Source organism: Rhinoderma darwinii, chromosome 13, assembly GCF_050947455.1.
Source record: "Rhinoderma darwinii isolate aRhiDar2 chromosome 13, aRhiDar2.hap1, whole genome shotgun sequence".
Taxonomy (NCBI): Eukaryota; Metazoa; Chordata; class Amphibia; order Anura; family Rhinodermatidae; genus Rhinoderma; species Rhinoderma darwinii.
Genome location: NC_134699.1, coordinates 33349540 through 33493718, shown reverse-complemented (window position 1 = coordinate 33493718; position 144179 = coordinate 33349540). Strand labels below are relative to the sequence as shown.

At 41.8% G+C, this 144179-nt stretch overlaps 1 protein-coding gene across 4 annotated transcripts; it reads left to right on the top strand.

The window, feature by feature from the left end:
* Positions 1-55874: 55874 nt before the first annotated feature.
* CHD6 (chromodomain helicase DNA binding protein 6) lies at positions 55875-124557 on the top strand. 4 transcript variants are annotated; one of them, XM_075845621.1, is made up of 38 exons: positions 55875-55961; positions 81125-81174; positions 83384-83865; positions 84278-84425; positions 85500-85649; positions 87480-87545; positions 88200-88258; positions 90545-90662; positions 95042-95128; positions 96244-96372; positions 97576-97697; positions 97824-98067; positions 98242-98418; positions 98616-98759; positions 99255-99510; positions 99621-99831; positions 103442-103637; positions 103822-103986; positions 104333-104512; positions 104774-104884; positions 104976-105178; positions 105470-105669; positions 107046-107205; positions 107522-107611; positions 108086-108189; positions 108287-108413; positions 108765-108819; positions 108996-109053; positions 109205-109418; positions 110143-110351; positions 110494-111957; positions 113598-113648; positions 114027-114178; positions 116155-116358; positions 116560-117003; positions 117730-117912; positions 120190-120309; positions 120800-124557. In XM_075845621.1, the coding sequence occupies exons 2-38, from the start codon at positions 81142-81144 to the stop codon at positions 121685-121687; spliced, it is 8004 nt and encodes a 2667-aa protein (XP_075701736.1). In that variant the 5' UTR covers positions 55875-55961; positions 81125-81141; the 3' UTR covers positions 121688-124557. The 4 variants fall into 4 exon arrangements, with proteins under 4 accessions (XP_075701736.1, XP_075701734.1, XP_075701737.1 ...); XM_075845619.1 differs by having other exon boundaries at positions 96244-96378; XM_075845620.1 differs by lacking the exon at positions 55875-55961 and adding an exon at positions 65402-65575 and having other exon boundaries at positions 96244-96378.
* Positions 124558-144179: the final 19622 nt, after the last annotated feature.

Here is a 144179-nt window from a genome sequence, read left to right as displayed (position 1 = left end):
AATGTGATTTTCTGTTTTTTTTTTTTAATATATAATCTATCTCTCACTGGTAAAATTAACCTAGCCTAAAAATTCTAGACTGTTCATGCCTTTGACAGTGGGCAAACTTACAAAATCAGCTAGGGATAAAATACTTATTTCCTTCACTGTACTTAGCATGTGACAGCTGCAGCCAATGAGAGAACTCAGCGGCTATATGTTGTATACGATTCGCCACCACAGAGCCTGCTGATTGGCTGCAGCGGTTACATGCTATGTGCATGTAAAAAAAACAGCGGGAATGCTGCCGGAGCCTCAGCACTGGATCGCCGGGGGCAAAGATAGGTAAGTACTGCTTTTTTGGTTGATTTGTTTCACTTACAGCCCCTAATAAAAATAAAAAAAATCACTTCCCAGATAACCCCTTTAACCTCAGAAAGAGCAGCGTTCCTCAACCTAAAAGTAGAGTACCCCATGTCAAAAAAACGTGAACAAAATACTGTCAAAGCTAAATTCAACATGGCAACATCTTGGTGTAATATGCTAATACATAGTGCATAAAAAGCACCACAAGAGAAAATGTATGTCACTTTACAGTCAATATGGAGGTTCATAGTTTGCCACATAGTGCCTACTTCGTATGCCAATACAGTGCTCAATTATTACCCCATAAAGTTATTACTCAATTAATGCCACCATTCCTTGTTGAATTAATGCTGTATGATGCCATCTAGTGCGTATTTAATGCGACCACACATAGAACAATAGTGTGCAGTCACATGCGGCAGATTTTGTTGCAGAAATTTCTGCAACTAAAAATCAGCTCTAATTATTAGAATGGAGCTCGCTGAAATCCGTGCACCTGTCTCAGAAATAACCACATTTAGTCAAAGAAACATTCCCGGCAAATCCAATCTACTGTGCAGTGCATAATTTTTTTACTTAGGAGCATCGATGTCACTCTGGGATATGAAGGTTTCTGCCTTTCTACACTCTTTGGCCCTGTTCACATGGAATATTTTGCAGGCAGAAAAAAAATCTGCCTCAAAATCCCTTCAGGAGTTTTGAGGCAGATTTGTACCTGCCTGCGCTATTTTGCCGAGGCTTTCGCTGCGTTTTTCGTCCGCGGCCATTGAGGACTGCTGGCAAAAAACACAGTGAAAAATGCTTTTTCTGCCTCCCATTGATTAGCATGGGAGGTCAGAGGCAGAACCTTGGCGAGAAAGGACATGGCGTTTTTTTTTTTCCTGCTAGCAGCTAAAAGCCGCCTGTGAAAAAAGACGCCTCTGCCTCCCATTGCAATCAATGGGAGGCGATTTCAACCGTTTTATTGCGCTGATTCTGACACTGTTTCCACATCAAAACCAGCACCAAAAAACTGTGTGAACTGACCCTTATACATTTATTTGGAGTCAAAGACTCTGACATTAGCTAAAGAATTTCTTAGGATGTTCTTCTGGACGCTGTGACTTCCTGAAAGGGATGTCTCTACGCTATTAGAAGAATTTTGGTAGGCTAGATTCTCCTGGATAATGGTTTGATTGAGTTCTAGAGCCTAAAGCTAGGCATACACTAGACTCTAGTGACTAGAGTTTCTTGGTAGCCATAAAGGAAGTTTTAGACCAGATGATATCTGTGGAAAAGTTGATGAGCCATGTTTATTTTTTTGGGTCATTGTTGGGTACTGGTACTGTGGTTGACATGCTTGGAAAGTTGTTCGTGAAAAATCCAAGATGTCCACCATAGGTCATGCTGACAAATGGGGTGAGATGGGTCTTTGAACTGTGAAAGACAAGTCGTTCAGAAGGAGGCTGTCTGAAATCTCTAGTGTACGGCCAGCTTTAGAAATGGCTTTGCCACCCTTTTCAGACCTATATTTCCAAAACTTATTTTCTCATGTCTTCAGGAAGTCCTTTGATCATGGCATAATTTTCTTATAGAAACTTTGTAGTGACCACGTCACCCTCATAGTAAGGTTCAATGAGGTCCAGATTCAGGAGTGATTCGACAGATTTTAAATAGGAAGCAACTGGTTTGTTTTCCCTTCCAAAGGTGGAGAAACTAGGACCTGACAGCTATCCTGATATGTGTAAGAACTTGTATTGCCCATAATATAAGGGTATGTGCACACACAAAATCAAAAAAGTCTGAAAATACGGAGCCGTTTTCAAGGGAAAACAGCTCCTGATGTTCAGAAGTTTTTTAAGTCACTCGCGATTTACGCTGCGTTTTTTATGGCCGTTTTTGGAGAAGTTTTTCTATAGAGTCAATGAAAAACGACTCCAAAAACGTCCCAAGAAGTGACATGCACTTCTTTTTCGCGTCCATGTTCTTACGTGCTGTTTTCTTAAAACGAGGCGCCAAAAAACGCCCTGTCGGAACAGAACGCCATATTTCCCATTGAAATCAATCGGCAGATGTTTGGAGGCGTTCTGCTTCCATATTTTCAGACGTTTTTCGAGGCGTTAACCCCCCCACCAAAAAATATGCCTGAAAACACTCAGTGTGAACATGCCCTAACAATTATGGAGCATCTTTTCTTAGAACTCGGTTGTGCCGTTCCTCAATTATTCCTCCTGAAAATAGATATAGAAAATGACCGTACGCTGCGGGTGTCAGCTGTGTATTATTGCTATCGCCGTAATTGCATTGACCAGTAGAATAAAGTTAATATGCCATTTTTACTACATGGTGAAAGCTGTAAAAACGAAACCCCTCAAAAGATTGAGGAATCGCTTGTGGCAGGGATTAACCGGAGCCTATAAAAATTACAATATACTTCAATACATTTGTATTGCAGTGTATTGTACCAGCGATCTAACCATCTCTGGTTCAAGTCCCCTAAGGGGGGCTAATAAAATGTGTAAAAGAAAAAAAGAAAAAAAAAAAAAGAAGTAGTGAAAGGTTTTTTGTTTTTTTTTACAATTTTAAAGTAAAAAAAAAAAAAAAACCCTTGTCCCATTTTTCCTCTACAGTGATGTGAAAAATAAAAAAACTAACAAAGTTAGTAATGCTGCGTCTGTAAAAATTCAAAGTATTACAATATATCATAATTTAACGCACATGGTGAATGCCGTAACGACAAAATTGATGTTTTTTTGGGCACCTTAGCTCCCATAAAAAATGAAATAAAAAAAAGTGATCAAAAAGTTGTAGCTACCAATAAAAACTACTGCTCGACCCGCAAAAAATAAAAAAATAAAAAAGTTATGGCGCTCAGAATGTGGTAAAACAAAACAAAAACATTTTTTAAATTTTTTTTCATTTTTGTATAAGTAGTAAAATATAAAAGAAACCCATTTAAAGTTGGTATCATTGTAATCATATTGAGCCGTAGAATAAAGTTAAGTTGTCTTTTTTACTGCTCGGTGAAAGCCGTAAAAACGAAAAACCAAAAAATAAATGGGAGGAATCCGTTTTTTCCAATTTCAGCCCGCAAACATATTTTTTTTCGGTTTCCCAGTACATTATATGGTACTTTAAAAATAAAAGTTATAGCTCTTGGAATGCGGGGAGTCAAAAACGAAAATGGCTCAAATATCTTATTATATGAAGCTCAAATATACATGAATAGGGGACATCTGGAAGGGGGTAAACACTTTTCCACAGTACTGCACGGCAAAATAAACTTTACAAAGTAAAGTAAATGAATGGCTCCACGATTATACTGGAGTCTATGCTTAGAAGTAAACGGAACATAAAATATATTAGGACTACACGGGGTGGTTGTGATCACTGGAGGACATAGCCTGGCTTTACAATAAAATTCAGTCTCTTTCACAGTGTCCGCCTCAATTTCTCCTCCCCTCCTTCCTGTCTTTTTTTTTGTTCCTCCAGAAGCCAGAGGCAAAGCGCCATAGACCTGCTGAGTATCAAGATACCAGGGGAGGCGTTTCCATAGCAACCAACACCACGTGCAAGGAATACACGGATCTAGTAACCTAGCAACCAGACGACGTCCATCCACGCTGAGACTACCTCACACACATGTGTATGTCTATATAATACGGCTTGGACTGGACTGTATTGTATGTTAGCTATGGGAACACTGGCTCATCCTACACCATAAACAACGTATCCGGATGGTAGAATAGGATAGAGATAGAGATAGAGATAGAGATAGAACCATCATCACACAATATAGTCTCATTAACATCACTTATTTAATTTTATTTTGCAAACATTCTCTCCTTAGAGGGATCCAATAAATGAACTCAATCAATATTGATAAAACCGTAAAGATTTGCTTCCATAAGACTTACTGTTCTTAGCCATGTGGAGAAAAATCGCCAATGTTGCAAATATTCATGTGAATTGCTGAGCGCGTGTTTTCTCTAGTGTTCTTTGGTCAGTACTAATAAAGCACGCCCTATTGTTCCCTGCTTCTAGGATAGGAAACAATAGACATATCAGAGATGGAATACATTTTAAAGGCTTTTATATAGGGAATATGCAGCCCGTTGCATATTCCCCCAACAAAATCCTGTTTACCGGGGTTTCGGGAGATGGACCTTTGGCAGCTCTCAAATTACAGGGGTTGTCTGCGGTTACAATCCCTTTAATGATCGTTATTTATTATCGCAATGTTAATGATTGCGGTTTCATCTACAGGCACCTTTAGAAAGCAGTCTTTCCATTTACTGCAATATTTCACTACAAAGATTGTGCTGAGGGTCAATGTGATACAGACAGAAGTTTTTGCCAAACTTTACATCCATCAGAGAATCCTCCATTTGCAGCAACTACAGCTTTGAGGATATTCCGGGGAAACTTCATGGCTTCTGTAGTTTTCCCAGAGGTGCTTCTGGATTAAGGAGCATTTTTTACTGACTGAAAGGGTTATTTCTGGCATCAAAAACGATCGCTGGGGGCCCCACTGATAGGATAGGACCCCCACCGATCACGACAACAGGGGTCCTAAACCCATGTCATCGTCACTCCACCCCCTGCAGTGACCAGCTTGAATAGTTATGCATGCGCCCGCTGCTCCATTCAATATCTGAGAACGACAGAAACAACCAAGCGCTGTACTCTACTGTATTCGGCATTCCCATAGATTTTGAATGGAGCAGCACTGTGCATGCTTAACCATCGCTACATTCAATGTCTCATCAGGAGACAAGGTCAGGTTCAGGCCAGAGGTCAGTACACAAATAAATCAGATCAAGCAGAGTCAAGACGAAAACCGGTTCAAAAAGAGGAAAATCACAGGAACCGGAAGAAACAACAGGAAACTCATCGCCAGGGCTGATAATCAAGCGATTATTTCCAGGAGCAGTTCCCCTGTAAAGAGGCGTAAATAAAGTTTAAAAAAAAAGCAAGTATATCTGGGCCCCCCTTGATAATGTACATGGACTGGAATCCATTTAAAAGCGTTTTTTTGTATTTCATAGGGCTATGCGTTTTAACATCAAACAGGCGTCTTTCTCAGGCAAGTGTGTCAGCAATACATTATACTTGGATTTACATACACACACCAGTAAAACGGAGGGAAAATAAAATGTAAGCATATATAACAGTATGAAAACATAGCGTCAAGTGGCAGAGTCTAAAGGGTTAAGGTCAATTTACATTGTTACAATACAAACATGACCAGTAAAAAAAATGTTTTGTAGTCAAATTATTGGTGAAATACATACCAGAAAATAGTTAGAACAGAGTTAAAAAATATACGGTATATATTCTACCAATGTTGTCTATTTTACCTGCTTTTTTGCACAATTGGCCAAGGAGGAGATGCAGCAGGTCCTAAACTACTCAAAGCTGGTATACAGAGTTGTACTTGTTATTAGAACATCTCGCACAGGTGAGACGTTATGTCTCCCTCTGTCCATTCTCAACATATTTCAAAGGTGTCTTCACTATGATGCCCCGGGTTTCTATTTCTTAAAAAGGTTTGCCCCTGTAAACGAGGAGAGCTCTGGCATCCCGTTGCCATGGTGATGCCACTGCACTGGGTGGGTTGACATACTGCCCAGTGAGAAGGAATGCTGCGGCGGCTTGTGTTGGTCTGTGACTGACATATCCCTCTCCTCAAGGGCAGCCTCTGGAGCGTAGACCGCCTGGACCTTGATGAGAAGCAGTCTAGAATTTTCTCCACCTCATATTCCTCCGAGTTATCAAGGATAATGGACCTGGGAGTGGAAGGCACCCCAGCAGAATCACGACATGAATGGGTTAAACAGTGACATACTGGAAAAACAGGATAGATGAACAATCAGGACAGCAGTTGAAGCTTCAAGAATTGATTTGTCTGATTATACTGTAAAATTAAAAAAAATCTGTGCCAGTTTCTTTGGCACGGAGGGGAAACTAAGGTTAAGTGTGGACAACCACACTTTGTCACCTTCTTGAAATTTAGGAGAATCTTGTCTCTTTTGATCTGCATGGAAGTTGGGCCAATCCTTGGACTGTTTGAGGAATCGCTGGGGACCATTGATGTTATCCTGAAAAATTTAATCTGATCTTGGACACTCGGTACAGATATCACTTGTTGAAGGTCAATAATTATTGAGGGTGGGGGGATGGAAACCGTTATTGGCAAAGAACAGTTTTATTGATGGAGTGAAAATAATGCTAAGAAAATTCAGCCACGGGCAAAACGGATAGGGAGAAGATGAAGAAAAGCATCAGAGATATTGTTCTAGGGTTTGGTTTGTACTTTCCGTCTGTCTATTGGTTTGTGGCTGAAACGCGGTGTACAGGGAAAGGTTAATTTCCAGAGCTCGGCAGAAAGCTTTCCAGAATCAGGACATGAATTGAATTTCGCGATCTGAGACAATTTTGTCTAATTTCACAATTTCCCTGATGAAAAGCGGTTTGAAAGCTAATTTGAGATCATTTAGGGGGATGAAATGAACCATCTTAGGGAATCAGTCAAACACAAAAATCTGAGTATTTTTCGAACAACTGGCAGATCCGTGATAAAATCCATAGAAATTAAGCTCCAGGGATTTGAAGGAACTGGTAGAGTTAAGAGAATCCCAACCGGTCTGGTATAGGAGGACTTATACCGAGCACAGACTAAACAGGACCTGATGAATGATCTACAGTCAGAGACTAAACAAGGCCACCAAAAGGTTCTAAGGACTTGTTCATTGGTCTTCTTTTCCAGCAAGGAGAGAGTCATACCTGAGCGATTACAGCAGGTCTCAGAACTGAGGGAACAAAGATTAGGTTTTGGAAGAAAAGAAGACGACCATAGTTAAAAAGGGGTCAAAAAGTGAGCCCTGAAACTATAGACCTGTAAAACACTAAACTTCAGAAAGGCCAATTTTCATGGGCTAAGGGATGATCTTAAGGGCATAAACTGGGACAATGTCCTCAAAAATAAAAATATAGAAACAAAATGGGACATTTCTAAAAGGCTCTTAAAGAGGCTCTGTCACCAGATTTTCAAACCCCTATCTCCTATTGCAGCAGATCGGCACTGCAATGTAGATAACAGTAACGTTTTGGTTTTTTTTCAAAAACGAGCATTTTTGTATGATGCTGACGAATCAGCATCATCCACTTCTCTTCGTTACCACCCAGCTTCTGCCAGTGCACAGACACACAGCGTGTCCTCGCTCATCCGACGCGATGAAGTTCCTGTGGGAGGAAGTGAGTGACGTCACAGCGTGATCTCGCGAGGACACGCTGTGGGTCTGTGAACTGCCAGAAGCTGGGTGGTAACGAAGAGAAGTGGATGATGCTGATTCGTCAGCATCATACAAAAATGCTCGTTTTTGAAAAAAAAACAAAACGTTACTGTTATCTACATTGCAGCGCCGATCTGCTGCAATAGGAGATAGGGGTTTGAAAATCTAGTGACAGAGCCTCTTTAAATAGGTCATGTGAAAAATATACTGTATAACCTATGGGAATAAACAAGCTAGAAACGGTGAAACCGATGTGGATAAATAAAGCGGTAAGAGGGGCAATAAATGATAAAAACAAAAGTGTTCAAGCTATTAAAGCAAGGCGGTAGTGACGAGGCATTAAATAATTATAAAGAAAAAAAATAAGTTGTGTAAAAGACAAATAAAAGGCACCAAAGATTGAAATAGAGAGACTCGTTGCTAAAGAAAAGAGAAATAACCCAAAAATATTTTTGAAATACATAAATAATAAGAAACTCAAAACTGAAAGTGTTGGCCTTCTCAAAAATAACCTGGGTATAATGGTGGAGGAGGATGTGGAAAAGTCCAATCTATTAAACGCCTTTTTCTCTACTGTATTTACACATGAAAATGCAATGTCAGACGACATGATTAGGGATAAAGTAAATTCTCCATTTAAGGTCTTAACCCAGCAAGAAGTCCAGCGCCGCCTTAAAAACACTAAAATAGACAAATCACCGGGTATGGATGGTATACACCCCACGTTCTGCAGGAATTAGTTACAGTGATAGACAGAGCTTTATTTCTGCTGTTTAACAAGACTGGCGAATAGCAGATGTAGTGCCAATATTCAAAAAGGTGTCGAAAAATGTATCCAGAAACTATAGACCTGTAAGTTTAACCTCCATTGTGGGTAAAATATTTGAGGGTTTTCTAAGAGATGCTATTCTCGAATATGTGAATGAAAATAAAATGGTTAACGCAGCATCAGCATGGGTTTATGAGGCATCGGTCCTGTCAAACACATCTGATTAGCTTCTATGAGGAGGTAAGTTCTAGACTGGACCTGGGTAAGGCTGTGGATGTGGTGTATCTACACTTTTCAAAGGCGTTTGATACTGTGCCGCATGAAAGGTTGGTATATAAAATGTAAATTCTGGGACTGGGGGAAAATATGTGTAATTGGCTCATTGATAGAAATCAGAGGGTGGTTACAGTTATCAGTGGGGTTCCACAGGAGTTAGTATCGGACCGTCATCTTTTTAAAATGTTTACAAATGACCTTGTAGAGGGTTTACAGAGTATAATTTCAGTATTTACAGATGATAAGCTCTGAAAGTAATCAACACAGAGGAGGATAATGTAATACTACAGAGGAATTTGAGGAAGCTGGAGGTTTGGGCAGAGAAATGGCAAATTAAGTTTAAAGGGAAGGTGTGATGAAAAAATATTTTTTTTATATAATATTGCTTTTAGTAGGTCATTAAAATACATTTTATTTGTGTTGTACTTTATACTTTTTTCTTTCTTTTACTTCTTTATGGGGGCTGCCATTTTTTTTTCATCTCTGCAAGTGTCGATTAATGACACATACAGAGATGGAATACGGCACATACATCCCCATAGAGAATGCGAACGGGAGCCGTTCCATTTACTATAGCGTACGCCGTCTGTGTGGGAGCGGCGCATGCGCCGCTCCCACACAGACCAAAAGGAAGGTCTTTGGTAGAGCGACATCCGGCGCCATTTTCATGTGGACCGGAAGCCGCGGCCGGACAGTAAGATGACAACTTCCGGTCGCGGCTTCCGGCCATATGTTGAAGGCAGCGCAGACGCGAGGACTAGGAGCGTCAGGGCGGAGGCGGCAGGAGCAGGTAAGTTATCTTTGTGTATGTATGTTAGTGTTATACTGTCCGATTACCACTGTATCTAATCCTCCTACACTGTAAATTCGCTCAGAAAATGGCGGCACACAGTGTAGAAGGTTTGAACATTCAACCCCCTCCTTTCTCCTGGCACTAGCCAGGATAAAGGTGGGGGATTGTGTGAGGACACTAGAGCGAGTGTGTCTACTCCAAATTTGCAGCATAAAGCAATGAGGTTGCTTTACCACATGCCAATGCTGCAATTTTGGGAATTGCTCCCTCTAGTGACCAGCACATGGAAATGTTATAAATTAGAATCTAATTTATAATATTTCCTGACTTGTGAAAAAATTAAAAAACAATGTGTAAGCATTTATATACTAACTGTTTTACTGAAAAAAAAAAATTCTAGCGACACATTCCCTTTAATGTGGATAAATGCAAGATTATGAATTTGGGCCGAGGAATCCGATTTTACAATTATACATTAAATGGTAAAATACTGGGTAAAACTATTACTGAAAAAGATTTGGGGATATTGGTGAACAGAACATTTACCTTTAGCAACCAGTGCCAGACAGCTGCTGCCAAGGCAAATAAAATCATGAGACACATCAAAAGAGGCATATATGCTTGTGACAAGAACATAGTTTTGCCTCTATACAAATCACTAGTCAGACCACATATGGAATATTGTGTACAATTTTGGGCACCTGTGTTTAAGAAGGACATGGCTGAAATAGAACGGGTGCAAAGAAGGGCGATCAAGGTAATTAAGGGAATGAGCAGATTGCAGCACCATTAAAGGTTATCAAACTTGGGGCTATTCAGTTTAGAAAAAGACGGCCTAGGGGCGATCCAATTACAATGTACAAATATATAACTGGACAGTACAGAGATCTTTCTAATGATCTTTTTATACCCAGGCCTGTAACAAGGACATGGTGGCATCCTCTACGTCTAGAGGAGAAAAGCTTTCATCAACGTCACAGACGGGGATTCTTTACTGTGAGAGCAGTGAGAGTATGGATCTCTCTGACACAGGATGTTGTGATGGTTGATTCTTTTAACAAGTTCAAGAAGGGCCTTGATACCTTTCTTGAAAAGTATAATATTACAGGTTATGAGTACTTGATTCTGGAGATGGTATGTTGATCCCGGGATTTATTCTGATTTCCATATTTGTAGTCAGGAAGGAATTTTTACTCTAATGAGGCAATTGGCATCAACCTCATGGGGGCTTTTGCCTTCCTCAGGATTAACACGATAGGATTATAGGTTGAACTTGATGGACCTTTGTCTTTTTTCAACCTTATCAACCATGTAAATATGTAACTATCTTTAGATAGCAATCCTGATGGCTCATCACAGCAGCGGACTGTGAGGAAGCACCCTTAAGAAGGGTGATCAGTTCAGGAAAAGTAGATCTTCTCATGCAAGATTGGAACATGAACACGAAAAAAAAAAATGTAAACAGGATAAGAAATCAGCCTTACCATTTTTTGATCCTGGACGATACATAACATGGCATGAGAATCTGAAAAGAAGAGAGCTCCCCCAGGCCTGACAATGTTTCAACCGATTAGCAGTTCAGAGGTAGACTATTTATTTTGGTCCATGTAGACTATAAAACTCGACATTGGATGGTAGGGAAGAATCTGGGTCTATAAGAACTGTAGCTATAGTAGACCTGTATTTGAGATCATAAAAGCTTTGTTGAGCAGGTTAGGACCAAGAAAAGGACAACTTTAAAAGCTGGTCAAAGTAGTCAGTAGCACTTAAAGTGTAACTAAACGTTCGACAAACTTCTGACATGTCATAGTGACATGTCTGAAGTTTTTATTGGTGGGGGTCCGAGCACTGAGACCCCCACCAAATCGCTAAAACGAAGCGGCAGAAGTACTCACGTGAGCGCTCAGCCATTTCGTTTCCGTTCAGCTTTTTCCGGAAAGCCGATGTATTGGAGTATGGGCTCATAGACTTTCTATTGAGCCCGTACCAGATACATTTCCGGAAAGAGCCGAACAGAAACGAAGCGGCTGAGCGTTCACACGAGCACTTCTGCCACTTTGTTTTAGCGATTGGTGGGTGTCTCCGTGCTCGGACCCACATCAATCCAAACTTCTGACATGTCACTATGACATGTCAGAAGTTCGAACATTTAGTTACCCTTTAAATTGCTAATAAACTTTCTGTAAAAGGTAGCGAAACCACAAATTCTTCTAACCTCCTTTTGAATAGATGAAGTTGATCATTGCTGGACTGCTGCCACCTTCCCTGAACGATCTGCATAACCTGGCTTAGCAAATAGTTTATGGATCTATAGCCGGTTAAGAACTTTCTTAATTTGCATCCAGTGTTCGTTTAATTATATAGAAAAGATAAGGACATCGTTCAAATAAATAATAGCAAACATGTCCAGCAAATCTCATAAAAGGTCATTAACAAAAAGTTAAAAAGGTAGCAGGAGTATTACAGAGCACAAAAGGCACCACCAGCTATTCAAAATGTCCATCGTGGGTTCGAAAAGTGGTCTTCCACTAGTCTTCTTCTTGGATGTGGAAAAGGTTAGAAGCACACCTCAGACCTAATTTAGAGGAAATAATGGCAGACCTTCACGTTTAAAGTAGCTTAGGGTACCAGTGGAAGGGAATAGTGATTCTTGATGGTTATATACTGGGCTCCTGGTAGACGATACATGGCCGAAGAGAACAAAATTATTTTTTTCCCAAGAAAGAAAACCCGGGCTCCGGCAGGAGAAGTAGAAGGCTGGATGAATTCTTATCCAGACTTTCTTGGAAAGGTTCTCTAATGGATTTAAATTCTGGCTCAGACAAGGGAAAAATGTGTTCAAAAGGAATCTTGGCCCTCAGGATAAGATCAATCGGGCAATCATAGATCTGATGAGGAGGAGAAGAGTCCGCCTTCATTTCACAGCATATGTCCAGGAATATATGGTACTCGCTGGGGATTGGATAGGTCTTGGACAGAGGTAAAGATGGTCTCAGGAGGCAAACAATATGAACGCAATAGGAAGGGTGAACAGCAATAGAAAGAGTGAACGGAGATTGCATTGCTGGACCAATTAATGAGATGGTCATTAATCCTCAGTCAGGGGGCACCCAGGATAATGGAGAATTGACAAAATCACAACACAAACACTTCTTATGTGAATATGGAAAAGTAGAGAGCATCGGATTAGTCTCTCAGTCGATGGAGCCAGAATAGAGAATGGAACGATCTACTAGCTTAACCAGGACATTGTCTGTCTTAGGTTGAAAAGGAATCCGGTGTAGTTCGGCCAATCTAGTATCCATGAAGTTGCCACTGGCACCCGAGTCAACAACTGCTGAGGCGAGTATTCGGTATTCGGGACTACTGGAAGGAAAGAGATATGGTGAAATGAGTAGCAAAGGGGGAGCATGGAGGGGTACTTTAAACAAAATCAGAAGTAGGCTTACGCACATGAGGTGGCCAGGTAGGACAGCTGTTCAGGAAGTGTCCATGTTGTCTACAATACAGCCAACGGATGGTTTTGTCATCACCTGCGATGCCCCCCACTAGTCAGGGCAGGTTTAAATAGGCCAATGTGCAGTAGTTCAGGTTCAGAATAGTAGACATCTCAGGGGCTCTAAAAGGAGGATGCTGGAGGAGCTAACCATGTGGCCTGGGTTTGACTCAAATGTTCCTGATGTCGCTCTTGAAGTCGGCGGTCGATCTGAATGGACAACTGGATCAGACCCTCCAGGGACTCTGGAACACCCGTATGAGCTAGTTCGTCCGTGAGCAGTTTGTTTAGCACCATACGAAATTGGAACTGGAGTGCTGCGTTGTTTCATTGTGCATCGGCAGCAATCCCCTGAAATTCCTTAAGTCTTTTACAAACCTTGGACATGATATAGGGAGCTTTTGTAGACTTGGTGGACACTTTTCTGTGGGAGTCATCATAGATCATAGCCATATACCTAGAAAGTCATTGAGATCAAGGAGGAGAGGGCTATCTTGTTCCATAAGTTTTTGTGCCCAGGACAGAGGTCTGCCTTTCAGCAACATAATTATTCTGCCCTTTAGGTGGTCGGTTTTATAGGTACGGGGCTTTAGGGAAATAAGCAAGTGGCAGTTCTAAACAAAAGGTAGGAAGCACCTTGTGTCGCCAGAAAATTTCTCATGTAGGGCTACCTTAGTTTCAGAGACAAGTGGAACCAGGTCAGCCACTGTAGGTACTGCTGACTGGGGTTCTGGAGAAAGTGCAGCGGCAGAGACCTCAAGATACTGCAGTTCCTGGACTTCTCTTCATAGTTGCACATATTCACCTTCCAATTCTTAAAGCATATCAGCCATTCCAGCTACCTGCCGTGCGAGTTCAGTGAACTTCCCTTGACTCAATAGAACGGCATTTTTTCATGGTTTGGTAAGACTGTAAGGCTCGGTATTAGACTATAAGCCAACAAGTGTACCTGGGAGGTTGGTACTCGGCTAGTGTAATCCAAAGTTTGGCGATGTCTCGGGGACAGTGACGCATAGTAGCACAAAGCAGCAGGAACAAACCCCAGCATTATCTTGCAGACTTGTCGGAGAAGTTTGGAAGCAGACAAGGACAATGAATGACCGTTGAGCTGTCGTAGGCTAACCTGGGGTGTGGAGTCTAAGGAAACTTACCAATAGGCCTGATTACCCAGCAAGGAGTTCCAGTAGCAGTTCTTCGTTAAAAAGGACTCCATCTGATGATGTTGCATGCCGTAGCTGGGTACCGTGCATTACAAGCAGAGGAGAGCCATGGCATCCCATTGTCATGGTGACGCCATGGCTCCAGACAGGTCGACATGCCATCTGGCCAGCAGAAGGAATGCGTCCACGTCTCGATACAGCCCTTAGGTGATAAAGGGCAGTGGATGTAGAGTAAAGTTCTGATTTTTCAACTGTAACAATTCCAAAAATATCAACACAAAAATTGTGTATGTATATGGCTTATTGACAAACATTTAAATAGCAAAATCCTGAATCTCCTCCTGGTTGTGTCTGTGATCAGCCTTACTGAGGACTAGTTTTTACCACATATCTGAACTGTAGATGCAAACACTGCATTATAAATCTATTCACTTCCGCATAAAATTCTCCTTATTTTCTATTCAGCCCTTGGTTAGCATCCTGTTGTCTTTCATGTGTCCTAGTCTGTTTTCATTCGGGGATTCTCAGCCTTGCCAGCTCACACACTCAGGATACGTGCCAGCTCCACATCTGTCTCTGTGCTGGGAGTTTAGGCAGAGCTGATGATCTGGTCATTACTGAAAATTCTTACTGCAGAGAGATCAATTTTGCTTTGTAGCTCAAACATGGAAATTAGTAGCCATCCTCAAGTTAATAGCAATTTTTGCTAGGGTGGTTTTAAAATTACTACCATTAAATTACAGGATTACTAGTAAACCTATATAACCATGAAGATATTAGGGAAATGCTTAAATTTAAAATAAAAAAAATTATAAAATGCAGTTGGCGTGCACAGCAAACATTATTAGTGAAGGTGGGGATTCCACAGCAAAATTATCCAGACATTGGCCCTGTCATTTTCATGAAATCAGAGATCAGCCCGGATAAAAGATTTTCCTATTCAGCAGAAGCAGCCTATTCTGAGCACTCCAGCCAGATAGCTGCGTGACAGTCAACAGCAGCGTATTAGGGTCCGCCTGGACACACCAGGGATACCCTGTGCACAGTTTCACCCATGCCCAGGTGCTAGAAGGTGCCAAATTGCCAATCTGCCTTATACGAACCAGTATTATAGATGGCACATGATTGTTGGGGGCCCTGTTACAGATACTTCCTGTTCCTTGCTGCTACACTAATATACAAGTTGGTATAATAATTGTTATTATATTCACATGTAAAATGGTCTATATATAGAGAAGTTAGGGATCTAACTAGCGTAATTGCTGCAGAATTTACGTCCGTGGATAAATCTGCAGTGTATTATAGTAGCAACAAAGTAGATGAGATTTATAAAATCTCATCCACACGCTGCAGAAAATTTCAGTGCAGAAATTTACCAGCGGTGTGTATAGAATGGTTGCATATTTATTGCGAACTTTCCCTATTGAATTCAATAAGGAAATTAAATCCCACAATAAACACCAAATGCTGCAATTTTTACTGTGGAAAGCTGCAAATTAGCAGCAAAATTTGCACGTAGAGAAAACAAAATTTCCACTTTAAAATAAAAATAAAAAGTCCATATTCATTTCCCGTGCGTTCCCATAGGGACGCCACACTCCTCCCTCCCCAATCTGTTACAGGGGAGAAATACCGGCATACCACCTGCTTGGCGTGTCAGTATTAAAAGTGGTTATTAATGGAACATACTCAGATGGGGTCACAGTTATTATTGGGGTTCCACAGGTGTCAGTATTGGGCCCTCTTCTTTTTAATATGTTTATTAATGACCTTGTAGATGGTCCACAGAGAATAATTTCAGTATTTGCAGATGATACTAAGCTCTGTAAAGCAATCATCACAGAGGAGGATAATGTAATACTACAGAGGGATTTGGGGAAGCTGAAGGTTTGGGCAGACAAACGGCAAAATAAACAAGGTGGATAAATGTAAGGTTATGTACTGGGTCGAGAAGATACAGTTTACAATTGTATAATAAATAGTAAACACTGGGTAAAACTGGTTATTCAGATTGGGAAAAAAAGACAGCTTGGTGCGATGCAATTACAAAGTACAAATAGATGAATGGAAAGTAGAGAGATCTTTCTAATGATCTTTTACACCTAGGACTGTAACAATGACAAGGGGGCATCCTCTGTCTAAAGAGGCTCCGTCACCAGATTTTCAAACCCCTATCTCCTATTTCAGGTGATCGGCGCTGCAATGTAGAGAACAGTAACGGTTTTCTTTTTCAAAAACGAGCATTTTTGGCCAAGTTATGAGCATTTTTATATTTATGCAAATGAGCCTTTCTTATGCACAACTGGGCGTTTTTAAAGTTATGTCCAACTGGGCGTGTATTGTGTTAGTTACATCTGGGTGTGTTTACTTGTTTTACTAGCTGGGCGTTGTGAATGGAAGTGTATGATGCTGACGAATCAGCATCATCCACTTCTCTTCGTTACCACCCAGCTTCTGGCAGTTCACAGACACACAGCGTGTCCTTGCTCATCCGACGCGATGAAGTTCCTGTGGGAGGAAGTGAGTGACGTCACAGCGTGATCTCGCGAGGACACGCTGTGTGTCTGTGCACTGCCAGAAGCTGGGTGGTAACGAAGAGAAGTGGATGATGCGGATTCGTCAGCATCAGTGGCGTAACTACCGCGGTAGCAGCAGTAGCGGCTGCTACGGGGCCCGGGGCTTGAGGGGGCCCGTGCCGCCAGCCGACACGCCCTCCCAAATGCCCGGTGGCGCCGCTAGCAGCCGTTATGGCTGCTACAGGGGTAGCACCGCTACTGTGGGGCCCGCGCCGACGAGCCTTACACAGGCACTCTCATGCCTGTAGGTGTCGCTAGCACCGGAGGGGGCCCCGGTGCTAGCGGCAGCCAAATACATGTATTAGCACTGAATGGCCGGGCATGTTCCGTGCCTGACCATCCAGTGCCTTACAATGACACTGATTGGCTAGCGGCGCGATGACATCATCGCGCCGCTTCCATGCTTGGAAGGTGCTGATTGGCGGGGCAAGTCATTCTGCCCCGCCAATCAGCGTCATTGGAGGACGCTCGTTCAGCTCCTGCAGACATGCTCAGAAGAGAGCATGTCTGCATCGCCAGTGAACAGCGTGGGAACCGGAGAATGTGAGTATGTCAACTTTATATATTTTTTTCCTCATAAAAATGTGAATGGCATTATCTATAGTGGGGGGGGTCTATCTACAGGGGGGGTCGTCTTTATGTGGGCTATTATATATAGGGGGGTCTATATGTGGGGCAGTAGCTACAGGGGGGTCTATATGTGGGGGTGGGGGCCACTATATACAGGGGGGTCTATATGTGGGCCACTATATACAGGGGGGGGTCTATATGTGGGGCACTAGCTACAGGGGAGGTCTGTATGTGGGGATGTGGGCCACTATCTACAGGGGGGTCTATATGTGGGGCAGTATATGTGAGACACTATACAGGGGTGGGCTATATGTAGAGCACTATCTATAGGGGAGCTATTTTTTAGGGTACTTTCTATAGGGGTGGGCTATGTGTGGGACACTATATACAGGGGTGGGTTACCTGTGGGGCACTAGCAACAGGGTGGCTATATGTAGTGCGCAGTCTACAGGGGTGGGCTATATGTGGGACAATATCTACAGAGGTGGGCTATACGTGGAGCACTAACTATAGGGGAAGCTATATGTAGGGCAGCACGGTGGCTCAGTGGTTAGCACTATTGCCTTGCAGCTCTGGAGTCCATATGTGGGCACTATCTACAGGGGCTTCTATGTAGGTCACTATCTACAGGGGGCACTATCTACAGGGGGCACGGTGTGTGTGTGTGTGACAGTTATATTTAGAGGTGTTGAGAATTTTAACTTTGTTTACAGGTGCATAAATGTTTTAAAAGTGAGAAGCTGAAGACATCTAAACGGAAAACTGCAGAAATGGGTCATGGCCGGGAGAAATCCATCATAGATGTCTGAACCGGAGTGAGAAGAAAAGAACTAGAATCTGAGACGTCACCGGTGAGTCACTTAATGTAAATGTTTATTCTGCCTCTAATCAGTATTGTAGTCACTGTATGATCTGCAGCGAGATGATGGTGGTATGATTTTTTTTTGTGAAACCGCATCTCCCAGCATATCCCTATCATTGTTTCGGCCATGCTGGGAGCTGTAGTTTTACGCCGTACAAACCTATGCGCAGTGGCGTAACTACCGCTATAGCAGCCGTAGCGACTTCTACGGGGCCTGCAGCATGAGGGGGCCCGTGCCACCCGCCGGCACGGCCCCTCCCATGGCCGCAGGCTCCGCTAGCAGCCGCTATGGCTGCTACAGCGAGACGCCACTGAAGGGGTTGTTCCTACAAAAGACATGCATCCCCTAACCACAGGATAGGGATACATGTGGGATCGCTGGGACGCCCAGCGATGAGGAGAACGGGGGACCGAAAGTCCCCCCTAAGTTCTCCATGGCAAACCTCGGACTTCCGTAGTCTGTCTGCAGCTCCATGAAAATGACTTGCGCACCGGTCGTGCTTGTGCGCATGCGTGACCAGCGCTGCTTTCATTGTTATTAAACTGCGCAGACGCCAGAAGTCCGAGGTTAGTCATGGAGAACTTCGGGGAACTTTCGGTCTCCTTATCGCTGCCAGCGATCACACATGTATCCCCTATCCTGTGGATAGGGGATGCATGTCTTTTGTAGGACAAACTATAGGCCGCTTTTTTTTTTGGGGGGGGGCTGTATGGCGTAATCTACAGAGGGGGCTGTATGGCGTTATCTACAGAGGGGGTCTGTATGGCGTTATCTACAGGGGGCTGTGTATGGTGCTATCTATAGGGGGGCGCTGTGTGGTGGAATCTATAGGGAGGCACTATCTACAAGGGGGGGGGGGTTGTGTGATACCCAGCAGAGGGGGGGGGGGCCCAGTCAAAAGTTTGCTATGGGGCCCAGTCTTTCCTAGTTACGCCCCTGGTCAGCATCATACACTTCCATTCACAACGCCCAGCTAGTAAAACAAGTAAACACGCCCAGATGTAACGAACACAATACACGCCCAGTTGGACATAAGAAAGGCTCATTTGCATAAATATAAAAATGCTCATAACTTGGCCAAAAATGCTCGTTTTTGAAAAAGAAAAACATTACTGTTATCTACATTGCAGCGCCGATCAGCTGCAATAGGAGATAGGGGTTTGAAAATCTGGTGACAGAGCCTCTTTAAAGAGTCTCTGTCACCAGATTTTGCAACCCCTATCTGCTATTGCAGCAGATAGGCGCTGCAATGTAGATTACAGTGACGTTTTTATTTTTTTAAAACGAGCATTTTTGGCCAAGTTATGACCATTTTTGTAGTTATGCAAATGAGGCTTGCAAAAGTCCAAGTGGGTGTGTTTAAAAGTAAAAGTCCAAGTGGGCGTGTATTATGTGCGTACATCGGGGCGTTTTTAATACTTTTACTAGCTGGGCGCTCTGACGAGAAGTATCATCCACTTCTCTTCAGAACGCCCAGCTTCTGGCAGTGCAGATCTGTGACGTCACTCACAGGTCCTGCATCGTGTCGGACACATCGGCACCAGAGGCTTCAGTTGATTCTGCAGCAGCATCGGCGTTAGCAGGTAAGTCGATGTAGCTACTTACCTGCAAACGCTGATGCTGCTGCAGAATCAACTGTAGCCTCTGGTGCCGATGTGTCCTCGCTCGTCTGACACGATGCAGGACCTGTGAGTGACGTCACAGCGTGATCAGGCAGAAGCTGGGCGTTCTGAAGAGAAGTGGACGATACTTCTCATCAGAACGCCCAGCAAGTAAAAGTATTAAAAACGCCCCGATGTACGCACATAATACACGCCCACTTGGACTTTTACTTTTAAACACACCCACTTGGACTTTTGCAAGCCTCATTTGCATAACTACAAAAATGGTCATAACTTGGCCAAAAATGCTCGTTTTTTAAAAATAAAAACGTTACGGTTATCTACATTGCAGTGCCGATCTGCTGCAATAGCAGATAGGGGTTGCAAAATCTGGTGACAGAGCCTCTTTAAGGCCCTTTTATACGGGCAATTAATCGGGCAAACGAGCACTCACAGAACACTCGTTCCCAATCAATGTCCTGTGTAAACAGTGCAAAAATCAGCCGATGAACAAGTAAACTAGCATAATTAGAGCCAGGAAAGAATTTGTACCGCCTAATATAAGGCAATTGGCCTCATCAATTTTTGCCGTCCTCTAGATCAGGGGTCGGCAACCTACGGCACCCGTGCCACAGCGGGCACGCTTGATCTCTGGCACTTAGAGCGGGGAGACACATGGGCAGAGTGCCGGTTAGGACAGAAGAGCGGCGCTTCAATTTGCTGATAGAATGAAGCGAAACTCTGCCTTACTGGTTGTGTTTCTCGGCACTGAACACTGGGCGGCATGGTGTTATGTACTTGGCAAAGACACACTGCAGCACCGCTCTTTGTCCTGTTCAGAGCTGATAACCCCCCTGTTCTGCTAGTCATTGTCATTACAGGATGACCTGTAAAATAAGAATTTATGACATGTTTTAAATCACTGAAAATATAAACATTTTCGGAGCAGCTTTTTGTCAGCCCCCCAAGCTGGTATTTAGCACCCCCCAGGAAAATCTCTGTGCAGCCGTTCCCCCTTCCTACAAGCTGGTGTTTAGTTGCCGCTCTCTCCTGTGAGCAGCCCCCCACAAGCTGGTGTATAGTAGCTGCTCTCTCCTATGAGCAGCCCCCCCACAAGCTGGTGTATAGTTGCCGCGCTCTACTATGAGCAGCCCCCCACAAGCTGGTGTTTAGTAGCCACTCTCTCCTGTGAGCAGCCCTCACAAGCTGGTCTATAGTAGCCGCTCTCTCCTATGAGCAGCCCCCCGCCCACAAGCTGGTGTATAGTAGCCACTCTCTCCTGTCAGCAGCCCCCCACAAGCTGGTGTATAGTAGCCGCTCTCTCCTGTGAGCAGCCCCCCACAAGCTGGTGTTTAGTAGCCGCTCTCTCCTGTGAGCAGCCCCCCACAAGCTGGTGTTTAGTAGCCGCTCTCTCCTATGAGCAGCCCCCCACAAGTTGATGTATAGTAGCCACTCTCTCCTATGAGCAGCCCCCCACAAGCTGGTGTATAGTAGCCACTCTCTCCTGTGGGCAGTCCCCCACAAGCCGGTGTTTAGTAGCCACTCTCTCCTGTGAGCAGCCCCCACAAGTTGGTGTTTAGTAGCCACTCTCTCCGGTGAGCAGCCCCCCACAAGCTGGTGTTTAGTAGCCGCTCTCTCCTATGAGCAGCCCCCTACAAGCTGGTGTTTAGTAGCCACTCTCTCCTGTGAGCAGCCCCCCACAAGCTGGTGTTTAGTAACTGCGCTCTCATGTGAGTATCTGTGTGAGCTGATCTCCTCACACATGAATTCCATCCTCAGCCCCTCACTCAGCCGGCTTACTGCAGACCACTCTGAGGCCTGTGTTCAGCTCAATGTCACCTCGTATTCACCACAGATGGATCATCTTTGCAAAGAAAGTCAGGGACAAGGGCCTTAAGTTTAATTAATTGATTTAGATCACATACACAGCAACAGTTTGTGTTATATGAATTTATTTTTACTTCATCTTTGATTATTTCTTTTTTTTATTGGCACACCATACACAAAGGTTGCCTACCCCTGCTCTAGATCAACACTGTTGGGTTATAAGTTGGACTTGTTTGACCGGTGTCTTTTTTTTTTTTGTCTTACCTTTTCAACTGTGTCACTGTGTGTGTAAATATCTAATGCAATTGCCCAGCATGACAAACTTATAAATTAATAAATTTACAACAATGTGCGTCAAATATTAAAGAACATTAAATATGAGAACCCTAGAGAAAAATATTGCAGCATTCTCCACTACATGTTATATTATGACTGCAGAATTGTGTGCAGGTGGCTGTATAGAGGCCCAAGCTGAACTTTTGCACCAGGGTTCCTGAGCCTTCATCTAAAGCTGCATGCACACATCCGTCGGCCGTTGTACGGTCGCTAATAACAGATCCGTGAACCACAGATCGCACACGGATGGCTTCCGCGTGCAGTCCGTTGTTTCACAGACCAAATCAATGACAAGGCCGAGACTGTTCCGTCAAAAACGGACAGGAGTAGGACCTGTCCTAGTTTTGACGGATCGGCCGCACAGTTAAAACAACGGAAGTATGCATGGCCCCATTGAAATGAATGTGTCAGTGTTAAAAAAAAAAAACGGATAGCACCCTGAAGAAAAAAAACTGAAGTGAGCATGAGGCCGAAGCCTCTGTCTGCAGCTGCTATTGCAGCAGTTCAGGCAAAGTGGCTGCCCTCTTAAATATATGTAAAGATTATTAAATTAAAACAAAATAAGGTGATAAATTCTCTTTAGGCCCTGTTCACACAGAGTTTTTTGACACGTTCTTTGACGCGGAAACCGTGTGCCAAAAAACGGCCGAAAATTCCTCCAATGGGAGGCGGAATAGTTATTTTCCCGCAAGCGGAAAAACAGTCTCGCGGGAGCAAGAAGCGACATGCCCTATCTTCGGGCGTTTACGTCTCTGACCTCCCATTGACATCAATGGGAGGCAGAGAAAGCGTTTTTTCAGAGCGTTTTTGCCCGTGGCGCTCAATGTATGGGTATGCGTGCTGTATGTAGAACGTATGGGTATGCGTGCTGTATGTAAAATGTATGGGTATGTGTGCTGTTTGTAGAACGTATGGATATGTGAGCTGTATGTAGAACGTATGGGTATACGTGCTGTATGTAAAATGTATGGGTATGTGTGCGGTTTGTAAAATATATGGGTGTGTGCTGTACGTAGAATGTATGTGTATGCGTTCTGTATGTATAAAGTATGCAGGCATTAACCCCTTAATAACCAAGCTTATTTGGACCTTAAGGCTCTGTTCACATCTGCGTTGGGATCCCGTTCTGATGTTCCTTCATAACTAGACCCTGAACAGACACAAACTGACAGGAACGGAAACCAGAGGTTTCCGTTTCCATCACCATTGTTTTCGTAATTCACAAATAGTCAAATAGTCAACTTTGCTATTGCTTCCAGCAAAACGACGGATTCGGGGCACAACAGAGTAAACTAATACTCCAGCATCGCCCCCAATAATTATGTCCCTTAGCGTAAACCTTTGTATTTGGACATAAGGGCTGCTTTCCAATGGCAGGTCAACTTTAATGTATTCAAGATGACAGCACCCAATGCATATTTGCAATAGGCCATAAAAATATATCTGAAAATTATTTGAAGTTAAAGGGGTTTTCCCACGAGAGACATGACACATCCACAGGATATGTCATAAATGTCAGATAGATGCGGGTCCCACCTCTGGGACCCACACCTATCTCCAGAACGGAGCCCCCTAAACCCCGTTCAGCCGCTGTGTGTTGCGGCTGAATGAGATGTTTTCGGACCATGAAAAACGTTATATGGTCGTGAGTTACGTAAACAGCATAACTCGCGGAGCTACGCTATTTACGTAAGTCTCATAACTTAATGGTAGTTGCGTAAACAGCGTAGCTCGCATGCTACGCTGCTTCTGTAACTGCCATTCACTACTATTGGAGTTATGTAGACAGCATAACTCTGCGTGCTATGCTTTTTTTTTTTTTTTTTTTTTTTAGCTCCTGACTGTCTAATCAGGAAGTGGCCAGGAGGCAACGTGAAGTGAGAAAGGTAGAACGGTGTTTAGGGTGCCCCGTTCTACAGGATAGATGCAGGACCCAGAGGTGGGACCTGCGTCTATATGACATTTATGCCATATCCTGAAGATACACCTTTAACCTCTTAACGCCGAAAGACTGATATATCCGTCCTCTGCAGCTGCTAGTTCGTGCAGGACAGCGGATATATCCGTCCTATGATCGCGCGGATACTGCCAGTGTACCCACGCGATCAGCGGCAAGAGCACGGCTGATATACACAGCCTGGCTCCTGCCACAACGGCCGGAATCAAAGAGCGCTCTGATTCCGGCAGTTTAACCCATTAAATGCCGCTGTCAACAGCGACATCTAATGCGTTTGACAGAGGGAGGGAGCTCCCTCTGTCACCTCCGCAAAGAAATCGCGGGGTGCCATTGGGTTTCCATGGTAGCCGGGGGCCTAACAAAGGCCCCCAGGTCTGCCTTCAGCAAATGCCTGTTAGGCCATGCCGGAGGCATGGCCTAATAGATTGCCTGTCAGTTTTACACGGACAGGCAATAATGCTTTGGCATACTAAGTATACCAAAGCATTATATATGCGATCAGCAGATCGCATAGTGAAGTCCCCTGTTGGGACTAAAAAAAAAAAAAAAAAAAAATGTAAAGCAGTTAAATAATAATAATTTACAGTCAAAATCAAATAAAAACTACTTTTTTTGCCCAAAAAGTGGTTTTATTTAGTAAGTGTCAAAACAAATAACACATACACATATATGGTATCCCCGCAATTTGAACAATAAAATAAAATGAATACATTAATTAAACCTCCAGATGAACGGCGTCCCAAAAAACGGCAAAATTCTCTCCCTCCCATTCCCCCCATAAAAAAATTAAACAAAAGTTAATCTAGAAGTCCTATGTACCCCAAAATAGTACTAATGAAACCTAAACCTTGGCCCGCAAAAATCAAGCCCACATACGGCCACATTGACGGAAAAATAAAAAAGTTACGGCTCTTGGAAGGCGGTGATGCAAAAACAAGTAATTTTTTTCTAAAAGGGTTTTTATTGTGCAAACGTAGGAAAACATATAAAACCTTTACATATTTGATATCCCCGTAATCGTGCCGACCCATAGAATAAAGTTAACATGTTATTTACGCTGCATAGTAAACGGCGTAAATTTATAACGTGAAAATCAATGCTGGAATAGCTGCTTATTTTCAATTCTCTTCTAAAATAAAGTTAATAAAAGTTAATCAATATATTATAAGCATCTAAAAATGGTGCAAATACAAAATACAACTCGTCCCGCAAAAAAACAAGCCCTTATACGGCTATTTCGACGGAATAAAAAAAAAAAAAAAAAAAAGTTACGACTCATGGAATGCAACAGTGAAAAAACAAAAAATAATCCTTGGTCATTAACGCGCAAAATGGCCTGGTCATTAAGGGGTTAATGGGAGACTTTTTTTTGTTGCATTTTGTGTCAATTATTGACCTGGAGTTGCCACACTTAGCACCCTTGTTAGGGGTCATTCACACGAGCGTGAATCTCGTCTGTATGACGGCCGTTAAAACAACGGCCGTCACACAGACCCATGTATTTCAATGGGGCCGTTCACACGACCGTTTCAACCGAGCACGTGCACGGTCCGTTGAAAAACAGGCCATGTCCTATTTTACTGGGTGTCCTGCACCCCTCCATACACTCTAGTCTGTGGGAGATCCGTGACATCGCGTCCCGCACGGGTCTACCTCGGACGTGGAAAACTGCAGTTTTTCACATCCGAGGTGGGCTACGTTCGTGTGAATGTAGCCTTATAGAGCATCACATTTTTGCGGGCCAAGGTTTAGGTTTCATTAATACTATTTTGGGGTACATAGGACTTCTAGATTAACTTTTATTTAATTTTTTTATGGGGGGAATGGGAGAGAGAGAATTTTGCCGTTGTTTTTTGGGACGCCATTCATCTGGAGGTTTAATTAATGTATTCATTTTATTGTTCAAATTGCGGGGATACCATATATGTGTATGTGTTATTTGTTTTGACACTTACTAAATAAAACCACTTTTTGGGCAAAAAAAGTAGTTTTTATTTGATTTTGACTGTAAATTATTATTACTTTTTTTCACAACTTTTTATTTAACTGCTTTACATTTTTTTTTAGTCCCAACAGGGGACTTCACTATGCGATCTGCTGATCGCATATATAATGCTTTGGTATCACAGTTTTGGATATTTTTCTACGCGTCAATAAGCCAGAAGTCTCATATAGCACTCATCCTGCTTAAAGAGGCTCTGTCACCAGATTTTGCAACCCCTATCTGCTATTGCAGCAGATAGGCGCTGCAATGTAGATTACAGTAACGTTTTTATTTTAAAAAAAACGAGCATTTTTGGCCAAGTTATGACCATTTTTGTATTTATGCAAATGAGGCTTGCAAAAGTCCAAGTGGGTGTGTTTAAAGTAAAAGTCCAAGTGGGCGTGTATTATGTGCGTACATCGGGGCGTTTTTACTACTTTTACTAGCTGGGCGTTCTGACGAGAAGTATCATCCACTTCTCTTCAGAACGCCCAGCTTCTGGCAGTGCAGACACAGCCGTGTTCTCGAGAGATCACGCTGTGACGTCACTCACAGGTCCTGCATCGTGTCGGATGAGCGAGGACACATCGGCACCAGAGGCTACAGTTGATTCTGCAGCAGCATCAGCGTTTGCAGGTAAGTAGCTACATCGACTTACCTGCAAACGCCGATGCTGCTGCAGAATCATCTGTAGCCTCTGGTGCCGATGTGTCCTCGCTCGTCCGACACGATGCAGGACCTATGAGTGACGTCACAGCGTGATCTCTCGAGAACACGGCTGTGTCTGAACTGCCAGAAGCTGGGCATTGTGAAGAGAAGTGGATGATACTTCTCGTCAGAACGCCCAGCTAGTAAAAGTAGTAAACACGCCCCGATGTACGCACATAATACACGCCCAGTTGTACTTTTACTGTAAACACGCCCAGTTGTACTTTTGCAAGCCTCATTTGCATAAATACAAAAATGGTCATAACTTGGCCAAAAATGCTCGTTTTTTAAAAATAAAAACGTTACTGTAATCTACATTGCAGCGCCTATCTGCTGCAATAGCAGATAGGGGTTGCAAAATCTGGTGACAGAGCCTCTTTAAGACATCAACCATAGTGTATTGAAATAAGTAAATATATTTTCTGAATCTAAGTACTTAATATGTTTCACCCTCACATTAATTATTACCTCATTAGAGATTATTTGATTAGGCTTTGTTCCTTTTAAGTTTTACAATAGGCATTTTCACACTTCTAGGCTTGATATCAAAGCTGTTAGATTTCCAGGAAAAAAAAGAAACATAATGAGGCTTAAAGATAATTAGTTTAGCAGAGAAAAGTGGTGTAACCGGTCCTCCTGTCTGCTAATCCTTAATTATGTTAACATAATGTGCAAATAAAGAAATGTTATTTTATGAGAGAAATTTGTTAATATACTTATTTAAGTTACCACATTTTTCCTTTTTTTTTTTTTTTAAATAAACTACAACCTATACTATAGAGAGGAAATCATATATCCAAACTGTAATACCTTTTTGTAAGTCTTGCTTCCCTGTTCGGCTTTATTCACATGACTGTATTTCACGTCTATGTGCTCTCTGTTTAAAGAGGCTCTGTCACCAGATTTTCAAATCCCTATCTACTATTGCAGGTGATCGGCGCTGCAATGTAGAGAACAGTAACGTTTTTCTTTTTGAAAAACGTGAATTTTTGGCCAAGTTATGAGCATTTTTATATTTATGCAAATGAGCCTTTCTTATTGACAACTGGGCGTTTTTAATCTTATTTCCAACTGGGCGTGTATTGTGTTCGTTACATCTGGGTGTGTTTACTTGTTTTACTAGCTGGGCGATGTGAATGTAAGTGTATGATGCGGACGAATCAGCATCATCCACTTCTCTTCGTTACCACCCAGCTTCTGGCAGTGCACAGACACACAGCGTGTCCTCGCGAGATCACGCTGTGACGTCACTCACTTCCTCCCACAGGAACTTCATCGCGTCGGACGAGCGAGGACACGCTGCGTGTCTGTGAACTGCCAGAAGCTGGGTGGTAACGAAGAGAAGTGGATGATGCCGATTCGTCAGCATCATACACTTCCATTCACAACGCCCAGCTAGTAAAACAAGTAAACACACCCACATGTAACGAACACAATACACGCCCAGTTGGAAATAAGATTAAAAACGCCCAGTTGTCCATAAGAAAGGCTCATTTGCATAAATATAAAAATGCTCATAACTTGGCCAAAAATGCTCGTTTTTTAAAAAGAAAAACGTTACTGTAGTTACTTGCAGGATTAGCAAGGGGTTTCTGTCCATTAACACACATAACACGGCTAACAGACAATACAGGGCACTCACACTCAGACCCCAGAAAGATAAGGGATATCCTGAGAAACTTCTGCCAGAAGCTATATGTAGATACGGGCCATTCAAATGATGGACGGGGAGAACAGTTTTTGGCTAATTTGCCACTGCCTACCTTATCAACAGAGCAACAGGAAGAACTTAATTCTATGATTACGGTTGAGGGGTTACAGTCTGCTGTAGGGAGTTTAGCAAACGGCAAAGCATCGTGTCCACATGGCTGTCCAGCAAAATTGTATTTATTTATAAAGGAACAGATTTCTTCAACCCGGATATCCTACTATAACTCTTTAATGGCAGGTACCAATATACCAGATGTGGCAAACGTAGCCTATATAAAAGGTATTACGCAAAACAAGAAAGGCTCCCTTACAGCTGGGCTCCTATTGACCCATTTCGCTCATCAACCGGGATCTTAAACATTTTCAAAAATACTGGCAACAAGGCTGGCGAAAGGACCAGCACAAGCTGGATTTATCAAGGGAAGGGCGGCAGTGACTAACATTAGAAAAGTTATAGGTGTGATGGACGTGGTGCAGGCTTGGCCATCGTCATCCAACCAATCAATCGGCTCCTATTTCTCTAGATGCTGAAAATCTTTTGATAATGTTGGATGGCGATGGCTCAACTTAGTTCTAGATAAATTGAATGTTAAGGAAGGTTTCAGAATGTTCTTGACGACATTATATGCAAACCAGACTACGGCAGTGTGTACACCAGGATTCAGATCTACGACTTATGCACTCAGACAGGGCTGCCCCATATCGCCACTTTTATTTGATGTGGCTCTGGAACCGCTGGCATATGCCCTGGAACGTAGCCAAACATTTACTGGTATACATGTAAGGATTGAGGAGGTGAAGTCAGCTATTTTTGCTGATGACTTTTTATTATTTCTTTCACACCTGGAGAAAGAACTACAGAATGTTTTTGAACTGATAAAAACGTTTAGGTCATTTACAGGTTTCAAGATAAACCCGAAAAAATGCAAATTGTTAGGTTTAACAACACAGAATCATACGAAAGATAGGAAAATTTCACCAACTGGCATAAGGATCGCTAGGAACTAACTCTATAACGTACTTGGGGGTAATTATTGGGAAAACAACAGGATCATTATATAAAACTTACATTATAAGCCACTCTTACATAAGATAAAAATGGAACCCATCTTATTACACCATAAAGATGTCAAAGACTAATGCAGCGGCCTCCAAATTTATATGGTCAGGGAGGCATCCACGCATCTCAATGACTAAATTACAAGATATCACTGGCAGGGAGAGGTTAAACTACCACATTTGAGAGGATATAATATAGCTAGTCTATTTAGGCATGTTATAAACTGGATACAACATTCAAATTTTTACTCCAATTACAGGTTGGAATCTGCATTGGCAAAGGGTTGTAATCTTACCCCCCTTACTACATACTAGATTGGCATCTCTTCAGGCGCATGTTAAGGGGTCTCGGCTGTTACGGGATACAATAATGTGTTGGAAGGAAGTGAGGAAAAAATATGGTCTGCCAGTCCAGATATTTAAATACTTACCGCTTTGGTCTCCTACTGAATTCCGGGTGGGATGTTAGGGAGGTCTTTTCAATGCATGGAAAAAGGGGGGTATAAAAACAGTGGGACACATATTGCATGACTCGGAACCACAAGTGAAATCTTTGAATGAATTAGTGAGGGTCTTTGGAATCCTGCCATTACACTTTTTCCAATATATGCAAGTCAAATCCTTTTGTACAAAATCAGTAAGGGCTCATTCACACGAATGTGAATCTTGTCTGTGTAACGGCCATCAAAACAAAGGCCCCATGTATTTCAAAGGGATCGTTCACACGATTGTTGTTTCAACGTTGCATGTGAACAGTCCGTGAAAAAATAGGACATGTCCTATTTTACTGCATGTCACGCATTCCCCTCCATAGACTGTAGTCTGTAGGGGATCTGTGACAACTCGTCCCGCACGGGTCCACCTCGGATGTGAAAAACTGTAGTTTTTCACGTCCGAGATGGGCTATGTTCGTGTGAATTCAGCCTAAGAAGTCTGGAAGGCAAAATAATGGATAATGATTTTTACATCATTGTAGGAGAAAACACAGGTAGGAAGTCACTATCTACTCCTTATAAATCTCTAAAAGATCAGTATGTAAGATTAGACTGAAAACTAATTTTTTGCATATTGGAGGGGACTTCTAAAAATCCCTGATATTACTATTAATATTCTAGAGTGTTGGAGCACTATCCAAAAACAGATCATAAATGAAAAATGGAGAGAGTTTCACTTCAAATTAATGCATGCCGCTAATTATGCATTTAACATCCCATCGACTGCTAATTTTCTGGGTAGCCTTCAAGCATGCCCAAAATGCCACCTACCTCTCACAGATCTACCGTATATCATAGTATGTGGTCATGCCACAATACGCAACAATTCTGGCAGTTAATTTTAGATTATGCTGGAAATCTATGGGATGGGCAGATACAGATGACTCCCTGCTCCTTTTGTTTCACTCTCTAGGGTCCACAGGGGCGGGCGATGATAACTCTACACCTTTGCCTCCGCTAATACATAGTGTTAATGGTGGCCAAAAGATGTATGTTACAGAACTGGCTGGAACGGGAAACACCAGAATTAGTACAGTTGGTGCAGCAACTGAAAACATACTTATACTCAGATAGAATTGGGACAAAAGGCAGAAAAAAAAAAAAGTTTAAAAAAAAAAAACTGGAAACTATGGTCACACAATTTTCGAGAAATGAAATAGATGAACTGATGGCAGGATATTAGTATACATCTTGGTATCTCACTAAAGATTTGAAAGATAATCTGGGACCACTGAAATATGTAGACAGAAGAGTATAAATAAAGGCACAACATTTTAAGATAAGGATTGAAATGAGAAGACACATATGGAGACAAAAATGTATTAGACAAATAAATACCACAATTGTGAAATTCTTTATACTGTAAATATGGTCAATATATTGTTATTTATGTAGCACTATATGTTTTCTGTTATATGGATGCATGTACTCAAACTGATATTCTTTTACGTAACTTCGTGATATGTCCAAATGCACATCAGATACATGTTTATTAAGTTAAAAAAAAAAAAGATATATAGTGTAGAAATAAAACAAGATAGTGCCTGTATAAGGAGTACACCTATTAAGGGATATGCAGAGATTTAGGGACGAAGAGCTGGAAAAGAAGCTTGGATGGCGTGGCGCAATTGAAAATACTCGTTAAACACATTGCAGAATGTCCCACACTTAGCTTGTAGGTGAGATTGAGAAACAAAATACATCATCTCTAAATACTTGAGATAATGAGGTATTCTCCAAATCATTCCAATATGAGGCATCTTGGGAGTTCTAGAAGTTAGGGATTTCAGGGTTTTGCCAAGGTGGAGTCTCCTCAGTTATATCTATACAGTTACAATAGGGATTTGGATAGCAACTTTATGATTATGCAGGAGTTTATGGTGCTAAAAATTTGGGTGTTCCAAGACTGACAATAAAAAGCTATCGTCAAGGTAATGAAAAAGACATGACCTTGTTTACATGCAGCGGATTGGTTGGATGCAGATTACTAGCGATTGATGCTCGAGATTGTTCTTAAACTTATTGCTGGGAGAGAGGCAGTGAGAGCTGCTTCATCCACAGTCTGGAGTCTGGACATATACCGGTTTATATGCTTGCAGCAGCAGAGAGAACCCATTGTGAATTAATGGTATAATGGGAAATTAAAAAGAAAAACAATGATGATTTAATGATTTTGTAATTGTTTCCACATAACATGTATTGATGTATATATACTCAGTCACAGATTCCTTCTTTTTTTTTTTCTGCCAAAACGGTGAACATCATGACAGTACCTATTATAAGACAGTACAATAGGGCCCTTCAGTTTATGCCTGTTACAGCTTGAATTACGTTTTCTGCTTCTATAACGGAACAGAAAAACAGAATTTACAACGCAGATGTGAACCTAGCCTTACATAAAGATGCTAAAACACAAAAAAAACAAAATGAAAACATAGATTATATATTTCCTTTTAATACACAAGTAACTATTACTCCTATCTCCAGGCCAGTGTTAATAAAAATGTATATATTGATTCATTGTATTGATCTCTATACAAGTTCTATACCTGTGGCTTCTTAGGTGTCATTCCATTGCTCCCTGGAGTGGAGTTTGAATCAGTGGTTTAATGAAATGTTAGAAGATCCTGCTTTCCGTGTTTTAATAGTAATTTTAACAATAAAAAAAAAAGAAGAGCAACAATAGACAGTTTTCTGCCACAGCCATAGTGAAATTGTACGGCCATCAGCACAAGTGTCACAGACCGGAATATAGATCGGTTATGGAATTGCAATTTGAGCGATTCCCCAGGGGTTGCTGTAGAATGCCAGGAGAGAGTGTGCACATAAAACCGCAACCTCTAAACCGGCACATCTACGATCTACAGTGTCTAAGGCGACTTTAAGGTGTTCGCCAGAGCCGACTGCAAGGTGGGATGGACTCTGCTAAGACAACCTGGGTCCTAAGCAGCAGAGTTCAGCGTTGGAAAGGAGACTGCAGACTAACCTGAGCAGGAAACCAAACAAGCCAGGGGTTAAACAGAAAGTCCAAATCAGAAGGCAAGCGGATATCAGGAATAGCAAAGGTCAAAACCGGTCAGGAACAGATAATCCAAAATCAGCAAACAAGGGGTTAATGAGAGAGAAGCTGAGGTCAGTTTCCAAAAAGTCCAGAAGTCAGGAGTGCAGGGAATGTAGGAAGCTTGATCAGACACCAGAAGACAGGAAAATTCACAAGCACTGACAGATGGAGGAGGCTGGGTAGAAATACTAATTCTACACCTAAAGGCAGAAAGACAGACCAAAGAGATAGGCTCAAGGTAAAACAGACACGCCCAGAAGCTAGAACCATAGTCATGGTAACCTTAAGGGAACAGGCGTTTTCCTGACAATATCAATGGCATTTCACAGATATGCATAACTATCTAGCAATGGAAAACAACCATTTACACATCTGCTCTCAATAGCTTGGGACATAATTGGGATGCATGAATAAAGTGCAAATATTTAAATGTGGTTACCTTTTGTATTGGCGCCATTACCGCTGGCCGCAATGCACTTACCTTTTCCTGGAGTCTTCTGCCTCCACTTCTCTTCTCAAGTCCATTCTGCTGGCGGTCTCTCACGCCACTGAAACTTACCTCCTATCTTGTCCACTGTGGCTTCTAGGGCGCGTTCTTAAGTGGTCCATTCCTGACTGCCACTTGCCCCGACTACTTGCCTATTAACCATTACGACTCAGCCTCCTGCCCTAACCTTTGTCTCTGCTAACTGTGAGGGCTGTTTGCCGCCTGCCCTGACCTACACCTGACCCTGTATATGTCTGCGGTTTCTATACCATGCCTGCTCACATCAGTCGTTACGAAGGGAGACTACTCTCAGAGAAAGCAAACCTTCATGTGGAGGTTAAAGGTGAAAACCTAGTTATCCCTTAAACTCCACTCCCGTGTTTAGCCCTACGTCAAATCTCTTAGTAACACAGTGGGTCCACACCATACTCTGTTGGCCCTGTGACACCTTTAGATCAACGGCGGCCAACCAGGCACATTACACGGGCCTCATATGCAGCTCTTAATTACATCCAAGAGCTGCACATCGAATTCAACCAGGGCCAGATTAAGAGTATTCAAAAGACACACATACAAATACATGGCTCATTTACAATTCTATTTTTGTGGTCTGTTTCTCCACTTCTCACAACTAAAATCTGGCAAATTCTTCAGGTGCCACATTACCCATGCTGCTTTCTTGCTGTGAAAGACATATGATTCAGTAGAGCACTCATAGTTAATCTTTATCCTACAAAAGGGAACGGAGCCCAATGCTACTGCCTTCCCTTTGAATGCACAGAACACGCAGGTGGGTCACCAGTTGGGTATTATTGCTCTAGAGGCACAAATTAGTTTATAAAGACTATTGTAATTCGTTTGTACCCACTAAGAAAGTTTGAGACACTTAGGGGGATTCCAGCTCAATCAGAGAATTCATATACAACTTTAGGAGACTCATGAGCTTTCTAGAATTATTTGTGGACACTAGGTCTTCCAGCCCCTGGATAGTGACCTCTGTATAACAGACTCCCAAAAGATACTAATATGTAAATATCACAGTACAGTCAAGTAAAGCATCGCTAGAAAATGCATACTATAATTTGAATTCTATAATTTGAAGTGCTTTGTAGAAAGTTAAACATTTTTGGTCAGAACGAACAACCTTGTCACTGTTTCACTGAGTAGATTAGACTCTATGTTCAGATATGTGCCAGACCATTATCCGTATGCAAAGAATGCGCTATTGGAAATATATATGATCTCACATTTTGCCCATATCCTCCAAAAAGAAATGCGTGGAACAAAAAGTAAACTGTCTGATGACCAAGGAAGATCCAAAAAGTCAGCTCAAAAAGGGATTTGGCTTTCACTGAATTTTTGGAGAGAATTATTGTCTGGGAGATTGTGCTCACAATATCCTCTGCTGGGCCCAAACAAGCCTACAGCCTAGGAATAGGTATAAAAGACAAACACTACTGTGCCGTCAACACAGAAGAACAGCTTATAACAATAGAATATGGCCAAAAACTTAATATAAACACTATTGTGACATAATAACATAGTACATAGTCTACAAATAAAAAGTCAAACATTATTGTAGCTCCATCAATATAGAACAGAGCTTCTAAAAACAAACAAAAAAAAAACAAACAGGTTATTGTGACATCAAAATAGAACGCAACCTAGAAATAGAAATAATCACCAATATACAAAACAGACTAGGAATAAAAATAAACAATATTATTACACCATCAAAATAAAAAAAGAGAGTATAAATGGAAATACAGACTAATTTGTCATCAGATTAGAATATAGCCTAGAAATAAACTACTGATAGAATTCATCTAGGAATAGACAATCTTGTGACATCATCTCGAAAAAACAGCCTAGGAGTTAATTAAAACAATAGTGTGAAATCTACACTATTGAACAGAGCCTAGAAATGAAGACAAACACTAGTGTGATATAATTACACTAGAAACAAGCATGACATTAAAGATGCAGACTATATTGTGCCATCATCAAATAAAACACAGTGTAGGAATAGAGACAAACACAATTGCGACATCATTAATATAGAAAACAGCCTGGGAATAAAACCAAACACTACTGTGACATCATCAATGTAGAACAAAGCCTAGTAATTAAAGAGGCTCTGTCACCAGATTTTCAAACCCCTATCTCCTATTGCAGCAGATCGGCGCTGCAATGTAGATAACAGTAACGTGTTATTTTTTTTTCAAAAACGAGCATTTTTGGCAAAGTTATGACCATTTTTATATTTATGCAAATGAGCCTTTCTTAAGTACAACTGGGCGTGTTTAAAGTTAAGTCCAAGTGGGCGTGTATTGTGTGTGTACATCTGGGTGTGTTTACTTGTTTTACTAGCTGGGCGTTGTGAATGGAAGTGTATGATGTTGACGAATCCGCATCATCCACTTCTCTACCTTCTGGCAGTTCACAGACACACAGCGTATCCTCGCGAGATCACGCTGTGACGTCACTCACTTCCTCCCACAGGAACTTCATCGCGTCGGATGAGCGAGGACACGCTGTGTGTCTGAACTGCCAGAAGCTGGGTGGTAACAATGAGAAGTGGATGATGCGGATTCGTCAGCATCATACACTTCCATTCACAACGCCCAGCTAGTAAAACAAGTAAACACACCCAGATGTACACACACAATACACGCCCACTTGGACTTCACTTTAAACACGCCCAGTTGTACTTAAGAAAGGCTCATTTGCATAAATATAAAAATGGTCATAACTTGGCCAAAAATGCTCGTTTTAAAAAAACAAAAAAACGTTACTGTTATCTACATTGCAGCGCCGATCTGCTGCAATAGGAGATAGGGGTTGGAAAATCTGGTGACAGAGCCTCTTTAAGTCAAACACTATTGTGACATCGGAATAAATCACAGCATAGAAATGCTGAGAAACATCATTGTGACATAACAATAGAAGACAACATATGAATAAAGACAAACCCTACTGTGACATCACAAACTAGGTATAAAGACAATATGGTTTATATATGAAAACACGGCCTATTGTGACAGTCAATATATATGACAGGCTTAAAAAAAACAAAAACACTACGGTTTGTTTCACGCAGTATATTGTGTGATACCCAGGGATTCTGTTTGTTGCTCTTTGAAACCCTGTGTCATGCACAACCCTCTCAATTACCTGAAATGTTCCTTTAATAACTTGTCTATGCATAAAGTTTACAATTTACTTAGTCCAATTTTTAAGTGTCTTAGGTCTGTATCTATTACCTCTTCTTTCTATTGATATGCTTTCTTCACTGGCCCACACCCCAAAGTCTTACCTATCATATTTACAGAAATCTACATTATATCGATATAGAACATGTTACTTATAAGTAAAAACCTGCACCATTATCTCATCTCTCTACTACTCCCAAATGCTGAAATGTGCCATCTCCTACTGCGTGTGCTGTCAGGTGAAAAGCAACACCTACAAAAGAGGTTTGGTCTCGCAAATTTACACATTTAAGGTCTTAAAACTTTGCCCTAAATTATGCAAAACATAACTCTTACCTCTATCTCATCCAAGCCTGTAGGATACCTTTATTTCACTCTTGGCGTTAAAGTACAGAGAACTGTTGTTAATTTCAATGTTGAGGGCATACATCCTCAATGTTAGCTTCAACAAGATCCTTCTATATTTGACCCTGTGACATAAAATATAATCCTGGCACTTTTGTCTTTTTCCGGCCATCTAGTAGACCCTTTTGATTTAAATCTTACATGCATTATTTGCTCTCTCTCTCTCTCACCAGCGGTGATATCTCATGTGGCCCACCAACAACTTTCTTTCATCTCAAACATGTCCTTTTTTTAACCCCTTAAAGACCAGGCCTATTTTGACCTTAAAGGGAATGTGTCGCTAGAAAAATATATATATATATATATTTTTTTTAGTTAAACTGTTAGAACAATGTGTAATCACTTATATACAAATTTTTTTTATTTTTTCACAAGTCAGAAAATATTATAAATTAGATTCTAATTTATAACATTTCCATGTGCTGGTCACTAGAGGGAGCAATTCCCAAAATTGCAGCATTGGCATGTGGTAAAGTAACCTCATTGCTTTATGCTGCAAAGCTCTAGTGTGCTCAAACAATCCCCCCTCCTTTCTCCTGGCTAGTGCCAGGAGAAAGGAGGGGGTTGAATGTTCAAACCTCCTACACTGTGTGCCGCCATTTTTTGAGCGAATGCACAGTGTAGGAGGATTAGATACAGTGGTAATCAGACAGTATAACACGAACATACACACACAAACATAACTTACCTGCTCCTGTCGCCGCCGCTGCTCCCTACGCTCCTAGTCCTTGCTTCTGAAGATATGGACGGAAGCCGCGACCGGTAGTCATCTTACTGTCCGGCTGCGGCTTCCGGTCCACATGAAAATGGCGCCGGATGTCGCTCTGCCGAAGACCTTCCTTTTGGTCTGTGTGGGAGCGGCGCATGCGCCGTTCCCACACAGACGGCGTACGCTATAGTGAATGGAACGGCTCCGATTCGCATTCTCTATGGGGATGTATGTGCCATATTCCATCTCTGTATGTGTCGTTAATCGACACATACAGAGATGAAAAAAATAAATGGCAGCCCCCATAGAGAAGTAAAAGGAAGAAAAAAGAAAAAAGTACAACACAAAAACACATGAATAAAATTTATTTTAATGACATACTAAAAGCAATAACATATAAAAAAATAATAATTTCGTGACACTTTCCCTTTAATGACCAAGCATTCTTTTTTTATTTTTCTCATCTTCACATTCCAAGAGTTATAACTCTTTTATTTTTCTGTCAACATAGGAGTATGGGGGATTGTGTTTTGTGGGACGAGTTGTGCTTTTCAATGGCACCATTTTTTGGTGCATATATTATATTGATTAACTTTTATTAACTTTTTTGGGGGAACGGAATTGAAAAAAACCTGCTATTCCTGCATTGTTTTTCGCTTTTTAAATTTACGCCATTCTATATGCGGCATAAATACCATGTTACCTTTATTCTATGGGTCGGTACGATTACGACGATACCACATATGTTAAGGTTTTTTATGTTTTACTACGTTTGCACAATAAAAAAAACCCTTTAAACAAAAATAATATTTTGTCATAACCGCATTCCAAGAGCCATAACTATATTATTTTCCCGTTGATATCGCCATATGAAGGCTTGCTTTTTGTGGGACAAGGTGTAGTTTTCATCGTTACTATTTGGGGTGCATGGGACTTAATGATTAATTTTTATAATTTTTTTTGGTGGGGGAATGCAGAAAAAAAAGCGATTTTAACATTGTTTTTAGCGGGATTTTTTTATGGCGTTCAGTATATCGTTGTATTAATGTGTTAACTTTATTCTTTGTGTTGTTACGATCGCAGCGATACCATATATGTGTACTTTCATGTTTGTTTTTACACTTTTAATAAAACCACTATTTATGGAAAAAATGGTTTTATTTTAGTTTTACTGGTTTTTTTTTATATTTTCAAAAACTTTGACTGTTTTTAATTATTTATTTAAGTCCCACTAGTGGACATCACCATGCAATCTTCTGATCGCAGATCTAATGCTTTGGTATACTTCGTACACCAATGCATTATTGCCTGTCAGTGTAAAACGGACAGGCAATCTATTAGGGCATGCTTCTGGCACGGCATAATAGGCATACAGCCAGGGCAGGCCTGGGGGTCTTTGTTAGACACCCGGCTGCCATGGCAACCCATTGGCTGCCTGAGATCGCATTCGCGGGCCGCCAATGGGTGACAGAGAGAGTTCCCTCCGTCAATAGATGTAAATGCCGCGGTCGCTATTGACTGCGGCATTTAATGGGTTAAATGGCTGAGATTGAAGGTTTCTTCAATCTCGGCAGTTGCAGCGGAAGCCTGGCTGTCAGTCATAGCCGGGCTCCCTAGGCGATCATGCGGGCACTGCTTCTGAGCCTGCACGATCTCTATCACCTACATGCACATGGGAATGCGCGAACAGGCTGCATTCCCCGACGTGCATGTACGTGAAAATGCGGGAAGGGGTTAATTAGACAGGTGTTCGGTATCTAAATTCTTAAAACGCCTACTCTCAATCTGTCCTGCCTTCAAACTAACTTATTTTTATTTATAGACACCTAGAAAATGTATTGGGTTTCCAACGATCCATATGATAACTCCACATTTGGCCTCTTAGGGTAAGTTCACACATAGCGTAAATACTGCAGATTTTCCGCAACGGATTCTGTTGCGGAAAATCCGCACCATAATAGAGTAGCAGAAAAGTGGATGAGATTTGAACAAATCTCATCCACACGCTGCGTAAAAGCGGAGCGGAAAAAACGCTCAGAAATTGACCTGCGATGTGGTTTTTTTAGTCCGCAGCACGTCAATTGTTTTTGCATAAACGCTGCTTATTTGTTGCGGGTTTTCCCCATTGAATTGGTGAGGTAAAACCCGCAACAAACAGCAGATGTTGCTTTTTTGCAGCAGCAGAAATGCAGTGATTCTGCTGCAAAAAAACGCAACTCAAAATAATTTATAATCTTATCCTAACCAAGAATTCTTTGTTTCTTCGTCCAGGTCAGACTTCTGGGATGACGTTTCATCCCATGTGACCACTGCATCCAATCACAGGCTGCAGTGGTCACATGGGTCGCCATGGTAAGTATCCAGATATTTACAAGTGTAGCATTATCCACACTGAATTATATATCCATACCATGCTCAAATATTACCAACACATAATATTAAATAACTCATGATGCAGTGCCGGATCCGTCGTACAACAGAAACTAACGGCGCCTAATGGACCCCTTTGACCTATACAGGAATTTGTCGGTTTCTGTCGTGGTGTTTCTCGTTTCTCATTTTCCTGGGAAGCGTAGGAATGCATGTAATGCAAATGTTAAAAGAGCCTCACACTGCTCTAACATGACTGATTATTACCATTATTTACCGGACAGGTAAATACAGCACTGAGCAGTCACAGTCGGAGGATAAATAAAACACAAATAGTTCCAAGACTCACCGTTGACGTCTTCACCCATCGTAATTCTTTGCTTTCCTCGTCTTTTCCCATCAAGCCCATTCTAACATGAAGGCTTCTTCCAGTTAAGATGTGCATTTGCTGAATTTGCTACCCAAGGCATCTTTGTTCAACTCGCTTTTACACCACATAATCCCTATAACAAAGATTGCCCACATGTTCCCATAACAAATACAATGAAAAGCTACAATGCTCCTTATGCCAGCAACAATGCTGCCTAATGACAGCCACAATACTCAGTACGCCTGCCATATTTACACCAAAAAATGTGTGTAAATGTGGGAACGTAGCCCTTCCATGACGCTTCTTTACCTCGGTCATTCAATTATTCTCCCGTGCTATTCAATTTAGCAGGAGGATTAATCTCAGATCATTTCAGCAAAAATTAACTTTTTTGGGGGATACACACTCCCTGGTTCTGAACACAGTTACTGTGGGGACCATTACAGTCTAGAGACAATTTCCAGATAAATTCCTGGGTTGTCCTATAGTACAGTATTGGTGCAACAATTGATTTTGCATACGTTTTTTCTAATACATATGATAATTGTAGTGGTCTAAAGTTTGTTTCAGAGGACCCTTAAAGGGGTTGTCTTGTTTCAGCAAATAGTAATTTTTGGTATAATTGAAAGTCACACAATTTTCCAATTTACTTTCTGTATTAATTTGCTTGTTGTTATTCAGTAGGAACATGCATGGCTTACTTCCAGTGAATACAATTCTGTCCTGGTCATGTGATGGACACGCACTGTAACAAGCAGTACACCTATGTGTATCAGAGTGGTGTCTTCTAACCAGGGCTGGCCTTAGGATAGATGGCGCCCCGTGCAAAATTATCTTTCACCTGCATCATTTAAGAAAATACAACGTAAAAAAAAAAAAAAAAAAAAAAAAAAAAAAAAAAAAGTAGAATGCACTATATACTGGCCCCACACAGTATAATACCCCTTTAGTGCCCCCGATACAGTATAATAAGATTTAATCATAGATTATAACCCCTTCAAGGACACAGTAGTTTGTCCTCTAATTGTGATCACACAGCATTATGCCCCCTAAGTGCCACACACAGTATATTGACCCCTGTAGTACCCCTACACGGTATAATGTCTGCTTAGTGGCCCCCACACAGTATAATGCCCCCCTTGTAGATAGTGCCTGCCTGTAGACAGTGCCATAATCCCGCACCTACTCCTTGTAGACAGTGCCATGATCCCCCCACCTCCCTCTTGTAGATCATGCCATCCAGCGCCCCACCTCCCCCTTGTAGACAGTGCCCCAAAAAATAAAACATTTTTTACCCACCTAGGCCCCGTTCCCACGACGAACGGAGTTGCTCCACGACAGGATCCTTGCGTAGGCCGGTGTGATCCTGTAGCCTAGTACAGTTTCCCAACCTTTTCGGACTCGAGGCAACACTGGAAATATAACATTATCTCAGGGCACCCCTACCAAAAATTGTTTAGAGAAAGATAGAAAACAGCTAAGAACAGGCACTACACTCGTAGGGTATGTTTACACAGCGTTTATGTAAGGCAAAAAAAAATCTGCCTCCTGCAGATTTTGAATTAACTGCGTTGTTTTACTATTTTTTTTTGGCGTTTTTTTTCAAGCCGTTTGAAGCGAATGCAAAAGACGCAGGCAAAAAAAAAGCACTCCAAACAAGCGAAGCAGGTATTTTCTGCCTCCTATTCATTTCAATTGGAGCTCAGAGGTGGAAACCACTTGAAGTCTATCAGCCCGCCACTCACAGATTCCCCCTTGTAGGGAGCGCCACACAGACCCCTTTTAGGGAGCGCCACACAGACCCCTTGTAGGGAGCGCCACACAGCCCCCTTGTAGGGAGCGCCACACAGCCCCCTTGTAGGGAGCGCCACACAGCCCCCTTGTAGGGAGCGCCACACAGCCCACAGCCCCCTTGTAGGGAGCGCCACACAGCCCCCTTGTAGGGAGCGCCACACAGCCCCCTTGTAGGGAGCGCCACACAGCCCCCTTGTAGGGAGCGCCACACAGCCCCCTTGTAGGGAGCGCCACACAGCCCCCTTGTAGGGAGTGGCACACAGCCCCCTTGTAGGAAGTGGCACACAGCCCACAGCCCCCTTGTAGATCGCACCCCCCCTTCCTGTAGATAGTGCTACTGTAGCTCCCTGGAGGAGCGGAATCCCCCTGTGGCCAGGGAATTCTCTCCTGGAGCGCTCCGCTTGATGTCTCATATATGGACAGAGACATCAGGGGCAACTCCTGAAGCGGAATTCCCATCCACAGCGTTGCAGACGCTGTGACTGGGGATTCCACACTCCAGGAGAAGCCCCTGGCGTCTGTGTCCATTTATAGGCAGTGACATCACTAGCTTCTGGAGTGGAATCCCCAGTCACAGGGTCGGGGATTCCACTCCAGGTTAAGCCCCTGACGTCTCTCTCCTGGTGTGGAATCCCCGGTCACAGAGTAGGCAACGCTGGGGACGGGGATTCTGATTTAGGAGTTGCCCCTGAAGTCACTGTCCCACACGGGGATTCCGCTCCTTCAGGGAGCTACAGTGGCGCTAGTAGATAACAGAGAAGGGAGATACTCATGCCCGGTAGTGACCCCACTGAGTGAAGAAGCGCCCGGGCTGTAAGGCGGCTGCCCAGGCGCTTCTGAAACAAGCAGGGGAAGGGAGTCAGGGCAGCAATGGCACAGGTCGCACAATCCTAAGGCCGGTCCTGCTTCTAACAATCCCAGTACCTGTGTGTCCATCACAAGACCATGGACAGAATTGTATCTACTGGAATTAAAGAATGTAAGATCCTACTGAATAACAATATCAGAAATCTTGAAAACCGTGAGGAATTAATACAGAAAGTATATTGGAAAATTCTATAGCTTTTAATTATATAAAAAAAAAAAATTGCCAAAAGCTGAACAAACCGAAAGACGACATTCATATGCCCCGTAACAAAATTCTATGTTAATAGAGGGGAGGTCCCCTGTTCAAGATCCTCATTGCTGGGCCAGGGGCGAGCGGTTGCGGAGAGTATCTCTCTCACTCTGGACGACCTGTCCTGTATTAAAAGGGCAAATCGTGATTTGAATGGGTACTGTGTAATGCATAGTTTCACCTGCATAGTAGCGCCGGTGCAACGAAAGCCGACCAGCGAGACAGCTCATTGATGGGCGCTCTTCTGCTCCTTCCACAAGGAGCTAGCATGAGGACAAGCGCTCGTTACTCCGATCGTTCATCCCCATACATTTGTATCATGTTGGCAGCGCAACTCCCTGTTTACATCCTATTGAATGTGATCGGCGCTGCAATGTAGATAGCAGCAAAGTTTTTTTTATTTTTTAAAAACTATCATTTTTGCCCAAGTTATAAGCAATTTTATATTTATGCAAATGAGCTTTTCATTGGACAACTCGGCGTGTTTTCTCGTTTTACCAACTGGGCGTGTATTGTGTTTTTACCAACTAGGCGTTGTGAATAGAAGTGTATGACGCTGACGAATCAGCATCATACACTTCTCATCGTTCCCACCCAGCTTCTTTCACTGCAGACATACAGCGTGACGTCACCCACAATTCCTTCAACATTGTCGTCGGACAAAGAAGATACATCGGCTCCAGGCGTCCAAAAGGTTAATATGCTCGTCTCTAGGGAGTTTGCTATGCTTACCTGCACATACCCTGCACTGTACCCTCTGACGCCTGGAGCTGATGTGTCTTCTCTCTTCCGACGCCAAGGTTGAAGGACCTGTGGGTGACGTCATCATTCCCAGCCAGCTTCTTTCACTGCTGACACACAGCGTGACATCACCCACAGGTCCTTCAACCTTGGCGTCGGAAGAGAGAAGACACATCAGCTCCAGGCGTCTGAGGGTACAGTGCAGGGTATGTACAGGTAAGCATAGCAAACTCCCTAGAGACGAGCATATTAACCTTTTGGACGCCTGGATCCGATGTATCTTCTTTGTCCGACGACAATGTTGAAGAACCTGTGGGTGACGTCACGCTGTATGTCTGCAGTGAAAGAAGCTGGGTGGGAACGATGAGAAGTGTATGATGCTGATTTGTCAGCGTCATACACTTCTATTCACAACGCCCAGTTGGTAAAAACACAATACACGCCCAGTTGGTAAAACGAGAAAACACGCCGAGTTGTCCAATGAAAAGCTCATTTGCATAAATATAAAATTGCTTATAACTTGGGCAAAAATGATAGTTTTTAAAAAATAAAAAAAACTTTGCTGCTATCTACATTGCAGCGCCGATCACATTCAATAGGAAATAGGGATTTGATAATCTGGTGAGTGAGCCTCTTTAAAGCATACCTCAACTTTAGGTGAAAAGATTGATTACTTACCGGTAATCGGTTTTTCATAAACCTATGACAGCACCCCTGGAGAGACATCCCAGTCACTGGACAGGAAGCCTGATATAAAAAAAAAAAAAAGGACACACCTCTCCACACACCCAGTTTTAGGAAGAACTCAGGATGAGAATTAGTTATCTTTTATTTATATAAACACACACACAATATATATATACACACACACACACACACACACACACTTTTTTTAATTTATTTTTGCGCCACCTTAATGAAAAGCTACCCCTCACCATAAATATATATCCTATATACAAGAGATTCTAAGGAAGCTACTGAAAGGGGAAACTAGGGGGGTGCTGTCAGGGTCGGCGTAAGCACCCAGCAAACCTGGGCAAGTGCCAGGGCCTATTTGGCCGCCGGGTGCTGATGCTGCAGTCATGGCTCCTCCAGGATTGGAATCCCCAGCCAGAGTGTTGCTGACAGGATTTTGCTTCTGGAGGTAGCTCCCTACTCTGCCTTTTACTACAGACTCCCAGTCAGAGTGCAAGTAGCGCTCTGCCCGGCACTCTGTCCCTGGGGAAGGGAAGCCCCTGATATCACTGTCCATATATTGACAGCGATGTCAGGAGCAGAGCAGTGTTCCAGGCAGAGTGCTAGTAGCTGTCTGCCCAGGACTTTGGCTCTAGGATTGCCCTTGACATCACTATCCATATGTGGACAGGGATGCCAGGAGCAGAGAACTAGAAGTGGCTCTGCTCCAGGACTCCATCTATGGGGAAGCCTCTGGTATCACTGTCCCTATAAGGACAGAGATGTCTGGGGCTTCCCCAGAGCGGAATTACCAGAGCAGAGCCTTTACTAGCGCTCTGCCCGGGACATCACTATCCATATATGGACAGTGATGTCAGGAGCAAAGCTGGAGTCCCAGGTAGAGCGTAATGGCGCTCTGCCCAGGACTCCCGCTCTGGGGTTGCCCCCGACATCACTGTCCATAAATGGACAGTGATTTCAGGAGCAAAGCAGTATCCCAGGACTCTGAGGTTACCCCTGACATCACTGTCCATATATGGACAGTGGTGTCAGGGGTTCCTCCTGAAGCCAAATCCCTGGCCAGAGCGTCGGCAATGCTCTGGTTGGAGATTCCACTCCTAGAGGGATCCCCAAAGGTGCTACCTACAGGGAGGGGGCTGTGCGGCACTACCTGGGGAGGGGGGGCCCTGTCCTGTCTAATCTTTTTCAATACCCTCGGAAGTAGATAAGGGGGGGGGGGGAGGCATAACCTGGTTCCTGACTCAAACACTAGGAGAGAGCATCTACTGCTACCGGATATCCCTTTGGGTCTAGGGAGAAGAATCTGGGCACTCATGTTCTCCCTGGTAGCGAACAGATCTATGGAAGGATTCCCCCACCTGGCCACAATCATCCAGAAGACCTCCTGGTTTAGGGACCATTCTGATTGTAGCAACCGCCTTCTGCTCAAAAAGTCTGCTACCTGATTGTCCCTTTCAGCTGTCCATCTAAGGGGAAGGGACAATCGAGGCAGCTTGGCTATGGAAAAAAATCTGTGGCTAAATTCATCAGAAATCCTGATCTTGTACCTCCCTGATGATTTATGTACACCACTGTAGACGGGTTGTCTGAAAGAATCTTTACCCTTTTTCTGGAAAGTATAGGAATGGTGTCTTTTATAGCCTGAAGTACTGCCTCCAGTTCCCTGTAGTTGGAAGATTTTATGAAAGTTTGAGGATCCCACTGACGCTGAAGGTAGAAGGATTTGCCATGGGCTCCCCACCCCCAAGGACTGGCATCTGTTGTAACGTTCCAGGTTGGAGACATTTCCCATGAAACACCCTTCCTGAGATTTTCTACCTCCATCCACCATCTGAGAGCGAGTCTGGCTACCGAGGAAACGTGTTGGGAGTGATATAGGGAGAACATGCTCTTGTCCCACTTCTCCAATATGTCCATCTGTAGAAGACTGGACCTGAACTGTGCCCGCATTATGGCTGGGATACAGGAGGTTAGAAGACCCAAGACGGACATAGCGCTTCTGAAAGAAGTTAAATGATCCAAAAAGAGGTCCGAGACCCTCTCCATCAAAGGCTGAATCTTTCCCTGAGGGAGAAAAGCCAATTGCTTGGATGAGTCTAAGAGGATTCCCAAAAAAAAGCATCTGTTGGACGGTGTTAAATTCGACTTGTTTATATTCCACCCTAGATCTATTAAAGTTGATTGTACTGACTGTAGATGGAGCATCAAAGTCTGGGCTGTGTCTGCCACGATCAGAAAGTCGTCTAGGTAGGGAATGATAAAAATGTCCTTTGTTCGTATATAGGAGGTCATTTCTGCTAGAAGTTTGGTAAAAACTCTGGGCCTGAGAGATGCCAAACGGGAGGGCCCCGTATTGGAGGTGGATTAGGGAGTCGTTCAAAACTACTGCGACCCTCAGATACTTCTGGTGAGTGATGGAGACAGGGACATGGTAATAAGCATCCTCCAGATCTATTGATGCCATCATACAATTCCTGAAGAAGAGATTTACAGTAGGGGGGATACGATCCACCCGAAATCTCTTGTAAATCAGGAAGTAGTTAAGTTGTTTTAAGTTTATTATAACCCGGAATCTGCCTTCCGGTTTCTTTACTAGAAAAAGGGGGGAATAGTAGCCCTTCCTTATCTCTGGTTTCGGTACTGGTACTAGAACCCCCGTGCTGATAAGAGAAATAACCCCTGACTCTAGTGCCAGCTGTTTCTCTGAATGTTTCTGCCTCTCTTTGGGGAAGAATCTGTCTGGAGGAGGGGTCATGAATTCTAGTTTTTATCCTGTCTTTATGATATCTAGAATCCACAGGTTTGACGAGATCTTTTCCCATTCTTGGAAGAATAGGAATAAATGACCTCCTACCCCGCTCCTTCTGGCGTCATGGTTAGTGATCCTTATTCTTGGGATCGTTCTGAGGCTTAAACAAGAAGCCCTTATTTTTCTCGGGGAATTTAGAGGATCTAAATTCCAGTCCCTTGGGATTGGGTTTTTCATTAAACTTCCTGGGACGAAAGGAGTCTGGTTTGATCTGAGTAGGAAACCCTTTCCTCCTTTTCCTCCTGTCAGAAGCTTTTTCCAGGAGATCATCCAGTGGAGGACCAAACATAGAACAGAGTTTCCCTTTTGAGCCCGCATCTCCCTTCCATGTCTTCAGCCATATAGCTCTTCTGGCTGAGTTGGATAGGGCTGCAGATCTAGCTGACAGACGGACCGAGTCCACTGAGGCACCAGCCAAAAAGTCTGTGGCTTTAGACAAAACAGGGAGGGAAGCCAGTATCTGATCCCTAAGAGTTTTGTCTCTGAGATGAAGCTCCAGTTGAGCTATCCAGATTTTAAGGGACCCGGCTACACATGTGGCCACAATTCCATGTTTAAAGGCCCCTGTAGGGGCTTCCAAGGACCTCTTTAAAGAGGCTCTGTCACCAGATTTTGCAACCCCTATCTGCTATCGCAGCAGATAGGCGCTGCAATGTAGATTACAGTAACGTTTTTATTTTTAAAAAACGAGCATTTTTGGCCAAGTTATGACTATTTTTGTATTTATGCAAATGAGGCTGGCAAAATTCCAAGTGGGCGTGTTTAAAGTAAAAGTCCAAGTGGGCGTGTATTATGTGCGTACATCGGGGCGTTTTTACTACTTTTACTAGCTGGGCATTCTGATGAGAAGTATCATCCACTTCTCTTCAGAACGCCCAGCTTCTGGCAGTGCAGACACAGCCGTGTTCCTCGAGAGATCACGCTGTGTCGTCACTCACAGGTCCTGCATCGTGTCGGACGAGCGAGGACACATCGGCACCAGAGGCTACAGTTGATTCTGCAGCAGCATCGGCGTTTGCAGGTAAGTCGATGTAGCTACTTACCTGCAAACGCTGATGCTGCTGCAGAATCAACTGTAGCCTCTGGTGCCGATGTGTCCTCGCTCGTCCGACACGATGCAGGACCTGGGGCAGGAAGTGAGTGACGTCACAGCGTGATCTCTCGACAACACGCTGTGTGTCTGCACTGCCAGAAGCTGGGCGTTCTGAAGAGAAGTGGATGATACTTCTCGTCAGAACGCCCAGCTAGTAAAAGTAGTAAAAACGCCCCGATGTACGCACATAATACACGCCCAGTTGTACTTTTGCAAGCCTCATTTGCATAAATACAAAAATGGTCATAACTTGGCCAAAAATGCTCGTTTTTTAAAAATAAAAACGTTACTGTAATCTACATTGCAGCGCCGATCTGCTGCAATAGCAGATAGGGGTTGCAAAATCTGGTGACAGAGCCTCTTTAAGTAATAGTCCGCCTTCCTTTCCATAGGATCAGGGAGGGAACCCAGATCTTCAAAAGGTAAAGCATTTTTCCTGGATATCTTAGATAATGCGACATTCAGTCTAGGGAAACCATCCGAGTCCTTGCTTAAAGAGGCTCTGTCACCAGATTATCAAATCCCTATTTCCTATTGAATGTGATCGGCGCTACAATATAGATAACAGCAAAGTTTGTTTTTTTGAAAAACAATAATTTTTGCCCAAGTTATGAGCAATTTTATATTTATGCAAATGAGCTTTTCAATGGACAACTGGGCGTGTTTTCTCGTTTTACCAACTGGGCGTGTATTGTGTTTTTACCAACTGGGCGTTGTGAATAGAAGTGTATGATGCTGACGAATCAGCATCATACACTTCTCATCGTTCCCACCCAGCTTCTTTCACTGCACGCATACAGCGTGACGTCACCCACAAGTCCTTCAACATTGTCGTCGGACAAAGAAGATACATCGGCTCCAGGCGTCCAAAAGGTTAATATGCTCGTCTCTAGGGAGTTTGCTATGCTTACCTGTACATACCCTGCACTGTACCCTCAGACGCCTGGAGCTGATGTGTCTTCTCTCTTCCGACGCCAAGGTTGAAGGACCTGTGGGTGATGTCACGCTGTGTGTCAGCAGTGAAAGAAGCTGGCTGGGAATGATGACGTCACCCACAGGTCCTTCAACTTTGGCGTCGGAAGAGAGAAGACACATCAGCTCCAGGCGTCAGAGGGTACAGTGCAGGGTATGTGCAGGTAAGCATAGCAAACTCCCTAGAGACGAGCATATTAACCTTTTGGACGCCTGGAGCCGATTTATCTTCTTTGTCCGACGACAATGTTGAAGGACCTGTGGGTGACGTCACACTGTATGTCTGCAGTGAAAGAAGCTGGGTGGGAACGATGAGAAGTGTATGATGCTGATTCGTCAGCGTCATACACTTCTATTCACAACGCCCAGTTGGTAAAAACACAATATACGCCCAGTTGGTAAAACGAGAAAACACGCCCAGTTGTCCATTGAAAAGCTCATTTGCATAAATATAAAATTGCTCATAACTTGGGCAAAAATGCCCAAAAAAACTTTGCTGTTATCTACATTGCAGCGCCGATCACATTCAATAGGAGATAGGTATTTGATAATCTGGTGACAGAGCCTCTTTAACTCATCCTCGAAGGGATACTTTCTTTTCAAGATTTTGGGAATGCCTAACTTTCTATCAGGGTTCTCCCATTCCCTTTTAATGAGGCTGGCCACATTTTTGTAAATAGGAAAAGTCTTCTGTTTCCTAGGACCCATAAACTAAAACATAATGTCCTGGATGGACCGGGGTTCCTTTGGGTCATCAATATTCATAGTGGCCTTGACTGTTTTAAGAAGTTGGTCCACATCCTCAGCTGGAAATAGGTTTTTTTCCCCCTCCATCTTCGTCAGAGGAATATTCCAAGAAGCATAGCTCCCCTCCTCTTTCTCAAATATCTCCTCTTCATTAGAAGAATTAGAAACACCTAGGCCCTGTCTTGTTTTACCAGACGAGGTGCTTGGAAGGTCATGTTTCGTTCTTAGGGTATTGTACGGACGTAATTCGGGCATTTTACGCCTCGAATTACGTCCAAAAATACGGCTCCAAACATCTGCCCATTTAAATCAATGAGGTTACGATGTTCTGTGCACATAGGCTTTTTTTTTTTACGCGCCGCTGTCAACAAACGGCGTGTAAAAAGACGCTTGCATCAAAGAAGTGCATGTCACTTCTTGAGACGTAATTGGAACCGTTTTTCATTGACTCCATTGAAAAACAGCTCCAATTACGTCCGTAATTGACGCCGCGAAAAACGCGAGTACGAGCAATTACGTCTGAAATTCAGGAGCTGCTTTCGCCTGAAAACAGCTCCGTAATTTCAGGCGTATTGGACGCTGCCGTGTGAACATACCCTAAGTGATGTAAGGGAATTCTTAACCTCTGTTCGCACCGTATCTTTGATGGTTGTGGCAAGGCTGGTGGATTCTTCTGCAAGGATCTTATCTAAACATAAGGCCTTATACACACGAACGTGTCCGTTTCGTGCACATAAAAAATGCAGCATTTTTCTTGCGTTGCAGTTCCGTGTGACATCCGTGTAAAGTGCATGTCTGCGTTTTTTTTTTTTCAAATATATTTTTATTCAAAACCAGAACAGTTACAAGTATGCAATGTGTATCACACATACAATAATATATACACCAAATAACATTGTGTTCCAGCTTCAAAATTCTTTTTCATTTTACTTGTCATCATTAAGTTGCAAGGTATGCAGTAAAACAAAACACAACCAACAATTCCCTTCCCTCCCCCCAACTCTCCCCCATCTCGGTGAACATTTTCTCAACTGGCCACCAGCATGCCTAGCGTGCCCTGGATACTCTGTGAACTATACCATGATGTGTGTCGAAATGTGCGCATGAACATCCCTATCTCTGCTGTGGGATAATGTTGCTCTATGAATTTACGCCAAGTTTTAAAAAATTGTTCTGTAGACCTTTCTTTGTGTTTCTCTAGGTCCGTCTTATCATACCCCAATAAAGTCTTGAGAGTAATCACGACCTCCGCAATTTCCGGGACCGATGCCTGTAGCCAGTGACGCAAGATGCACTTTTTGATAGCCAATAAAGCCATATGCACTCCTTTCCGGGCCACTAGAGGTGGTCCCTCCCCCCCTGGATCCAAAGGAATATAGTGAAACAGCACTGCCTGTGGGCTTGCGTGCACCTCCTCCCCCCAGGTATCTTTAATAAATTGTAAAGCCCGATCCCAAAACGTGCGAATTTGTGGGCACAACCACATCCCATGAAGCAAATTGGCTTTGTGCAAGTCGCATTTTGGACAATTACGCAGATAATGTGCTGGAGCGTCCCTGTAGGATAAATTAAAGGCGTATGTCGCTCTGTGCATTAGCCTGAAGTGCATCTCACGCCACTGTTCATTCACCATGACCTTCCTCACCCTCTCCCATCCATCTCGTATCTTGCTGGAGATGTCTGGATCCTCCAGCTCCAACTCCCACGTTCTAAAGCAGGAAGTACTAAAGGAATCAAGATGAGCATTCCGAAGTTTACCATATAGACTTGCAAGGCTTCTCCCCGCACCACCCTGCGGCACCATCCCATCAAATGCTCCCCGTATCTCTACTCCATCAATATTGCGGACTTTGTTTTTACATAACCCCGTTATTTGAACATATTGCAAATATTGATTTTCCCTCAAATTGTATTTGCTAGAGACCTCCTGCCACGTAAGCCATCTCCCCTCCTCAACATTCATGAGTTGGCCCAGGACCTTGATCCCTTCATCTTTCCACTGCGAAAACAATTTATTCTGACTCCCCTGTGGAAACATAGGGTTATCCCACAACGGCCAGAATTTAGAAAGACCATACGGAAGACCAAAAAGCTTCCGCACCGCCTTCCAGGTGCCGATTGTATCTTTCAGCAACAGACTTGCCTTAACGTTATTAGGCAGTTGTATGTCTGCGTTTTTCACGCGCATGTCATCCGTATGTCACGCGTTTTTTAGGTCAGCAAAATAAACGGAAGGTGGTGTTTTTTATTTTCCTCATCATTTCTTTGCAACTATTGCGTGAAAAACGCATGGCAAACGGATGTGCGTCCGTGTTCTGTCCGTGATTTTCGAGCACCCATTGACTTCAATGGGTTCGTGATGTGCAAAAAATGCACACGTATAGGACATGCAGTGAGTTTCATGCAGCGGGGACACACTGCGAGAAAAACTCAATGTCTGAATGGCCCCATTGAATTGCATAGTCCGTGTGACGTCCGTTGTTTTAACGCACGTAACATGGACGTGAAATACGCTCGTGTGAATAAGGCATAACTGGCATAAACGTTTCTGATAAGAGGCTGCTAGCTTCCTACAACACATAGCACATTCTCTGTTGCGAGTCTTGTCCAACTTTTTCCTGGGACCCTCTCTGACCTAGGAAACATGTAATATACAAGGACAAAAAATAAATGAATAAAGGTTTGTTTGTCATACCATGCTTCCTAGAATATCCCATGCCGTTCAAAGTACCAGATTGGAGGATCTTGCTGGGTTTGATCGCTCAGAGCATCCTACTGCTTCTCCTGGAGCTTCCATACTGGTTGCTTGGTTGGAGAAGGAGCCATCTTGGTTCAGGCCTAAAATAGGCCTAGGATTGGCTGGGGAGGCTCCCAGGCTATGACGTGCTGTAGCCCCTCCTCCCCAACTGGGCCGCCGGAACACCGCTTCCTGGGACATTCGCGCGTCACCTCCGCCGGAAGTGACGTGCACCGCGAAAGGAAGTGGTCACTGCAGTGAGCCGGAAGCGGCCGAACGCTGGGCCATGAGTCCTGGCTCCCTTCTATGTAAACTGGAGCCAGGCCTCAACCCCAGGAGGAGCCTCACCCCACAGAGGAGACCCCACCTGCGTCGGGAGCTTCCACCACCGTAGAGGGAAGCGGTGACCGGGAGAGGAGGGGGGGATACCTGCCCCAGGCTTAAGGTTGCTCATTAAGAGTCTTATACCTTCAGAATACCTCCAGGAACACAGGTGAGTGCCTGCTAGAGGGTCTGCAATCCTGGAGAGTGTGTCTTGATCCACAGGACAATCCCATCCAGAGGACAGGAAACCTGACTGGGTGTGTGGAAAGGTGTGTCCTTTTTTTATATCATCAGGCTTCCTGTCCAGTGAATGGGATGTCTCTCCAGGGGTCATAGGTGAAAGGGTAAAAATTATTATAGTGTAAGAGTGTGTACTATAATTGTTTTTCTAAACTTTAATTACCGATTTTGCTTTGAGCAGTTGTGTAAAGTCTGTGCTGATGGCGGCTCGTAACTCTGCAGTTATAGACAGCGCATCCTGCTCGTCTCCATGACTCCCGTACACAGAATGGCTGCCGGCACTATAGAACCCTATAGCATACGGGAGCCATGGAGACGAGCAGGACGCTCTAGCTGCAGAGTTTTGAGCAGCCGGTAGCACAGGAACACAGTCCGTGAAGCTGGTCAAAGCAAAAAATCGTTAAGTAAAGTAATTTAGAACACTCCTGCACTATAATCGTTCTTCACTGAAAGCGAAGGTTCGCTTTAAACGCAGCTAAGTTGGAGTTGCTGCTCACAGAAATCCACAGGATCGGTGATAATTGTCTGATCGCTGGGGGCCCCCACCACTGGGATCTCCACCGATCACTAGGATTTTGAATGGAGCTGCGGCCACGCATGTCTGCTGCCGCTCCATTCCATGTCTATGAAAATGATTGAAACAGGCAATTGCTATACTCGGCTGTTTCTGCCGGCCCCATAGACATTCAATGGAGCAGCAGTGGACAAATGCGACTGCAGCTCCATTCAAAATCCTCCTCATTGCGATCGTTGTGGGTCTCCGGGTGGGGCCCCCAGCGATCAGACATTTATCACCTATTCTGTGGATAGGTGATAAATGTTCTTAGTGAAAAAAACCTCAGATTAATTCATAAAAAAATACCAATTGCACCATGAGGCCAGGGCTAGATAAGAATAGCTGCATAGGCAACATGATGCTCAGCGGTGGGCACTGTTGCATTTGCCCTTGGTTTGAATCTAACCAACGGCAACATCTGCCCACGTTTGCATAAGTTTCATCCCAAAAAAAAACTACAGTCAAAATGATACCAGTAAAGTCGCATACATAGAAAATACTTTGCACCATCAAGGGGTACACTAGTTAAGATTGTATGCAGCGTGCGCTGTATTTCACAACACGGCACGCTGTGTTTCAGGAATATGGTGCAGACCCGTCGCTACAAGGCCAACTTTACGTTAAATGGGGCCCTCTGCGGCACCTTCTGTAAGTCTACAAAGAAATGTACCATGCAGAGAAACATTATGGTATCATAATAACAGTATCATGGACCTGCCATAAATGACAATGCTATAGAGTGCTGCCACAACCATACGCTGCAAAAATAGTACACTGTACAGTGCCACACAATGCCTACAGAAGTACCGCCATACAGTGCTCAAGAATACCAATATACCGCGACAAAGTAAAAGCTGCACACACGCCTCAGGTGCCAGGCCATCTCTGGCGCCCGTCAGCAGTGGCAGCTTATCTTTCATTACTCTTCGCCACTTTTTTATTTTGTAACAACGTGAAACTTGAAAGCTACAGCCCCTTTTTTTACAACACTTCGCATCAGAAAAAAACGTACCGACGTAATAAATATGTCGTGCGGTCTGAATACCATCTTTTTAACGTAACCGTGACAGAAAGACATGCCCTGAAGTTGCACGATTTGTCGCAGTTGTACAACTTTTGCTATTAAATTCTTGCAAACAAATACCAGTCCACAATTTGGGCGCACACATTCCCTAAAAATGGGGTGGCACCCCCAGATATTTGTGAGCCCCCTCCACAGTGTGACAATGTGAAAACGCTGACCATACAATGCATGAAATTCTAGGTGTCCATGTATGGGCAGTGACATATGCATCTCAATGTATACTCCCTCCTGAATGCAACGCTTCTCCTACTCAGAACTGAAATGCATGAAGCAGGAAAAAGCAGCTCAAATATCCAGCAGGACCCTCCCTCAGCTCCCCCTTGTCTCTCACACTGCACCCCCTTCTATCCCCCTTCCTCCTTTCAGCCAATCGCCGAGCACATCTCATCCATGCAAATAGCAGCACAATGGAGCAAAGCAATAACCACGCCGCAACCAGCCTTGAAACGACCACCACTTGTTTGACAAGTGAACCGCCAATCATTGGTAAGCCTTTCGCCTGCCTGCCAGGAAGGTAACCAATGGGCGCGTGGAGGAGGCGTTCCCCGACCAGGTTAGGGTGTCCTTGCAGGGTGTCTTGTGCTAAACTTCACCAAATAATAGCTGTTTGTATTTTGGCTGCAGCAGTGGCCATTTTAGGTAAGTTCTCCTCTTAACTTTTTAATTTGCAGCATCTTTGCTAGTTTCTATGTCGCCCTGGCCGTGCGGCTGCTATCCATCCCCTTCCTGGGCATCTCTTATGAATGAAACTGTGATTTTTCCGTACTGTTCCTTTGCTTTTTTGTGTGTGCTTCAACGAGGAGGGGGGTGTCCGTAAACGTGTCCACCTCGGCAGAGTGCGGTATAGATCATGCATCTAGCTCTCGTTTTTTTAACCCCTCCTCCGCCTCCCTTCCTTTAGGTCCCTCGCAGGTTTTTGTATTTTGGGTTTTTAACATCCCCCCCCCCTTTTGCCCCCGTGGTTCTGCCCACTGCACTAAAGCGTGTGCTGTGGGCAGTACCAAGTGGGGGAGGAGTAGGTGAACTGGAAGCAGTAAGGGCTTGGAAATGCAGTAATGTGAAATGCTTTAAGGGCCACACATACATCCATCCATCTGTAATACGGGGCTGCAGCCGGGTGAGAGCTGCCTGGTGTGTAGGGTACCATATAAAGGCTCATTTCACACGTGATCATGGCACTATAGTGGGGCTAGGCATGTGTGGACTGCAGATGGGTCTGTGTCATCCATGTATGCAGCTACCTGTCAGGCCTACAGCTCTCCGCTCACCTGCTTCCCTCATGTGACGCGAAACCACTGCATTCTGTACTCAGCACTTCCTGCTGAGGAGACCCCTGAATATCTCATTTACGTATCATGGCCGGGTTCACACTTGTCGTTTGCGTTGCGGATTTGTTTCTATGGTGTTTTATTGCAGCGGCAATGTTAGCGAGTGGGTATCTACGAAGGTCCCGTTTACACTATGCAGTTTTACAGCGTGCTTCATTTTAGCATCTTTCGGTTTTTGTAGCTTTATTTTCCTCCATGTAACAGCCATATGTGCGACTTAATTCTTATGTGGTCACAATAGAAACCTTTTCTAGGAAGGGTTTCTACAACTATGCATTCAAAAATAAAATGACCTCGACACTTGTACGATTTTTAGCCGCATTGCAATCACCTGTGCAAAATTCCCTGCTTCCAAGGTTTCCATTCATGGCAGACCATGAGATTACGTATGTTTACAGCTGTATATGGTGACGTAAAGGAGCTCAGGCCCGATTCATGTCTGCGCCGGAGGCTCTGTTAGTGTCACAGATCCATTCGAAAATACCGGACACAATAGTGCACCATTTCCGGTAAAATCATGTGCATCCTGACGGAAACCCAACGGAACCCATTAGAGTCAATGGGTTCTGTCGGGTGGCTATGGTGTCCTTTGTACAATGGAACCGGTATTTTCGCTGTTCTGCTCCTGATAGAGCAGAACAACAGAAAGACTGATGCAAATGTGAACGAGGCCTTACTGTTTAGCTTATTGTCTGAAGTTATGCCATGTAAGCAACCGCTGAATATTTCATCTTTCTTACGGTCCTCACTGTTGTACTGTATAATGGATATGGGGCACAGACTTTGTGAGTGTGCCCATGGTGCGCACATATTATTCAGATGGCATTATACCGAAAGTGCAATGCTTGTAAACATAAATCTTATAAAAAGTTCTGCAAATATCATTCAAACGTATGCATGTAGCTGTTTCTGGAGGTTCTCAGAGCTGAAGATCTAGGCGATGGTTGTCATCATGGAGGCAGCCATTTTTCTGAACTTCCTGTTACTCCTCCTTCTATGTGGTCTATGCAGAGGATTGATTGCAGACCACTCGCTCCATGTCATTCTTCAATGAGCTGTGACTTGGGAGCGCCAACTCCTGGGCAGGGTCCAGAGACTTCACCCTCCGTACCCTCAATATATGTGGGTGACCTCTTTATGGACCTGCTCAAGGGGCTGTAAGCCGTCGACCCATGTAAAGGTGTGAATGAATCTTCAGACTCTTCCCTTTTAATTTCTAGCTGTGACTTTATTTTTAAATGAGGTTCGCATCCGTGGAAGATCCTCTTTAAATGTGGGGGAATACTATGTTATTCTAAGTTCCGGAATGTGCGTCTAGGCCTGGTGCTATTTTATGATATTGTACAATAGAGTTTCTGAACTGCTCCAATTGTTTCCTTTAATTTGGTGTTCCATGTGGAATACAGATTTACTATGCCTACAATTTCAGTTAAAGGGGTTGTCTGGTTTCAGCAAATGAATGCTATTTTTTTTTGTATAATTAAAAGTTCTCTAATTTCTGTATTAATTCCTCATGACTTTCAAGATCTCTGCTTGTTGTTGTTTACTTCCAGTGGATAACATTCTGTCCACGGGCATGTGATGGACACACAGGTGCGGAGATTAAGAGACACAGCTCTGATACACATACTGTAACAAACCGTGCACCTGTGTGTCCATCACATGACCATGGACAGAATTGTGTCTACTGGAAGTAAACAATGAATGTTCCCATTGAATAACCGCAAGCAGAGATCTTGAAAACTGTTAGGAATTAATACAGAAAGTATAATGGAAAATTGTTAAACTTTTAATTATACAAACAAAATGACTAATTTGCTGAAACTGGACAACCCCTTTAATGCCAGTCTTCATTTAATGTACTTGCCTACATGCAAAATTCTTATGGCCGGATTTGAACAGTTAGGTCTCAAAAAATGAATAAAATCAGTGAAATGGCAAATGGTGCCCTGAGCCATGAATCCATACAGGGGTTGTCGTTTCCCTTCCCCCTCCGCTTTTGCTGCAATATATCAGTCTCTACTTTTTATTAGCATTTTTGACATGTGCAGAATTTTCCTCTTTTGACTCCTGTGTGTGATATGTAGATATGGATGTTGCCTATAGATATTGGTTTAGATCTGTGTACTCTCGTGCATTTGTTCATTGCTATTGTCGTATGACGCATAAGAGATATTAACATACTGTGTGTTCTTCCGTTTAACACAGAAGTTCTTGAATGGCAATGCAGCACCCATACGGTTTTGAAATTTCACAAGAGTTAGTGAAAGAGTTAACGCTAATAATAGACTTCATCAAAATGGTAGAAAATGTACGGAATCGCATATCTCCATGCAATATAGGCTCTCAGGTTTTCTGCTAAGGGAAAAAAAATTCTTGTGGAGAGTCCATTTTGAAGGTTTATTCACTCTATTCAACTCTAAAAATGAATCTCGGTCAACCCCTCTTAATTGTACCTCCAGTTATAGAAAGCTCCTAGAGATGGCTAGAACATGGGGACCGTGCCCTGGAAGTGAAGATGGGCCATCAACTGTAATGCATCATTTTAGTTCAAAAGTTAAAAAAACAAAGAAACCCTGGTAAAAAAATGAAATACCAATGGGTCCCGGCTCTACCGTCTGGCAGTCAGGGTTGTGGTGAGTTTTCCCGGGTCTTCACAAAATGAAGACAAACGATTGGTTGAAAAATAGTTTTGAGTATCTGATGGGTTATTGTCGTAAATATGTGGCCATTTTTTAGTGCAAGTTCAATTGAAGAGATGTCATAAATGTTAATGTCGGATGAGCGACGTTTACTTATACAGCTGTATCGAGTAGTTACCTGAATATTTATTTTTTTCCTTGCCAGTTTATCTACCAGTGATGTCATTTTTTCATAAATATATGTTCTCACAGCATACATTAAAAAGTGCATGTAAACCTTCTTGTTTAAATTCGCAGGGAGAAAACAATCTATTACAGCTATCACAGCCTATCTTTTGTTACAATGTCTTAGCCTAGATAATCTTCAGTGAGCCAAACAAAGCAGCAGCACCAGTCTCTTCCGTCATGAACACCAGGCTGATTTTGCCTACCTACACTTATACATTAAGGCCGGGTTCCCACGGGTTGGATACGCTGCGTGAAAATCACACAGCGTGTCCGACCTGGAAACCGCAGTACATTCCGTCCGGAATTTACGCAACCGGAAAAAGCGCTTGGTAGAAGAAAAAAATTATCATACTTACCCCCTCCCTCTTCTTCGTCCGGCCTCCTAAGATGATGTTGCAGGCCATGTGACGCTGCAGTTTTCACATTGGATGAAAAGTCATCCCAGGAAGCCGGCCTGCAGGAAGAGAGAGACTTCTGGGTAAGTATGTTTTTGAGTTAGGATTTTTTTTCGTCCGACTCGCTGCTTTTTGTTGCGTGTTTTGCATCCCCTTTGAATTCAATGGGGAAAACCTGCAACCAAAAATCTACAAAAACGCAGCATAAATTGACCTTCTGCGGAATTAAATTCCGCACCGCAGGTCAATTTATTATCGTTTACGGGGCGTTTCTTTTCTGCAGCGTGGTCACGAGATTTTCTAAATCTCATCCACTTTGCTGCTACTGTAAATGCTGCGGAATTTCCGCACAGCATTCCGTAGCATTTCTGCTACGTGGGAACCCGGCCTTATAAAGCATATTACAGCTGTGTGAGCAGGCGTAGGGAAAGGTTCTGTTCACTGGCCGCTAGCTGAGATCTTAAAAATGGGGGTGTATTCAAACACATTTTATTTTAGAAAGTTCTATAAGTTTTTCATCACAGAATGAATAGGCTTTATTTAGATAACACTGCAAAACCCTTGTCTGTTTATTTTGCTGTAGCTTCCCTGCGATGTTTTCACAACGTTTGTGTTGGCCCTATTTATTTATTTATTCATTTTATTTATCTGTACTATTTATTTGTAAAACTATTCCTTGTAACTTAAAGGCCTCATGCACACGACCGTGTTTTTGCGTCCGCAATTCCCCCGCAAATCCACGGGAGAATTGCGGACCCATTCTTTTCTATGGGGCCGTGCACACGACCGTAGTTTTTGCGGTCCGTGCACGGCCCGGGAACCCGGACCGCAGAAAGTACGGACATGTCCTATTATGGTCCGGAGTTGCGGTCCGGGCTCATTGAAAACAATGGCCCGGCCATGTGCATGTGCGGGCGGCTTGCGGCTGACAGTCCGCTGACAGTCCGCAGCCGGCCGACACGAAAATCACGGGCGTGCACACGGCTACGGTCGGGCTACGGTCGTGTGCATGAGGCCAAAGTCTAAAATACTTTGAAAGACTGGATTTCACACACTGTGTTTTACTGCGCTTTTTGCGCCGTTTTTATAGGGTTTTTCACTGCGTTTTTTTTTTTGTTAAAAAACGCTGCAGCCAGATGTCACTTAAAAAAAACTAAAAATGAATAGTGTGTGTGAAGGAGGGTAAAGTTGTTTAGCAATGTCGCTGTAGCCACCTACAGAGGGCATCTACATGGAGGGACTGGATGCTGTTTAGGCCTCGTTCAGGCCTCATGCACACGACCGTAAAAACACCCGTTATTGCGGGTCGTAATTACGACCCGCAATAACGGGCCCATAGACTTCTGTTAGTGACGGGTACCTTCCCGTTTTCTCACGGGAAGGTGCCCGTGCCGTTAAAAAAATAGAACATGTTCTATTTTTTCATTTTACGGGCCGTGCTCCTATACTTTATAATGGGAGCACGGCTCGCAAAAGCGGCCGGCTGCCCGTGACCCGCCGTGCCCGCCCGTGCTCGTAATTACAAGTCGTGTGCATGAGGCCTCACACAGAGTTTTTTGCAGGAGGAAAATTCTGCCTCAAAATTCCGTTTCAGATTTTGAGGCAGATTTTGTCCTTCCTGCATGTCGTTTGCCGCGATTTTCACTGCGTTTTTCGCTCGCGCCCATTGAGTGCTACGGGCAAAAAACTCAGCGATTGATGTCAATGGGAGGGCAGAGGCGTAAACGCGCGGAGATCGGGCATGTCCCTTATTTCTCCCGTGAGGCGGTTTTACCGCTCACGGGAGAAAACCGCCTGCGCCCCCCCCCCCCATTGAAATCAATGGGAGGCATTTTCGGACGGTTTTTGACGAGTTTTGCGGAGCGGTTTCCACTCCAAAAAGCTTGTCAAAATACTCCGTGTGAACAGGGCTTATGGTAGTCAGTAAGCCATTTGACATCACCAATTTTTTGGGTGGCTCGCAAGTCATATTTCTGCGTCCAGCCTGACAGAGGGGCTTCAGTAACTTTTCTTAGCCTGAATTTACTCTCGAAGGCCAAATTGACACAAATGTTTAACAGAAGCACGTGGACCCGTGCAATTCAATAGGCCTATTCACACATCCGTTTTTTTTCACAGAGCGTGTATCAGTTTTGATAAACTCGCAGCACGTACTATTCTAGTCAATTTTTGCAGGCCAATTAAAGTCTTTGGCTGTGGGAAAGCACAGACGAAACAAGGATGAGATCCGTGAAAAACGGACAGCACGCGGATCAGTTGCTAAAGAAATGCAAAAAAAAAAAGTGAAACGAGGAAGTGCTTGCAAAGGAGGAAAAGTGATGAGAAAAAATGGATGACACACGGGAACCACACGGACGCAACCTGGACGTTCATAAGGTTAAAATACATTCCGTTTTTTTGATGCAAGTTGGACACGTTCACATGAATAAGGCCTAAAATGAATGTCAGAAAATAATATTGTAGAGAACCAGACAATGAGTCGCCCATTGAACACCAGAATGATGGAGCTGCGGAATCTGTCAGCTTCACTTTGGATGTCTGGCCTATAAAGCCTTTGGTCCAACAGCATCTCTCCCAAGTGGCCATGGAGCGCTGAAATAATTTTGATTTGAAATCCATTCGTGTGAATAAGCCCTTATACTTCTTCATCATAGATCCGCTTCTGGCTTAGGCTCAAATATCTGCATTAAAACCTGCAACAAATACTTGATGTGTGAATCAAGCCTTAAAAGAAAAAACTATTTGTTAACCCAAAAAAATTTTTGAGCCATACTTTTTTTTATTTTTCCGTTAATGAAGTGTGAGGGCTTGTTTTTTTGCAGGACGAGCTGCAGTTTTTATTGGTTGCAGACCAGAGATTGCGTCGTGGCCAATGTAGTGAAATCAATGAGTTGCAGTGTAAAACAGGACAGGTCCTCCAGAGCGAGAGATGCTCCTTGTAAGCGCTCTCCACCCTGGCCAAGAGATGAGAATCCTGAACAAAGGTCTCCCTCTATTAGCACAGAATTGCCTAATAGCGTATATGAAAATAGCTTTTCTAAACTAGACGGCTCCTTTTAATACCCGAAATCTTAGCTTTTAAATAAAGCCGGACCGAGGTGCAATATTTGGGGCAAAACCCTTGTATGAAAAGGAAAGATCAAAGCTGTTACCTGTGACCTTTTCTTGTTATCAACTCTCTTTCCAATCTTAGAGGATACATGGCAGGTTCTATGCCGGGTTTTGACTTTCAAATACTGATGAAAAATATTGACCTTGAAGTGGTTGTCCAGGATTAGAAAAACATGGCAGCTTTCTTTCAAAAACCGTGCCATGCCTATCCACAGGTTGTGTGTAGTATTGCAGCTTATCCCTAGTCACTTCAATATAGCTGAGCTGCTATACCAAACACAACCCATGGACAGGTGTGGCACTGTTTCTAGAAAAATGCAGTCATGTTTTTCTAATCATGGACGATGCCTTTGATGGTGCCTTCAAACACAGCGGTTTTTTTTTGTTTTTTTTCTTTTGCGGGGTGTTTTTTGCAGGCAAAAAGTTCTGCGCCCAAATGTTAGCTGGAAGTCTATAAGGAAATATTGCACTACAAACTGAGTTTTTTTTCTTTTGTCTGTCTGGTGTTTTTTTGTGTCTGTGTGGTGTATGTTGTTTTTTGTGATCATCATATGGTTGGTTTGTGGTTTTTGGCCAGTCAGTATCTCTTTCATCCCATAGACCTCAGTTGTTGCTTTTTTTTTTTTTTTATGGCGTTTTTTGCAGAATACATTTGTTTTGCAAAGAAGAATCCCATGCCTGATCATAAGGCAGCTGCACCATCTGAATTTTCCTTCTATGTGGCCTGGGGAATGAACATCAGGCACTTGAGGGCCGCCAGTTGGGCGTCACTGCCGTATTCTGTTTTCAATATATGGGGCCCTTAGAGAAGGTATTTAAGGGAAGAGTAAAATATTTAAGAACATTTACCCTTATAATGAAAAAGTGCATGTAAATTAAAGTCTTTCTCTATTTCTAGAGCGATAACAGTGGTTGTCATCCGGTTTTCCCAGCGTCCCGAGGGTTAATCTGTCAAGCTATGCAATCATCTGAGAGCATCAGAGACAACCCCTTTTAAATTGCAGCCAATTTCACGGCTATCGGCTGAATTTGAAGGGGGACGATCTTGTCTGGCCAGACGTTTCGCCTGCAATGGCAATCTGCAGGGGAAGTATAGTATTGCATAGTGGCCATTCAGATGAATAGCTTGCCATCTTATACATGAACAGCTTGAAAATCTGCGGTGGAATCTAGAGCCGTTAGTCGAATTAAAAGTCACACCACAGAACACTTTCTGCACAACTTTTCTGTTTTTTGTTTTGGGGTTTTTTCCCACAGCACGGGCATGAGATTTTCTAAACCTCATTCACTTTGCTGCTACTGTAAATGCTGTGGAATTTCCTCACAGAATTCCATTGCGGAAATTCCGCAGCGTTCACGCTACGTGGGAACCCGGCCTTAAGGAAATGCATTTATTGCCTTTAGCTTTAAAGGGGGTCTCCCATATTTTTGACATTTATGGCATAACCAAAGGATATACCATAAATGTGGGTCTCCGCTCTTCTTCTCCTGGTGCGGCGGCAACTGGCCGAGCAAGAGCTGCACGGCTGTTTCAGTTACAACCATACAACAGAATGGAGAGAGCCGCGCACATGCTTAACCCTCTCTCCGCTAGCCTTCGTCTGGCAGCAGCTGCCGCACCAGGTGAAACGGGGGTCGAGAGAGACCCTTGTTCTCGATAGCCATAAATGTCTAAGACGGGAAAACCCCTTTAATACTTAATGGGGTTGTCCCGTTTCAGCTAATTTCATTATTTTTTTCTATAATTAAGTTACTTTTACAATATACTGTCCTTTGTTAATTCCTCACGTTTTTCAAAATTTCCGCGTGTAGGAACATTAATTTTTTACTTCCAGTGGATAAAATCCTGTCCATGGTCATGTGATGGACACACAGGTGCTGGGGTCGTTAGAAGACACAGCTCTGATACTGTACATACTGTAACTGTAACGAGCCGCACACCTGTGTGTCCATCTCGTGACCTTATTATATCCACTGCAAGTAAACAATGAATGTTCCTCCTGAATAACACACAGATCTTGATGAATTATTAGGTAAAGTATATCAGGAAAATGTCTAACTTTTAATTATACAAAAAAATAACATTCATTTGCTGTAACCGGACAACCCCGTTTTTAATATACACATTTGTTCCTGACTTTGTAAGATTATATGGTGCGGATAGTATTGTGTGAATGTTTCTGGCACCACAGATTGTCTCTACACTCCCCCTTTGTACTTGATATCCCAGGAGAACCTAAACTGCAAGGGAAAGCGTCAAATTATCTCCTTATTTATGTCCTAGTAAATAATGTGAAAACCGTTTCCAAAATTGTGTTTCCAAACGTCTTTTTTTTTTTTTTCTAGAGCACTAATGCCCCCTTCAAGTAGAGAATTGACGGTTGTCATACCTTATAGATGGCAGCTAATGCCTTCTGATATGTTACATGCTGGATTGCAAAATCAAAACCGCTCTGAGTGACGTTTTGGGGTGTCCAGAGTGGTTGTCCCTTCATTTTTCCTATACAAACAGGAATAGTCTCCTATCACAAACGTAAGGCTCACCAAAGGTAGGAGATGTTTGCATCCAGCGCCTTTTCACGTGGCATTATGACCCTACGTTTTTCTAACCTCTCCTTTTTTTGATTGAATCTTTGTGTGAATTTTCCCAGGGTGGAATTGCAATTGAAATGATACTTATTCTTTGTATGGGATCATTATGCTGCTGAAATGTGACTTTTCTCCTAAGCTTTAGTATTTTATCACAGTAAATTTTGCACCATGAATTCTTCCTTCCTGCCACCACCACACTTCACTCTAGATGTGGTTGGTTGCCAGCTGTACTTTGGTCTTTTCACTTCAAAACCTTCTTCCATTTCACAATTGGGGTCCCCTATTTGACAAACTGTGTTTATAATCTTTTTGTACTACTCGACCAAACAAGCAAATTTTATATAAAGATTTTGGTCTGATATTTAGTTAAAAAAAAAAGATGTACAATATGGCACCTATGGTCTGCTATGGATCTATACTCTACCCTATTATGCCTCTGCTATTATAAGGAAAGCTACATTTTGTGAGAAACAGTCTTTGCATTCTCCAACACAAGTTTCCTTTTGGCATCTGTCAGGCCACACAATTTTGTTTTTTTTATAACGTTGGAGCCTATGGGCACCGTATGCCGCTATATTCCTCTACAATAGCATACATATACCTGGAGGGTTTCCTCATGCAGTGGGGATAGACCCTAACAGGGATTCTTATCTGGCCAACTTGCTTCTATGGGAAGATTTGACGCCTCAAGGCCAGTGTCTACTACTTACTACTTTAGATGCATACTAGAGTCAGAAATATTCTGGAAGGTTTAAAGGGGTTCTCCAAGACTTTAACATTGATGACCTATCCTTAGTATAGGCCATCAATGTTTGATATTCGGGGGGCATGACCTCCGGAACCCCCGCTGATTAGCACTATGAAGGGACCCACGCCCCCCACATTGTTTACATAGGCACAGTAGCTCAACTGTCTGAGCACCTGTGGCTGGTATTGCAGGTTGCCCCTTAACTGTGCTGATAAGCGGAGAGGTTGAACTCCTACCAATTAATGATGGCCTATCCTAAGGATAGGCCATTAAAATTCTGAGAACCCCTTTAAGATGTAATTGATTTATTTTTAGGAAGTTCTAGGTACTCTGGCAAGTCCAGCCAGGGCGCTCTTTGATGGAGTATTTTAATGTTCGTTTTAAGTATAGGGGCCTGTTCACATCTGTGTTCAAGGCTCCGATGGACAACATGACGGAAAACCTATGAAACCCATTAAAGTCTGTGTTCCGTCAGGCGCCAATGGTGTCCATCATGCAACGGAACCGGTGCTTCCATTATTTTCATTGTTATGCTGCTGTGAACAAGCCTTAACTTATACATACATTTTCAGTAACTTTGTTTTTGTTTTTTTTGGACTGGTATATTTCTACCCCGCCAGTCTAAGCTGCATGTATCCCTTTCAGTCTGCAGATTTCTTAAAAAAATTCTATAAATAATAATAGGAAAACAGCCAACCTATCATTTGGAATTGATGCTAGTTGTATTTAACTAATGTAACTTTTCTGCCCTTATCTAAGCCAACTTATAGTTAATATTGATTAAAGGTGGAAATATAAACCTGTTTAGTAAATATTAGGAATGTAATATAAAATAGATCGGACAAGCTTATGGGGGAATTTTGGGAATTGCTCCACACCTCTCTGTCGTAAAGCGATGTCTAGTGCTCTCACTCAGGCACTGCTGTTAACTTCTGATAAGACCATTTATTTAAAGCGATGGAAATTCTCTTGCCAGTTTTGCTGGAAGAAATTGAAGTTGCCGGAGTACTTGTAAGGTGAATATCTCTTGAGCGTAAAGGGTTACAGGTACGAAATCTTAGCTAATCTGCTTCTAAGAGGGATGTTTACCACACCGTATTCAATATGCAGTTCCGTCATCTGAAACGCAGTATTAAAGGGCCATGTCCCTCTGACATTGTTCATCAAAATTCTTTGCTTCTTCCTCTGTCAAGTTTTTATTTATTTTAAATTTTTTTTAAATTCTCTTTCTTCTTTAAATTTGCTTCAACATGTACTCAATGACCAATGTGTCTAAGAAGCCTGAGGAAGTTATAGAAGTTGAGCCACTAAAATATTATTTTGGCTCCTGAAGTGGTTAAACTGGCTTCTAGCGTATATCGTATTTTGTCCATCTCTGAACCGGGAAGATTTGACATTTAGGAGACTGGGTAAATATTAATGACAACTCCTATAGGAGCTGTAAAAGTGGCCATGTTGACGGTCACCCAGCTACTCCAGAAACCGAAAAACTAATAAACCGCTGACAAGAATTGTTCACAACTTGACAATAAGTTCAATTTACAAGGAATTATTTATGTTTTGTTATAATGATCTTTAAAACCACGTACAGATGGCAGAAAAGAAGTTGCGGCAATTCTGCAAGATAATAGGCATGCTGTGGGTTTGAAAATTTGCAGCATGCCCTGAAATCCATAATCCACACCAAAAATCTGCGTCAACTATAGTGCTTGAATGTGGATAAATTGTAGTTGGTTAAATCTGATTTTTATTTAGGAAGAAGCTTGTAAATGAAGACGATGCTGTGGGCACACCAGACTCTACATGCCTGGTACTGTAATCTGCAGCATTTCCGTGTGCATTTAGCCATACTGTACCTTCATATGCCTCTAGAAGCACACTGAGGTTTTTTTTCTGTTGTGTTTGTTCAGAATCCATATTGCTTCCAGGGGGGACGTGCTGTCCTTAGTATGGAGTAGAATAGGGGAAGTATGCTGCTGTACCGGCTTAAAGGGGTTTCTGACTTTAAAGTGGTTATCCAGGAAGCGCAAATTTTTTCTAAGAGGCTGCAAATGAAATAAATAAATCAAAAAAGCAATACTTACCCATCCTTGCCCCGGCGATCCAGCGCAGTTGCTCCGGCAGCTTATCCGGTGCTTGTTTACATGCATGTAGTATGTGACTGCTGCAGCCAATCAGAGGCCTCACTGGTCATATGTTGTACTTGTGGCATTGTGCCAGAAATATGATTCGTCACGAGAGAGCCCTGCTGAGCCTTTTCATTGGCTGCAGCGATTACATGCTGCGTTCATGTAAACAAGCATTGGGACTGGCGCCGGAGCGCCGTACTGAATCGTCGGACAAGGATAGATAAGTATTGTTTTTTTTTAATTTGCAGCCCCTAAGAAAAATTTTTACTTCCCAGATAACTCCTCTAATCACTAGCCGCACGAGTCAGTAACTGTACGTCCTGGCGAGAGGTTACTTCCCGGACCAGGATGTACAGTTACTGAACTGCTGCTGAAGCTCACTGTCCTAATGGACAGTGTCCGGGAACCGGGATATCCGCTGTCCCCGACAGCTGACGTTCCCCTGTCACCAGCAAGCGGTCCTACACCTTCGATCCCTGCGATTAACCCCTTAAATGCGGCGATCAATAGCGATCACCACATTTAAAGGGTTTGTAGCAGATCAGCAACCCCACAACAGTATATGTTTTTTTGTCATTTCCTCTTTCAAATTTTTTTTTATAAAAAGTGATCAAAAACTCGCATGTTTCTCAAAATGGTACCAATAAAATTTACAGCTTGTCCTGCAAAAAACAAGCCCGCACACCGCTCCATCAACCGAAAAATAAAAAAGTTATGGCTCTAGTAAGGCGCAGAGGAAAAAACAGCCTGATGTGCAGGCCAGAGGGAAACATTCCTTCCTGTAGTAAAACATGCAAAAACTATATAAATTTGCTATCGACGTAAACGTACTGACACGCTGAATAAAGGTAACGAGTTATTTATACTGCCTGGTAAAAACGGTAAAGAAAAATAAATAAAAAACAATGCCAGAATAGCTGATTTTTGGTCCCTAGCCTTCCAAAAATGGAATAAAAAGTCTCATGCCCCTGAAAATGGCACCAATAAAAACTACAGCTCATCCTGCAAAGAAAGCTCTGTGGATGGAAAAACAAAAAAAGTTATGTCACCGGTAAGGCCATGATAAAAAAAACTTAATGATGTGCAGGCCAGAGGGGAACGACTTCAGTTTCAAGAAGTGGTTATCAGGGCCCTAGCATTTGGGAACCATGAAGGGGAAGGCCACAGCACATCCGCTGGAAGCGATGTATGACTTATTATACCAGCGGAACACTTATTCAGCTAAGTTCCCCAAAAAAGTGTAGTGCCTTCTAAAAGAGGGGATAGGAATGGGCATCATATATCCGTTTGACACTGGCCTTAGCATAAAGGATTGCTTCAAAGCGTACCCCACACACTTATGGATCATTTTATTTAACCATTATTATACCCTCTTATTATGCTCTGATGTACTCTGCACAGCTTACCTATTCCCCCACAGTATAAACTGAAATACCATTAAAACTCCAAACCAAACTATTACCAAGCAAAATCCGCGCTCCAAAAGCCAAATGGCGCTCCATCCATTCTAAGCCCTACAGCGTGCCCAAACAGCAGTTTACGTCCACATGTATGGCATTGCAATACCCGGGAGAACTCGCTTAACGATTTATGGTGTAAGATTCTCCAGTGGCACAAGCCGGGCACAACATATTGTGTGGTGAAATGGCAGATCAGTGAAAAAATTGCAGTTATCACATTGCATCATCTGCTGCGTATTCATTCCTAAACACCCGTGGGGTCTAAAGGCTCACTACACCCTTTGATAAATGCCTTTTATGGGTGTAGTTTCTAATATGGGGTCACTTTTGTTACGGTGCATCAGTGGTTTTGCAAATGAAACAAAAGAATTCCCATTAAAATCAATGCTAATTCTAACGGAGCCGTTGCTTTCGGTTTTAATCTTTCGATCCTCTCTTCCTCTGACGGAAGAGAGGTAAACGTATACTTATGGTAGTGTGAACTTAACCTAAGACTTGTAATGTCCTAGAAAAGTAAAAGGACGTTCAAAAAAGGATGCAAACATAGAGTAGACATATGGGAAATGGTAACTAGTGACTATTTTGTGTGGTATTACTATCGGTCTTACAAGCAAATACATTTAAATTTAGAAAAATGCAAATGTTTACAATTTTTCTCTACATTTTGGTGTTTTTCACAGACCCTGAATGTATCGACCAAATTATATCACGAGGAAAATAATCTTTGAATCGCTTGGAAAAATTAAGTGTTCCAAAGTTATTATCAAATAAAGTAACACATCAGATTTGAAAAAATCGGCTGTGTCCACGAGGCCAAAAAAAGCTGTGTCCTCAAGGGGTTAAAACGTCTCAAGAATTCTTTTGAAATATTTCAGAAGTTAACATTGTTGGGATGCCTGAGAGTTGGGACTACCACTGATGTCTGGAATGAAGGAGTAGTTACAAAGGGAATCAGGTACATTACTGAGCACTATGGCTTCTTTGTTACAACCATATGAGTTGTCACCGCTTACAGAAGGCAGAAGACTTAAAATGACAATTACTCTTCTTAGGCTATGTTCACACTTGAGTTGTGGCTTGTGTTTATAATGGAAACCACAACTCTCTGCCGGATACGTTGTACGACAGATACCTCCAGCACCCGACGGACCCCATTGACCTACAATGGCATTTGTCGGGTTTTGCCGAAAAATGCCGCATCGTGTACATGAGATTTCCAGGAATCTCATTGACTATGCTGGTAATGTATTACCACACACAAATATGCACGGCACAACCACATGTAATACGCATCGTGTGCATTGACCCTAAATGTCATCTGTATTCCGCTGACTGTACTGGTAAGAGCAGACACTGCTAATTTGACTTCTTTAACCGGTTAAGGACTAGGCTGTTTTACAGCTAAATGACCAGAGCAAATTTCACAATTTTGCTATGCGCTTCTTTAGATGACTATAACTCAGCAGGTGAATAAAGTTCATCTTTGAATTTTACACTCTTTTTAAAGGACAGATAGGGCTTTGTTTTAGTGGCATTTGTCAGTATATATCATTTTTTTTTTTTTCTCTAAAGTGGGCAAAATTGGAAAAAAATGCAAGAATTTAACAATTGCGTCGGTTTATGCTAGCATTTTTCACACACGGTATAGTCCACGGACAAAATTCATCTCCTTTCACGTTCTTCCACTTCTCCCGTGCATGGGGATACCAAATATGTGTGCCTTATTCACTGTGCGGGCATGTGCCAGGGCTTGGCATAAAAGGAGGCTTTTTGGCCTTTTCGGTCCAGGAATTCTGCACTTGATTTTATAGCAGCATACTGTTTTCTGGGGGGCCTAATGCTGCTGAAACATTAGAAACACCCCATAAATGACTTCATTCACACAAGTAGACCCCACAAGGTTTCCTTCAAGGGGTTTATCATATTTTTAGCAAGTCCAGTTTTCTTCTGAAAGTTTCTTGAATAAGATGGAACAAAATAAAATCAGCACTTTTTTAGCAAATGCGTCAGTTTAGGCTAGTATTTTTCACACACGGTATAGACCACGGCCAAAATTCATCTCCTTTCACGTTCTTCCACTTCTCCCGTGCATGGGGATACCAAATATGTGTGCCTTATTCACTGTGCGGGCATGTGCCAGGGCTTGGCATAAAAGGAGGCTTTTTGGCCTTTTCGGTCCAGGAATTCTGCATTTGATTTTATAGCAGCATACTGTTTTCTGGGGGGCGTAATGCTGCTGAAACATTAGAAACACCCCATAAATGACTTCATTCACACAAGTAGACCCCACAAGGTTTCCTTCAAGGGGTTTATCATATTTTTAGACAGTCCAGTTTTCTTCTGAAAGTTTCTTGAATAAGATGGATCAAAATAAAATTAGCAATTTTTTAGCAAATGCGTCAGTTTATACCAGCATTTTTCACACACGGTATAGACCACGGTCAAAATTAATCTCCGTTCACATTCTGCCACTTCTCCCGTGCACGGGGATACCAAATATGTGGCCTTATTTATCACATAGAGATGTAGGAGGGCGGAGGATAGAAGAAGATTATTTCACAAATCGCTTTTTTTCAAAGCTGGTTTTACAAAACTCAACAGAGTTTCTATAACACTTCCAAAATATCTGCTCTTGAAGCAGAAATCTCAAAATATTCATCTAGGGGTATAATGGGAATTTATTTTTTGGGGTTTTCTAAAATAAGAAATTGCAGGTTAATGCAAATGGAGCTCTCCAGCAGATGAACTTTAGAAAACATCAAACATGACATCCACCCCCCACCCATTCCCTCCCTCACCCTTGGAGTAAAATCAGGGGAAAAATAAAAACGTAATGTAGGGCAAATATATTTTCAACAAATTAACTAAAATCTAATAATTCAGAACAGTGTGGTATTTTTTAAAACATGGCTCAATGCACAGGCCTGGTTGTGAGGGACATAAGGGACAGAAATATCGGGAATCTTTGCGGTGCCCGTCTTTTCTGCAGACGCGGCACTTTTTCTGAGGGTTGCTTCTGGTTGCTGTTGGGGGAATCCGACTGATGAAGTGTCTTTCAGTCAGTCGCGTGACATCCTCAGACTGGGGGCATTCTCGGGTGTCCTGAACATCAAAAATGAGGCCTTCAATAATTTTTTCCTGGAAATCCAGGTATGTATCTCTGCCTCTGTTTTTTTTATAGAGCACAAATGAGTTGTGGATTGCCACCTGTAACAAATAAATGGCCACCTTTTTGTACCAGGTTTTAGTTTTGCGTTTTACTAAATAGGGCTGTAAAACCTGGTCGCTTAAATCCACCCCCCCCATGTACTTGTTATATTCGGACACGCTCACTGGTTTGTGCTTGTCCGATGTTGCCCCTCTTTCCCTCACTTCCACTGTTCCTGCGGTATGAATCGTGCTTAGCACATACACGTCTTTGCGATCCCTGAACTTGACCGCCAGCAATTCTTCAGATGCATAAGCACAGGAGTCCCCCTTTACCATGCGCTTCCCCACTAATTGCTGTGGAAAACCAATTCGGTTTTTGCGCATGGTACCACATGCCCCAGTCCTTGCAGCATGCAAATGCCTAAACAGGGGCACACTCGAATAAAAATTATCACAGTACAGGTGGTACCCCTTGTGAAGCAGAGGCTGCATTATCTCCCACACAAGCTTACTGCTGGTGGAAAGATCAGGGGGGCATCCAGGAACATTTATTGTGCGGTCCCGCCCTTCATAAATCCTGAAGGCGGTGGTATATCCTGACCCGCTTTCACACAATTTGTAGAGCTTAACGCCATATCTTGCCCTTTTGGAAGGTAGATATTGGCGAAAGCTAAGTCTGCCATGAAAGTTGAGGAGGGATTCGTCCACACTTACATTCTGCTCAGGGGTGTAGAGTTGCAGAAATAAATTATTCAGGGAATTTATTAGCGGTCTTATTTTGAACAACCGATCCCGGTTTGCATCGGTACTTGGGGGGGCCTGTGCGTTGTCATTGAAGTGGAGGAACCTCATTATTGTCTCATAACGAGACCTGGGCATTACTGCAGAATATACTGGGGTGGCTTGGGCGGGTCTTGTTGACCAGTAAGACCTAATGGAGGGCTTTTTGACAATACCCATATTTAGGGTGAGCCCCAAAAATTTTTTTAATTCCTGCAAATTGGTGGGCGTCCAATCTCTGACATGGGTGGATGAAGGTTTCTGCCTTATATATTGCGTGGCATATAAATTTGTTTCGTGGACAATCTGATTTAGGATGTCGTCCGTTATAAATAAATGGAAGTAATCCATTTGGACAAAATTTGTATTGTCCACGGTTATGCCAGGACTGGCCGTAAATCCGTGGATTCTAGGCCCAAAAGATGGGGCAGGTGCCCATACAAGAGCCTGGACTGGAGGGACCAGGCTGTCCCGTGCTACAGCGCTACTTGGCCCTGCGCTTTCATGTTCTGCAGTTTCGACTGCATCAGGGACAACGTCCCCTGAAGATGAACCTGAAGTGACGCTGTCATCGTCACTGCCCAAAACAGGTTCCATCTCGGACGCCATCTCTGATGCGGTCTCCGACTCAGACCACAGCATGGCGTATGCCTCCTCGGCGCTAAACAACTTCCTCGCCATAACGTAACTAACACTAACACTAACTAAACAAATTTTTATTTTTTTTTATTTTTTTTATAAAACACACAAACTAACTGCTATATATATCTACACTACCGCTAACAAAAAAATAAACCGCTATTGCTATATATATTATATATATGTGGATATATATATAATTATATACTCCCTACCTGCCTATTCTAATAGAATAAAAGAAAGAAAGGTAAAAAGATAGATGGATAGATAGATTGTATAGATAGATAGAAATCTATCTATACAGAGAATGTTTTAGAGTGTAACTGTATTCTTCTGGCAGCAATTCTCCCGAGTCTCTTCTTCTCCTCAAACTGAAACAATGTTTGAGGAGAAGAAAAGAGGCAGGAGATTTACTGCCAGAAAAGTCAAAATAAAACAAATGTGGTCGCTGTGATAGGTTTTCACAGCGACCACATGATCAGGGACCATCAGATTGGTCCCTGATACTCTGCCCAGTGCCCAGAGCTGTTGGTAACAGCGTGGGCACAGGGCTGTGTGCACGCGATCGCGTGCACACTGTTTTATAAGCAGGAATGCATGTGATCGCTGTGATTGGTTGTCACAGCGACCACATGTTCAGGGACCATCAGATTGGTCCCTGATACTCTGCCCAGTGCCCAGAGCTGTTGGTAACAGCGAGGGCACAGGGCTGTGTGCACGCGATCGCGTGCACACTGTTTTCTATGCAGAAATGCATGTGATCGCTGTGATTGGTTGTCACAGCGATCACATGTTCAGGGGCCAAAAGATTGACCCCTGACATTCTGCCCAGTGCCCATGGCTGTTAGCAACAGCCAGGGCATAGAGCTGTGTGCACGCGATCGCGCGTGCACAGTCTCTGAAGTGCGGCCGTATATATACTATACGCCGGACTTTAGAGACCCTGACCGCTGGCCGTATATTTACGGCCAGCGGTCGGGAACCTGTTAAGCCTTATCCTCCAAATACTCTGTGTGTCCCATCACATGTTCAACCCAAAAGCGGACTGGCTGTATTCTCTGTTACACCCGGATCCCTGTGGTTCTTCTGGGCTGGACTATAGATCCCTGTGGGCCTGTAAGTTTAGTTCAGTAGAATTGTTGGGGGTCTGGATTTTACATCCGGAATACAGACTGTTAATTCTGGTACAACTCACTTGTCTTCTTGAGATTTAAAGGGAGTCATTTGGGTAATACAAATATATCAGGCTATTTTGTGTGTTTATATCACTAGTGAGGGACTAGACCTGGACCGCACATCTAAAATATATATTTAGATCTTTAGCTGCTAGGAAAAATTTATGAACATGAGGTTCTTTGTTAACATTTTGATCAAATTATATATAAGCCCACTTGCCGCTTCACAGGGGAGTTGTTTGTAGATTTTATCGTGTGTTTGAGGTAGATTTTTGAGCCAAAGTCTGAAATTATTTTGAAAGGAATGGAAAAATAAGGGGAAAACTTTGAGTATGTTCGCACTGCGTTTTTTGTTTTTTTTTAGGAAATTCTCTTTTTTGATTTTGCAAATGGAGAAAAAAAATATGTGCGTTTTATTGGCCAAAACCGCTCCAAAGGAACAGCGAGGTCTTTTTCAGACTGCCATTGATTTTCATTGAGTTTCAGAAGCAGAAACCGCCACATGATAGGGCATGGTGCTATTTATTAATTTTTTTAGTTCCTGTGAGCAGACAAAAACCACCCGGGCAAAAAAATGCTTTACTTCAAATTAAAATCAATAGAGGGAGATTTGGGGTGTTCTTCTGCACTGATTCTGATGCGGTTTCTGCGTCAAAATCAGCACTAAAGAACCCCATATGAACTGGGCCTGGGCTCTGGCTCAAAAATCTGCAACAAATCCGCAATGTGTAAATCCAACCTTAGGAGAACGAATTGCTGTATATTGCTATAGAGAGTGAGGCTGCTTTTAGGCTGAACGTGTGAGGGGACACACAACACAGAAGTGAATGACTATTAATGGTATTGTCAGTATTTTGCATTATCCTCGCCACATTTGTAAGTTAGGGTGTAAAATTTAAAAAAAAAAAAAAAACAAGTTGTTTCTTGAGCAGCAAGAATTTTTTGGGTTTACTTCTATATTCTGTTAGGTGTCCCCTCACTTGGATGTCTACAGTCATCGGTATCCTCATCACTCAGTTCCACATAGAGAAGCAAGGCTTTTGCTGTGTCGGGAACAGATATATGGGGGCAGATTCTAGGATGCTTGGCCTTGAAGCAAAAAGCAGGTGTTCTGTGCCGAGTGATTCATTGCAGAGAAGGTTCCGTTTGCTGCACAAGCCCCCATCCTTTTTGTCTAGCAAGTAACAACATGTCCCCTGCTATATATATTGCGTCTGTGTTTTTTGTTTTGTTTTTTTACCCTAAGATCCCGCGAGATCCTCAAGCGTAAATAAAAGAAGCTGCGCTGCCACTCTAGAAGCCTGGCAGCCGTTCCAGAGCACATTGCAGTAGAAAACCGTCTGTCTGGCGAAGTGACTGTGCCAGGAGGAGATTAATGTTCAGACCTGTTAGCAAGGGATATGGTGTTTGAAGGACGGAGATTCTCTCTCTCGCCCCCTCCTTCTACACATGGCTTCTTTCCTCATGAGACTCAACTGCTTTAGCTCAGCTAAAGTTTGCTTATTGGATTCTAGGCCACAGAGATCATTAAAACACTGCAGAGAAGTATAGGGAACATACTGCGCTTAATAAAAGCAAAGGAGCTTTTTGTAAAACAAATGGCAGATGTAGTGTCTCAGCTCTCTGTTGCATCTGACGTCACCACAATTTCTGCATTAAAATTTCAATCTATGTAGAGATGAGACACGCATAGGATATATCGATATACTTGCAGAGTTACACGGCTTCACATGGGTCTATCTGTTTAGTGCGTGCGTGCGGTTAGCCTGGAGATGGGCTTGGGTTTGTTGAGAGGTTTCAGCAGCTCGGGCAGCCGTCATTTGCTTTGCTGCAGGAGTCTTTCGTCCACGTGCACGGTTCCTTTTTTGGAGGCATGACTGGTCTGAAAGGGGCTCAGTTTGAGGGTGCTAAAATCCAGTATAGGTACAGTGTAGTATAGGTCCGTTCACGGCAAGTAAAGAAAGATGTCCGAATTCTTATGGGGACCCGGTGTAAAACAGAAATGACTGAGTTGTTATGGAAACCTGATGTAAAACTGTGTATGTCAGTGAGGCTAAGAATAAAGAACCTGCGAGCTTCTATTGGCTAATACGGGTCATCTGATGTGATATAGATGCGGAGCCTTGATGTGGAAGCCAGCGGTGCCATATTTGCTTTTGTATTACAATTTTTTGTAAATATGTCGGTCTAAAACCTTCGAAAGCGCCAGATTTACTTATGTGCCAAATTTGGTGCTGATTGGACAATATATATATACACATATACATGTGTGTGTGTGTGCACGATTTGGGGCGTCGTTTAACATTACTCTTTAACTTTTATTGAGATACAATTATCTCGGTTAGTCATCGTATCTTATAATAGAAGAGTAGTTTCCCATAGCAACCAATCAGATTTCAGCTCTCGTTTTCCAGGGGTACTTTGGAAAATTAGAGCAAAAATGTCAATGGTTGCTATCGGCAACTACTGCACTTTTCCTTTATGCCACTCTTCTTATAACATCCCTGGTATTTCCTTGCTGCTTATAAGATTCGGTTCATTGATATTTACTCGCCTGTATCTTTTCTTTTTTTTTTTTTCCCCTGTACCTCGCGCCTCCCTGGTTGCATTTACCCAGATCACAACCCACACACGCTGACTGTAGCTGCCGCAGAGCCTTGACAAGCTCATCGTTATGTCTTAAACACCCCTTAGTAAGAAGGATAAATATGGTTCCCTGACCTGCGTCCCACGTTTGGAACAGTGCCCCAATGTAAAAAAACACAACCGATGAGTAATAGTATAAATGTGCTTACACCTATTAATAAATAAAAAATAACAAAAACTGGGTGCCAGAAAACAATGCTCAGATACTGCAAAAAAAAAAAAAGATTTTGTTGTGGTTTTATTGGTGATAAACCACAGTTCTTACTATTGAAGTAAATAAGGAAAACCGCTTCAAAACCATCTTTAAAAAATAATTAAATTATGAATTTAATTCACATTTATTTAACATCTAGTGGTGAGGCTTTTGGTACGCAGCCTATTGGCAGGTGTGAGTATAGTCTCTGATCTCCGGGACCACCGCTGTGGATGAGGAATATGACCATAGAGATCTCTGAGGTTTGTATATGAGTTCGTTTTGGAATATTTAACTGAAGGCGTCTTAATGGTTCACATAGTCCAGTTACTAAACATGTCCTTTGCGGGCGATATAGCAATACTGATGCAAAGGAAAAGTGTGGTAGTTGCCCGTGGCAACCAAACATATTCCACTTTCAGAGGCCCTTTGAAAAATGAAACCAGCAACTTGATTGGTTGCCGGGGGCAACTACTCCACTTTTCTTTTGCACCAGTTTTGATCCATCTGTTTCTGGTGAATGAGATGGATAATACAGTAGTTACCATTTATAGCACCGCAGACTACGCTATACCATACAGTTGAAAAAATGATATACGGACATATACCAGCTCTTTTGGCCTCTGCCAGGAGAATGGAGGCCTATGGACACGTTTTGCAGATGCGCCAGGCGGTTTTTCTTGCGCTTACGCCAAGTGGACGTTTCAAACGGGACAGAATTCTAAAAATGTGAACATGGCCTAATCGATCAGCCAGACAACCGTGCAGGTGTATAATTGACAGATAATTGTATTTGTTTTTAGTGTTCTATATTGAAATTGTAGTGCAAGATGCAGATAAAATTATGAACCATTTAAAAGGCAGTCCGTCAAATTTGAAGGGTAACTAAAAGTTTGACAAACTTCTGACATGTCATAGTGACATGTCAGAAGTTTTGATTGGTGGGGGCCAGAGCACTGAGACCCCACCGATCGCTAAAATGAAGCGGCAGAAGCGCTCATGTGAGCGCTCAGCTGCTTCTTGTCTGTTCGGCTTTTTCCGGAAAGCCGATGTATTGGAGTACGGCTCACAGACTTTCTATTGAGCTCGTACTCATTGATTTCCGCAAGCTTCTGCCGCTTAGTTTTAGCGATTGTTGGGGATCTCAGTGCTCAAACACCCACCAATCAAAACTTCTGACATGTCACTATGACATGTCAGAAGTTTGTCAAACGTTTGGTTACCCTTTTAGAAATGTAAAAGGCACAGAACATTGACAATGGATTTGACGGCGTCTTAGCTTTTCCAGGAACAAAGGATTGGGTATGATGTCATTCAATATGCCTGATCCTTCTTTTTCCCAACATCTGCCGTTAGGGAACAGTCAAGAGGCCCCCATAAAAATTAGATTGTTGACCGATTTATGTGTATGGCCAGCTAAAACTCTGCAAATGAAGTAGTATAAGCCAAAAACATCTAATGACATCACTTCTAGAGGGAGAGGCAGGGATGATGGCGTTCTCATCGGGATACATACAGAAGTGCCTCTGAGTAGTGCTCTGTAACTTCAGTGATAAAAGGAATACGTTCGTACAGGTTGTTTCCTGTTTCTTCACATTTCTAAACCCCACTAAAGGAACTTTAATAAGAACTTATTTAAATATGTGTGTGTTTTATTTTTGTGGATAGATCAGTGGTCCATTCTTCTTTCTATTTTTCGATTTCTCTGCTGCGTGCTAATTTCTTTCTTAACCTATTTCATTTCTTTTTGGTGATCTGTGGTGATTCTTCTCTGTGGTCATATTACAACAACACAAAGAGAAAAAAAAGACACAATGTTGATTTCAGTGCATTGAAAATGCAACCAGTTTTTCTCTGAAGATAGTTGTTGTCCAATTTGTTCCAAAGCAAAACTAGTAGATTGTATAACTCGGCCATAGCTGTAGGTGAGATTGTTATCGGCTGTAGCGGGTAGTTTCAGTTATTTTTTCCTAAATGTCGGTCCTTAATCGTTCTTAGGGCTCATTCAGACGAGCGTAATAGTCGTCCACGTGCTGTGCATTGATATAACGCACAGCACACGGACCCATTCATGTCAAGGGGCTATTCAGACATGCAGGAGTTTTCAGGCAGCGTGTGTCCGTTGCGTGAAGCTCACTGCATGTCCTATATTGGTGCGTTTTCACGCACCTAGTTCCCCATTGAATTCTATGGGTGCGTGAAAACCACGGACAGCACACGGACTACATCTGTGTGCTGTCTGTGTTTCAGACATCAAATGCAGAGAAATTAATGTAAAAAAAAAAATGAAGTGCTTGCACGGACTTGAAAAACACATGCCACACGCAAAGCACACTGATGCCAATACGCCATGGACAAGAAATGTAGGACAAACGCTGCATTTTTTTACGCACGCAAATCGGACACGCTCTTCTGAATGTAACCTTACATGCAGATAATCTGTTTGATTGCAGCCGATAAGGATCAAACATGACAAAAAGGATTAATGACCGTACATAATCCGTTATTTTTGTGGGGTAACTGCGTGTTTCATTGATCATCAATGTTGATTATAATGTTAAAACATCAATCTTGTTTGTATTCTAGATGCGAAACCTTAATTTATGATAATGAAAATACAGAAACCAGAGCAACAGGTTTGTAATGATCTTTTCTGTGTTTACACATAAGTTGTATGTTATATATTGTATTTTTTTAGTGCGATAAAATGCCTTTCTAAGGGTCAGTTCACACAACGGATTTTGCGTGGCGGGTCCCACCGCAAAACACACCGCAGAATTATTTCTGCCGTCGGCAGGAGGATTCCTCCTTCCATTGACTTCAATGGGAGGTTCGGGCGAAATCCGCTCGAAGATCGGGCAGGACGCTTCTTTTTCCGGCTAACTGAAAAAATCCTCTAGCTGGAAACAGAAGCTCCCATTGAAATTAATTCTAATGGTCTGGCACTTGGTACAATACTGCTATATAATCTGTAATCTTGGCAAATAAGAAGTTGGAGCAGAGTGATAGCAGGGTTAATTCGTTTAATTTAACTATGAAATTAAGAGGGTTTTGCCTTTAAAGGAAATCTGTCGCCACATGAAACCCCCACAAACTACTGTAACAACTGAATAACTGGAAAGACACATTTTGAATATGTATTTTGACTCGCATTCCCCTGCAGTCAGCCCACAAACGGGCTGTATGCTAATACAGTGTAGTCTCTTTTTTTATTTTCCACCCTGCTTGATGAATATTCATAGATAATTCCCACTAGCCCACCACACACACCGATAACCAGGCAACGTCCTTACGAGGTTTCCACTGTTCATCAATCAAAGAGGATGGGACGGTATTGCCTAGGGAAATTTTCATCCGCTGGAGTCCTAAGCTCTACGATATAGTACAGCGCTTTTGCGCACTAACCAGTTGCGGCTTACAGTGGGGGAATGCAAGTGTACCGATATAACAATTACATATTTGGAATTTGCAGGGTTTTTTTAAGCTATCCAGCCATAATAGTCGTTGTGTGGTGGATTCCAAGGTAACGGATTCTCGTTACAAGCAGTATTAGGTAAATAAACGTGGAAGTGGTAATCCCATCATGTACCTTTATGGCATATCTGCGAATATGCAATAAATGCCTGATCCTCCCCTATGGGTAGAATGGGGGTTCTGTGACCTTGTTTGCCCATTTACAGAGGCAGCTCTCCTCATACACTGCAATGGAGAGGTGGCCACACTTGCACTCTGCCCTCTTTACTGAAGTCTATGGAAGTGTTCTGAAAAGAGCCGAGCTCTTCACTCTCTACAGGGGAAATGTAAACTGCAACCATGGCCCGAGTCCACCAGAGTGAGCGCGGTCCTGAGCGGCGGTCACCACTCTATGCTGACCATATGCCAGGATAGATATTATGGACAGGGTTTGTCTTGATAGGATAGCCCCTTTTTAACTATGTACCTTTAAATCATAACATGTGGAAATTCCAATATTTCCTAGCTATGTGTTGTCCTGTATAATTATATGTTAAAGGGAATATATATATATATATATATATATATATATATATATATATTATTTTTTATTTTTTTTAATTAAAACCAAATAATGCAACAACATCGTTTTTTTTTTTGTTTTTTTCTCTTTTACTTTTTGATTGTAGTTTTTTTTTTAATTCTATTACATGATTATGGGGACCGCCATCTTGCCTTAGCTAGATTTAACAGCATTTAGGGAAATGCTTTACAACAGCCACATGAACCATAATAGCTAGTGAATAAGAGGGGACCACATTGACTTCTATGGGAGAGTTTTCTAGGCATTCTCTGTAATCTGTGCAGAGTTCATTGTGCAGGAAGGGATAGGAGCAGGAGAGCTGTGTCTCATCCGCTATTGTCAGTGGTGGATTTTGTGTTATCTATGTATAGGTTATATATCTCATTATCACAGGCAGGATTACAATGACAGGTGACTGCTGAGAAGTGATCTCTACAGAACAGGAAGTGTCAGTCTATTTTGAGGCTTAGTGGCCGGAGTGAAAAAAAGATTTTAGGATTTTATTTTAATTTGGATGATGACGAATTAAATAAAAGGTTATATTTAACATAAAGCTTGATGTAAACCATTTAAAGTTCAGAGGAATGACAAACATTTTTTTTTTACTTTTTGTTGCAATGAGTTGATGTATGTGTTCGTGATGAGTGTTATTTGATATAGCTGGGAGGTTTAAATCAATTGCCACAGTAAAGTTTTGAAAATTAATGCATGCCAGGAATTTAACAAGATTTTGTTTTCTATAAAAAGTCCCATGTGCATTAAGCACCTTCTATTATTTAAATTTGCTCTTTTTCTCTCTCCAATGTCAGCTACCCAACCTGAAAGCACTTAGCTATTCACCAATGTCCAGTGCCTCAATATCCTGCGAGCGCCAGGTACTTGCCCCATTTTCTGAATCTAGCCTAGAAGATTTCCACCCTGTAACACTTTTGGATACTCCATCTCGGCTCCTGGCAGAGAATGAACTGTACCCTGGGCAGGAGACCTGTGAACTCCGCTCAGTGACCAATCTAAATGGGATTGAGGACAGTGGAGGGGGTGGGACGGGTGTGAAGAAAAAACGGAAAAAAAAGGAAGCAGGACAAGAAAAGGAGACTAAACCAAAGAAAAAGAAGGAACCCAAGAAAGAGAAAGTCAAAGAAACTAAGAAAGTGAAGGAGCCCAAAGAGGCCAAAGAACCCAAGAACCCCAAGGAGCCTAAAAAGCCTAGGAAGCCGAAGGAGCCAAAACCCCCGAAAGAGAAGAAAGCAAATTCTGACACTGTTCCTAAAACCAAATCTAAGAAAACAAGGTGAGCTTATTAAACAAAAGAGGTGATACAAACAGGTATTATAAAACTTGTATGTACAAACCCATGTCTGAGTTTGTAAAAATGGGGAGAAGCTCAAAAGTTTGCAATTGAAAATAAATAATATTGTTTTACAATTACTATATTACGGTAAGTTATTTTGCAAATATATGATTTTATATGTGCCCCCAAAAGTTACTTCTTTAGCTCTTAATGGGGAAATGTAAATTTTTGGACATGAATAACTTGGTAGAGTTTGATTGTGCAGAGCAGACAGGAGGCATTATCCTGAGAGAGTCATATGCCATAAAAAAGGTCGGGCCTGGGACTGTACAGTGAACATCGGATTGTACATTGGCAATATTACTGGAATAAATGGATGAATGTAAAAACATTTTTGTTTATTTCAATACAGCAAAGAACAGGGACCAACTCCAGTGGAGAAAAAGAAGAAAGGGAAGAGGAAAGCAGAATTATGTGTAGAGGGCTTGGAGGGTGAGCTTTCCATGTTGAACTCGGGATCTCAGAGCACAGAGGAGTCAACAGAGTCTCTAGACAGTCAGGTACATTCATATTGGTGTTTTCTTAATGTTTATCTGCGTCTGTACTCTGTTTTGTCTTTTTAAAAGAATGCAAATAGAGCTGCCGCTATTAAAAAAACACATTGTGCAAGTGCACGGAAAAACATGATCATGGTTTTTACATACCGTGTTCAGAATTGCAGCTAATCTGCACTAAACATTTGACTTAATTATGTAAACATTATTTTGAATACTACGTATGCTGCACTGCTGTCCACCCCTGTGATGTAGTCCTATAATGCACAACCCCATTCTGTAGATAGCGCCATTGGTTTTCCCTCTAGAAGTGGTATCACCGGCCAGAGCGGCGCCGACAATCTGGCCGGGGATTTCGCTCCAGAGTGAGCCCCTGACGTAAATGTCCATATATGGACAGTCAGGTCAGCGGCTCCTCCAGGAGCGGAATCCCTGGGCTTGCGATTCTCTGGCCGGGAACTCCATAGTTGAAAGCACTGACATCACTGTCCATATATGGACAGTGACGCCAAGAGCTTGCCCAGGCACAGCGCTTAAGGTAGCATTGTGCCCGGGGAGTGCCGTTGTGAGGGCCAGGATCAGTTTTAACAGCCGTCACAAGGAATGATTTATGTAAAACAGCAATTAAAAACTGATCCATTGACTTCTGTGGGGGCCGTTGCGCCCCTAATGGAGCCTCCAACGCAGATGTGAACAGCCCCTAACAATATTTTTTGTCTTAAAGGGTTTATTTTATCATGACAACTGCTTTTTAGATTGAAGTTAGATCGGCTCCAGAAACAGCTTCATGTCCAGCTTCAGAAACCCCCCAACCCCTTTATGATGTCCATAGGCTCTAAGAGGGCATATAGAAAGGGATTGTCTGCATGAGATAAATGTGTAACTTTAGAGCACATAACCTATTTTTCTATATGTTTGTACTTGTGCCCTGGAAATCTATATTGGGAAACACTGCAAACCAGCTTATTTCTACAGTACACTTGCATTTGTCCATTTGATTTCTTTTCTGTTTATTTGACTGTGTAACTCAATGGATTTCTTATGGTTTTCAAAATAAATAACAATATCACTTCTCCATAGAAGCGGAGGTCCGGTCGTCAAGTCAAACGAAGGAAGTATAATGAAGACCTTGATTTTAAAGTGGTGGATGACGATGGAGAAACTATCGCTGTGTTGGGAGCTGGGAGAGCATCTGCACTATCTGCATCCACGCTGGCATGGCAAGCTGAGGTGAGGCAACTAGATTGTGCCAAAAGGAGTGTATATTTCAGAAACTGTATGGTAATAGGTACTTGTCAACCCAACAAATGTAGTCTTTCTGCTGGCTGTAATGTTGGGTTTCCAGACACCTATTTGGTTCGGTATGAAGGTACTGCCACTTTCCTTCAAAATCCTTAATTCATTCAGAACTCGTATCAGGATGTACCACAGGTTTCCGGTTGTCCTTTCAGTGCTCATTCAGTCACATTAGAGCGGTCAGGCACTGATGTTGGACAATAAGTATTGGATTGCTTGGCTAGCAGTTGTCCTTCGAAATAACCCCCAAATATGTTTTGGTGGGGTTGTGGTAGGGCTGTGTGCAATCCGGTCAAGTTTTTCCACGTCCAACTTTGTGAACCATTTCTATGTAATTTGCTATGTGCCACATTGCTCTAGAATGCTTTAGAATTAAGTTTCCATCACTAAGGTGTCAGCCTTTAGAACCTTTTTCCTCCAGATTTAGAATGTACCACTATTGGCACTTGCCAAGTTTTTGGTGTGCCTTACAAGACTACTGTCTTATGCTTCAGGATGCCGTTTGGATCTTCGTAATGTGTGTTTCCACCAAAGACAATCAGATAATGTTTTTTGGAGTTTTCGTAGTGCAGGCAGACAATATGCCATATGTGCTTCAGCTCTCAGTAGTGGGTTGTGTAGCCTACCACTTCTTGGCTGAGTTGTTGCTTCTAGACATTTTCACATCACAGTACCAACACTTGCAGTTGGTTGGGTCAGCTAAAGTAGGACAGAAGCTTGACAAACACGTGTTGGTATCCTATGACTGTGCCATATTGGAAGTCGCTAACTTCTTTTGTATAACTAGTTCTACTGTGTTTGTCTGCTGAGAGCTATTTTCCTGTTAATGTGTTGGCTTACAAGGCGATGTCCACGTAAGTTTGGCCGTGGCTTTACTTCTGGGGTGCAAAACCTGAGGATGTAGGCTGTAAATGACAGCTTTAATCGAGATTACGCTTGCTGTGCTGTAAGTCACAGACAAACGTTACCGAAGTGTCGGGATTGTGAATAGACATCCCGTCCTGTCCTGGCTGGAGGTGATGTCTATTAACTCTCAAGACGCTTCAGTAACGTTAGTGTATGTGGCTGCACATAGTGATCTAGTAAGACCACTATGTGCTGTGTAAATGAATGGAGAGAAGTGTATGACGCTGATTGGTCAGCGTCATACACTTTGCTCTACAACTCCCACTTGGTCAAAAAGTAAAACATGCCCAGTTGTCTATTAAGAAAGTCATTAGCATAAAGCTAAAGTAGGTCATAACCGTCAAAAATGATAATTTTTCTAAATAAAAAACACTGCTGTAATCTACATTACCATGCCGATCATATTATGTAAAAGATAGGGGATTTATAATGTGGTGACAGAGCCTCTTTAACCCCTTTAAATTTAACCTGTCATGTTGAACATGCCTTCTAATCTGCAGGTAGCTTGTTGCAGGGCAGGAGGAGCTGAGCAGATTGATTTATATAGTTGTGTGCATAAAGATACAGGATAACCTGTTACCTATTGATTTAAACCACTGCTAACTTTATGCTTGAGTCCATGCGTATGTAAAATGCAGTGATATGTCGGGGTATACCTCGGGTATTCCCTAACATGGGATTCCAGCCAGTGATGTTTCAGGCACAAACGTTATGCCCCGCGATCACAGCTCTGTAAGAAACAGCTCCCAGCACTGTACATTTAAGCCATATGTCGCCAATGGATTAAATGTTTCTTTCGACAACGATGGATAATGTTTAGAAGTAATCATTCCTACTTTCATGTTATTTGTAATGCAGGAGCCGCCTGAAGATGATGCCAACATAATTGAAAGGATCCTGTCTTCAAGAGTAGCTCAGAATGAGGTAAGTGGCCATAGAGGGACTGTATTAGCTTTACATAATTTTCTTGGAGTGGGATTTTCATCAACAATTGGATACATTATAATGATTAAAGTTTAGAATTTTTGGTTCACTGCATTGAAGTCTAAAAGTGAATAACATTGTAAGGCTCTGTTCACATCTGTGCTCGCTTTTCTGTTCGCATGATGGAAACGGCGCCCAACGAAACCCATTGACTTTAATAATCTCCGTCAGGTTTCTATCATTTTGTCGGACAAAATAGCGCTGCATGCTGCACTATTCTGTCTGGCAAACACGACCGAATCTGTGACAGAGGCTCATGTAAACGGAGCCTAATATATTTTATAAATCTGTAAAAATGTATTGGCGTTTGTGGCTTTACCCATACCACTGACTCTGTTAATAAGCTGCATTCTTAAATATCTGTGGGCAAGCATGTGTATAACACCACACGCTGCCCTTTTAGCACCAGTCAATGAGATAACGGGATCACGGGGACCAGATACTTACGTGGAATACATGGCGAAGTTGCTTCATACCAAGGGTTGCAATAAACAAAGTGCTGAATTTTGTAGCTGATAATTATTTTAATTCACTACTTAAAGTACAATACATTTTTATGTAAATATATGATTGTCCAAACTCCTTTCTTTTCAGTTCACTGCTGGAGGAATGTCATTGGAGGTGGAGGAATTCTATGTCAAGTATAGAAATTTGTATGTCCTTTCACAAGTTATGTCTATCTAATCTAATAAATGCTAGTTGTAACTTTTACTAATATAGATTTAGGTAGAATTTGTAATATTTTAATAGTAAAGGCAACATGGGAAACACAAACCAAGACTAAAAGGTTACAGTTTGGAAGAGCTTGTTGTAATCTACTGTCACACCATTTACATTTATTGTTTGTCCGTTTATCAGTAGAATGAGGGGTCGCGGCACTCCATCTAGGTGTGCGTCCCCATTGTTTACAAATTCATTGTGGCTCGTGGTACGGCAGCTCAGGCCCCTTAACCACTTCCTGACCAGGAGCTTTACCCCCCTTCCTGACCAGGCCCATTTTTAAGTTTTAGCCATGTGCCAATTTAAAAGCAAATTGTTGTTCTATTATTATTCCAACCTACATGTATTTGGTCTTGTTTATTTTTCAGAACATATTGTGCTTCCATATTATGTAAAAAAACTAATAGATTTTCCTTTTTTTTAAAATATGGAAGGAAAAATAGAAAATAAATTTGAAAAAAATGTGAATGTGTCATTTTAGGTGATTTTTTTTTTTTTTAACATCTGGTGCATTCCACTGGGTAAACACCCCAATACATATTTGGCAACTTCTACCGACTTCAACGATACCAAATACGTGTGCGTTTCTCACACGCTTGGGCGCAAGGTGGCGCTTACAATGAATGGTGTGCAAACTGGCTTTTGGAGAAAATTTTTCCAAAGCTGGTTCGCTGACACCATACGACCATTACGGATGTTGTGGCGTTTCCAGTCCACAAAAACTGATGGCCTATCTTCCGGATAGGACCTCAATATCTGATTGGTCAGGGATAGACACGCAGCACCTCCATCGATCGGCTGTTTTAAAGGGGCCACAGTGCTTATACGAGTGCTGCTTCCCCTTCATTTCCTTTACTGCTCACACTGTGAATCGTGGACACACTGGAAGCGGCGGTTCACAGTATTACACCCTTCTCCCATTCAAGTGTATACTGCAATACTGTGAACCGCTGCTACAAGTGTGTCCGCGATTCACAGTGTGAGCAGTAAAGGAAATGAAGGGGAAGCGACGATGGTACGAGCATCGCGGCCCCTTCAAAACAGCTGATCGGCGGGGCTGCGTGGAGATGGGCCACCACCGATCTGATATTGATGGCTAAGGCTCTATTCACACGACCGGGTCCGAATGTCGGCTGATAAAATCTACAGTTTTTCCCGGTTGTTTTGCATCCGTTCCGGGCCGTGTTTCAGTTTTTAACTGAAGATTTTGACCCGTTTTGCATCCGTTCTTTTCCCTGTCAGTTTTAAAATCGAATGACTTTCATTTGTACATTTTTTGCCACACACTTCCCTCTGTAGATACTGCCACAGCCCCGCTGTAGGTAGTTCCACGCAGCCCTCCTTATAGGTAGTGCCACGCAGCCCCCCCTGTAGGTAGTGCCACGCAGCCCCCCTGTAGGTAGTGCCACACAGCCCCCCCCCCTGTAGGTAGTGCCACGCAGCCCCCCCTGTAGGTAGTGCCACGCAGCCCCCCCTGTAGATAGTACCACACAGTCCCCCCCTGTAGGTAGTGCCACACAGCCCCCTTGTACATAGTCACCTCCCCCTACCTTCCTGTAGGGGACGGCTCCAAGAGAAGTCCCACGCTTCACTGTCCATGTATGGACAGTGAAGTGAGGGACTTCTGGAGCGGAATCCCCGGCCACAGCGTTGCCGAAGCTGTGTGCGGGGATTGGGGATTCCGCTCCTACAGGGAGCCAAAAAATACCCTCCTCCTACTCCTCACATGCACTTCACACTGTGAGGAGGAGGGGGAGGAGAGAGCACGAGCGACGGAAGACACGGCAGTCACTCGGAACTCATTCAAATGATGGCCGTGTATTACCCGACCCCATAGACTTCTATGGGGGTCAGGAGAACAGCCGAAAATAGGGCATGTCCTAAAATCGATCGTGTGAATAGCCGCATTTGGGGTCTATTGTTCCTACTGCGGCCGTGTAACGGACGTTTTTTAAACAGCCATCACACGGTCGGGAAACCCTGTCGTGTGAATAGGGCCTTATCCTGAGGATAGGTCATCAATTTTTGTGGACTGGAAAAACCCTTTGACACCCCAAAAACTCCCCATAGACTTCAATGGGCTAGTTCTCAGTCTGATCAGGTCAGTAGTCTTCATGATACCAGCTAGAGATAGATCCAAACGTGTAAGAGGTTTTGCTTTATGTTTGCCATTGTTACGTTTGTTTACTCATGGCTACTTGGTTTGCTGTTTCTCTCAGTTCCTATCTCCACTGTAAGTGGGCAACTCTGCAAGATCTTGAGAAAGATCCAAGGATTCAGCAGAAAATCAAGAGGTTCCGAAACAAGCAAGCACAGATGAAGCTTATTTTCACTGAGGTTAGTATACAGATAAATACAGATTGTGTTACGCACACTTTTTCAACAAAAGGTCGGAGCTGTCTAAGTTTAAGTGTAGTCCCAAAGAACCCTTTGCAAAAATACACAGATAAATATATACTAAGCCCCTATTAGACTACATCGAATGGGCCGTTTACCATACTCAGAATGTCGCGGATGTCGCACTCCTGAGGCAAATTTCATGCATCTTATCTGGGAGTGTACGTATATTAGTTCCCTCTGGGAAGATGTTATTACCGTTCTAACTAGCATCTTCACAGTCCGTGCCAAAAACACCAGAGGTGTGTCTGTTACATGAAGAACACTGGTCACATTACGTGCAAATTTTCCTCAGAGGATCTCTGTTCCTGGCTAGAAAAGCTATTGCCCTGAGTTGAATGTCAGATAGGCCCTCCTCGTTGGCACAATGGAAATCCCTGGTTAATGAAACCATTTCATTTGAAAGAGAAGTATTTCGTAATCGGAAATGCTCCTTCAAGTTTGGTAATATTTGGGACGGATGGATCTCTACCACCTTGACTTTGGATTTGGAGGGAGTAGTTTGTTCCTCCCTGGAAAATGATGTTGGAGGATAGATGAGTGGGATAGGCCTTGTGGTGAATTTTTTAGTATTAAATATTTTATGTATACTGATCTGCTACGGTTTCCTTGGTACAAATGTTTGGGATGTACTCTTGCAATGTATATTGATCAGTGTGTATTTTTTCCATTTCACTGTATATCCTGCTGTAATGTTGTTTATCTAATGCAAGCTTTGTATTCAATACAAAAAAAGTATCTAATATTAAACATCCGAAGATACCGGTGATATACTACCTTCCAAAAATTGATAAGGATCTAAATAACCCACCAGGACAACCAATAATTGCAGGCATTGACTCACTCACAAGCAGAATATCTGAATACATTGACAATTTTTTACAAAGATATGTTAATCTGACCATTAGGTATTTGATTAATGATTTGAAGGATCAGATGGTGGAGGCTTGACCCATAATTTGTACTTGCGATGTCACCTCTCTGTATACCTGTATTCCCCATGATTTGGGGTTAGATGCAATAAAGACAATTCTGTTTGGAGAGGAGTCGTTTCCAAAGGCAGAGTAACTTTAGCCTACAACTGATTGAATTTATTCTTTGCCACAACTATTTTTGGTATGCGGATGATATTTTGTTCCAGACCACAGGTACTGCTATGGGGGCGAAGTTTGCACCCAGTTATGCAAATTTGTACCTTGGCGTCTGGGAGGAGAATTTCATCCATTCCATTAAAAATCAATTTGTCACATTTAAAATTTACAAAAGATATATTGATATTTTTATCGTTTGGGTTGGAGAGATTTCATTATTACAGCAATTCATTAGATGCATTAGCCAGAACCATTATAATCTTGTATTCACTGCAGAATACAGTAGAACTAAAGTTAATTTTTTGAGACCTAGAGATTTTTACCAATAATGATAAATTAGCAACACGTGAATAATTTCAAACCTACAGATTGTAACCGTTCTATAGACTTCATTCGTTGTCATCACAGGCCATGGATTGAAAATATCCTTAAGCGCCAATTCAAACGTGTAAAGAGGAACTGCACAAATCACAAAGATTTCAATACACAGTCTAATAGAATTAAGCAACGGTTCTTTGCTCGTCACTATCGGGAGAATTTAGTTGATAATCACTGTTGGAAGTTACAAATGAGGGAGCTAAGAACAAACAATTCTCTACTAATATTGACACTATGGGTGACAAAATAAATATTTCCTTTATCACTAATTACAATATACATGGACATAAAATTTAAAACATAATAAAAAAAGAGTTGGCACAAATTATGACATGATCCGGTGATCAGATCCTAGATTCCAGAACTCCAACAGGTTATCTATTGGCGAGCCGAGAACATAAAAGATTTGGTTACTTCTAGCCATCTGAAATCTATTGAACGACCCCTTATTACACATAAAGGTTTTTTCCCGTGCCTGACCTGCAAAGAAGTAGGACATCAAAAGACTAAAAGCATTCTTTATCCCTTCTTTGATCAAGCTAAATGCAAATCCTTCTGTGTTCAAGACTTTATAACATGTAACACAAAAGGAGTGGTTTATGTATTGAGATGTCCATGTAACCTGTTATATGTAGGTAGAATTGTCAGAAAACGAAAAAAAAAGAGGACTGCGGAGCAGTGTTGTAATATAAGAGGGGGGTCCATAACTAATCCGAAAGGCTTAAACTTCTATGCCATTGAGTTGGTAAAATAAAGTATGAGAGGAGAAGATTACACCCAAAAAATCAGCCAAGGGGAGGGTTTTTTAATTAATTAGATACATTAAAACCAAAGGGTTTGAATTTAGATTTCGGACTAAAATGTTTCTTAAATTCTGTAGATTATCTTAAATACGTTGTATCACGGATTCGGTGTACTCATGAGGAAGGGGCTATATTCGAGGAGTTTTTTGTGTAGACTAACCTGTAGATGTAATTTATAAGCATATCTATGGCTTCTGATGGTTTTGCATCTTTTTGCTGCACTCTGCCCAATTTAGGGTGATGGTTTGGGGATATGGTGCCCTAATTTTTAGATGTCCCTTTTCCAATTAACCTTAAATTGATATAACAAAAATAGAGTTTATGAAAAGTCAAAACAATTTAAGAGGTATAGTCACGTTTAAATAGAATGAAATCGCTCAGGGGGGGTATAGACACATTTAAATAGAATATAATTGCTTCCCCATTCCTGTATGTCATCCTGTTCCTTACACTCTTTGGGTGGATAAAAATCTATTTGTTACATTGTTTTCCGGCTCAAAATAAGATCTATTTGCCTGCGGCTGTTTTTGTGATCTCGCGTCACCTGTCATTTCTCACGGAGTATTTTTGTGAATTAGTATAGTGGGCTCTCCTTATTGGACGAATCACAACTTGTGATCGGTCCAAGTATAACAGTCTTTCGGAATGAGTGTACTAGGTCTCTTCCCTATAGGATTTATTACACCATGTGACATTTTAGTTGCTCAGGAAGCAGTCGTTCTTTTGGGAGATGATGGAGTATAAATTTACCTTTAGGAATATAAGCTGAACATTAAGGCTGTCATATCATTCAAATTTAATATAACATTTTTTTTTATTTTTTATTTTTGCAATGTATGTACAATTGTTGTCTGTAGGAATGTTTTGTGCAGTGCTTGTACGAGCGCTGCTTCCCCTTCATTTCTTCTTGCTCACTGTGAATTGTCTACACACATGTAGCGGCGATTCTCACTATTGCAGCCTTCTCCAATTCACTTTAATGGGAGAAGGCTGCAAAACCAGTGAATCGCCGCTACAAGTGTGTCGACGATTCACATCGAGCAAGAAGAAATGAAGGGGAAGCAGCGCTCATACGAGCGCTGCACCCCCTCAAAACAGGTGATCGGCGAGGGTCCCGGGAGTAGGACCCCGACCGATCAGCTATTGATAGCCCATCCTGAGGATAGGCCATACATTTTTAGTGACTGGAAAACCCCTTTTTAAAGTAATTTTCAATGTTTCTAGCATGTAAAAATACATTATACATTTTCTTTTTTTTTTTTTTGCTTCCATGTCCCTCTTGGTGTTGCTTCTAATCTGTGCTGCTGGGGAAGGAGCTCTGAGCAGAATCAGTCGCCTTTCCCCTCCAGCATCTGACAATGTAGTCCTTCTTACTTTCCCTGCAGACAGGTAACATGGGATTAAAGTAGTGAAGATCTATACTGTGTGACATCCACAGTATGTGCTCTCTTAGAAACCAATGAAAATATAATGAAATAAAAAAATAAAGACTGAGTGGACATGTGAATGGTTCATATCTGCTGTCAGGATGCAGAGCTTTAGGCTGGGTTTACACATCATTATTTTGCCACAGTTCATGGCAAAAAACACATTTTGATCAACGTGTAAACCAAGCCTAACGGATTTATCAAGCTGTGAAGGCGTCTCCTCAGCTGTACTGCCATACTTCCCTGACTAGCAGGACAGAACCCCTTTTAAAGGAAACGTTTTACCTTTTTGATTTAGTTATCCTTTGCAGGGTATATTAGGCAATTTGTGTAAAGCCCCCGTGTACAGCAGTTGTTGGAGATATTTTACAGGATCAAATCCAAGTCTTCCAGTCAGACCCGGTGTCCAATGTAAAAATCATCCTGTTCCTCAATTAAACAGAAACCCACCAACAATGTTGATCTGTTCATTTTATGAAAACACGTTTACTAAAGTTCCTCTTTACTTACCTTCATAACTGTATTGGGATGACCTGTTCTGTATTGGGATGTGCTCTTTTCATCAGGAAAGTGCCTATATTGCAGTGATGCCTGACCAATCCTTTCTTTTTCTCCCTCAGCCAGATGAAGATATGTTTAATCCAGACTATGTGGAGGTGGACAGGGTTTTAGAAGTTGCTCATACAAAAGACTCTGACACAGGAGAAGTAAGTTTACAGTTTTTCTCATTAGATAAACATACCTACTGCTCACATTAAAGTCTATGTACACCTTTGAAAAAAAATATATATACATATATATTTTTTTTTTAATAGAACGGTGTGTGTTTGGTGCAACTTTGTAATTTCTTTTTATTACAAGTAATTTGAACTTTTTCAGATACAGCTGCTCAGTATTCTGGATACACAACAGCTGTATCTAGCGCTGAGACCTGAATCCATCAGATCAGCGGGACTGACGGGTTCAGTGTCAGCGGGTCCTGCGTGTCTCTCAACATTCAGATTCCAGCGGTTATTGATCGCCTCTAACTTCATAACTTAAATGTGATTGATAACCGGTAGATCCTGAATTTTTAAAGGTGTACATAGCCTTAACCTGAAGTAAGTGAACATATGCGCCTAACTTTTTAATGGGGTTTTCCTATGAGGACAACCCTTGTCCATATGCCTTTTTAGAAGTTGTGGACATCTTAGAGGGTGCTTCTCTGTTCCGGACCCCCTCTTTGTGCCAGAACTATGAGCTGTGCTGTAACGCCCATACATTACATGGTCTGTCATTCCTTTGAAATGTGATACTACAACCATTTTGAAGCTCTCCTTATTTCTAATATTCTTATAATTGTATATAGTTGCCAGAGGTGGCAGGAATGTGGTGGATGGCTATGGCTCTCTTCACACACCTACGTCAAAGCCTTTTGTTTCTGACAAATAATGTTTTAGCAGATCAAAATGGAAATGTTACAGATCTACTCTAAAGGGATCCTTCATATTTCCTATTGTTTTCTTTAAATGGTGGAATAGAGAAGCAGAATAATATTCTGCCCGTCTAAAACAATGGTAACCTGATGGAATGGAAGCTAAATGGGGGAAAAAGCCCCAAAAAAGTTACCGGAAACGCTTCTCTGCAGTCTTATGTAAAAATGATGAAACAGAACAACCTAGCGACAAGTTATTTCATGAACGAACATAACAAATAATAAAATCTGAAGTATTCGTTGGGAATTGTTCTTGTAAATGCTCACTTAGTCGGCTTGGCTTATATGTTGATCTTTAGTGAACATAGCATGGTAACGTAATACTATAAGTTGTATTCTCCCTCACAGAATGTGACGCACTATCTAGTGAAATGGTGTTCACTGTCTTACGAAGAAAGCACTTGGGAGCTAGAGGAAGATGTTGATCCAGGCAAAGTCAAGGAGTTTGAAGTCCTGCAAGTTGTGCCTGACCTCAATGTAACGGTATAGTAATACTGGCTTTATACATCAGTGAAATGAAAACCATTACATCGTGTGGTGACAGAATACTTGTTTTCCACATATCTGTTTTTCAGATGAAAAAATTATATATAATTTATAATGTATGAGGAGAGCTCAAGGCTTTATTGCAGTGCCACTCTCCATCAACACTTAAAGGGATTCTCCCCTTTGGACAATCCCTACTTGTTAGACGCGTCCCTTGTCAATCAGCTGATCACAAAGTGTCCGCCGGCTGCAACCCTTCCGCAGCGATCAGTTGTAAACTGTTAGGAAACCTGGCAGTAAGTGTTCAATTTCCCTGCAACGCCACCACAGGGGAAATTAATCATTAGACAGTCCTCATTCACATCAATGACTTGTCTGTGTAATAATGGACAGGATAAGGTGGATAAGTAGGTACATAGGGAAAGAAAGTTTGATGAGAGTCCTTAACTGTATGCCTACTGCGCCACTCTACCTTTCACAATTAGAATAACCTTTTCAAGTGACTGTAGTTTGTTTGGCTCTTCATAGTTACCCATTGTACAAAAATACTTAATTTTAATTAAAGTGTAACAATAATTTTAAAAAAACTTTGGAAATGGAATAGTGACCTGTTGGAAGTTTTGATCCGTGGGGGTCAGAGCTCTGAGACCCCCACGATCACTAAAACGATGGACCGGAAGCGCTCAGGTGACCGATGTTTCGGCTCGGTTCGGTGTTCCTCGGAATGTCCCCACCGATCAAAACTTCTGACATGTCACGATGACCTTTCAAAAGTTTTATGAAAGTATAGTTACTCTTTGACAGTTTAGTTACCCTTCAAACAACTTTTGACATGTCATAATGACATGTCAGAAGTTTTCACCGGTTTAGGTCCAAGCACTGAGATCCCTACCGATCGCTAAAACGAAGCGTCGGAAGCGCTTGGTTGAGCGCTGTGCTGCTTTGTTTCTTATCCGCTTTCCTTTGTCAATCCCCCCCCCCCCCCAATGATCAAAACTTCTGAGATGTCAATTTTTTTTACATTTTTTTTTTAAAAGATTAGTTACTGTTTAAACCATTCACTCCCTTCTTGCTGTGTGCGACATAGACCTTGGGTTTTAAGCCTTCTGCATCTGCTCTTTCATCAAAGGTAATTTCTCACAAATTGCTAGATGTTCTATTCTACTTTATTTTTAAACTTTTTTTGGGGTTTAGGAGAGGCCGTCTTGTGAAAGCTGGCAAAAGTTGGAGTGTACTCGTATATACAAAAATAATAACCTGCTTAGGGAATACCAGCTGGAGGGCATGAATTGGCTACTCTTCAACTGGTACAACAGGTGAGATTCAGTAAATCTATCTATCTATCTATCTATCTATCTATCTATCTATCTATCTATCTCCTGAACTAAATAGTGCAAAAAAATTAATTATTTTTTTTGTATGGCATTATCCTAAATTTGTAGGAAGAACTGCATTCTAGCAGATGAGATGGGCCTAGGTAAAACTATCCAGTCTATCACCTTTCTATCTGAGATTTTCTTTATGGGTATCCGAGGACCTTTTCTGATTATTGCTCCACTTTCCACAATCACAAACTGGGAGCGGGAGTTTCGCACATGGACAGAGATGAATACTGTTGTGTACCATGGGAGTCAGATTAGTCGGCAGATGATCCACCAGTATGAAATGTCCTACAGGGATGCACAGGTGAGCCAGCCACAACAGGTGACTCTGATATTAAATTATATTGCAATTACATTGTATCAGTCCCTCTATGCAAACGTGTGTACAATACATAATGTTATGAGCTGTACTGTGATGCCTCTTTTAAAAAAAAACAAAAAAACTTTTTTTCTTTACTTTTTTTTTCTTCATGTATAGGGAGCTCCTATTCCAGGAATCTTCAAATTCCATGTGGTTATCACAACGTTTGAAATGATTCTAGCAGACTGTCCAGAACTGAAGAAAATTAGGTGGAGTGGTGTCATTATTGATGAAGCTCATCGGCTCAAGAACAAAAACTGCAAGCTTCTTGAGGGACTCAAACTAATGGGACTGGTGAGTGACAAAAGATCGCTGTAGTTCCTGAAGACCTGGTGAAGTATATGTATTATAATAATTCTCTCTCTAGTTGATGTCGTGCTTAGGAAAGTTAGAGCTGTGTATGATTATAATTCCCCTATTGATCAAAATACAGTTCTAAGTGATTATTTCCGTGCCCCTTTAAAGCACAATCCTTTTTTTGTGTCTTCCAGGAACACAAGGTTCTTCTCACTGGCACCCCCCTACAGAACTCTGTGGAGGAGTTGTACAGCTTGCTCAACTTTCTAGAACCAAACCAGTTTCCTTGTGAAAACACTTTCCTTGAGGAGTTTGGAGATCTAAAGACTGAGGAACAAGTAAGTTGTATTTCTTATAAGAAACTTCTCTCAGTAGGTTTCTGATCCTAACTATTTTAAAAGGTGTAAACATGCTTGCGTGGCCACCTTCGATTCATTGAATGGACGCCAGACTCTTGGACATGATTGACTAATGTAGAAAACCCCTCGAAGTATTCGTCATAGAAATATTTACCAGAGTCATAGGGAAATTCCAACTTAAAATTAAAAGGTATTATGCCACTATATGTGAGCTACTTTATTAACTTAAACTACTGGTTCTTCTCTAGGGGGGGCTGACAGCACAGCATTATCTGTGCTATGTGACCAGCTTCTAATAACCCCCGGTGGCTGATAAAGAGTAGTCGTTGTAGTCCCCAACGTTGCGACTGCACCGTTGATCCTGCACTCTCGATGTTGGAGACCATTGTGTAATCTAAAAACTAGAGGTACGCTAGAATGTAGACTACTGTTATAATGCCAAAAGGTATATTAAGTGATGTGCTTTACCTTCAGGTGAAAAAATTGCAGTCTATCCTGAAGCCAATGATGCTAAGGCGATTAAAAGATGATGTAGAGAAGGACCTGGCTCCAAAACAAGAAACAATCATAGAGGTGGAACTGACCAATATTCAGAAAAAGTATTACCGGGCAATCCTGGAGAAGAATTTTACATTCCTGGCCAAGGGAGCCAACCAGCATAATATGCCTAACCTCATCAACACTATGATGGAGCTACGGAAGTGCTGCAATCATCCATATCTTATCAATGGTGAGTATACTGGGAAATCGTAACTCCTAGAAAGAACTAGTCCAGTAAGTAATATTATTGAAAAGAGCGTTGTTGGACACATATACAGTAACCTTTTATCCATACCTTAGGTGCAGAGGAGAAGATTCTAGAGGACTTTCGCAAGACTCACTGTCCTGATGCATCTGATTTCCAACTGCAAGCAATGATTCAAGCAGCAGGGAAGCTTGTTCTGATTGATAAGCTATTGCCAAAGCTGATTGCCGGTGGTCACAAAGTTCTTATCTTCTCCCAGATGGTGAGGTGTTTGGACATCCTGGAGGACTATCTTATTCAGAGGAGGTAAGAGAAACTGGCAAGCATTTAAATAGTAAATTCAGTTCTATGTGACACATTAATGTTTGTATCGAATGGGCACTTAAAGAGGCTCTGTCACCAGATTATAAGTGCCCTATCTCCTACATAATCTGATCGGCGCTGTAATGTAGATAACAGCAGTGGTTTTTATTTTGAAAAACTATAATTTTTGAGCAAGTTATGAACAATTTTAGATTTATGCTAATTCGTTGCCCAACTAGGCTTTTTTTTAAACTTTTGACCATGTGGACGTTGTGAAGTGTATGACGCTGACCAATCAGCGTCATACACTTCTCTCTATTCATGTCCATCTGTATTCACAGCACAGCGTGATCTCGCGAGATCACGCTGTGCTCTCACATATACCCTCAGTAACTTTACTGAAGTGTCTTGAGAGTGAATAGACATCATCTCCAGCCAGGACTCGATGTCTATTCACTCTCCCGACACTTTGGTAAAGTTTCTGTGAGACATACTCACACAACACAGAGTGATCTCGCGATATCACGCTGTGCTGTCATTCACTTTTACTATTATTACTTTTTTGGGGGCAATGGAAAAAAAAATCACATATTTTGACATAGTTTTTTCAGTTTTCTTTGTTTTTTGTTTTTTTACAGCGTTCACCTTACGGTCACGGCGATACCATATATGTGTACTTTATTTTTTACACTTTTACTAAATGAAACCACTTTTTATGGAAACGATTTTATTTATGTGTGTACATACATACATACATATTTTTTAAATCTATTTATTAAATTTTCCAAAAGAAATACGTTGAAGACGTTCAGCCATACTGACCTGGGGGCTTTTATCAGGCCCCCGGTTGCCTTGGCACCCCATCGGAGGCCCGAGATTGCATTTGTGGGCCGCCGATGGGTGACAGCGGGAACTCCCTCCCCCTGTAAACAAGTTAATTGCCGCGGTCGCTATTGCCTGCAGCATTTAACGGGTTAAACGTCCGCAATCTCAGTAAACTTCGATCGCGGCCGTTGGAGCAGGAGCCTGGCTGTCATTAGACAGACGAGCCCCGGCTACAGCCTGCACGGGACACCCGTGCAGGACTTAGACTGGGCCGCCGTGAAAAGGTGACCGCCTAGCCTAAGGCCCATTAGTGACCGCCATGAAAAGGCGTATTGGTGGTCGCTAAGGGGTTAAAGAGGATCTGTCCGCTCTAGTGACATGTTTGTTTTAGAAAATAATTGTATTCCCGCAATACAACAATTGTAAAGCCTCTTTTCTTAGAATTATGTTGTGCCATTCCTCTGTTATTCCTCCTAGAAATTAATAAATTGACAACTTGGAGTTACAAGCTGGGGGTGTGTCCCTACACAGTGTGACATTTGTCCAATCAGTGCTGACAAGGTAAGACTATGTAGAGTCACGCCTCTTTGACAAGGAGAATGGTAACACCAAGTTGTAAATGTTTTCATACATTTCTAGGAGGAATAACAGAGGAACGACTCAATGCAGAGTTTTAAGAAAAGATTCAGCAGAATTATTATTTTATTGGGAATACAAGTACCGTATTTTTTGGACTATAAGATGCAGTCTTTCTCTTAGAATCTGTTCTGTTCTGCTAGGAGCAGGAGACTGAGCTGCAAATCTTCAAAGGTCCTTGCAGTGCAGTATAATGGAAGCAGCATGTGCTGTGTGTAAATAATCTCTGTGTTATCTGCTCACTGAACAGTCACATCTTAAGGGGGTTTTACACTGGACGATTATTGTGCAGACAAGCGTTCATACAACGCTCGTTGCCGATAATTGCCCTATGTAAACAAGGCAGCGATCAGCAGATGAACGAGCAAACGCTCGATCATCTGCTGATCGTATAGTTTTATAAAAGTTAAATATTATCGTTGTCGGCAGCACATCTGCCTGTGTTAACAGGGAGACGCGCTGCCGACATGATGATAATGTGTGGGGACGAGTGATCGGAGTAACGACCGCTCGTCCCCATCCATAGCTCCGTGTGACAGGATCAAGCGAGCGCTGATCAACCATGTCTCGTTGATCGGTGCTCGCTGCAGCGGCCGAGTGTCGGCCAGTGTAAAAGGCCCTTTACACACAGAGTTCTGTTAAATCTGACTGTTCAGTGAGCAAATAAAAGACATTCGTACACACAGCACAGTAAATCTGTGCAGGTACTAATCTGCAAGGACCTTCTAGCCACGTCCCCTCCTATATACAGAGCAGCAACATGAGCAGATTCAACACCATTAACCTCTGCCATTCCACACCTCTGATGTCTGGTGAGTTCAGGAAAGGGTGAGAGCGCTATAGCTGTCAATATCTTGTATTTGTGTCTGACATTGTTATGGGGCACTGTGGCTGGCATTGTATTGACACGCATACCCATGGTACAAGTTACCTCATATCCAAAGCGTTGTATACCAACATATATCTTTTTCTATTGACCAGCGGCAATAATGTTTGACAAAGGCCGAATTGTGGCCGAAACGTTATTTATTTCCTTATCCTAAATATAAACCACTTTTGTAAACCAACCTAAGGAGTGCTTGAGTTTACCTCTTCAAGATTTACGGGGTGGGAACCCTACCTAAAGCACCCAGAAGAACCTGCAGAGTGCCACAGATTTTGATCAGCATTGTATTGAGGCACTGTTGCTGGCATTGAAGCACTGTGGCTGGCATTGTTATGAGGTACTTTAACTGGCATTGTTATGGGGCACTGACTGGCATTTTTATGGGGCACTGTGGCTGGCATTGTTATGGGGCACGGTGACTGGAATTGTATTGGGGCACTGTGGTACCCTATTGTCTCAATATTACCCAGGAAATGTACAGTTAAAGGAAAAATGTTTTTTTCTCTCCTCTTTAATACTACAGTTTATGGGTGCATCTTATAGTCCAGTGCGTCCCATAGTCCGAAAAATACGGTATTTACTAAAACAAACCGTCGAGATTCTAAGGCTATGTTCACACGGAGTATTTTGGGAGGAATATCTGCCTCAAAATTCCGTTTGGAACTTTGAGGCAGATATTCCTCTCCCTGTACACCGAGGCGATTATCGCGCTGTTTTTCGCTCGCGGCCATTGAGCGCCGCGGGCATAAAACAGCGAGAAATACACTTTCTCCTGCCTCCCATTGAAGTCAATGGGAGGTCAGAGGCGGAAGCGCCCGAAGATAGGGCATGCCGCTTCTTTTTCCCGCGAGGCAGTTTTACTGCTCGCGGGAAAAAGACGCCAACGCCTCCCATTGAAATCAATGGGAGGCGTTCTCGGGCCGTTTTTGCCGAGTTTTGCGACGCGGTTTCCGCGTCAAAAAACTCGGCAAAATACCCCGTGTGAACATAGCCTAACATGTCCTGTTTAAGACAGTCAAGCCTCACATCTAAAAACTGGAAAATGAAAAAAAAAAAAAAAGGGGCCTTTTAATTTTCTAAAGTGCCCTATAAAAATGTGGATGCTGATCTTTTTACTCTGAGACGGTCTTCATAACACTATGATGAGATTTCTGGGACCCCTGTCAATCCTTAGCTCAAAGGCAGCGGGGAAAAATAAGTTTCACAAAGTTGCCACCCTTATACTAGAATCAACCTACAACCAGTATTTTTATTTAAATATTACAGGTATACATACGAACGTATAGATGGAAGAGTAAGGGGAAACCTCCGTCAGGCAGCCATTGACCGATTCTGTAAACCAGACTCTGACCGCTTTGTATTCCTGCTCTGCACTCGGGCAGGAGGTCTGGGAATAAACCTGACAGCTGCTGACACTTGCATTATCTTTGATTCTGACTGGAACCCTCAGAATGACCTACAGGTAACCTTGTTCTCTCTATATAATTTTTTTAAGACGTTGTCGTTTTTATTACTTTTTCATTTTTAGGGTTTTACTTTTTCATTTTTGTTATGTTTGTATAACCCAACATAAAGGTTGAAACGTATGGGTCCACTTTAGCTAACTGGGATAGTTTATGTACTTTGTAAACATTTTATTTTTTTAGGCACAAGCTCGCTGTCATCGTATTGGACAAAGCAAAGCTGTGAAGGTTTATCGCCTAATAACCAGGAATTCTTATGAGCGGGAAATGTTTGATAAAGCGAGTCTTAAGCTGGGGCTGGACAAAGCCGTGCTACAAGATATCAATAGGAAAGGCAACACCAATGGTGTAAGTGTGATCAACAGAAATGTGTGTGTTTCGATATATTCAATCAGAAATGGTAGATTATGTATTCTGGACATGTGTAGTATGCTACATAGGGACTCTAGATAGGGTTTTCCAGAATTAGAACAAAGTCCTGTTTTTTCTGGGGCTTTTTCAGAAACTGTCCATGGCTTGTGTCTAGTATTGTAGCTGTCTCAATCAAATGAATGGGGCTGAGCTGCAATGCCAGACACTACTTCTGGTTAGGAGTGCGCTGTTTCTGGGGAAAAAAAGCAGATTTATTCTAATCCTGGACAACCTGTTTTAATAGTCACCAGTATTGAGTGGATATAATGTGTATTTTGTTTAGGTACAGCCATTGTCTAAAATAGAAGTTGAAGATCTCCTTAGGAAAGGAGCATATGGTGCACTCATGGATGAGGAAGATGAAGGTTCTAAATTCTGTGAAGAAGACATTGATCAAATTCTGCAGCGCAGAACACAAACCATCACCATCCAGTCTGAAGGAAAGGGCTCCACATTTGCTAAGGTATCGAATGTGCATATCATTTATTAATAAGTTCGGTGACTAAATCTGCAATATTCTCCTTGTTCATATTTAGTTTTCCCAGTCCTAAAACAACAAAATCATTTAGTACCTCTCTGCATGAGGATTATGTATCAGTTATTTATCAACCGTAGGAAATATATGGGGGGACGGGGGACAAACTCGCGCTTAAGATTAATATGATTTTCACAAATTCTTATAAATCAGGCTGTTGCATGTTTGTAAAGTCTCATCCCTCCGTAGGCCAGTTTTGTGTCTTCTGGTAATAGAACAGACATCTCACTAGATGACCCTAACTTCTGGCAAAAATGGGCAAAAATAGCAGAGCTGGACACGGATGACAAAAATGAGAAGGTAACTGTTGCTTCGTACTTGTATTTTGTATTTCTGACAGGGTCAAGTAGTTCACTACAACAGTCATTTCTGCACTTCTTCCATTGTTTAGGACAGTTTAGTCATTGACCGCCCTCGCGTAAGGAGGCAAACAAAACACTACAATTCATTTGAGGATGATGAGTTGATGGAATTCTCAGAGCTGGAGAGTGATACTGATGAGCGCCCTACAAGATCACGACGACTGAATGACAAAACACGACGGTATCTGCGGGCAGAATGCTTTAGGGTGGAGAAGAACCTTCTGATATTTGGGTAGGTGACTGTTATAATAAGCAAAGTACTTTTAGCACTTGTGGGATTTCAGTATACCTAGGGCCAGAGTGTGCCCATGGAGTGGGTCTGAGAGGGGGGTAAACAAGGGAATTCTTGCCTAAGTGCCCTCTGAAAGATCCGTCCCTGAGTATCCTAATACTGGTACAATATAAGCAGACCAAGGCAAGCAGATTTATTTATTTTAGAAGACCAGAAGTGCTATTTATGTTTTTCGGTTGAAGCATTGCAATTTGCTGAATCCTCTTCATTTTAATCATGTTATTTCTGTAGCTGGGGACGCTGGAAGGACATCCTCACACTTGGCCGATTTAAATGGCATTTAAATGAAAAAGATATGGAGATGATCTGCAGAGCTTTGTTGGTTTACTGTGTCAAACATTACAAAGGAGATGAGAAGATCAAAAGTTTTATCTGGGACCTGATTACTCCAACAAAGGACGGATACAACCAGGCTCTGCAAAACCACTCCGGTATTGACAATTTTATTTTTTTATAGTTGATTTTCCTGTTTTTATCGGTGCAGCATGTATGTACAATGCTTCTCATAGCTGTAGAACTTAAAGGTAATGTGTCGATAGAATTTTTTTATTTTTTTTTAGTTAAACAATTATTATTTGAGCGATTACACATTGTTTTAATTTTTTCACAAGTCAGGAAATATTATAAATTAGATTCTAATTTATAACATTTCCATGTGCTGGGCACTAGAGGGAGCACTTCCCAAAATTGCAGCATGGTCAATGTGGTAAAGCAACCTCATTGCTTTATGCTGCAAATTTGGGGTAGACATACTCTCTAGTGTCCTCACACAATCCCCCCTCCCTTATTCTGGCTAGTTCCAGGAGGAGGTAGTTTGAATCGTCAAACCTCCTACACTGCGCCGCCATTTTCTGAGCAACTGCAAAGTGTAGGGGGATTACATACAGGGATCAGCAGACAGTATAACACAAACATACACGAACGTAAAACACACATCACATACATGAACATAACTTACCTGCTCCTGCCACCGCCTCCACTCCTATTCTTTGCGCCTTCGCTTCCTTGAACATATGGCCGGAAGTCGTCATCTTACTGTCCGGCCGCGGCTTCTGGTCCACATGAAAATGGTGCCGGATTTCGCTCTGCCAAAGACCTTCCTTTTGGACTGTGTGGGAGCGGCGCATGCGTCGTTCCCACACAGACGGCGTACGCTGTAGTGAATGGAACGGCTCCCGTTCGCATTCTCTATTGGGATGTATGTGCCGTATTCCATCTCTGTATGTGTCGTTAATCGACACATACAGAGATGAAAAAAAAATGGCAGCCCCCATAGAGAAGTAAAAGTAAGAAAAAAGTAGAAAGTACAACACAAGAACACAAATAAATAAAATGTATTTTAATATCATACTAAAAGCAATTGGATAAAAAAATAAATCAATTTCATGACACCTTCACTTTTAACTTTTTAAAAACTTTTGACGTGTCAGAAGTTTTGATCGGTGGGGGTTCGAGCACAGAGATCCCCACCGATCACTAAAACAAAGCGGCAGAAGCGCTTGGGTGAATACTGTGCCGCCTCATTGCTGATCATCTTTTCTCGTAAAACCGAGCAAACAGTATTCGGGCTCAGACTTTCTATTGAACCCGCTCACTGCTTGCTCGGCTTTCCGAGAATAGTTGATCAGAAACTAAGCGGCAAAGCGCTCATCCGAGTTCTGCCGCTTCGTTTTAGCGATCAGTGGGGGGTCTCTGTGTTCGGACCCAAACAATCAAAACTTATTACATGTCACTATGACATGTTAAAAGTTTAGTTATACTTTAAGTGCTGTGATTTTAATGGTGTAAATTTACTGTTTTGTTGCAGGTTTATCTGCACCTGTCCCACGTGGGAGAAAAGGGAAGAAAATGAAGAACCAGATGTTGCTCCCAGAGATTAAGAATGCAGATTGGCTCGCTAGCTGCAATCCTGAGATTATCCTGCACGATGACAGCTACAAAAAACATCTGAAGCAGCACTGCAATAAGTGAGTGTACAGCTATTTTGATTTGCATGTGTAGAAGTTGATTATTAATCTGCTAAAATAATAGATGGATACGACCTTTCATGATCAGGAGTCCAGAAATAAGTAAAGTAAGCTATAGGGAGAAAAACCTACACATTCTAAACAAGGAGAAGCAGCTTAGACTATTATGTATTTTAAAAATCGCATGTTCATTCAAGGTGTCAAGAGTGGTCAGATTCTTTTTGTCTTTGGATTGTGATTTATTTTGTTTAGAAGGTCATTTAAAAATTTGAATGTTCCCTAAAAATATGTTACAGATCATTTTGTCTCTTCATAGGGTCCTCCTTCGAGTGCGTATGCTGTACTACCTCAAGGCAGAGGTTCTGGGAGATGCTTCTGCCAAAGCCTTGGAAGGTGTACATTCAAGGTAAAGTTAAAAGCAACTGGTGAACCACCTAATATGTCATTGAGATATGTCTGAACATTACGTGGGTGGGGTCATTGATCTGGGACTTCTACTGATACTAAAAACAATGTGGTCTTGATACTTAGGAGATTCCAACCGAAGTTTGTGATTTGCTATCATGAAAAGCAATTCCTTTCTTTATGTATTGACTAATGCCTGTGATTGAAGATTTAATTCCCAGTACAGAAGATGTAGAATTATATGTTAAATACTTTAGATTTCATCCCTTTAATAGTATGAAGAAAACTGTCCCACTAGTGCCACCTATAGGGAACATTGTCCTAAAAACCGCATACTAGCTTGATCTCTGCAAGGAAAATCAGTACCTTTCCTAAGGCAGCCCTTTCAATAGTGTATTTGTACTGAGAAAAGGGTTTTCTGATATGACGAGGTGTTAGAATAACTAGTTTCTGATGAGTTAAACTTCTATTACAGAGACTTGGATGTCCTGTTACCTGACATAGATTATGCAGAAATACCTGTGGACTGGTGGGATGCCGAGGCTGATAAATCGCTCCTGGTTGGAGTTTATAAGCATGGTACGTATCTAGGACAACAGAAATGAATGTAAACCTCATATAACTAAAACTTTAACTGACCTTTTGTATTCCTTTTTTAACACTTGTTCCTTTTTAGGTTATGAGCGTTACTGTGCCATGAGAGCAGATCCAGCTCTCTGCTTTCTGGAGAAAGTAGGAATGCCAGATAAAAATTCACTATCAGCTGATGGAGTTATTGATGTGGCTCCTGATGTAGCAGAGCGGTAAGGCATCACATATGATCGGTTTAGGTCCTACCCATGGGATCCCCATCAATCTGCAGAATGAAGGGGCTCTGTGCCCATGCCTGGTGTTGCAGCTCAGCCGATTCAAGTGAACTGGGCATAAGTATGTCATTGTACCTGTATAAATAATGAAGAGAGTCCACTGCAATCTAGATTGTGCCGCTGTCCCTCTGTTCTGATCATACATTGATGGACCATTCTAAGTATAGACCAGCAAGTGGACTACCCCTTTAAAAAAAAAAGAAAATAATGTACATGTTTGAGCTTGCCAGTTTTTCTGACCGCATCAAAATCTACATGAAATACATTGGTTTCTGTTTTATTTGGCAGGAGTGGTGGAGAAAAAGAAGAGAATAATGAAAGTAAACAGGACGGTCAGCAAGAGGTAAAAAATAATCTCAAGCTACACACACAATTGAAAAATTAGTATGTTTTTGGAATGTCTGTGGAAAACCAAGTGACCAGAGGGACTACTGCGCTTGTGTAAGGGTTTGCCAAAAAATAAATTAAAAAAAAGTGGTTCTGTATTAAACCTGCTTTTCATTTGTTTTCCATTACTAGGTGGAAAAAGATCCCAGTTTAAACATTGTTGAGCAAATAGATGAGGAGAGTAATCCAGGTGAGCATATAACACGTGAAAATAACAGAGGTTTACGCTTTTTTACGCAATCATGTCATTGAATGCCAGGGAGATTATAACTATCTTATACATGACCGTATGAAACATGTGGCCATATTGCTGCTGCTAATATTTCCCATGTTCTCTGAAGCCCAGGATAGTCCCGAGTCAGACGGATTGTTATGGCCTGTTGCGTCCGCACTGACCGCGAGACTTCGTAGACTCATTACTGTGTATCAGCGGTGCAATCGTAAAGAATTGGCACGTCCAGAGATTTTGGCTCCTGCCAGCCACAGCTATTGGCTCCAGGAAGAAATGGCCAGGAGAGCAGAGATGGATCCAATTATAAAAGAAATGCAGAAGAGGTATTTTTATGTGAATTTGTATGTCTTGTGGTTTTATGGGGACAGCAGTGTAGTGGCTCCTTTACTTCTAATAATTATTGTGAGTAAGAAAATGGGGTGTTTTCCAATTACAGATTATGTATCCACCACCACCCACTTAGTAACTATTTTCAAGTTGCTTTTAAAGAGGACCTGACTGCTCTCCTGATATGTATGTTTTAGTAAATACATTCTCTATAAAAAGAACTATTCTGGAACATCCTTTGTTAGAACTCTGTGTTTTGCTGTTCATCTTTTATTCCTCCTGGAAATGTATATATTTTTTTTACTAAAATAGACATGTTGGGACAGGACCTCTTTAAGCCTCTGTTCACAGTGCCGTCATGGATTTTATGTATGTACAGTGTATCCAACCGGTGACCGATGGAACCTATTGACTTATAATGGGTTCTGTTGAGGTTTCCATCATTTTAACATCAAGAATAATGCTGCATGCTTCGCTATTCTTGATGCTAAAAGTGACACAAACCCCAACAGACGCCCCCGATTGAGTCTAGTAGTACAAGTGTGAACAGAGCCTAATCAGTTTGGCAGCTCCATAAACTTTTTATTCTTGCTGTACATGGACTGGCATAGTGAATCAAAAAGGTAGATCAAAATTACCTGGCCACTATTTGACAGGAAATGTTATTACGTAAGCTACCTATTGGAATAGTAAGACATACCCTGTTTTTCACTTTAAAAGGTGGACCAGAAGAGAACAAGCTGATTTCTATCGGACGGTGTCCTCTTTTGGAGTAATATATGATCCAGACAAGAAGTGTTTTGATTGGACGCAGTTTAGAGCATTGTCTCGCCTTGATAAAAAGACAGATGAGAGCCTTGAAAAGTACTTCCATAGCTTTGTAGCGATGTGCAGAAATGTCTGTCGCCTCCCACTCAGGAAGGATGATGGTAAGAAGATGTCCTCTTTGGGCTTTTTTTTGATAGAACAGAAATTGTATATTTACTCTGAAAGATGGTATCCAGGAAAGATTTATGAAAATTAAAAGACGTCCAATGTAATTAACTTGAGTTTTTTCTCTCTGTTGCCCAGGTTCAGCTGATCCCTCGCTATTTCTGGACCCAATAACAGAAGAGCGTGCAGCAAGAACCTTGTATCGTATAGAACTTCTAAGAAAGGTTCGAGAGCAAGTGTTGAGGCATCCACACTTACGTGAACGTCTCAAGCTGTGTAGGCCTAGTCTTTATCTTCCCGTGTGGTGGGAATGTGGCAAACATGATAAAGACCTTTTAATAGGTACGGCCAAACATGGACTAAGCCGTACAGATTACTATATCATGAATGACCCTCAACTTTCCTTCTTGGACGCTTACAGAAATTATTCACAGCATAAGAGAAATGGTGGTGAGAACATGTGTTGTCATTACCAAATGGCTTCAAAAGTATATGAACCTTCTGCTTGTCATCTAGAAAGGACAAATGAATCCGAAAAGACAGAGGCCGAAACTGAAATCAAGTCTGAAGCTGTAGAAGAACCAATTGAAAGTCGAATGTGTAGCCCTCAGGATCTCTCCTGTGAAAAGTTAATTTCTCAAGTTGGCGATATCATGTCTAACAGCCAAGATGATTGCTGTCTACCCGACTCACTCATATGCATGATGTATGATAAGACCTGTAACAGTTCTCTTCTGCAAGCTGGTACCCATGAACAGGCCTCTCTCACTTCAAGCTTCTTGGGCATGGAAAAAAATGAACCAACTGATTACTCCCTGAGTAAGACCAAAGAAGGAAATTTAACACAAGAAGAGGAACCTGTATCTAGAGACTGCTTCCTGGGAAGCAATGGACAGGAGTGTGATCCTTTAGAAGGACAAGATAGATTAGGCAAACCATTTAACAGCAATGATGGTCATCTTAGTTTATCTCCAGAGGATGAAGAGCAGCCACATACCCAAAACATCGGAGAAAAAGACTCTAAGATTTTAAATGATAATCATTTTTGTACAAATCTTGACCCAACTGCCGAGCAATCCTTCGGTCTAGAACTTGAATTTCTGGACAAAACATATGAGGTACCTTCAGGTCTGAGCACTAGTCTTAATGAAGAAAAAAGCTGTGTTATAATTGGGGAAAGCCCTCCCAGCCCAATTTGCAATCTTCCAGTGGAGGAAAAAGAGGAATGGGGGGCTGAGCTCCAAGAAATTAAGGATGACCCGATTGTAAAATGGCACAAGGAGTTAGATGACATGAAGGTACTGCCTTTAGAAGAATGTGGTGATGAGCACAAAGCGAAAGATTTAAGTATACAAAATGATGTCTCCAAGCCTGTGGAAGGTTGCTCTGCCCACCTCTTAGGTGACAAAGACTCTGTGGAGTCCAAACACAAAACTGGAGAAATGCTTTCTGGCCTCTTAAAGCAAAACGCTGAGGATCTGAAAGTCAAAGACTCTGATGAAAAACCAATAGACTGCTCCAAGTCTCTTTCTGATGGAAATGTGAAATTGGAGGTCTGTGAAATTAAGAAAGAGAATATAGAAGAGGAATGTGGTTGTAAGAGTAAGTGATGTACTGCACTTTTTTTTGTTTTCCATCTTCCGTCTTATTCTTAGTATATTCTGACATTTATGTATTTGGTTTCTGCATGTAAAATCATAGATTTTTCAAATTCATATATCGCGTTAGATCATTGGTTTTTGTGTCCATGAATGCACAGTGTACGGTAGTATCAGGTCTGTTTTCTTCCATGGGATGATGTTGCCTTTGTTTAAGATTTACAATGGGTGATTGTTATTTTGGAGAACTCATGAAGGTCTTTATTAGTAGACTTAACTACCTACTTATGGGACAGCTTGGATTTGTACAGTTTGGCAGACGAGGTCTTCCCATATCTGAAAGTTATGATATTATAGTGACAGTAGCAGTTAGTCTAGGACTACACAGTAACACAGATGGCAGCATTGTTGCTGTAGCATGTAAAGATTCCTTGTCCTAGGACACCGTGGGGCATTCAGGCATTACTACAATATTCCATGGTTGCAGCCACATTTCAATACTGTTTCATAACCATCTAGCTCTAGCCTTGGTCAGAGTTAAAGAAACGTTCTTGCCGGGAGTCACATCCCTTCTTACAACACATGTACATTATTAGGAAAACATCCCAAAAATGTACTTGCTTTTACAGTCCGGAATTAAGGAGTAGAAGTGCTGGCAGTGCAGATCCGTAGGCTTCAATAATCCTTATCCGTACTTAGTGACCCCTATCATTCTTCACAGAAATTCAGCCCTGCCGTGTTCTAGCGACATGGCCTGCTACTAGGAGTTTAAAGGAGCAGGAAAGAAAGAAAAAAAATATATATCCTGGCAATTCCTTCTTTGATCCCATTTGTCTCATAATACAATTAAAACAGAGAAATATCCCAGTGCCCCAGGAGCTCAGCCATGTCCCCCCTCCTGACTCCCCTGTGTCTAGCTGTAAGACAACTGGTTGGAGCAGGACCCTTCCCCATCTCTCCTGTCTGCAGTGGGACCCTTCCCCCATCTCTCCTGTCTGCAGTGGGACCCTTCCCCATCTCTCTTGTCTGCAGTGGGACAAAAAGATTAATCCCTGCCCACTTGGCTAAGCCATGCCTCTCAGACGTTCCCCAGCTGAAAATGGAACAGATGAGCAGAAATTTAACCCCAGTGTTCTCTGCAAGCTTTCTGCGAGACTTTGCTACAGGAATGTGTAGAAAATCCTGCAGACTGAAAAACAGTGGGGGCAAATTTATATCCGGTTTTACTTTTAGCATTCATTTCTAAGTTTAGTGTTCCTTTAAGGATGTAGTATTTGTGCATTAACCATTTGTAATTTAGGTATAAAAGCTCATGAGCTGATGGGATTCAGGATATAGGAAATTTACATGAAATTGGGCAAAATCTGTATTTTTTAGTTTAACTTTGGTCTCAGTCTAAAGGTAAGCAATAGTATCTCATTATGTCAATGTCTGATCCTGACAGAGCACTGCACTTCTGGTCAACTCTATGTCACTGCATGCAGACGTTTAGTCACTGAGGCTCTTCACTCACTTTGTATTGTCCGTGCATCCTATCATTCTGCATGCACCACATTCGTGAGTGTTTGTGCCTGTGCAAGTTTCAAAACTGAGCACCTGGCCTGGGATTTTTCTCTCTTTTTCTCTTTTGTGTTCACCTGTCAGAAGATACTACACATTATGGCAGAACGTGGATATGGAAGTCGGAACCCACAGGTTAGAGAGTCAATTCTGCTAGGTCCAATTAATGTCCTGTTTTATAAATCGCAAATCACTATTATTTTACATATTCTACATGTTTTACTTTTTAAATATTCTGTATAAAAACATGAAGCTCTTCACCAACAATATAAAGCCCTGTTCACACTTTTTTAATCCGGTTTTTGCTGCATTTTGATAATAGCCAGAATAGCATAATATGCAGCGATATTCTATCCACGAAAATGTAAACCTAGCAAACCCAATTTAAGTCAATGGGATTCGTCATGGCTCTTGCTAAAACGGAACCCATGATTCCAGTGTGAACAGAGCCTTAAATGTGTAACAGATGCCTTGTACTTTGATCTCATTGGCTTATGCTTCTGTGTTATCTAGAGCTGCTTGAGAAGTATCCAGAAGAGGAGGCTAAAAGTTGCACAATATCCACTGCTAAGGAAGTAGCACAGGATTATCAAGATGGCAGAGCTCCGACTATTGCTCAGCTGCTGCAGGAGAAAACCTTGTATTCTTTTTCTGAATGGCCTAAGGTGTTAAAAGCGATTCTCCATTTTCATTATCTCTTACTTTCAGGTTGACTATGTAACTCAGAATTGTACTGGATGTTTCCATAAATTTTTCTGTTGATAAGAAATTATTAAGTGACCTTAGGCTTAGTTCCCACTTCTGTTGTGAACTTCCGTTGGGGGTTATGTCACTTTTAAATAAGAAGAATAGCGCAGCATGCAGTCAATGGGATTCAGCAGTTGGCGCAGAACAAATCTGGCACAACATCATGGCTTCCGCTATAAACGCGATCATAGCATTAGTCAAACTGGGGACAGAATTTAATGGGGGATGCCTGGTTTGGGCATCCTATTTTCAGTGGGTAGAAATTGATTTGGTAGAGAGGGTTGTTTTGGTGCTGACATGATGCCCGTGAAATCAGGACAGAGGCCTACCAGAGAATCCCGTTTAGGATTTGCTGTATAATTAATAGGGCAATCGAAAATGGTTTGTTTATACTAGTATTTTCCCTAAAGATAATCCATTTCTAAAATCCTCTTTATCCTGTCAGTATTTGTTTTAAATACCAATGTGGTGTATAATGATACACTGCTGGCTAAATATTGCCATGTGTGGCCTGAACAAGTCATACACAATCACTACATTTCAGCCAACAATTAAAATGTCTGATTCCAATGTATTTTTAGGATCTGGCATCATCCGTTCTTAAACTGTGGATGTGACAAATATATTTACTGGCTTTGTTTTCATAACAACCTTTTTATGTGAAGTTCTATTTCTAAAGTCACTTTAGGCGGGATTCACACGACTGGGTCGTTCCCGAGCCCGAGTGTCGGCCGGTAAAATCGGCCATTTTGCCCGGCCGGTTTGCATTAAGTTTTGCATCCGTGCCGGGCCGGGTAGATCCGGACAGTGACATCAGCGGCAAATCCTGAAGGGGAATCCCCATGTGTTCGGGGATTCCGCTTCAGGAGTTTCCCCTGATGTCACTCCCCAGATATGGACAGAGACATCAAGCGCTCTGTCCAGGAGCGGAATCCCCGAAAATACGGGGATTCCGCTCCTTCAAGGAGCTAAAGTGCGGCTAGCACATAGCAGAGCGGGGAGATACCTCCCTGCTCTGCTATAGTGGCGTCGCTACAGTAGTAGCAGCAGCTGCTAGCGGCGCCATCGAAGGTGTCGCCGGGCCAGGGCGCTTTTAAAACAAGCAGGGGAAGGGAGCCAGCGCAGTGCTCCCTTCCACCTGCTGTACACCCCGGACCTGCAACACAGTGTACAGCGATGCCATTCGTCAGAATGGCATCAACTCCTCCTCACATGCACTCTGCGCTGTGAGGAGGAGGAGATAGAGCGCAAGCGCCGGAAAACCCGGCCATCACTCGGGACACATTCCGGTGATGGCCGTGTATTACCCGGCCCCATAGACTTCTATGGGAGCCGGGCGGCCGGGTACCCGGGCGAAGATAGAGCATGTCCTATTTTTTGACGGCCGGTTTTCCCGGCCGTCAAAAAATCGGTCGTGTGAATAGCCCCATTAGGGGTCTATTATTCCTAATGCAGCCGGGTGCCGGCCGATTTTATGAACGGCCGGCACCCGGCCGGGGAACCCTGCCGTGTGAATGAGGCCTTAAAGGTGATATTTAGGAAATTGTATGAATATCCACTCACTAATGTTGTTAGAAGACAGGTTTCTGTTAGCGAGATGCATGATATGATAATTACCAGCAAGACTTAAAGGGGTTGTCCGGACACAGGGTGATTTTTCATACTGATTACCGATTCACAGGATAGATCATCAGTATGTGATCGGTGCGGATCCGACACCCGGACCTTGCACCGATCAGATGTGCTGGCTACATACATAGACTGTCCTAAAAAATCCTCTGCTAGTGGATTTGCTTCACCCCCTCAGTGAAAGGGGTATGTATGGAGGAGCTGATATTCTAATAACTGTTGAATTTAAAAGGAACCACAGTTTAAGGTCTTTCCTCTTCTGTAGGATCGAGTGATTATTAACCGGATAGACAATATTTGCCATTCCGTGCTGAAGGGGAAATGGCCATCCTCCAGCCAACAGTTTGAAGCACAGTGCATGGTACCATCAGTGTTAAATAGTAATCTGTGCCCAAGGAGCAGCTACAGCACTGTGGAAGCACAAAATTCAACATACAGTAATGGCTCTCCTGGGTCGCATGTGCAGAAGGTAAGCTCGGTAATGATTTTATATAATAGAGCATGTGCCAGTACCAGGCTACTATCATGTACTAGGACCTTACAGAATCCACTAGTGCAAAAAAAATACAAATTCTCATAGTAGCTAGTTAGATTACGTTTTGCCATTTTTTGTTGTGCGGGCTATGTTTGTGTTTTGAAAAATACACACTTATTTGTGTTTGCTTTAAAGGAAACCTTCACTGCTGCAACATTTTCAAATGATGAACGAAAGCAAAGGAGACCATTTGAGTACGAGGGTGAGCGGACGGATGCCAAGCCCCGAGGTATGCAGCATCTCAGTACTCCAGTTGGAAGAACCAATGCAGCATTGAATGGATGGAGAGAGACTGCTATGGAACTGTGTAGAGAGCAAGCTGCAGGAGGCAGTTCTGCCTATTCCATCAATAGCAGCACGCCAAAGATGGCTGCCATGGCTGGCTTGCAGAGTTCTTTGGGAATGGACTTGTCAGGAATCTTGCAGGCCGGACTCATCCATCCTGTGACAGGACAAATTGTAAATGGCAACTTCAGGAGAGACGAGTCTTCTTTCAGAAGGAGAAGAGGAAGAAGAAAAAATGTGGAGGGAATGGATCTGGTATTTCTGAGAGACAGAGGGATGCATGCAGGAATTGTGGTAAGAGGACGAGGCAGTAATAAGACAGCAGTATGAAATATTGGTTTTCAAAACCAAGTTATTACCTAGATTCTCTGTATTGTCTGTTTTAATAATTGCTTTCAGTAAATTGTAGTGGTACTTTGTGTACAACTCGAAACAACCCTACATTTAATGGTACTCAAACGTTCTTCAGGTGATCTACTTGAAAGCCCCTTAGGATGTACATCTCAATGTTTAAATTCAAGTTTCTAATCTGGAATTAAAAATGTAGTGCTCCATGAGATGTGGCAGATTCATTCACTTGCAGGTTGCACTCACCGTTCATTAAATATGAGACAATGTACGATGGGACTTGAATTACTGCGGCCCTTTACTTCTTCCCTGCTGAGAGAAATGGATATGTAGAGAAAGATGGCTAAAATAACCTCAGTATCTTACCCAAAAGGGAAATACTAGCTGTTTGTGTGTCTAGAGAGAACTTGCTAGCTAATAATGTCCTGTGATTACAGCAGCCTCTGCACTGTTTCAAGCTAAGAGTGCTAGATCTCTATGACATACTTGATGGATACTTGAGAGCCAGCTGTCTAAAGCTACTGTTGTATATTGGTCATTACTAGCATAAAATACGCTCACCAGGTTGTTGTTGGCTATTAGTAAGCTGCATAGAATGTTATTAATGTGCATCCTATTCCTATTAAGGGTTACACTGATTTTGGTCATTCATGTGCTCGCTTTTCCATGCAGGGGCTCCGTGAGGAATCTACTCAACTTGGCTCAGCACATATTGAAGGCTCTGTCACTTCTCCTTCACTGTCTGCAGCTACAGCCACTAAGACTCAAGCTGAGAAGGTGATCCCTAACAGAAGCCTACTGGAGTGGCTGCGCCAGCAGTCAGACTGCACAATAGACATACCAACCTACGCAGGTGTAAGTAGATAACATTTGTCATCTCTGGTGTTAGCTGATAAATTTGTTGCATTTTTGGAAATAAAAGTACCAAAAAAACAAAATGGCTCAAAAAAAGTATATTTTGCATAAAATATATTTTATTGCCCATACGTTACATAAAAACAAACCTACACGTATTGGGTATCTAAACGACTGTAATAACGTGAAGAATTAATTTAACATGTTATTTTTACCATCAAACGTGAATAGGATAAAAACGTAACAAAAAAAACGCAGAGAATTAATTTTTTCTATATTCACGCCGTAAAAATAAATTCTACAACTTACACAGTGAATTTTTTTTTCCTACCCCCGAACAGCGCAAAAACAAAATACAATTTCTCCCGCATAAAACAAGGCTTCGTATAGCCAAGTCAATGAAAAAATAAAAAAGTTATGGCTGCTGAAAGGCAGAGAGGGCAAAACGGAAAAATTTAGCTGGTCATTAAGCCCTTTTCAGGCCCGGTCATTATGGGGTTACATAAAATACTTGTTTACATTTTCAAAGGGCATCTGTCCCCATCTTTTTAGAATTGTGCAATTTTGTACTACATAGGAGCTATTCCCAAAAAACACATAAAAACAAATCTGCGTTTCAATATCAAAATGACTGCTAATAAATATTTGTGAATCTACCTGCGTATTGTACTGTAAATTGCTGTGGGTTTTCAGCGCGGAACTCATACCAAAAATACATTGCAATTGCGCAGTGACTGAATTTACGATTTCCCAGCGTCTTCTTCATACTTACTGTCTTCCTCACTTAATGATCAAGTGTGATGTCCTTTCATCCCTACGGACGTGTATGTTACAGTAAATACTTATTTCTCGTTAATATCATTGGAGGATATAGCACCACAGGTATAGGCCCTTGCCACTAGGAGGCTGACACTATGTAGGAAAAAAAGCGCGTTGGCGTCGCCCAGGCAGGCCGTAACATTTTCACAGACCGCCTCCTACGGACATGACCTGATACATGGGTCTGCTGCTGGCTTTTTATTTTAGTTTTATTTTGTTCCCTCTGGATTGTCAGTCTGGTCGACAGCCTAGTCAACCCCTTGAGGATGTCTGGAAACCAGGCAGTATCCTGAACTATGCTTCCTCCAACACTTAAATGGGTTTTCCTACTTCTTACAACCTATCCACCGGTTAGGTCATCAGTACATGATCTGTGGGGGTCCGACACCCAGGCCCCGCACAGATCAGCTGGTCCGGTGCCTTCCTGCAGCGAACGTACATGCCGGAAGCAGTTGGCTCCGGCCACGGAATAGCGGCCGAGCTGCAGTGAATAGGAGCAGACCTGCAGCACGGCCGCTAGGCTATGTACAGAGCCAACTGCTTCCGGCTCCATACATAGTATTATATGCCATAACATCCGGTGCCCGCAGGCTACCGTAATAGGTTATCAGTGCGGGGTCCGGGTGTCAGACCCGCACCCATGATATACTGATGTCCTATCCGGTGGATAGGTCATCCGTTGTCAGAATGTGGAAAACCCCTTTAACACTTATTTCTGCTTCTGCAAATAGCACGACGGCAACCCTACTATATATGTAAGAGTTTACTGAAGAAGTGACACTTCGCTCATCTGAAGATGCCGGAGAGTGATAAATGGGTATACAATTTGCCGCCCTACTCCTTAGTTATTTGGTATTTTTGCCCGGCCCAATGAGGCTTTTACGCTCTGGGGAAGGCTCTCCTGATAGTCCCTGTGGATTCTAATTTTCCCACTGCATTGGACACCGATCCCACCCTTTTGTTCATTGTCCTGGGCCAAGGACTTTGGTTATGGTTGTTCTCCTAGAACTGGATGTGCTGTTTTTGTTTTCTTCTTCTACTGTTTTCTACCGTTTTCTACGGTCTTCTACTTTTTCTTCAAATTGATTTAGCTCCGTGTCTGAAGTAAGGGCATGGCCTGCCTGGGCAGAACCACCACTCACTTTCCTACCTAGCGTCATCCTCCCAGTGGCCTATACCCATGGTGCTGTGTCCCCGAATATATTCAACGAGAGGAATTTTATGGGGAATAAAAAAATGTTTCCCATGAAATTTAATAGCATTGAGGAATCCTATTCTTCGAATTCTACATTGTACCATCCCTCTGTTATTCCTCCTAGAAATGTATGAATCCAGAGTTCTAAGAAAAGATGCTCCAGAATTGATATCTCAAAAACAAGTATTTACTAAAACAGACATGTCAAGAGAGCTGAATTTCTCTCTAGATATATTTGTAAAGTAACTCCCAATGTCTTATAGAGTTTTTCAGATAAACCCAAACCGAGACGCCAAAGGTGCAAAGACCCTAGTAAAGCCGACGTTAGCATTCTGACTGGTGAAGAGAGGATCTCGGTTGCGAACAAAGACACAGGACGAAGGGTATGATAACTACTGCTACATTTTGTATTGTAAATAGTGTCCCTTTATTGATAAAAAGCGGGTTAGCATTTCATTGTCGAATTCAAAATGTTGTGAGACAGACAAGGCTATGTTCACGTCTCATTTTATGGCTACGTTTGGTGTATGTGTCAAGAATGCTCCCGGCGCTTATATACGCCAAACATAGCCATAAGCTACAATTGATGTATGTACTTTCGGTGTATGTTTTTGAAGTATGTGCTGGCATACCTTTTTTTTGTTGCATCATTTGCCAGAGCTCCCTATCCCTCGTATTAGAACGATTTGAGCTGGTCTCTCTTTTATTTGTGTAATCACCCCCCCCCCCCCCATGAACTAAGTGGCAAGGCACAAAAGTAATGCAAAACTAACTAAAATAGAGTTCGCCTTTATATCATATACAGAATCCAAGCAAGACCTTTTGTAGCAGGTAAATCCGGTACTTGTTTTCTCATCTGTTTTCTGTCCACAGGGATTTCTTCCTGATACAAAGTTCAGCAGGATATTGTCGGATCCCATGTTACGTGACACAGGGCCCAGGAGGAGAGGAAGAAGACCACGTAGTGATCTAATAAGGTCCCCAGGAATGCTGGGATCTGATACCTCATCGTCTGGCATGAACCCACTTTTTATGAACGGCCTAATCGCTGGAATGGATATAGTGGGATTGCAGAATATGAGAAATATGCAGGGTATTCCACTGACCGGGCTGGTGGGGTTTCCTACTGGATTCGCAACCGTATCGGCCAACGAGGACGTAAAAAGCACGTTAAGTATGTTACCCATGATGCTCCCGGGTATGGCTGGCATGCCGCAGATGTTTGGTGTTGGAGGGATCATCAACTCTCCCATCTCATCTTCTGTGCCAACATCTTTAGGAGGCACAATAAAAAGTGGTGCCACTCATGCAGAGAAAGCAACTGAGGACAAAGACACCAGCCAAGAAAGTACACAAGATTCCGCATCTTCAGAGAAAACTCTGGGTGCCGCTTTCAAAGAGCATACAGAACCTGCAGTGACTACAAGCAGCCCAGTAGCTTTTAACCCATTCCTTATACCAGGCATGTCCCAAAGTCTACTGTATCCTTCCATGTTTCTGTCACCAGGCATCGGCATGGCAATACCAGGGGTGCAGTCTAACCGTTTATCAGAGGCTGGTGGCCATGATCCACAGAAGAGGAAGAGAAAGAGAGTAAAGGGGGACCCCCAGAGTTCAGAACCAGAGTCTGTGTCCTTTACCGAGTCCACAGACAAGGAGCAGCCGTCTCCCAGTGGCCAGAACTGTGTAGTTACCAGTGAAACACAGGCATCCGAGAAGGACGATACTGGTTTAAGAGAAACTCAAGACAATGAGAATTAGAACTTGACCGCCCTGAAATTGTGACTTGTGAGTTCTCTCTCTGAAATATTTCTTACACTATGGAGTGTCCATCAGTAAAATTCTACCTAAACCACCCCCCTTTATCTCTGTGGTATGTCTGTAACACCTTGACTCTTACGGTAGACAAAACTACAAAATGTGGATGTTGTAGGAAGCAGAAAAAGTTCATTTGATTTCATTAGAAGTTTGTTTTTATTTTACTTCCATTCCATAGATGAATTATGAAACCAACTTTTCTGTTTCTTGCCTTTCCCCTTAATACAGATCAGGCGCTTGACTTGATTTTAAAGGCACAGTGTAGCACAAAGCCTTAAAGCAGCAATCCCTTCATCCAAAGACAGGCTTTTGGCTAAAGCAATATAACTGGTGCTGTCCGCAATCAACTTTGATGGAAAGCTAATTCTAAACTATGTGTTTCTGTTTGTGTGTACGTGTTTATTGGCTGCGCAGTGGGTACTGCAATAAAAAAACAAAAACGTAATAAAAAAAGATGTGCGTACACAACAAAGTTGGGATCAGTACAAGGAATCACAGACCTCACTATACAACTAAAAAAAAGGCAACAACAAACCTGTGGCCGGGCACTTAAAAAAAATTAAAAATTAAAAAAAAAATGTAAACATTTAAGCAAACTAGGGTCAGTATTATGATTTGGACTAAGAGCAGGAAAGGCATACCTATAGTTTAATGAGAATGTATATGAATGGGTAATCTGTATATGAAAAAACCTTCCCCTTCTCTGCACTCCTTTTATGAAGTAGCTTGTGTTGTCTCACTCAGAGTTAGATAAGGCGCCTTTACACAGGCTAATTATTGCGATTCGTTGGTTTCCGAGAGAGTTTAGTTTTATTGGTGATTTTGATTGGTCACTGTAAAAATTCTTATTTTTGGCGGCACAATTTGTAAATGCCCCTCGTGGTATCTTTTACATTGGTCATTGCTGCCTAGCACATGGCAGTCGTGAGACCTGTCGCTAGGTGATCGTGTCACTCCTCCTAGCTGGCGCTGAGGATAATTAGGATGGAAATGGCTATCCGATCCATAGGCTGGCTTCTTTCGAACCATGGCAAAACTGCTTCATTTTACAAAAATCTCTTCAAAATAGTGAATTTTTTCTGCAAATAGTGGCACAAAAAGGGCACAGATCGTTCAATATAAATGGGCCTTAAAGTGCTGAACACACTTATTTCATGTAGAGTTATGTATCTGAGCAATAAGGAAATATTGTTTTTGCGCCAGCCGTCCTTCGCACCCCCTCCCCCAACAAAACTTTACTTTCTTCATAGGGCAGCTTTTTCTTATTTGTATGCAGTTTACCCATTATCTAAAGTCAACGTTCTCAATGTTTTGTTTTTACAACTCTAATCCCCTCCTGTCACTTTTTTTTATAATAAATGTAATCCCAGTATATTAAAAATTTGACAATCCCAGGTTAAAACAGCATTTTTACTGATGTTTTGACTTGTTTTCAGTGGCCTTTTTTGCGTAAAATGCAGCATACTCTGGGTAAGGCAAATATTTTTTTTTTCTGCTAGTTTGCTCCATAGGCTTCATTATAGAACTTCAAAAACGCCTGTACAAAAGGACACTAAAAAAAAACAAATCATAAAGACCCCTTGAAATAGTGTGTGGCCTTATAGTTTGTAAGACATTCTTTGGTTAGATGTGGCGGAGAGGACGCGATCACAGGGATAAGAGGTGACTGATTGCGAATGTGTATAACAGCTGGAGAGACCAACGTTTTATGTCCTGGTTACACATAGTAACTTTGAAAGTTTTGCCTTAAAGGGGATGTTCAAAATTAGAAAAAAAAGGTGTTTTTTTTTCCCCCCTGAAAGGCACCAACCTTGTTCTTAGGCAGATTCTGCTATTGCAGCTCATCCTCATTTATGTAAATGAGGCTAAACTGCAATAGCGAACAAAGCCCGTGGACAAGAGTGGCGCTATTATATATATTTTTCCTAATCAAAGACAACCCCTTTAAATATAAAGCACCTTTACACAAGGCACTTTCTACTTATCCCATATTATCCCTAGATACCTATTGTACTTAAGCTTAAAGTAGTAGTTGTCCAGTATTACAAAAACATGGCTGCTTTCTACCTGAAACAGTGCCACAACTGTCCACAGGCTGTTTATAGTACTGCAGCTTAGCCCTATTCACTTTAGTGAAGTGGAGCTGCAACGTCAGACACAACCCATGGACATGTGTGGTGCTGTTATAGGTTGAAAGCAGCCATGTTTTTCGAATACTGAAAAACCTCTTATTTAAGGGAGCACTTGATTATCCAAACGACACCTTATTCGCAAGGCATGGCCTTTAAATAAAATAAAAAATATAGAGAGAGAATTTTTTTTTGTATGTGTGTGTGTGTGTGTATATATATATATATATATATGTGTGTGTGTGTGCATATATATATATAGATATATATATATAGATATATATATATATATATATATATATATATATATATATAGATATATATATATGGTAGGAAATCACTGTAGACTAGATGACAAGTGAAGAATGGACGCATCAAAACAATGTTTTTAGAAGGGCTGCTGCTTTAAAAATAATAATAATTAAATTAACCCATCTGGACTTGAACTGATTGGGCATTGATATTGATTTGCTGTCCGCTAATGCAGAACATGTTGAAGAGTAAATCCTTGGTCGCAAAAGTTCAATAACAAAACTTTACTGCCTCTCGTTTTATATGTTCCTGTGGTGGTGGTTTTGGAGAACCTTTTAACCTAAGCCAAAATCTATATTAAAGGCTATGTACGCCTTTTGAGGGCCACTTTTAATTTTTTTTTGGTAATAAATAGATTAGTCAGTGTGATTAGTGGAACTTTGTAAATTCTATTAAAAAATTTATTTTACTTTTGGAGATACAGCTGTTCTGTATTCTCTATACAGAACAGCTGTAACGTTAATTTTACATTGAAATGATGGGGGACTGACCGGTTCAGCGTCGGCAGGTCCTGCGTGTCTGACACGCAGGATCCACCTGTAATCGATCACATCTAAGTTACACGATTCAGTGTAAAGCCAACGATACAGCTGTTCTGTATAGAGAATACAGAACAGCTGTATCTCCAAAAGTAAAATTAATTTTTTAATAGAAACTATTTACAAAGTTCCACTAATCACACTGACTAATCTATTTATTACAAAAAAAACTTTGCCCTCAAAATGGTGTACATGGCCTTTAAATGTAGCACTGCAAAATGATGTCCTAAGATTCATTATTTTTTGGAATATTTCAAAGTTTCCCCCTATTTTATTATATTTACTGGTCTAGTAGTGTAGATGTAAATATAGATATATATATATATAATTGATTTGGAAAAGAATGAATAGAGCATATGATTTTTAAACAGAAGTAAATAGACTTGTCCATCCTTAGTTGATGACAGAAATACTAAGACTGTCTTATATTTTTTTAAACTTGCAGTTGATTAATAATTTAGCGGTTTGTCTTCCTCCTCTTCATGTTGTTGCTTTGTGAAGTCTTTGATTTTTTATTTTTTTTTGCACATTTGTTCAATTTCCTGCACTTGTCAAGATGGGTTTAGTTTGCAAATCTCATTACATAGCAAGTACGGTCATTGGAAATAATCTGATCAATCTGATCATACGTCATCTGTCCAAATTATTGTTTGGCCACCATCTATTTACTTTGACTCACATAAATGAGGGGCTCCCACAGATATTTAGTTAATGGGGTCACTGATCTGGAAAGTTATTGTACAAAAGACAAAATTATCGGGTATTGCAACTCAACCCCATTCAAGTTAATAGGGCTAAGCTGCAATACCAAACTAATCCATGGACAGGAGGGGAGCTGTTTCTGGGAGAAAACAAAAGCGGACTCTTTTCTAACAGTATTTTAGTAAACCTCAAGCTTTTGGTGGCCAGGACCTTGGCTTGAGTATAACTTCAATTGATCTCTGATATGTAGGTTACAGAACATGTGCGCTGTATGTGCTTTGAAAATGACGTTTTTATTCAGGAGTGTTAAGTGGAAACCTTTGCAGTTCCACAGTGGAGACATAGGGCCTCTTAACAACCAATCAGATTTCTTATGACATCTCCTGACTTGTGCTACAAAGATAAAATCTTGATTCGGATTGGTTTCTAGGAGGCACATTGCCCCCATCACGAAGTGTTGTCATGGAGGCATTTGGAATTTCTGGTCTTTTTTTTGTTCCTTAAATTTGCGTTCACCTCCACTATAAGAAGATGATGTGTGGCTGCTCTAAATTGTAGTTCTTTTCAATTTTGCTTCTGTTCTTAGTTGTATTTTATCAGCCAAATGGGCATTGCGAAAAAAAAAAGATGACTGCTTTAGTTCAGAAACTGGGACACAATCATCCATGGGCTGTGCCTGGTACTGCAGCTTAGACTCATTCAAGTAAAAGGGTCTGAGCTGCAATACCAGACACTGCCTGGAGACAAGGGTGGCGCTTTTAACAGAAGAAAAGAGGGTTTTTTAAAAAGAAAAATAATACATTATATAATACCTTTTACATTTTTGTTTCATTTCTTGACCATGGGGCATGGGAGATTCTCCCAGATCGGTTTTTGGGGAAACCATAGCTAAATTTGGGAAGACCAGCTGTATCAAAATAACATGAAGATTCGGCTGAGACCAAAGTATATGTCATTGGGTAAATCATGGCTGATAGCTGTTGGCCTACAGCAATCTCATGTCTATGACCAGTAATGGTTCCGTATTTTTCTCTGATAACTTACACCCTTAAGACTCCATTACCTTGTACTTCGTGCACATGAGTTATAAACTGTGCTACCACCACTTCTTCTCTGCTCTTTCGCCAGCCTACAAATTTCTTTTTAGGGAAATAATTTGTATTTAGACCTTTAACAGGAAGTATATAAAGATGGCCCCCAGGGCCGGATGATGGAAATCCTTGGTGGCAGAGCTTGAACCCCTGGACTGGTCATAATTGGTTGATGAATGACAATTATGTGAGTTAGGTGGGCACTATTTAGCTTTATGAAGGTAACTTTTATGTTCCAAAAACATAGCTGGACAATGCATTTAGACAGGTACTTCAGGCGTTAATTGTTTTGCTGCATTCCAGTCCGTACTTTTTCGGCAGAATTATTAGCACTTTAGTAACTATTGAATACTTAAGGTGACTTTACGACCAGTGTTCGCTTCTATAAGGTACATTTATTTTTGAGAGTGCTTGATCGGGATTCAGTCGAAATCTACCCATTGATGAATTATTATTATTTTTTTTCCAAATGTTAGACAAATCTATATGGAAATGATTGCTGTTACGTGTCTCTTGAGTCAATGACTACTATATTGTGGTCACTTGGCAAACACTCTTTGCCCCCAAGCCTTTGTCTGTTTTACAGAAAAATAATTAAATCCTAAGTTGTGTGAGAAAAAGCGCCACACTTGCCTATAGGCTGTGTCTGGTATTGCAGCTCCTTTCCCATTAAGTGAATGAATGTTGTTGAGCTGCAATACCAGAAACAGCCGGTGGACAAGAGTGGCGCTGTTTCTGTAAATAAAGCAGACACTTTTTTTTATTATCCAGGACAACCCCTGTATTTTCTTTTTCTGAGCTTAAAAATGTTAAATCTTTAGGGGTTCTATAGAGACTGACTAGATTGTGGCAGCTCTGGTTTATATCTCTGGGTTGATATATACATTTTTCTCCCCTTGTTTGTACACGATGGTCGCCTTTCTCCTTGTTGACACTACTGCTCTTACTTTATAAAAAAAAAAAAAGGGGTCTCGTAGATGTGGATTGTAGAATTAGCCGTACACATTGCAGCTAGGAACACAAGTCTCCATGTCTTCTATCTTTCGGCAAATACAACCTGTATCACTGTCAGAGGTATAAACATAATGCACCTACAGCCTGTATATAATACATGGTATATTTCATAAGGTAATACACTCCTGATTTGGTGCTCGCAATGTAGTAGAGATGCTTTATTCTTGTTAGTCAGAAGAAACACCGGCAAGCTTGAGACGTACTGATGGGGGACTCGTGAACCTACTGCTTACTTAGAATGTTTACCGTAATGATCCACTACCTGGGGGGGGGGGTAAATACTTTTCGTGCTTTCTCCTGAAACATTTGCAACTCATTGCATGTAAATGTGTGTGTATATATGTATATTTATATACAGAATATTTAAGCTTTTCAATTACCTATATATAAAGTGTTTGTTTATATACATTGATTGAACTATAAATATGTATGATGATTTGATAACGGGATGACTTTCATGCTACCATTTTTTTAGTATCATTACCTGTATAGCAGAGTTGTATTCCATTATATCTTGGCTTTAAAAGGACTTGTCCAGGATTAGAAAGGATCGTCAGCATTTTTTCTAGAAACAGAGCCGCTGTTATCCATTGGCTTTGCATGGTATTGCAGCTCAGTCCCATTCACTTGAATTGGCATCAGCTGCAATACCTGACAGAACCCATGGGCAAGGGTGGTGCTATGTCTAGGGGAAAAAAATACCTTTTTGTCTAATCCTGGATATCCCCTGGCAAAAAAAAACAAACAGTTTGTGGAATGCAGATCGTTTGGTTATTTAGAAAAATCTGCTTAATAATGCTGGCCACAGACATAAAGGATCAATCCCCCCCTATACAACGAGAATTCCAGTATTTTGGGGGGTCAGAACACTGGTTAGGAAAGGGTCATACACAAATGGATATTTCCATGGCATAATGTTCATACTGTGGTAAATATTGCAGTGCCCACGTACACTTTTCTTCTTTTTAAAGCTTGAACATCGGGCATTTTTTCCATTCGTTGGACCCCATTGATTTTCATACTGTAGAAGTAACAATATACACGTCTGATAATTCTATGGAGCAATCGCATGACAAACATCTAGTTGAGGGGTGACCTGTTCATCTGAATACAGTTTGTTTGTCTGATAGTTTTTGGAGTATGGATCTTACACCCTAATCCCAAAGGCTCTTGTAATGTAGTTGATCAGGAGCTCTGATCATGGCATAGTAAATATTTTAGCTCTTGAATGAAAACACTTCTACTGGAAATCAAGCCCACCCTGAAGCCCTACACCACCGAGAGCTAGAGATGGCTCCGTATAGTCCTCTACTTGGTTGACCTATGTAAAGTAGCAATGGCAAAGTTTCTGAACGATTCTCATGTGATGGTGTATAATGCCAGTTTGGGGTAGATGACACTTGAAGTTATGTTCGGTCTTATAACTGTGCTGTATGATTTAGTTTGACTTCTTTATATTCATATGTCTATAGGTTCGTTCAGCACCGGTTTTGTCATTGTGTCCGTCTTATTTAGTGGTGGGACCCATGTTGCTATGAAGCATTATTCCTCATCCCAGTCATATTTTGGTCACATTCTCTTGAGAATCTCTCTATACTTGACATCCCCGACGCACAATGTATAAATTATGAATATATATTTATATACATTCATGCACACACATATACCATTAAACAAAAAACATGAAATTGTATCAATTTGGGAATTATTTTTTTGTGTGTACAATATGAAAATCACAACATAAATTGCTTGCCTTGAATTTGAAGGAAGTGTTCTATACCTGTTCTGTTATTCCCGGCCACATATCAATGGCTTTATGGTTTTTGTTATTTTTCTGTTTTTGTTCTGTTTTAGTATTTTTTTTATCTTTTGTAGTATTACTAATTTATCTGAATGGTCCAGATGTGTCCACAACAAACGTAACATTTCATCCACCGAGTTATTTATTTGACTTTGTTTTTCTTTTTGGTCACTTGTCTTTTATACACTTGGGATTATTAATGATGTATATGTTGAAATTAAGACTTTGAAAGAATATGTTAACTGTGCAAGTAACTGATTCGTTTCTTCATCCTGATGCTGACATCTGGGTTTTTTCCTACATAAAAATGCTGTTAATAATCTGCGTTCTGTGACATTTTGTGTGTGTGTTTTGTGTGTGTGTGTGTGTTTTGTGTGTGTGTGTGTGTGTGTGTGTGTTGCTGGGTGGATGAGAGGACAGGTCATTTTAGAATGGTTATATCGACAACTTAAGCCTAAGGCTGGGTTCACACAGCCTATTTTCAGACGTAATGGAGGCGTTTTACGCCTCGAATTACGCCTGAAAAAAAACGCCCCTAATACGCCTACAAACATCTTCCCATTGCTTTCAATGGGAATTACGATGTTCTGTTCCCACGAGCCTTTATTTTACGCTTTGCTGTAAAAAAAAGTAGCGTAAAAAGACGCTCTGTAAAAAGAAGTAGCATGTCAATTCTTGAGGTGTTTTTTGGAGCTTATTTTCCATTGAACACTATGAAAAACGCCTGAAAAGAAGCCTCAAAAGAAGCTCCAAATTTCATTCTCCGCTTCAAAAACGCCTGAAAATCAGAGGCTGTTTTCTCTGAAATCCGCTCCGTATTTTTCAGACGTTTTTTCTTAAGCATGTGAACATACCCTTAGGCTACATTCAGACTGGCGTGTCACATTTTCGCACGTAAAAGCTGCAGTGTTTTTTTTTCTACATTTCATGTGTGTGTCTGAATGAAAACAATGGGTCAGTTTGCTGTGTGTTATTTCAATGCACACAGTACACGGACGAGAATCGCGCTAGTCTGAATGAGCCCTTAGGCTGTTTACACAGCGGAATTTTCATGCTGATTCCGTCGCGGTTTCCGTGTCGTATCCATAGTGAAAAAAAATGCTTTTTGAAAGCCTCCGATTGTCTAATGGGAAACTGCACCGTTTATTCTGCTGCGAACATAGCGTCTGGTAGCCACACACAGACCGTCCCCATTTAATGCATTGCAAAACTATGGCAGAAATATGCGGATCAGCTTCTTATTTCTGCTGTGGATTCTCTGCTAAATCTGTCAGAATTTTTTTCTCAGCGACCGGTAAGCTCTCCTGACGTGTATATTTTAGCAAACACTTGCATTCGCCATAAAATATCAATTCTCATTCAACTTATATTAACACTCTGCATTGTATAATTCCTCTGTTATTCCTCCTAGAAATGTATGAATTGACAACTGGGTGTTACCATTTCTTGTCATTAGGGTGTGTCCCTATCCACTTTGACTCTCAGCACTGATTGGACAGTATCAGTGTGCAGAAACACACCTCATTGACAATGGGAATGGTAGTGCCCAGTTGTCAAATGTTTCATATATTTTAAAGAAGAAACAACAAGACTGGCACAACGCAGATTTCTAGAAGCGGATACCCCTATGATGTGTTGTTTTTTTGGGGGAATGCAAGTAACACTGGGAATGGATCCATAATACAATGGAGGTGTAAATCTTTACTTTTGTTCTCCAACCTTTTAAAAGGTGTATTCCTGTCTGAGAATGTTATGGCATGTCACTGGGACATACCATTATGATTGGTGGGGGTACGACCTCTGGGACTCTCGCCGATCACAACTCTGATCCTGTAGTCCTGCTCCCTTCTATCGGTCCTTCTTGCTAACCTAGCGGATGTATTCTACCATAAAGTAGGGGACAAATGGAAGGAAATGGGACTGCAGGATCACACTATACAGAGTTTCTTCACAGTCTGTTTCTATGGAGCTGTAGAAACAAAACAACAGGACATTTTAATAAAGACCTATTGCAAACTTGTTTTTTTTATCTTATATGCATTAGGATAATAAATAAAAATTGGGAAGGTGGATTCAGCCTTTAAATAATAAACACCTGACTATTGTATGTAAAGTCTTCTACTATTTATGCAACCGTCATGAAGAATATTGTAAATGGCAAATCCATTTCAGCACATTGTTTTCTGCCACTACAGCCCAACGATGTTTGATGATCAACCAACCGATCATTACTTGAACGTGAAGCAATTGTCCCGTGAGGACAAACCTTGCCGATAGGCTCCTATCTTAGCCACAGCGTGGAGCCACATTCATTTGAACGAGCCCCGTGTAATACCTGCAGCTTTTGCTGGTAACATCTGATCACTGGGATTTTAGCTGCTGGATTTATTATGATCCGCCCATTACAGGAAGGTCCTTAAAGAGGCTCTGTCACCAGATTTTGCAACCCCTATCTGCTATTGCAGCAGATAGGCGCTGCAATGTAGATTACAGTAACGTTTTTATTTTTAAAAAACGAGCATTTTTGGCCAAGTTATGACCATTTTTGTATTAATACAAATGAGGCTTGCAAAAGTACAACTGGGCGTGTTGAAAAGTAAAAGTACAACTGGGCGTGTATTATGTGCGTACATCGGGGCGTGTTTACTACTTTTACTAGCTGGGCGTTCTGATGAGAAGTATCATCCACTTCTCTTCAGAACGCCCAGCTTCTGGCAGTGCAGACACAGCCGTGTTCTCGAGAGATCACGCTGTGACGTCACTCACAGGTCCTGCATCGTGTCAGACGAGCGAGGACACATCGGCACCAGAGGCTACAGATGATTCTGCAGCAGCATCGGCGTTTGCAGGTAAATCGATGTAGCTACTTACCTGCAAACGCTGATGCTGCTGCAGGATCGTGCACGAGCCGGGAGGTTCATGAATGCACACAACCGTGCGATCCGGCAGCTATACTGAATATTATCGTGTAACACTAATAATCCCTGATGATGTTCCACTAGTAAAGGTGGTTCTGAAACGCGTAGGACTAACGATATAGCATAATAACTAACAATGAAACATTTAGTGAATACTGGTCAGTGATCTTGCAACAGGGTGCTTGTTACCGAATATTGGAGGTCTTGACCTTATTGCTGACCACATCATTATACGTGGCTTTAAGAGCCGGACTAGCGCAGCAGAGCGCAAGGTGTAGCGTGGTACGGCGCTATTACTAATCAATCATTAGGATTCAGCGAATATATAATAATAGGAGAGACTGGTCTGCGGGTGTATAGTATCTTGTGCCTTCTAGGCTATGTCTCTGCTGCTGACCATATGATTGAGCCTGTTATTTTGGCTTTAAGGGCCCATTTTAAAGACATATCTAAATAAACTTATTTTAATCGTTCAGCTCAGGCAGTAATATTTACAATTCAGAAGGCGGTGTGCAGAAAGCTGCATCGCTGATTTTTACCGCGTCCAGGAGTGTTGCAACCCCCAACGCATAAGTTCCCCCTGTCACACAGGGAAAAAATTATCTGTATACATAGACAGTTATTAATGTATTATCCAATGATTCACCCGTGACATTTTCATTAGTTCACTTTTCCTTTTCTTCTCCATCTGGCCAAGACCGATATGATGACTTCTTCCTGCCACAACTTATGTCTGCAGAATTTGACAAAGACAAGTGGGTTCCTCACTTTTCTAGCATCTTATACTTATGTATATGTCATATTGATACTTCATTGTTGTTAATGTTTGAGTTTACTTTACTATGTTCTCATGTTGCTATGCGGCATTTATTCCCAAATAGCTGGTATAGAGCAAGAAATAGGGGTTATAGGATGAGACTAGTAATTGGGATGTGACTAGTAATTGGGATGTGACTGACTAGTAATTGCGATGTGACTAGTAATTGCGATGTGACTAGTATGTGGGATGGGACTAGTACGTGGGATGGGACTAGTACGTGGGATGGGACTAGTAATTGGGATGTGACTAGTATATGGGATGGGTCCTGCGGGTGTGTATCGGGGAAGGAGAGTTGATCTCTTCCTCTTTACAGATGCTCTGATGCGGCGCTTTTTTTGTGGGTGCAGCAGGAAGTGGAGGGCGGGGCTTAATGACATTACTGCGGAGGGAGTGAGAGGTGGGAAGAGGGTCTGGTCTGAGGCAGTTAGAGAAGGAGAGAGAAGCCGTACGATTCTGAAGTAAAAATCTGAGAATATAACAAGAGAAGAAGCCTAAACCAAGAGAGGGAAGGGAGATGTATATACTAGAGAGGAATAAGAGAAAATAAGTGTGTTCAGAAGAGAGCTATCAATACTAAAGAGAGACATGACATATCTGCTGACAAACATAGGATTTCTCTGATTACCCAGAAAGGTGCAGACACCTGTGAGGTGAAACATCGGAGGCTATGGACACATTGGATTAGACTGAGGTTACACCATATTCCTCAGGAAAGAATAAAGCTAAGAGTGAATTTAATGAAAGTTACATTGGGAGATAACACCGTCAGCCATCGCTCTCATCACTGTGATGACTGTGACTGCAGTTAACAAAACTATTGTAATTGATCTAAATCAGCCATTTCTGTGCTACTACCAAATTTTACAATAACAGTAAAATATTTTTAAAGAAAATCTATCAACTATAAGTAAAACAGTAGAGTTATTGGTCAGTTGATCCATGTTCCCTCTGTTGCAATCAAATGTAGTGACGGAGTTGAGTAAAATAAATAATTTATCTACCTTGGAACTTATTATATTAACCCCAGTTTACACCGCCAGACACAAATAATGCCACCTTTAATGTTTCAAACACCAATAATGACGCCAGTACAGTGATAGGAAAATTGCACCCAGTAACGCAAATCTGTACATGGTGGTCTGGGAAGAGTCTTCCATGTATTCTAATTGCAATTCCTAACTTTCCAAAATGAGAAAAAAAAAGCGTTAAATATGTTGTTATGGATGTTGTTATTATATGTGATGGCATTTTATACAGTATATAAATAATGATTCATGCAATCTGACTTTTACCTCAGAATATAGTCAAAATAAATTCCGTTATTTGGATTTAGAGCTCTATAGGGACGAAATTATTTTAAATCCACAGATTGCACGAGCTACATTGAATTCTCAAGTTGCCACCATAAGCACTGGTTGAACGACATTCACATTGGACAGCATTAAAAGAAAAAGCAGATTTCTTATCACAATCTAAGATAATAGCAAATTGTCTAAATGAAAAGAATTATGGCAGAATTATAAGGGCTTGTCCACATGTAACAGAACTGCTGGGTATTTTCCGTTCAGAATTGTAGACAGAACGTACGCAGCGTAATACAGCAGCAGCAAAGTGGGTATGATTTAACAAAATCCGTCCAGAAATTCACCTGCGGTGCATAATTTTATTTCCGCAGCGTGTCAAGTATTGCTGCGGAAAGTGGACCGATTTCCTGCAATTTTATTCCCCATAGAAATCAATGAAGAACAACAATTCCGCAGCAAACTGCAATATACTGGGTTATTTGCTGTGGAAACTCTGTTATTTCCACCTCTTGAAAGAAATTCTGCCATTACAGGCAGAAGAATTATAACGATTTATTCAACAGCTCTTGAAAAAAATGCATATATATATATTTTTAAAAAAAAAAGCATCAAAAACTCTGCACTATTTTCGCTGTAAAAAATGTCAGATCAAGCACTCTGTGGTATCGTACTTAGGTTCTTGGGTGAATTCAAGAATGCGGACTACAACGTATTTGCCAAAGTATTTGCAAATGGCCAAAAGGCTTTCAGTCAACATGTCATCCACCCATACCAAACCAATGTCGGCTGCGAGTTTCTCTTAAAATTTGAACACATGATGCTTCCAATGCTTTTGAGGACACACCCAATTGAAAGATTTAATCCTTATGTATGGACGGCATCAGAGCTAAGAACACTATGAAAACTATTCCATAGTGTTGCCACAATTAAGAAAATTTATAAAAATGTGGTTTCTGGCAGGTTAACCAGCAGTCACAAATGCTAGGCATGGATGGCCATCCTTGGAGAACTGCCCTGAGAACTTTCAAATGCAGTTACTCACCATGTCCCCTTCAGTGAGGAGAAACCTCTAAACCTTATTGGAGAATGCCCCTTAGCCCACGCTATGAGGTATACTCTGAAAAATTAACTCAGGGAATCTTTTACCAGGAGCAGTCTATGTCTTTTTATACAGCTTTAGAATTAAATGATTAAGAACTGAAAAGTTCGTAACGCGTAGGCGTTCTCTCCCAGAATTTTTTAATTGCTTGTTTTAATTTTGACTTAAATAAACAGTTTTGTATTTTTTTCACATCATATCGTGTGCTGGACCTCTAACTATTTTTCCTTAGAATTAAATGGGTTGTCCAGTTTTGAGGTATTTAGATTTATAATAAACCCAGGATGATCTAATAAGGAATTTCAAAACTGACAAGAAGATTACAATCTAAACAATTCCAGCTTCCTTCCATCCCCCCTCTGGTCAAATGGTGGTGGAAAGGTTCACACCAACACCCTTGGTAATCATGGCCAGTGAAGTATATAATTGTAATATCCTGAGGTCTAGAGTAGTGAAAGGGTTAATACCAACATCTTTATTAGTCAAGAGAGTTAAAAGCAGGAATTAATCCCTGCTTCTCTGTTTAGAATAGTGAAGGGGTTAATGCTCACTTGTCTGGTTGTCTATTGAAGGAGTTGTTACTAACATCAGTGGTGATTTAGGGCACTAAAATGCTTAAAGGGGTAATCCGGCAGGTGAAAATTCCTTATTAGAGACTGGAAATTAAATAAATAAATGAAAAAAAGCAATACTTGCCTCCAGCGATACAGCACTCGAGTGGTTGTTAACATGCACGTAACATGTAATTGCTGCAGCCAATCAGAGGGCTCAGTGGTGATGAATCATATTTCTGGCCCTCAGGCCCTTTTTAGCCCCTACTAAAAAAAAATAAACTCACATCCCAAATAATCCCTTTAAGGGCAAACACACTGGCGGTCTTTGGTTTTGAATCTAATATCCAGTGGGTTACTAAAAGCTCCAAGCTCCAGCCTTGTTGATGTGACAGGAAGCCTGAGCACACACACATTGCATTAGTAAATTTGGAATCCAGATCCCCAAAATGGTGCATTTTAATGGGGCCATGCATATTATCATGGTGGTAAACACAGGCAGTAGTTACATAGTATGGTTGTAAAAAAAAAAAAAGAGACATGTCCATCCAGTTCAACTAAGGGATGGGAGAAATTATAGAACTTTGTCTTACCCCTATTGATCCAGAGGAAGGTTTAAAAAAAACAACCTAAAAAATAAATAAATATAGAAATTGCCCATAAGGCATTAACCAATCTTCCCTTAAAAGGAAAATTTCCCTCCTGATCCCAAGTGGCAATCCGACTGGATCAATCATTCAAATAAGATTTATATACATTGACATAGGAGCTGATATTTTTTCGTTCTAGGAAATTATCTAAGCCTTTTTTACAGCCATCTACTGTTCCTGCTGTCACCAGCTCCTGCGGTGATTATTCCACAGATGCACAGTTCTCACAGTAAAGAAGGCTTGTTGCCTCTGCAGGTTGAACCTTTTTTTCTCCGGGCGGAAAGAGCGCCCCCTTGTCTTTTGAGGGGATTGAGAGTATGGTGTGTTGTTATCTGGCATAGCAAACAGGGTAGCCCGCTCTATGAATTATCAAGGCGTCACAAATAGGCTTCTACCTGGCTATACACGTTGCGCCTCATGACTTACACACTATCCCTCCATGTTTCACACACTTGCACCCCATTATTCATTTATTTTTATTTAGGCACTTTACTCATTACTGACCCCTATAATTCACTCATATTATTATCACTTGCACATACACTATTCATTTATTATTTTTTACTACACATTCCATGCACTATACGCCACTCCCCTCAAGACTAGTGGGAGTGGCTATTATTATTTAATGCACCTGTTCACTCTCCTTCATCAGCGTTTCTGACCTGTCTGTGTCCTTTTGAAAGTATGGCCTTTTTTTGTGTTTTTGAGGGGATTTTGCATGGAGAAAGATTTCACCATATTTTTTTGTATGGGCCATTCATATATTTATATAAGTTAATCATGTCCCCCTTTAGTGGTCTCTTTTCAAGGCTAAATAGGTTTAGTTCTTTTAATCTTTACTCATAACTGAGATTCTTCATGCCCCTTTATACTTTTGTTGCTCTTCTTTGTATTTTTTCCAACTCCAGGGCATCCTTTCAATGAAATGGAGCCCAGAACTGAACTGCATATGATAGATGTTGCCACATTAAGGCTTTGTAAAGTGGTAATATTACATCCCTGTCCCGCGAGTCCATGCCTATGTTAATACACGACAATATCTTGCTGGCCCTTGAAGCAGCTGATTGACATTGCATGCTGGTATTTACTCTATAATCTAAAAGTACACCCAGATCCTTCTCAACAAGTGACTCCCCCAGTGTAGCTCCCGCCAGGACATATGATGCATGTAGGTTGTTGGTACCCAGATGCATAACTTTACATTTATCTACATTAAACTTAATTTGCCAAGTGGACGCCCAAACACCTAGTGTGTTCAAATCAGCTTGTAATTTATGAACATCTTCCATAGACTGAACTATATTACATAGCTTGGTGTCATCTGCAAAAATAGAAATAGTGCTATTAATCCCATCCGCTATATCATTAATAAATAAGTTGAATAATAGTGATCCCAGCACGGAACCATGGGGTACACCTCCTATAAACATATGATCGAAAAAAAGGTATTTTGTATAGAACCAAACGGTCTAGTCCGGACAACCAGGGAACAGTACAAATAGTACATTGCCACCAGGGAATACTAAACTAGAAACAAGGGAGAAGAAAAACACCTACAAAACAAGGCACTCGACTCTCAAATTGTAAAAATATCAAAATATATTAGAAAATAATAAAAAAAAGCTAAAATATTTTTTATAAAAACAGCATCAAAGGTGATCCTAAGTCACAATAAACATGTCACAAAACCCAGCCGGGTGGAACCAATGAGTCCGTAATTACAAAATTGCAGTACCAGTATAAACAACTTACTAACAGAGTGCATAGACCTAGTTAAACAATTTACACAAAGTTTATATGAACATAAATATTCAGATACTGTTAAAAAATACTACAACATTATTTTTCTCTTCACTTTTCCCATCCCTTGGTTGAACTTGATGGAAATGTATCTTTTTTCAACCTTACTAACTATGTAACATGCACTATTTTAAATTATGCAGCAATATAAGTGAGTGATAATCCTGCAAGGTAATATAACACTACACCAACCATGCACTATAATAGACAAGAAACAGAGCCGTATAGTGGATACTAATAAATTTGCAGTAAATCGGAGATAAACAGCAAAAACACAGCCAAAGTAGAATAATTTAACTGGTCAATTAACCAACTTGATAGATGTGGTTATCAGTGATAGACCATTTATGCACAGCATGTAGTTCAGATTGAAGAAATATGTCCAGGACAGGTATCTATGAAAGCCTGCAAGTAGAAAATAAATCAAAGAGGGGATACTCATCAGCGAATGGTGCACCTTAGCCAAGCTGAGTGAGTTGAGTAAGCCATATGATGCGGGCTTGACAGACATGGCAAAGTCGGTTAAATAACAGGGTAGATCACAGTCCCTCCGATATATCCTCAATTGGTTTACCACTGCCGCAGGCAGCATATTGTATGGCTGTCCAGTTGTATCGGACGATACTGGGGCACAGGGATAGATGAACCAAGGTATGCAATATAAATACTCCATTGTCACCACTATCAGATTCCAGGCAGGTAGATAATATCACAAACTAATCATATGAGGCGGCATGCAGAGCAGCCCATACACGGATATGGTTACACACGTGGGATCCCAGGCGTGTGACGTCAGAGCCTAGGTTACATGTGCTGACGCATTTCGTCACCATATGACTTCTTCAGAACATAACCAGGTAAGTTCAAAGAAAATATTTAAGGAGGCAGACAACCAATGAGCAGCCTAGTTGGTAAACAGATATATTTAACCCATACAAGGGCTACAAATGATAAATATCAATATTCAAATAAAGTAATTATCTTATTCTAACCCCATTGGGCTACATCTAAAAGAAAAAAAAAACTAAAATTAAAGAAGAAAAAGGAAAAAAAATAAATAGATGGAGATGACAAGGTATAGACTGGGTCCCAGGAGTCAGACCGCAAACTGGAACAAGTCTCGCGGTCAGAGTCCCGGCAGCCAGGCCACAACTTTAGAAACATAAGTAATCCCATTTAATTCCAATATGACATACATTCGTGGCATACACAACTATTTTAAATTAATAAACAGACATGAAAGGACTTCTAATGGTTGTCCATGAGAAGTCCCTAAGGTTGACTACATTGAGAGCCTCCTCTATTCTGTATTCAAGATATCGCAGATGTATGAGGAAAAATGGAAATTATTGGGTGCAGACCAGGTACCAGGAGTCAGACAACGAACTGGATACAGTTTCGTGGTCAGAGTCCCGGGAGCCAGGCCGCACCTATAGAGACATAAAGAGTCCCGATTTTCTATTAAATTCTAATGGATGGAAAGGTTACAAAGTACATGTCCTTACATATCTAAATTAACATACAATCACGGCATCCACCCCTATTCGTAGTAGGTAAACAGCCATGAAAAAACTTCTAATGACTATCCATGAAAGTCCCTATGGTTGACTACATTGAGGTCCTCCTCTGTTCTATATTCCAGATATCAAAGATCTACAAGGATACATTTCTGATATCACGGCTATGTTCCGATATTCATAATTGTACTTCCCTAATGGTTTTCCCTGCGTAGAATTTCTTGCAATGGCAAAAAATTAAATAGACAACAATATTTGAACGACAGTTAAAAAAACTTTTTACATGGAATTGTTTCTTATTAGTAGAATCAAAGAATACAATCGATTTCTTAACATACTTGCATTGCATTTTATCTTTTATTATTTTCTAATAAATGTTGATATTTTTACAACTTAAGAGTCGAGTGCCTTGTTTTCCAGGTGTTTTTCTTCGCTCTTGTTACTACACCACTTATAACCATGGACCATTGAGAGTAGGAATCACTGACCACAACTCTCTGGATACGGTCCTTGAGACAATTTTCAATCTCATTACAAGCTATACTTTCTTTTTTAAAATAGGCACTATACCAGTCACTAGAGAATCTCTGAATATTATGAAGAGGGGGACAGAAATAACTGAAATAAGCTCTTTAAGAACTCTAGGGTGTAACCCATCTGGTCCCGGAGCCTTGTGCATATTTATTTGATTTAACTTGGCTTGGATCATATCTACATTCAGCCAATTCAGTACATCAACTGATATATTAACAGCACTGGCACCAGCTACATCAGATGCTCTTTCTTTTGTTGTATATACAGAGCTAAAGGACCTATTTAGTAACTCTGCCTTCTCTTGACTAACTCCCCATTACTACTATTTAGAGGTGCTACATGTTCAGACGTTGACTTTTTTTGCATTTATATACTTGAAGAATTTTTGGGTAGTTGTATTGCTGTCTTTGGCCACCTGCCTTTTATTTTGTATTTTTGCTGATGACTTTTTTTTTAATTTTTTTTTTTTACAGATTTTACAAAGGTTTTTGTAATTTATAAAGGCTGCAGATGTACCCTCAGAATTATATTTTTCAAAGGGCCTTTTTTTTGTCATGTATTGCCCTTTTTACATTAGGTGTAAGCCATGTGGGGTTTAATTTTAGTTGTTTATAATTGTTACATATAGAAATACATTTTACACTATAACAAGTAGATTTGAAAATCTCCCATTTATCATTTGTCCCATTATTTGACATTAGTTCTCCCCAGTCTATATCCTGAATTGCAGCCCTCATCCTGGGGAAATTGGCCTTCTTAAAATTAAGTGTTTTTGCCCTCCCAGCCTGTGTTTGTTTTTTACAGTATAGTTAAAATGTAACTATATTGTGATCACTGTTACCGATGTTTTCACAAACATTGACATTCCCAACAAGCTCTGCATTATTAGAAATGACCAGATCCAACAGAGCTTCACCGCTAGTCGGGTCTTCCACAAACTTCTCCAGCAACAGGTTGAGGAAATTTCGCCCCTTCGCAGTTGTAGCTGAACCATGACAAAAGCAGCTCGGCACCTGGACCCACTGGAGGATCCTCCAAACCTCCGGTGGGCCAGTCCAACGCTGCAAGGACCTGTTGTAAAACAAACTGCAAATAAGGTAAGGTCCCAAAAAAGGTGCAGACACCGGCCTGTGCATAAAGAATTACCAAATATTATTTGGATTATTTGTATTATACATTTACCCCATTATTATCCCCCATCATTATGCCCTAATGTACTCCGCACAGCTTATAGATGGCCCCACATTATAAATGGAAATACCAGTAAAACCCTAAACCAGGGGCGTAGCTATGAGGGGGCAGGCGGGACATGTGCCCGGGCGCAACTAGGAGAGAAGGAAGGGGGAAGGCACCGCTAACTAGATGCCCATGGCATGAGGGGTCTCATGCCACCCAGCCCATAATGTGCCAGCGGCACGGGCCTCCTCATTCCAGGTAGCGTCACCTGCAAGGATCCCGTCTCATAGGCTGCTGAGGGGGGGATTTGTGGCACTGTCTACAAGAAGGGGTTGTTCATTATGTCACAATATAGTCTGTTTTAGTCAAGCACACTGACCTCTTTCATTTATTTTATTTTCATCTATTGTTATGTAAACTACCTTATATAAATATATTGCTTGTAAAATTTATAAATGGTTTTATGCTCGTGTAACAGAAAAAAAAAAGTGAAAAAAAAATTACACCTCATTGATTGGTAGAGAAAGCAAATTTGGCGAGGGTGAAGGGGATGTCGTGAAAGAAATTGGGGGTGCCAAACGGAATCTTTACCCCGGGGGAGAACCTAGCTATGCCTCTGCCCAAACAGAACTACTACCATGCAAGATCCATGCTCCAAAAGCCAAATGGCAGTTCCTCCATTCTGAGCTCTGGAATGTCCCTAAACAGCATTTCATGTCCACATATATGGAATTTCCATACACAGGAGAAACCGCTTAACAATTTATGGTGTGTGCTTATCCAGTGGTATAAGCTGGGCACAACATGTTGGGCATAGCAGTGTAAAAATAGCAATTTTCGATTTGCATCATTCAATTTCAGTAAAACACCTTTGAGGTCAAAATGCTCACTACATTCCTAACAAAATGTCTTGAGGGGTGTCATTTCCAAAATGGGGTCACTTCTCATGGGATTCCACTGCACTAGTACCTAAGGGCAATGCGACATCGTGCCCGAACACCAATTCAGCTAAATCTGCCCTACAAAAGCCAAATGGCGCGCATTCCCTTTTGAGCCCCGATGTGTGCCCAAACAGCCGTTTATGACCACCTATGGGTTACTGCTGTACTCCAAAGAAATTGAATAACAAGTTGTGGGGTGCTTTTTCTCCTATATTCCTTGTGAAAATGAAAAATGTTGAGCTAAATCTATGTATTATTGGAAAAAATATAAGTTTCTATTTTCACGGCCCGCTTCTAATAAAGTCCATAGAACACCTGTTTGGTCAAAATGTTCACTACATAAATTCTTGAGGTGTGTAGTTTTTAAAATAGTGTCCTGGAGGAGGGGTTCATCTGTTTTGGTACCTGAAGGCAAACCTTTAGTGGTGACTGGAAAACATCCTAATGACGGAATAGTACGTCAAGGAGCGGGGAGGGGTTAAAGCAGCCTTTTTCTGTCTATTAGATTGAATGTTATGGCTAACAATTACTGGTGGATTGTTACAGAGATACAAGGGGTGATGTATGATGTACTGACATATGGTTTGCACTAATCTGTATTCAATGGAGCACCCAATTACATTGAATAAAGTCCAGAAGTCCACTCACAAATACATATATAAAGATTATATGCAATGGGGCTATACACTGATAAAAATTCAACACACTGTCTCCAGGAAAAGTTCCTCACCATCCCCAATATCAAGGAGGTTAGATGTGGTAGATGAAGTATCAGAACGCACTTGGTGTTTCTACTGTACAGTCTCCCAGCCTTCACATAAAGTGGTTGTGAAAAGGATAAAGGCAGACAAACATAGACTGCAGCATTGGATAAAATCTTTTGGTACTTTATTCCATATACTCACAGAGTGACAAAATAAAGAGCACTCAAAAGTTATAAAACTCAGAATCTCTGTCTTTTGTTCAACTAAGAGGTGAATTTTCTTTTTTATAAAAAGCGATCAAAAACTTGTATGTATGAAAAAAAATGTTGCCAATAAAAACCACAGCTTGTCCTGCAAAAAATAAGAACCTCAATCGATGAAAAAATAAAAAAGTTGGGGCTTTCAGAATATGGAAAAAACAAAAATTTGTATTTCTTTGTAAAAGGAGTAAAACATGAAAAAACCTATATAAATTTGGTATCGCTGTAATCGTATTGACCAGCAGAAGAAAGAAAATTGCCATTTTTACCGCACGGTAAAAGACATACCCCATTGACAGATGTCCATTGTAGCCTATCCAAAGACGGCCTGATAGCTGTCATGCACAGTAGATCGCTGGGTGAGCCGGCATGGTTCTGCGAGAGTGAAGACAAAAATTAAACCCAAAAGGAAATGGAGGAATCACAGTTTTTTCATATTCCAACCCACAAAGAATTTTTTTTCAGTTTCCCAGTACATTATATGGTACTTTAAATGGTGCCAATAGAAACTACAACTCCTCCCCCAAAAAAACGGCACCTAGTATTCCCAGGCAGTCCCCCATGTTGGTA

Excerpts from the sequence above, each read along its gene's own strand:
- CHD6 (XM_075845619.1), top strand. The coding sequence starts at position 81,142 with ATGATAATGAAAATACAGAAACCAGAGCAACAG. Across the intron at positions 97,698-97,823 it reads CTCTTCAACTGGTACAACAG|GAAGAACTGCATTCTAGCAG; the intron begins GTGAGATTCAGT and ends CTAAATTTGTAG. Across the intron at positions 108,190-108,286 it reads GGTTGGAGTTTATAAGCATG|GTTATGAGCGTTACTGTGCC; the intron begins GTACGTATCTAG and ends GTTCCTTTTTAG.